Below are 132,103 nucleotides of genomic sequence, written 5' to 3' on the forward strand. Positions count from 1 at the left end.
CGTCTTCCGTCGCTTAGCTGCTCATTTCTGTGGTACCTGAATGAGCTGATTTCACTGAAACCCAGGAGCGGCGATAGTCCCGTTCCTCAAAAGACAGGCAATACTCAGCGACAGAGGAGCCAGGTGTGCAGGTAAGACAAGCATTAATGGCTATTCCATTTTTTTTTGTACAGAAGAGCTGTTTCAACTACAAGAAGAAGGAGGCGGAGGAGCGGTGGCAGCACCTGTAGCCAGAGGGCGGTGGGCCGGCCCGCGGGGCGGGAGCAGCTCCGGCCGGGCAGCGGCGCGTGGAGCCGGAGCCGGGGCCGGAGGGAGCGGCACAGCCGGCCCGGCCCCTCCGGCGGCGGGCGGGAAGGGCCGGGGGCAGGCGCTCACTCCGCCGGCGGAGCCGCCCACGCCCAGCGCGGCAGCGGCTCGGGCCGCAGGGCCGGAGCCCGGCGGGGCAGCAGCAGGGGCGCAGGACCATGCTGGCGGGGCTGGGCCGGGCGCTGCGCGGGGGCAGGCGGCAGCTCCCGGTGCTGCTGGGCAGGCGGGGCGGCCGCCCGCCGCCTCAGGTAAGACGGGGAGCGGGCGAGGATCCCCGCGGGACGGCGGCGGGAACGGGCGGGATTGCCCCTCACGGCCTCGCCCGCCGTGCCCCGGGTGGGGCGGGGGCGCAGGGGGGCCGGGCTGGGGCCCCCAGGCTGTGGGGTTCCGCCCTCGCCTCTCCTGCCCCGGGCCGGGACTCACGGGCGGGAGGAGCGGCAGCGCCGGCCGGGCCGGGGGCTGTGTGTGCCCCGGGTGACTCACGGGCGGGAGGAGCGGCAGCGCCGGCCGGGCCGGGGGCTGTGTGTGCCCCGGGTGACTCACGGGCTGTTCTGCCCGCTGCGAGCAGGAAAACGCCCGTGCAAGGAAAGTTTCGCTTGCGGGCTATGGTGGTGCTGCTGCTGCTGCCCTGTACGTGAAGTGCTAAACTCCACCTGCCTCTGAGCCTCTCCAGGCTTTCAGAAGTCCCAGAGATTCTGTGATTAGGAGCAAAACAGGCAAACATGAACGCACAATGAATTTAAAAATATGCTGGCGTGTAGGACTGTATGATATTAAAAGAGTCCCGAGCGGCTCCTTATTGCTGGGAGAGGAGGCAGTTTCATCCTTTCTTAAACGTTCTTAATAATAGAGATATGCCATGTGTATGCTTGGAAATACTGCCGTGATGAACACGACAAAGCGCCGTCCCTGCGCCCGGGGCCCTCCCTTGGCAGGGAAGCTGCTGGGTGTGTGGTGACATCCCAGAAGGAAGTCCAGGGCGATCTGGCGCTTGTTTCTGACCGGCTTCCACAAACCATGTCTCGAAACCTGCGGCAGTGGGTGGAGTTGAGTTGCAAGAAATGAACTTTCTACTTTTTCTCAATATTTTTTTTTCCTCAAAAAGCCTATTACGAAATTCCATTGCATTAATTTGCACGGTATCTCTTAATGCGAATAGCCCTTCTTTGCTTTCTCCTGTATATGAGGAGATATATATGCTTCTGCCTGTATATGAGGACATCTAAGTAGGGAATTTGAGATAAATACTGACTTAGCCTCCTTAATCTTCTGAGTTTTTAGCGGGGCATGCTGAAAACACTTTGCACCTCGCAGAGAGGGTTTGCACTGTCATTCAGTGACTGACTCTGCCTATTCAGTTTGCCTCTGACTTCAGGATACTGCTTTGCAGACAAGCTTCGTGCTTTTCTGAGGCTCTAAATCGAGACTGAAAGCTGATAAAGCTTTAAGAGGAGACACCAAAAATGAAAGGAGAAGGAGGAGGTGGAGGAGGGAAAGCTTTTACTTTGGCAGTGCTGTCATAATAAGAAAGAGCAAAAAAATGATCATGTCTGTTACTTTATGGGATGGAATGACAGTGACATGCATTGGGAATTAAATTTTTGCACCAAATAGGTGAAGCAGAGAGAGATGTTATAATGTTGAGGAAAAATCTAATTGGGAAAAGTCTTTAATACAAGATTAGGTTTATTTCATAAATGGAAATTTTTGGAATAAATTGAGATACAATACTTTTTATGGTCTCTGCAGCTTGTTTCATGCTGTGTTTGGTGATGGGAATCAGTGTGCTCATGTGCCTTTTGGGGCCTTGGCTGGAGTTTTCACTCATAAAGCTGGAGGTGGAACTTCAGTGGCCACACAAGCTTGTAGGATGTGCACTTGGTCATTGCTTACTGCAAGTTACTCAGGTGTTGATGGGCAGGTGTGTGAGTGAGCAGTGTGTTTCTGTGCTGTGGTTTTTGACTAATAAATACACAACTGTGCGGATACATGACCCATTATTGCTAATTTGCTGTAAGTTTTTTCAGGATTACAGGATTGCAGCAGGGATTGCTGTCCTAAGGAGCTGTATCCTTAATCATTAGCTTCTCAGCTCCACTTTCAAATGAGAACTACAGCTCTTCTATAGCTGTCATTAGCTGCTTTGCCTTTTGGAGTGATACTTATACAAATTCTTCATTTTGTAAAATTGAGGTTTTTGCTATGTGAGTCTTTCTGTATTTAAAGTGGTTGGTTCTTAGACAGGTTGGTTCTAGTTGCCTGGGATGTCCTGGGATTGCTGCTCTGACAAGAAAGTGTTAGAAAGCCAGGCAGCAGGCTATGTACAAAAGAGAAAAGGTCTTAGCACATAGGCAGTTTTTCAAACTAATTGAAGCATATTGTATTGTATTCTTTGGACAGGCATTCTTATTACACATCATTTCATTTCCCAAAGGCTGCTAGCAATTTTGCTAGAGTCTCAGATTTGCAATTCTGCAGTTACTTTGCATGTGGTAAAACCTAAAGATTGCCAGCTCTTTTGCTTCCTTCTGGCTTGCATGTTTTAACTCCTGCAGCTCACGCTGGAAGAAATGCCTTGCTTGCCCTGCTCTCTGTGAGGAGCATCTCCCCTCACCATATCTCAGTGGAGAATGCATTTGCTAACACAGAATCAAGGCTATAAATTGCTGGAGGTTTTTTGTTGGTTTGTTGTTTTATTTTTTTTTTTAATTCGTAAACTTTTTAAGCCAGGAAACATTAAAGAGACTGGGTTTAATTTTTTTCCAGATGGTCCTAGTTAGTTTCTCTATACTCCTGAATTCTCCTGGTCTAAAAATGTGTTTCTTTTTATGGCCATTCATGTAAATGAGATTTCTAGTTTAGTCTATACTATGGAGATCTCTTCCAGCATGCCTACATCGCTTAGGATGGGTGGCAACCATGGAAAATTAAAAAGTCTGGGTTACATGTTTTTCTTAACTTAAAACTGGGTTTCTGTGCAGTCCTGTGTCTTGCTAAAACTGTTTCTGTGTAAAGGCACTGGAATAGTGACATTTCCTCTGCAGAAGGCAGGAATTGCTTTGAACAAGTATTAGTGAGGGAAGTAAAATGGGAAAACTTGAATTGTTTTCAAAATGTAAGGTTATTTAACATCATTAAATCAGAATGCATTCCATTTCTATGTGCAAATTTCTCTTAAAACTGTGCCTCTGGAATATATGGCAAGGGGAAAGATCGTGTGTAAGCTGGCAAGAGCAAATTGCAAAGGGTTCTGTGAAAAACATTATGGATTTATTTTCTTCCTTGATTGGGATATTTCATATGCTTGTTGCTGAGGGGAATTTTCTTCCTAGTTGCAAACTTCAGCCAGTAGGAGAGCCATTTGGTTTATCTGCAGAAAGCAGAGTGGTGAGGGTTTTATTTTGGAGCTTTATTTTATTTTTTTTTTTTTGGTCAGTCATATCTGCCTAAAATATTTTTTTTCAGTACTTTCAGCTGATAAGTTTTTGACTACCCGGTTCCTCAGACTGGCTTTAACTTTCTTCCTGTCCTTCCTGTTAGTTTTTCTAGTAATTTTTACTCTCAAATTACCATAATTCTCCTAGCATTATACCTATCCAGTTTGTCCTTCAGTTTTATACAGTCTTATACTCAAGGATCTAAATGTGCCCTAATAGCCATAGGATAATTCCATGGAGGTTTTTAATTTTGCCTCTTTCTCTTTTGCATATGAACTGCTGCTGGGATTTCTAAGGTACTCTGATAAACAGCAACCCCAGGACATCCCAGGCAACTACAGAGAAGCAGATTGTCATTGAGTATCTTATGCAGCCAAATATTTCACATAAATGTGATTTAAGTCCCTGCTTTTTATTTTCAGCCCACTCAAGTCCTTTGGAAATTGATGTCTAATTGGAGCCAAGAACTGAGAGTAATTTATGGCTGCTGGGCGTGTTTTCCCTTGTCTTTCCTCCTTTGAAATCCTTGCACAACAGAAGTTAGCTGTTCCAAATCTTCTTTTCTTAGCAGAAACCTCCTGCTTATACTGGCATATATCAACAAAAACATACAAACTACTGAACTGTTTCAGTACTGTTCTCTCTTTCAAATACTAATTTCTAAATGCCTTAGAAAAACTTGTTTAGAGGATCTCTGGTGCTTCTACTGCAAAAAATTTTCCTGTCTCAGCAAGTTCATTTTTTTGACTTTGCTACTGTGTTTGTTGCCAGAATGACAGCAGGCTTTGGGAATGGCTGCTAGTCATTTGCTGTTGTCTCTTCTCATCTGGCAGCTGGAAGATGGCTGTATTTTCCCTGATAAATACACTTTTGGGAAGAAATGTGATATACAGCACAGAAATTCATCTTTCTTTGTACTTCTGCAGATAATCCCATAAACTGTCATTCTGTGTCTTCTCTCTCCAGTACAGATGCTGTAGTAATTTAGTGGGCTGTGAGGTACTCTTGTATGTGCACGTAGAATTACCTGCAAGACACTCATTCCCTTAGAGGTTTGGGAAATTTCTAATAACCAGCCTCACTCTGGGTTTAAAACACACATCAACAGTGAGGCTTCAAATTCTTGGTATTGTTTTCCAGTGGGGCAATTGACAGGAAAGCACCTAATTGAGATACACAGATCAAATCAGCTTTTCTTGCATAGTGTGTTGCTTTTTTGCCTATTCTGAGTGTCAGCAGGTGTGTGTCTTTGGTGGTTGTGTGAATATGGCAATTCCTAAGAAAAGAAAATGAAAACCAGCTCCTGCAAGGCTAGAAAGAGTACAGTCATTCTCTTCTGCATCACAAGTTTAGGTAAGTTAGAGCTTTTGTGTGCTTAAGTCTAGGCTGTGTGGTACTGCAGGAAATGTAAAGAAAACTGAAATGGTGGTCTAGCATTGTTGTCCATAGCAAAATCTGTGTAATTTTAAAATATAATTCTTGAAGAGCTTTCTTGTATGTGATATAGGAGTAGTAGACTGTGCTTCCCAAAGTTTGGGAAGTACATTACTCCAAATATATTCGAGAAGGAAAGGAAAGGAAAATAAAAATTTACATAACTTTCTGTTGATACACTTTTTTAATATATAATTTAGAAGGGGGATAGAAATAGTCATAAGGTGATACCTGTATTGGGTTCTCCGTGATTAATAAAGTAGATGACAGAAAATGATGCTGTGATTTCATTTGCAGAGGATGCTGTGATCATACAAACAATGCTGTAACTGTATTTTTTTTGTTGCTCATGAGATGAAGCTAAGTCTGGCACTGTTCCTTTTAGCAGTCTTAGGAAGTGTGCTAAAAGACTTCACTCACAGTCTTTATACATGCAAAAATAATACTGAACCTCTAGAGGATGTCTGAGAAAATTGCTTTGCAAATGTCGTAGATGTTCTGAAGATTTACCACAAATCACTGACGTGCTAAGCACTTAAGGCTTTTGACAAACCTTGTTTTAAGAATATGAGTCTCTTCTGATTTTTCTTTTCTTTTTACATTTTAGTGGTTGAAAGCTTATTTGGCAAAAACGTAGACCTTATCCTGGAGATTATATATCTTAATTTCTGAAGGGATAGGAGAAGAGGGAAAGGGAAATAGAGATGTTTGTTTGTTTGGGTTTTGGTTTTTATTTTTCTACTGAGGGTTTCCCTCCTGCAGTCCTTCTTACACAGTGAGATTTTTGACATCAAAGAGGAAGCAAAGAGCACAACTGTTTTCAACATCTCGTTAAACAGCAAAATTTTCATTTCCCCCTTCCTGCTGCAGAATGATCTGAAGGAAAATGAATGGAGTAGCTGTGCTTGAGTTGGACTTGCTTTCTTTAGGATGATGACATTCTTGGAAAACAACGTCAAAGGTGAATTCCTCATTGGGTGGCTTGTGGTGGTGAAGTTCCTACATCCTTATGAGAAGGCAGTAAACTCTTCTGAGCCTAGAGGTGTTTCCTGGTCACTTCTGTGCCTTTTTATAATATGATGTTAACTAAGTGTCTGTTAAGGGCATGTATCAGCAGCCCTTGCTCTGGGTTGCCTTCATATCTCTTTTGATCTTTTCCAGAAAGAGGAAAGGGAGATGCAGGTTCTCTGTGTTTCTGTCTCTTTCCCTGTCTTGCTGTCAGGATACTGAGTAATAACCTGGTCATTAGGTTTGCATTGGAAAGAGGTGGTTTTTAATAAGGTCACTTCTGCCATTCATATGACTACTCTGTTATCTTTGTATCCCAGAGGAGATCTGAGGAGCCCAGCAAAAAATTAAAGTAACTGTGTGTTCTGTGAACTGCATAGGGAGGGTGGGAAGAGGTCAATTTTCAGGCCTGCAAGTTATTCATTGTGAAATTTTGCATTCTCAGCTCATGCATGAGTCCTGGGTCACTAGAAATACCTGCCATCCATGTGTTGGGAAAGTGTGGATCTATACTCTGCAGATCAGGTCCATCGCTCATGTTAGAATTATTCTGTGGCACAGCAGCTGAAGAAGAGAAGTTAAAATGAAGATTGTTCGGCTGCCTGCCTACTGAGTTTGTTAGCTTTTGTCCATGAACTAATTCTCTTCTGTTCAAGTGAGGCTGGGCGTGGCACTATCAGCTGTCAGCAGTCAGGGCCGGGATAAACAAAAGGCTTTGTGCTTGTGTGATGAGGACTGGAAGCACAGCCTCTGCTTAGAGATCAGGAAATACTCAGTACTCCTTCAAGTGGAAATGGAAGAAAGATGTTTACTCTATAAATATGAAATTTATACCTTTTAAAAAGTTGAATTTATCATCACAAGCACAGGCAGTGCATCTTCAAAGGCACAGAAGAATTGAGTACGTTATACACAGGCAAGATATAATTTACTTTTTCCTTCAGATTTTGAACAACTTTGAAAAGAGTTTTGAAGCAGCTGTTTTCAGATTTACTATCTGGTCGTTTTTGATCAAAATTACTTCTGTCCTCACATTCCTGTTAGATGGAGAGAAATAAACTGTCTTATTTTAAGAAATATTTTGTTTATCTGCAAAGTAGACAGCGACTTCAGCTTCCCAGCATCTCCCTATTGTTACATAAAACTAAAGTAAAGAGACTACAAATTGATTTAGAGATGACAAAAACATCCTTAAATGTATTGCATGTTTGCCAGAGGGAGGAATAATTACACTGCTTTTCTTCCTGGCAAATCAAACTCCATATATCATAAGGATATCACTTTGGCCAGAGTGCTGTGGTGAGGAAAAGCTCACAGAATCACAGAATGTTAAAAGGTTGGAAGGTACCACAGGGGGTCACCTGGTCCAACCTTGTTCAAGAAGGGACATCCTTGAGCACATGACACAGAATTGCATCCAGATGGCTCTTGAATATCTGCAGTGAGGCAGACTCCACAGCCTCTGGGGGCAACCTGTTCCAGGCTTCCACTCAAGATGAGTGTTTTTTGTATGGTGTAGTCACTGGTTGTACTTGAAGTGCTTATGCCATACTCTTCACAGAACACCATTTCTATGGGTTTGTTTGAGGTTTCTTTTTTCTGGGGCCTGACCTGACCCTCTCTGCACCTTCTCATGCAAACTGTTTGTTATTTGTACTCTGTTTGAACCAGCTGCTCTCTGCCTGTGACAGCGCAGCTGTGAGAATTTTCCATTGTGCTATCTGTGGCAGGGAAACACCTCTATGTGTTTGCTCTGACTAGAAGCAAAAAGGTGCCAGGCCCCTCAGGCAGAGCAGCATCCATTTTCTAGGGACCTTTGTGGCCTCAGCTGCTCCTCAGACAGCCCCTCTAGGCTGGAGTCCCTCAAGGGGGACATGGTCGTGACAGGGCTCCTGGTCCAGGGAGCAAACCTGGCACAAGTGTGGGTTTGTAGCTGGAGGGAGGGTGGGTGTCGCAGTGGGTTAATCTCCAGGCTGAGCTAGGTAGAGGCTGGGAGCTGAGGTGATGATTCATCTGGGAGTGGGGCACAGGTTTTGGCTAGCCTGAGGTATGTGGTTTTAACAGGTTAATTGCAGTAAAGATGGGCTAAACTGTCTAAAAGTGTTTTGAGAAGGTGGCAAACCCACTACCAAACCACAAAGTTGCTCAGCTTACAGACACTGTCTCTGTCGTTCCCTCTTTGCCTTTCCCTTAAGGAAATAAGCTTAAAGAATTATTTGCAATACAAAAATGCAAGCCAGATAGAAGCTATGTATCTATAAGAAATGCTGTGTGAGAAGTTGAAGTTAGTGGTCTTGCTGACCTGAATGCAGGACCCAAGGCTGGTGATTGTGAAATGGCAAGCAATTTTTGCTTCTAAGTGGATAAATTTCAATTTACTGGCCCCTCTCCTCCCTCTCACTCCAGCTTTTCAGAATTTTAGAATTCCAGATAAAACTACCAGGAAGCTGCCAGTTTCTTAAAAGACAGAATCAGTTTTTAAAGTTTACACTGAGATCAGGACTTCCCCCAGCTCTGTAAGTACTTTTCCAGAGTAACACACATACTAGGATTTTTAACTAAAGGCAGGAAGCCTCTTAAATTTGGGAAGGGAGGGAATGCAGACACAGCAAATAGTGATCTTGAGCAATCACTTTTTTTTCCTGCAGCCACAGGATATATCTTTCCTGCCTTCCATTTTCATTTGTCTGCTGGATGGCCACAGCTGTGTTGAAACAGGAATACTGAATCAAGTTCTTGGAGCTCTTTTGTGAGAAGCTTTTGTGCTCAGTAACCAAATACAGCATAGGGTTGAATCATGGCATCTCTGTTAGATGGGACTTTGCTTTTAGTTTAGGCATTCTCTTTTAATCTGGATTCCTACTAGTGCATTTCCAAAAACTGCTTTCAAATGGGTCCTGAACTATTAAGGCATCAGGTTGCATATGTTTGAGGCACACCTTTTGGCAGTTTGCCTGTTGGTTTTGAAAAGATTTTTGAAGCCATAAGGTGTTTGCTGTAATATTGCGAGTCCTAAGCCTTGCTGAAGGTAACTCACAAAGAGGCAGTGGGGAGGTTCCTGGGGGTTTTGCCCTTGGTTGACTTGGGAAATGACCTGCTGTAGGATGAATTGAAACTGATTTAAACAAAGAAAATTATAATAAAAATCTTGAGACAAGATTCCTGAATGTGTTCCCAGGCTTTGGTACCACAGCAATATCTTTTGCAGTCATTTCTGACTGATACACTTTCTCAGGTAGCTGCAGTGGATTTCAGTCAAAAGGGTTTTTTTGTGAGGCAGGTAACATTACTATTTTTTGCAGAGCTGAGGCTAGTCCAAATTTAATGTGCAGGCACTGAAACTGAATTGTCTCCCATTTTTTTCCATTTTAATGTGTTGGGTGTTGAAACCATTCTTCAGTATTCTTTACTGTAGTGATTTTCAATAACATTGTTTCTCTGATGCCATAGAGTTTGATAGGCTAAAGCATATGAGAATATAATTCATATTTACACGTGTGTGATTCAATCAGAAGCCAAAAGTGTGTGCTCAATGTTTGTAGCCTCTCTAGTAAAATAAAATCAGGCATACTTAGAAGATTGCAGTTTGAAGGCTGATGTTTCAGGCTTGGTGTTGCAGTGCCCTGTGGCTTTAAGCACACTGAACTGAAATGCAATTGAGTTTATGTAATTTAAAGAGATGTCAAATAACCCAGCCTCTAAAACTGAGTTATACCTATTAAAGTATGCATGCTCCTTGGAGTGCTGACCCCAAGCTGTTCTTCATAGCAGTGGAAGTGTAAAGTGAACACATTTTGCTATAGATCAGACCCTGATATGACTTTAATCTGTGCAAACCCTTACAGTGTTGCCATTGTTCAGCATTTTGTAATGCTGCACAATCTATATCTTGTTTTGTTGTGAGTTCCTGGTAACTTCTTCTGGAATAGCCATGTTAACTTTTCTCATGAGCAGGGATGCAACTACTTTTGGGGATTCCACTGAGCCAGCAGATGAAAGCTGGCAGTCCAATACAAATGCAGCTTGGGGTTGTTGGGAAGTAACACCTTGTAACTGGGCATTCTGTGCTAAATTACAGCTTGTCTTGTGTCACTCGGCATTAAGTATTAACTACTGAGTTAATACTTTTCTTGACATATGATAAAAAAAAATTTGGTGGAACTTAGGAATACTCGTAACTAATAAAAGAAGTAACAGCATAAAGGGACATAATAACATAGAAGCTATCAAAAGCTATTAACAGGTTTAAAAAAATGCCAATGTAGAGTATTCATATGCTGCTAAAAATTTTGAATGTCATTTAACATGTCGAATTCAAACCCCCAGATACTGCTTTTGACCTTTGCAGTGCCTCTGATTCTAGATTTTGGGTGACTAATTCTGCAGCTCAAGGACTTGAACTCTGAGAAAATTACACAGCAACTTGTGGCAGCAGTCAGACCAGCAAGACCCACTAGAAGGAACCAGGAGCAATGTGCTGGTTCATAGGTCAAGGCATGCTGCTATGGCACAAGTTAATCTTATCTGCAAGTTTGCAAGAGAATAATAATGTATTTCTGTGGCTCAAATTTGAAATATTCCATATGCACAAGCAATGCAAAGTTCTGGGAGTGGCTGTCATAAAAAGCGGTCAGCCAGCAGCTATTCCTAGGCCTGGAGCTGGCAGGGGATCCAACTTACCTGCTGCTTTTTTATTTTATCTGCAGCTACACTCAAAACTGGGATGGCAGGTCACATATCCTATTTAAATCAGTTGACTGCTGCTGTAGAAGTTAGAGTGTGTGTAATTTAAAATTAAAAAAAAAAACCTAAGCAGGTTTATCACACTTAGTGTTGCTGACAACAGAAATAGCCCAGCCCAATGCATTTGGCCCTCAGTGTGCCTCTAGCTCCTGCTCCAGGCACCTCACTCTTTCATTTGTTCTTTTATTCCAGAGCAGCTCAAAGCCTTGCTGAGAGTCACACCACTGCAATGCTGCTTTCTCAGCCTGTGTTGGGGTTTTCATGTTCACAAGGGATCCACTTAAGGGGGAAGCTGCAGTTGAAGGAACTTCTGTTTTGTTGCCTGCTTTCATGCTCTCTCCCTGTCTGCCCTCCACTGATGGAATCAGAAAAGTCCAGTGTGTCTGACTTCAGGAAAATATGTTTGAAGACCAACAGCATATATTCAGAGAGAGAAAAATGTGGAACAACACTTATTCCAAGGCAGTGGTGAAAGCACAGAATTAATGGACTCTTGTGTTTAGCTCAGACTATCAATATTTACTGAGCAGTTCACCTGCATTTTTGCTGGTTGGTTCTAGCATGCTCTGCCTACTGTAACATGCACTCTGCGGTGTTTGTAACCCCGGATCAGTGCAGAACTATTCACACTATCCCTTCTTGTTTAAGTTGTTGCTTGAGTGTTACTTAATACCTTTTTTTAAATTTCAGTAGTGTTTGCATGTTTGCAACAGGTAAACATGGCAGTAGGATTTAAAATGAGTTTCATTCATTCAGAGTGTGAAAGAAGATAAACAGAAAAATAAACAACCCACAGAGACTTAACGGTCTCAAGTGAGGAAAGAAGTTTTTTATGTTTTTTATGTTTTTTTATCCATATAAACATATAAATCCGTGGAACTGGAAAACTGAGAAACCATATCCCCGTGAAATCCTGTGGTGTCAAAGAGACTGACTGTATTTTCCCGTGTACTTTCTTCCAGGGTGACATGTTGCAAAGATGGTTGTGAGTCTCTATTCCGTACTTTTTGCTGATCAGGTATTTTTTTCTAATTCTGTAGAATAATGGCTTTTAATAAGCCATCCAGACACTATTTTTCACTCTGGGAGAAGGCTCATAATAAAGCCCTTTAGGACTCAGTATGTTACTGTAGCTTCTGCAGATGAGATTCTTCTCAAGACGTTTTATAATGTGAGAAAAATTTACAAGCATCCTTTTACTGTGTGACTGTGGGGAGCTCAGGTCAGGTCCCACTGTCTTTCTTCCTGACAACAAAGTAACAAGACAGTCAGAGAGCCTGGCCGGTCGCATTTTCTCCGTTTTGCTAAGAAGGATGGTGAAATGGAGTAGCCCTGGGTATCTGCTTTCATATTGCAGATGGTCTCAGATATGCAGACTGGGCTCTGTGGGCATGATTATGCTTTCACTGTGTCTCGTTTTGAGTGGGCTGCTATGTCCAGAAAAAGCTGTCCATATGGAGAGGCGACCTGGGAACCTGGAAGCAGTGTGCAGCCGCTCAGTGTGATGGTGCACCTGGACCAGAAACCCTTCTGTGTTGTGTGGGGGGCATGTAGTGTGCACCTTCCCACCAGCTGGGGAAGGGAGCAGGAGCCAGAGCTTGTCTGAGGCTCTTGCCTCAGGATGCAGCTTTTTGTCCAAGTGTCAAACTTGCAAGGTAACAGAAACAAAAAAATCCCTTAACCAAAGCAGCTTATAGGGTACAGAAACCTTTTTTCCTCTCTGGGTTTCTGCCAGTGAATGACATCTGTGTCTAGTTCAGTCACTTGATGGCAAGCAGCTCCTTGAATATTTTGTGTGTGTGTATTTTTCTTTAATGTCATAGTTTCTCAGAAACATTAGGCATCTATCTGCTAAACAAAATACTGTTGTTCTTTGTACTTGCCTTCCACTAAGATTTGAGCCTTTGGGATGGATTTGAATAGTGGTTTTTTTCAAGCTCTTTCGTAATCAAGAGGATAATACATTATTTTATAAAAACTGAGATTCTTATCTTGTAGACAAGCAGCGACAGAAGGTCTGACATAAATAGCACAATAATTTGGAGTGTGTGTCAGTGAATTGCTTATGGATGTATTTTACTCTCTGGGATTGGACTTTTTGATTTGATCTTTTTAACTTGGTCAGCAGTAGTGACCTAAGTGAAAGATTGACTTGACTGAGTGTGAATGGTGTAGGGAATGGGTTTCAGCATCAAACAGATTTTACAATAAAGGAAGTTTGATTATTGCTTTGGTACTTTTTTCAGGTATTTTCTGTCTAAGTATTTTTGGTCTCATTGAAAAATTAAAAATACTTTCAATTTTAGTGTTCAGCCTCTCCTACATAACAGAAGTCAATAAATTGTGCTAGCATGATTTATTATAAATAAAAAAATGTGAAATTTATATTTTTTGAAATGTGTAACAGCCAAAGTCCTAAATTTGGTAAAAGCCAAGGAACTGGTGTTAATTTTAGTTTGAAGGAAAAAAAAAATCAGTGTAATTATTTACCTGTTTTGCACATGAGATATTGCTATAGCAAGAGGCTTTGCTGCTATAACTATACTATAAATCTTTCTTGTGGCTGCTTTGACAAGCAGGAGACATTTATTTGTTTATTTTGAATGTTCTAAGCTTAAAATACTTAGCATATTATCATCATAGAATCATAGAATGGTTTGGGATGGAAAGGACCTCAAGGATCATCTAGTTCTGACTCCCCTGACATGGGCAGGGACACCTTCTACTAGACCAGGTTGCTCAGGGCCTTGAACACTTCCAGGGGTGGGGCATCCACAGCTTCTCTGGGAAAGCCATTCCATGCCTATTCATTGATAATTTTCTGTATTGCAGCTGATGACTTAAATTAATGGGGAAGAAAAGTTGAGTGGACTTTTTTTAAAAATTAGGTACTTCTGAACCAGCAGTAATAGCTAAGGCACTCACATGGAAATATACCCTTTGTATAGATGTTTCCTGATGATAGCTATATCAGTAAGTGCTTTTTAATGCTTACAGTGCCTTAGTAGAGCTAATGTGAAAGCATTTTAAAAATACATAACTGCATCTTTAAGTTCTTAATCACAGAGGCAAGAGCTAAATGTGATGTTGAGCCAGCTGGACACTAACCACATCTATTCAGCAATGCTGTGAATCAAGGTGAGCAGCTTGCCAAGAATAGCACGTCAGGTTTTCTTCTGGCAAGTCAAATAGTCTTTCTCTTTTCTAAGGCAGAGGTTAAGAGTTCTGATGGGTACTTTTTGGAAGCCAGAAGTGCTGTCTCTCAAAGAAGAAAGATGCTACCAGCCAGTTAATTGGTGATATCTTGCCTCTACATGCAGCAGTGGCTCTTTGTTTCTGCTCAGTGCAGAGCTCTGTGCAAGTCAGGAACTGAGACCTGGTGAGGACTCTGGATGCACTGAGATGCTGGCCCTGTGCCAGCCTGCCAGCTTGCCTTCAGCACTAGCCATAGCACTTCTTTTTGCACCAGCACCATGGGATGCTGATGTCTACTTTGTAGAAAGGACAGAGGTCAAACTGGAAGCTATTTTTCCTTGCCCACTTCCAAATGCAACATAATCATCTGTTTTGTTGTTACTAATGCTAAAGCAAATTTAACTCGTGCTTATAAAATGCCTGCTGTGTGAGTCCTGTATTTTTAGTGGAATACAGAAGTGAAACAGCTGGTGTAATAATGAGACCTGCTGCTTGCCATGCATCTGAAGGTATATTTGGGAGTGCAGTCTGGCATTACTCTTATAATGCTGGTGACAGTTGAGCTGGAATTACAGAAATAAATTAAAAAAACCAAAACTATCAACTTTCCTCTGCTGAAAACAGTCTAAATAGAGCTTTTTTCTGAAAATCAGAGCTTTTTTTTTTTTTTTTTTTTGCCCTATCTTTGCAGTGGCACATAAAAGGCATAAAAAGAAATTGCAAGGTTATTTAGACCCACAGATGTGTGCAGAAGCATCCTTCATATTGGCCCTTTGGATCTGATGCCTTTGTAGCATTCTAATCCTTACAAATGGAGTCGATTTTCTTCGCAAATAGATTTACACATTAAGACCCTGTGACTCCAGCTTTAGTGGTTTTTAGTGCCTGTTCTTTTCTGTGAGCTGCTCCAGTGATTTTTCATTTTCAAATGCTGACCTGAGGAGCAGAGCTTTAGAGGATCCAACTGACTCTTTTTCCTAAGGACATCTGAATATGCTGGATATGCTAAGTGTAATTTTAACAGGTTGAAGAGGTAAAAAAGAGGAGGAGAATACGGAGAAGTGATAGTTGGAATGACAGCCACTCTCTCATTCAGACTCCTTAGAGAAGTAGGTGCCTTGTTCCTGCAGTTCTTGCTGTGTGGAGGAGCTGTGGGTACTGGAACAGACAGCTGGAACAGAGAGTGGCCACGACTTGTCTTGCATCCTCAGAATGGTGCAAAGTTTGGGGCTGCTCTACACTTGATACTGGCCTTTCCTCTAGCTGCTGGGGACTGGAATTGCCTGATGACTTTTTCCACATCTGCCCTTCCTCACCCTGGTCTATGCCCAGCTGGATAACACTTGATCCATAACTGTGAAATGCCACCCCTCTGTCTCCTTCAAACAGTTTCAGAGGCTAAGTATTGTTCTCTCCCTCTGTTAGTAGTAGGGAAAAGTTTTTCTGATCTGTGAAGCTGAGGCTCATAAAGCAACAAGTGTAGAGCAAACATTCAGGTGATTCTTTATCTGAAGAGATAAGAGACTGAAGTTCATTTCAGAGTAAATGCTATCATAATATATTAGTAGGATCCATTCACATCCTAGAGGAGAAGTGTTCTTATGTTGCTAAATATGATACATTCTCAGCTTCAGGCCATAAGGGATGAGGAAAGCATGTTTCTGAAGTAAAGTTAAGGAGAATCAAGATGAGAAGTCTGTTGTCATGGTTCTGGTAGTTAAATATTTACCAGAAGCTCTTAGAGTCTCATTTTTCTTCAGCCACCAGTATAATGAGGTAATAAACCATGCATAGATCATAAGTTTCTGGGAAAAGTGGCTGCAAAGGGTCCTGTTTCTTGAGCAAGGACAGTTCATATCTAGTTCCTTTAAGAAAGAAACTAGAACATATTGTGTATTTATTGAGAATCACCAGAAAACAAGTTTCTGCTTGATCTGTAGAGTTGGTGTAGCACAGCTCGTTTCATGTGGAGTAGAGTTAATTTTCTTCACTAGCTGGTATAGGGCTAAGTTTTGGATTTGTGCTGATTACTCAGGGCCTCTGTATCATACATGACTTTTGCAGGTATGGTCATTTTCCAGCCTCCTTCCCAGACCCCTTATCGTCACTCTGGCTTCTCCCTCTGGACTGCAATCCTTAGTGTGCCTTGAGAGGTCCAGAATCTGTGTCACATGGAAGGGGAAGAGCAGCAGCAGTAGAGCAGCACCTGCTCTGTGTTAACACAGCTGCCGACATCACCCTGCAGCTGCTGCTGCTGAATAGAGACTGTGCTTATGTGTACCTTATGTTTTGCATAGGAAAAATATTAGATGAATTTCTGAAGTGGCTGATGGTTTTGTTTTTTTTCCAGGCTGTGCTGTCTCACTGGTGCTGAAAACAGAGCCATTTCATAAAAGAGATAGATAACTGTAAATTCCTTTTGTGTCCCAGTGAATTCAAATGGCATAGATGTTGAGAGAGAATCTGAAAGGCACCTGAAGAGAATTGTAAGAGGCTTTATTGTGATTTAACATAGGGCTTACTTTGTAATTTTTGTTGTAATAAACTAAAATTGAAGTCACTTGGTATTCCATTTCACTTGGCATTATCTCAGTGCTAGACAAAAAATTGCTGGTCAAAAGAAAAAGAGGAATGTAATACCTTTGTCGTGCTCTTCCCCATCTCCCTGTGAGGAAACTCACTGAATTTCGGCACTCCTGAATAAAGGTTTTAAATGATGAATCCCTGTGTATATGCTAGGGTGGGAGGAAATGTCAGTGTAGTGTGTTCCATGTATGGAAGGAGTTGTTTCAGGGTACAAGAGAAGAAGAGTGCTGGTACAGCAGTAGTTGAAATATTATATTAGTGTTCATGTTACAAAGACAGTGGTCATTGAAGAGAACTCTGAAGCAGTAAATGGGTAGAAGCTGTATAGATTAATTTATGAGGAAAAATGTAAGAATTAAATATGTATAACTTGCTTAAGCAGTGACTGCTGGGGTTCATAAATCTAATGAGCCTGAGAGGTATAAGCAGACACAGACACAAAAAAAGAACTCTGCATATAGTTGGGGCTATGTCTGAAATGGAAACTTCAGCTATCCTGTGCGTGACTTCCTAGATGGGTATCTAGCAAACATGTAGCAATGAATATCTTGTCTTTTTAGGGTGATTGGAGGTATCTGTTGAGCCTGGCTTCATCCCATGACATTAGTCACATAAGCTGTCAGCACTATTTGAATCTAGTGTTCATCTAGAGTTAACTGAGCTGTCTTAGGTCTTACAGACAAATGCTAATACTGAAACCTGACAATCTCTTCACTCTCTTCTCATCCTTGAACACCAGGCTGGGGGAAGGAGTGTCACAATCATTTTCAGTCTTTCCAATTTACAGAACAATATACTCTATAAACTAAACTTTATTTAATGAACTTATTGTGAATGAAAGCAAACAAATATGTCAAATGAGCTCAATCCCCTTTGTACAGACTAGTCTGACATGATTTCACTAATTCATCACTTTGTTCATAAGTGATTATCTTTTAAAGCCCTTCCAGCTAATTTGATTGTAAGTCTCTTCCTCACAGTATAATTGGGCATCTCAGCCTGTGATCCTCAGACAACTCAGACAGCAGGCAGGGAAAAACAATTATTCTTTATGTGCTTTGAAAAACCAACACAGTTTAAATAATCTCAGTTACTTAAAGGTAACATAGGTAACATTCCCAAGTTCTCTGATTTGTAACTTGTGCACCAGTGAGCAAAGCAGTGACCTCACTGGTACTGCTGATCCTTCCTTCCCACACAAGGTGGGCATCCTGGTGTCTCACTGAGATGAACAAAAGCCTCAGCAGTCTGGCTGCTGCTGGATCTGCTTCAAAAGCTTTTGGGGTCAGCTGAGGAAGTTGGGTCTATAGCATTTCCCTGGGATTCTGAAAAGCCTGCCAGGCAATCATAATGCAAAGGAGACAGCAAGCTGAGGGTAATGACAGCTTCACCTCCTTTGCCAGGGACTCTTTCTTAGACTTCTGCTGCTCTTCCTTGGTGTTCTTCTTTGAGGATGTGCCAGTTGCATTTTCTGCTGTTTATAGTCCCTGAAGCCTGCAGGAACGACAAGAGCCTACCTGAAGCAGGCCAGACTATGGAGCAGAGCTGGCTGCAGTGCATGCAGCCCCTCTGTGCAGCATTTGTTGTTTGTTGCAGCTGTTTTCTATGCTTGGCAAAATAGCTGAAGCCTGTGAAATTAGATCTTGTAAATGCAAGTAGCTGAACGTCTTTAATACATGTGATCTTTGCAGTGATAGTTGTGAGACAAAGCAGAATCAGACTGTGGCAGGAATGTCAAGCTGCTGCATTTTGTGAAAGCCACTTCAAAGGTATTTGTATTTTGCTCTTTCAGAATGGAAACCTGTAAAATGGGTGATGAAAAGGAGTGAAAACATTCTTTCCTTGTTCGAATTCCTCCTTGGGTATCCCTAAGGGATTTTGGGAGGTTGTTGAGCAAGCTGGACTGTTGTTGGACCATGAGGGCCATTTGGAGGGTTTAAGAGCAGGTCTTGGTTTTCATGTGGTTCTTGTTCCTTTACAGCTGATCTGCTATGCCCTCAAAATACAGGGAGCAGATATTTTGACAACATTCAAAAAAACCAAGGGTCCTTGATAAAAAATATTAAGTCAACAAAAATGTGCACTTACAAAAGAAATAGATTTAGACATAAAAGATCTAAAATTAAAAAGTTGTATTTAGATAGTTTCAAATGTAATCTTTATCTTGGTAGGGGTTTTTTTCTGCTGAGTCTTAGGACAGGGAGGCACACAGCACTCTTTCACATGTGATGCAGGGATGCTGTTCAGGCAGACTGGGTTTATTTCCTGTACCATAAGCTTTCTATGTTACCTTTAAGTAACTTAAACTATGTTGGTTTTTCAAAGTTGATAAAAGAAATTAATTGTTCTTCCCTGCATGCAGCAGTTGTCTGAGTTTCAGAAGCAGTCAGTTTTACTGTGAAGAAGAGATTTAAAATCAAATTAGCTGGAAGGGCTCTAAAAGATAAGAATATATTTCCTGCCCCCAACATTTCCCTGTTCTGCAAATCAGTTTTTTTCTGAAACATCTTTCGACAGCCTCACTGCTCTGTTGTTGAGCTGCAGATACTGGCAGCTGTTGCATTCTGTGCAGAGGTGTTCTTTGCTGCCTGTGCCTCAACACCCAGCTGTTGCAAATAAAGCACTGGAAAGGACCAAGATGCCAGGTGCTCATTCTGTCTCATATTTCAGATGCCAGCTGTGATTACCACGTGGGGTCAGGCTGTTGAAGCAGAGGCATCTTCCAGAGAACGTGGAAGAGTGAGGAGCTGCAGAGGGCTGTCTTAGGACACTCCTTTATCTTTCCTTGGCTAGTGTCAATCAGCTGCTGTCTGTCACAGGCTGAAAGTGCAGGACCTACTAGAGCAGCTGCTCCTCAGGCATCAGCTATACTGAGACAGAAGCATGACTTTTTCCTTGACAGGAACTAAACAGCACCATGAACTAAAGCTAATGGTTTGATGTAAAGAAACAGCACTCCATGGAGACCTAGGAAATGTGCAGCCCTGTATGAATTTTTGCTCTTGTTCCAGTTTAATTTTCAGTATGCTCTTCCTTCTTCTTTTCTGCATTTGAGCTGTTTCCTTTTTGTTTAAATTCAGCTCCTGAACTACATTGTTAATTTAGTCAGGTAGTTTACAGTTACTTTAAAAAATCCAAGTGAATTACACAGTGTAAAGTGAATACAGGTTTTCAGCACTTTAACTCATACAGGCCTGCAGTTAGCTATTGGACCATAGCTAAATCTTCGTGCTCCAGGCTGATGGATATTGTTGATAGTTGTTCCAGTTCAATCATCCATGAAATATTCACAGATTTATAGTCAACATAGATGTGAAACTGTCAAAACAGCTTGCCTGATTATGACAAAGAAATAGCTATCAGTGAAGTGGCAGACAGCTTCTGGGCTGAAGTATTTCACTTCAGAAATATCAGTACCATTTGCATTTTATATCATTTCTGAGAAATGCAGAATGTGAAAAAGGCATTTGTGGTTTTTTAAGAATTTAATGTGTCCAAATTTGTCATCTGGCTATTGCTTTTCATGGTATTTTTCTTTAGGGAAAAAAAAAAAAAAAAAAAGAAAAAGTCAATTAATTACTTTCTACATGTATTATTAAAAATACATGGTGATGGGTGAATTTCTACAGCTTAACTGCCTGACCCCATGATATGCAGGCAAGTGGTTGAATCTCATTTTTTAAAGTTTTCAGAAGAGACTGTCATGTTAATAACAAAATTGGGTAAGTACCAACAGCTAGAAACACAGCAGTTGATGTCAGCTGTTTCTTATCTGATTTCTTAAACACAGGTCTACTTTTCAGATGAAGAAATTGCTATTGTACTTGCCTTCTTGGCTCCATGTGGAAGGTCTTCCTTTCATGGTCCTGGTAATAGGAACATGATGTGGAAATGGTCTCATCTGGGAGAAAAGTATTATGAGAGAGTGTGGAGAGATGAAAATATGTTTGTGAGCACCACGAGGCGAGCTAAGAGTTGCAGGACTAGTGAAGATGACAGCAGTGTTCCCATCAGCTTCCTTGAAGCCTTTCTTTTCATGCCCCAAGCATCTGTCCTCCCTGCCCTGCAGAGCTCCAGCAGAAAGGTTGCTTACCCTTATTATGGAGGGTGTGGCCACCCTGGATTGCTTTTAGGAGTCAAAAGTTAAATCTAGAAACAAAGAAACTAAACATATACTTTGTAGTTTATTTTTGTTGACATCCAAGGCATTGTTAGAGTAAATTCAGGCTGCGCAGAATTCCTGTAAAATTTAGGTGGTAATAGCAAAATATAGGTGGGATCTCTGGGTTATTAAAATGCACACTGGAAGTGAGAGGGAGGTGTCACTATGGAATGGTGGCACGGTGTGGAGGCAAGGCTAAGGTACATAAAGGGCTGCAGAGAGAAAAACAGCAAGTGTGTGGTACTGTAGGTTGGTGGTGTGTTGGTGGTCACGTTTGCCTTGCTGAACTCCCTGTAATAGACTTAAACAGTACAGAAAAACCAATGTACTTCGATTTTATACCTGTAGACCTGTAACATGTTGTGAAGGCTTGAGCTATTTTATAACTACAGCAACTCTCTTCTGTCTACCATGCTCTCACTGAAGTGTCACTTTGTTTTGGGCTGAATTGCTCTGGAATACCAAAGAATGTGAGTCTTGCCTTGTGGGAGCTCTCTGTTCTGTGTAAATTTAAGGTATGTGCAGAACTGATGCAGAGCTAAAAGATCTCCTTTTTGGTGTTTCTATTCAGGTAGCCTGTAATGATGTGATTATATGTTGCACAGGACAAGCTACTGAAGTTAGATGGCTCTTAGGCTGTTTTTCTGCAGGTATGTGACAAATATTCCCGCAGTCATCCTTGCCTTTGCCCACAGGACATGCCATGTTGAGCTGAGAGTGGGAAGTGTCAGTGGATCCCCAGCGAATAATGCAAGGACTGTCTGTGTGCCTGCTGTCTCTCAAGAGTGAGTGGAAATTTGTTAGCAGGTTCAGGAGCTCCAGGGGTAATTCTATGTGGAGATTCGTATTTTAAAGACCTTGGTCAGGGGGATTTGGGTGAGTGGTGGGATGTGTGATGAAGCTCTCCCAATATGAAGCTGATAAGTGTGTGAGAGACTTTCTTTAAAGACAAAAGTAATCTTTAGCCTACTAAAGACCTTTGGGAACTCCATGAATGTGGTCACAATGTCTGTGTTTGTATTTGAGAGGAATGTTACATTTGTCGCTATAAATAAATTGTAGATCTGTTCGTAGATAAAGTTAACACCTAGAGATAAAAGAAACAATGGGAGGGATTACACTAATTGATGAATGGAAAAAGAGATTTGCCTTTACAAACAAACTGTAGGTCTGCTGGTAAATGAAATTGGGTAACAGAAGATGAAAGAAGCAACAGGGGAGAAACTATGAATTCTATGAGAATTAAGAATTAAAAGGAAGTGCTATACATTAGAGGGGAATGTCAGGTGTCAGGCGTTCTGGGAAGTCTGTGCCTCTCGAGTACCTCAGCCAATGGGGAAAGAGAGAGGGAAAAGCGGCCGGGAAATTAGGATAAAAGGAGGCTGCGTCCTCCAAAAATTTGAGAGATCCCAGGGGAATGCCCCATGGCCTCTCCCTTTATTCGAATAAAGCAAAAAGGACTCCTCTGTCTCCTTTTTGGACATAAACCTCTGGTGTTTGTGGATTAATTTTCCTTACATATTCCTGGGTGGTAAGAATAAATGCTGTGCTACTTTTGGAAAACTGGATGCCACATTTCCAGGAGTTACAGATTCCAGATAGTGAGGATGTAATGAAAATGTCAGTGTTCTGAAAATAACGAGCATGGTTTAGCAGAAAAACAGAAATAGATCAAGTTGAATCAAGCCAAAATAATATTTTTGTTCCTTACCAGAAGAGAATTCTGAAGTGAACTGGGGAGTTCACTGACCAAAATCCACCTGGTTTTCAGGCTTTTCTAATTTAAGCTAAGGACGGGAAGGTTATATATATATATATATATATATATATGTATATTTTTATGTTGAGATAGATATAGCTGTCTCTATATATATAGGTATGAAATAGCTGTTGAGGTGCCTCTGATATCTTTTCCCATAGCTCAGGGTTTGGATTGGCTTATCTTGGCTCCAGGCAGAACAGGAGTATGAGTATCTGCAGTGTAGCCTGTCATTTACCTTTAACAGTTAACATTAAGCTCTGGATAATAATTATAAAGAGTAATAAAGACTAATATTCTTTGACTTGTTGCTTTAATCTTCTACAGATAACACTGAGCTTTAGACTTTGCCTGCTTCCCTTGGAAAAATAATTGAGTTGTTTAGTTCTTTGAAGAGAATAAATGGTTTACTTCCAATTCTTTTCATGTACAGGTGATTGCAGTGCTTTTACTTGTAGGATATTAATTATGAAACAAAAATGACTTTTTTTTTCTTTTTTTTTTTCTTTTTTTTTTTTTTTAGTTATGGTGCTAGAGACATTTTCCTGATTATCTTGGAATTTGCATGTGGCTGGCAGCTTGGTATTTCAAAACAGAAAGAAATTTGGCTATTCACTGTTTGACAAAAGCTGGGCTCTGACTGCTGTGCAATTTTGTAAGGAAATGAGTAATCACACATAATGTAGCAGAGGTATGAGATGGCAGGTTAGCTTGACTGTAATAAAGAAGTGTTTTTTTTCTTTCTGATTGCAAGGGATTCTTGAACAGTCATTATGTTTGCATATGTGAAACCTTTTGCTGTTGTCTATTGCATTTCATCTTTAATTTATACTCTTGAAGCCAGTTGTCCTTGTAAAATTGACTTGAAAGCTGTCTTCCTTCTTTTAGTAAAAGAGTATCTCTGACACTGTGAAAGCTGCAGTAATCCATTTAAAATTCTAAAGTTTGACAAACTGGAGGTGGAAACAAGTAAGACCTAACTGGGCTCCCAGCATATCAATTTCTAATGCCTCCTAAAATGTACATCTTGTATTGGGAAATGGGATGGCACCAAATAAACTGTGAATGCAGTGATGCCACATGTTTGATGTAGCTCTTCCCTGCTCATGTTTATAGTTTAGTATCCTCAGTGTCTAGAGCAAAATACAGTTACTGGTAAGATATACAGATTACCCAAACTCTATGTTTTACCAGTTGCTTTGCTGATTTATGGAGAGGTCAGTGGTAGGAAACTCTGTCCCTGCTGGAATTGATTCATTTGAATCCCTTGTAATATGTAAAGGTGAGCAGAAGTTAGATTAAGGGTCATTATTTCCATCTTAGAGGTGCAGTAACATGTCCAAGGTTTTCCAGTAAGCTACCAAACCCAGAAGTGTTGTTTCAATAAAGTTTTAAGAAAAGTAAAAGAAAATTATAGGGTGTAAAAAATAAGGTCCACCATCTGGAAACAGAGAATGTAAATTACAGGTAGGTCTGTAAAGTGGCTGTTGTGAAAGAAGCATGAGGGTAGTGATGGCTGTATTTGAACCCCATTGTAAAGTTGTACTCAAAAGATTTTGGGCCAGGTGAGTATGGAGAGGGTACTGTGAGTTAGGAGTATTATCCCAGTGTAACATTAGTGAGTTTTGAATTCTGAATGCTGGAAAACTGAAAAGTTTTGAGTCTTCTTTAAAGAAACTACAAGAATTGTTTCCAGAGCGAAAAAAAATATTTTACAGCAAAACCCTGAAGATTTTCAATCCGAGTAGCTTATTGTAGTCTACAGGTAGCTACAAACAAGAGACGTTTCTGAGGCTAGAGAGTTGTTAACCTGAGCAGGTTAAACTATAGATCAATGGGCTCAGTTCACTGGAGAAAAATAGAGCACCTGGGCTTTTTTGATTATGCTGGTTAATTATTGTCATCTCTGATTTATGGAGAATCCACAACATCCCTCTATTAAAATCTTTCAAATCAAGGCAAAGATGCTTTCTGGCAAAAAAAAAAAAAAAAAAAAAAAAAAAAAAAAGGAATTCCATCTTAGGCTGAGCTTTGTGAAGAAATTGCCATGCTGTACATGTACAGCACATCAGATAGGATCAACCTTTCTCGTCCATTCTGGCCTTAATATCTTGGGATGTGTTTGCTGATCTGTGCTGCTGTTTTGACTGCTGAGCTATATTTAATAGCTGACCAGGATAGCAAAATGTCCCCAAACCAAACAAAAAGGTTCTTCCTCTTCAAGTAATACATTTTTGTGGAAATAAGTGTACCTGCCTTTCTGTGCTTGCTTTGGTTGCTTGAAATAGTGTAAGTAAGCTGAAATAGTGTAAATGCAGTTTAAATAATGTTTTGTCCTAAGTAGTTTTGGCTGCAGTTGTGTACTGGAAATCCAGAAATGGTATTAGTATATTGTGACACTTCTTCACAATTATTTTTCTAATAAAAACGTGGGAAGATAAAAACTGACAACAATCAGAGTTCTTTGCTGTCCTTATATATTGTTTAGCTGATCAAATCAGATATTTGTTTACATCGTTTCTATTACTGCAAAGACATTGGTTGGGGTATTTTTGGGCACTGCTGGAACAAATTAATTTGTGTACCTGTTGGCTGTTAAGGTTTCAGCCTGAACTAAAAAAAATAGGTTTTTTTAATGGCATTTAAAAAAAAAAAAAAAAAAAGAGGAAGAATGAATTCAGATATCGCTAGTGCTGTTGTGGCACTTCGTTGTACCGAGGAGTACCAGTACATCCGTAAGCCATTTGTCCTCTGCTCTCTGGTATATCCTCTGAAGTCACCAACATTTTGTTTGTGATAGACATTTATAGTTAGACCTTTCACTGTTTTGCATCCTGCAGTGTCTCTCAGCTAGCCATTAGCTGTGTATAAAGTATTCTATATGTACATCTCACTGATATGGAAACATGATGCACCAATGTACACTTTCAGTCTAATCTTTTTATCCCATGAGTGCTGTGTGCCCCAAGGAAACAAAAGTGTATTAGGTTATGAATGTTGTACAAATTCCTGTAAGAATCTGTATGGGAATCTCTAGTTGCTAGAATCTTCTGCTTGCTACAAGCTGCTCTGTGCTAAGCCAAAACGCATGAGACAGACCTTATTAAATCTCATCCTCACAGAATCGTTCAGGTTGGAAAAGACCTCCTAAGATCATCATGTTCAGCCATTCAGTGATGTGTCTTACAGATTATGACAAGTTATGACTGGCTGCATGGTCTCCTGAAAGTCTTACAGCTGTATTTCAGTGTGAAGCTGAAGTTTAGAAACTGAAAACCCCAGCACCTTAAGGTGTGCACGCAGATTTGGAGTTGGAAGGCTGAGGTTGAAGTGTGTGGTAACTTTAGGGTGCTTAATGCCAGGCTTAAACACCTCTAGTGTGAAACACCTTGAGGCTACTGCTCTACCTTAAAACTTGGATGTGAATACCTTTGCCAAGTCTAGATGTGAGACAGAACCAGAATTACCATGTGGTCTGACTTCCAGCTCACCTGCTTGCATTGCCAGCAGGAAGAAAATTGCTGCAATTCTCTGCAATGGCAGAGAATGCGTCAGTATAGTTCTGTCACTTTTATGGATGTTAAAATTGGTGCCTTTGCTGAGGTATGAAAGATATACTCCTATAATAGACTCATGGAACAGTTTGTGCTATCTGTCTCCAAGGACAGCTTAGTCTGGGAAGAGCTTGCAAAAGGACTCTGGGAAAAAAAAGCTTGTAAAGTGCAGCAAAGGTGAAGAATATTTTAGGCAGTTTATTAAGCCATTTTCCTACAGAAGCATGGTTTTTCAGAGTAGGTTGCACATCTTCTCTGTGCTTTGGACAGCACCTTTGTTATAACTTGATTGTTCCAAGAAGGGCATGTCTTTGAATATGGTGCCCACAGTGCACTTAGCTTGCCAGCACTCAGACTTTGTGAGAGGCCACAGACTCTGCACAGCAATATCTGCAGTGCCCCAGTGCCCATTCTGCAGGCCACCCTGCTGCTGACTTTTGTGGAAAATGACAGTCTTCCCTCATTGATAGGGATATAAAGTGGTTTTTTGTTTGCTTGGGAGTAGTTTTGTCCACATGCAGAGAAAAACATGTTAAAACTATTTTACATACAAGTTAATTGTTGTTAGAAGGTACTGGGTAAACACACCAAGGTGGAACAGCTCAGCCTTGCTCCTGAGAGCATTGCTCCTTCCTCTTGTTTTGGTGGTACAGGGTGACAAGTTTGGTCAGGAGTGAGCAGATATTACATATAGAGAGATATTAACCTCTCTAATCATACTTAATTTAAAATGAACATCCCTAATGCGCTAAAGTATCGTGTGTCCTGGTAGAGGCAATGAAGGCTGTTGGATCTTTGAGCAATGGTTAACTGTTTTTGACTGAGTGGCTGACAAGCTGCATAAATAAGTGATCTTAAACCTTACTGGAAACTGACTTTGGTAGACAGACATCTGGTGTGATTGTACTCCTTGTTCCTCTAGGAAGCCACACTACTGAAAAAAACCCCAAAAATAACAAACCATGTAATTCTTAACTCTGCATAATAGTCCTACCTTCAGGTGGGACTGTAATTATAGGGGTTTTTCCCTATTCTTCTGTTGGCAGAGTTAGTAAGGCATTGAGTTGCCCCTGATGGACTGAGAAACTTCACCTGGAAAATAATAGGTCGCTTGGAAATTCAGAAATGCCTGTTAATGAGATAGGTAACACAGAGCTGCCTTTGCTAATGAGTTTAAAAAGCTGATAGTACTCTGAAGACACTTCTAGATTTCTTCAGAACAAGGAGTGCTTGCAGTTGTTGATACAAACCTGTACTCTACATCTTCCTTCAGATCAAAGCTGATACAAGGGAGAAACAGGATCCAGAATTTTTAGGAGCAAGTGTAATTTTGAGTTCTATTTTGTATACTTTTCTCCAATTTACAATTAATAGCTTTCCAGTAAATGGTTTGGTTAATATATGGAAAAAACAGGTTGTCCCTCAGTGTTTTGGGGGTGAATTTCTCTGCTGTTTCAAGAGAAATTTGATGCAATATGTTAGAGCAACTGTTGGCTTCCTCCAGTCTTTTTTTTTCCCTTTATAAATTTGATTTATATAATGCTTTAAAAAATAAGACAAACTTGATATTCTTTGATACTTAATGTCAGAATATAGTGGCAGAATATTTTCCTGGTAGGAAATCTCTGCATATGCACATGTTTGTAACAGAGGGAAGGGGTAACTTTAATTTTCCAGTGATCCTGTTAACTGAAGAACTGATCCAAGAACTGGGCAGTTTTTCAGGTCCTTGGAATGCAGTTATATAGTACTGCTTGCTCTGAGCACTAAGGCCTTAATTATGCGTATGTCAAAACCCACAATTCTAAGTTATTAGAAATTGGACTTCATATAGAATTCCTGTGTGAGTTTGGATACATGTTGTGAGTGAGGTGAAGATAAAATGAATGGTCTGTGGTCTGTTTCTAGGACAGTGTTGTGGTTTATTCTGGAGTACAGGCTATAAACATTTCAGCCTGATATCGAGTGTTCTGTGGGATTTATTTATCCTGTAGTAGAGTTTTCCTCTAGTAGTACTTTCCATGAATAAGATGCTTCTACTCAATTAGGAGCAAGTCTAGGGGAAAAAATGGGCTTTAACTTTATTAACTAACTACCTGAGAGAATTTATTGGAGGTAGCTTAGAGAAAACTTGCCACCATGACTTCTGTTAGTGCTCCAGGCTAGAGGCTCTGCCCTCTGCAGGACTGATCCATGGATGGCACCTGCATTTAAATGGAGCTGAGTGAGAGGTTCTGCCTTACAATCACAGTTATAGCAATCTGCTTGTGTTGGAAGACAAGATGACTACATCCAATATATATATTGGTGTTGCTATAGGCTTGAGGGGGGAAAAAAGCAACAGTTTTGAGCTACTGCTTGCTTACTGTGTGGCATTGAATTATTGTTTGCTGTAGCAATAAAACCCTAAAAACGTGGTAAACTTGCATTCGGAAGATCAGATTCTTGCCCTGTCTGTTGCATCAGATACATGTCTTTCAGATACAATCTTTCAGTTGCATGAATGAATTAATTAATAGAGGAAGAGGAAATAGAGCAGCCTGGAGTTGAAAGGCTCTGGGGTGAAAAGCAAGCAGCTAACGTGCAGTTTTGCTCACCTCCCCCCTGGGAGGCACAGCGGGCGCATCGGAACACAGATTCTGGTCCATCCGGGGCACACAGAGCTTTTCATCTTCTGTACTGGTTGGATTGTTTTTCTTGTGATAATAAGCTTTAGAAAAAAACACTAGAAACCTCTACAGGAAAACTTCCTTTTTTTTTTTTTTTTTTGTTTTGCTTTGTCTGCTCTGTAGAAAGGGATAAATGTGCAAGCATGTTATAGAGTAAAACTGAAGGTCAGAACAATAGCTCAGTGTATCACAGCCAGTATTGGTTGTTGATATCAAAATTTCATTGCTATCTGTATGATTTGTGCCTTTCCTACTGCAGGCAGAAGGTAAAAATCTGTTTCTGATGGATTTGGTATTGCAAATGAGTTCACTCAGTCGCTGGTTCAGCTAACTAAATTATGTTTTTAAAACATTGATGCCAACAGCTGAAACACGGGAGTGGATAGTATCACAAAGCCACAGCCATTTGACAGTTTTAGATTAAAATAGCTTCTTGAATAGCAGTGGGAGAACATAGATTTCCAAAAGAAAATTAAACAATAAAGCAAAAATGTTTTCTTTTTGACATCTGACAACATTTTGGTGTGTCTCTTTGAGAAAAGCAATGTTGAGACTTCTGTCCACAAGTATGTGGGAGTGATGTGTCCTTAGACACAAGTCAAGAAATGCCAGGAACATACGTACTCATTGTGGCCTTTGCTGAACTATTGGGCTGGAGAGGCCTCTGCACTCTTGGCAGCACGTTTGTGTTTCATGCCAAAGTGGTTGGATTTTCTAGCTACCTCTGCTGTGAGTACTTTGCTGTCAGGTGTGCTCTTGAAGCTATTTCTTCCAGCAGAGCTCTCTTTCAAGAAAACAAGCATATGGTTTTAAGCTTGCTTGCTAGATGAGTTTCATGGTTTTGAAACTATTAATGTAGATCTCTGATAAGGACATTGAATGAAGTTGTCTTCTTCTGTAAAGTGTTGGTCTTGCTAAACCCGGTTTGTTGTAACCTCTCTGCAAAGTGTGCATGAAGGCTGGAAGCTCTTGAAACTGGTACATTTGTAGTTGCCCCTTTGATCTTATTCCTTAGAAATGTTTACTTCCTTTGGTTTTGTCTGAATTTTTGAATTTGCTATGTTTCTGCTGACAGGCTCTATTAAATGGCCGCTCTGCGGTTTCTGACACCACCTGTTGAAGTTTCTATGAAGTTGTGATTTTAAGTTTGCAGTTGGTTTCTCAGTGTGGGTATTCTCATAATGTCTGCTCTAGACATTTTTGAAAAACAGTATTCATTAGAAAAAGCAAAAATATTTGATTCTCTATTTACTTCAGTTCTTGTGCCTTTGTTTTCTTGGTTTACTTTCTAACAAGGATAAAAACTCTGTTGTGTACTCCCTGCAAGTAATTTGAACATTCACAGGAGTGTAGCAGCATATAAAGCTGAAATACAAACTAAGTTCCATTTTGGAATTGCTTTATAGCTATATGTTACAAAGGGTACACAGATCATGATATCTGCATCCTAATACCAGCTGCAAATAGAGAAAGGCATTTGTTTTGATCTAGTCTGTCAGTTGTTTTGTTGTTCTGCTCCTGCTTTTTTTTGTTGGGTTTGTTTTTTTGGGGTTTTTTTTGGTTTTTTTTTTGGGGGGGGGATTTTTTTAAAAATAATCAATCAAAAGAAATGTGTGTTTTCCCTGTTTACAGCTGATTGCAAAAAACATGAAAAAACATGGGCTCTTAAGTGTTTCAGCTAGTCTGCAGATCTTTAAAGAAAAAAAGAAATATTATAGTATTTCTAAAACCATCAGTATATGATGTGCTATTTTAGAATAATGGTATAGACAACACACTTCTGGAATTGTTGTGGCAGAAGACAAAGGAGAAACCTTGTGCAACAACAGATAGTATTATTTAGAGCAAATCTATATGTGTCTAAGCCAGACATGGACTGTTACTGTCCTCTGCTGTCTTAGATTTGATCCCCAACATTTTCCTGCCCCTCCAAATATCAATTAACTGCAGTGCCAAGAAAAGTTTTGCCTTTGGGATGATGGTGTTTGGGCAGGAGAAATTGCTAGTTGTGGGAAATGCTCTTCAAGAGAGTGAAGTGTCTCTACTATTTCATACAGTAGTGCAGTTAGGTTTTCAGGAGTGGAAGAAAAGAAGGGATACAATGGAGTAGGGCAGATGATTGCTTAGATTTTGCAGAGTATTGTGTTTTCTCATGGCTTGTGGTCAGACTCTGGGGGGGCCTCGAGGTAGGGACTAGATGGGGAACATCCCTAGCAGGAGAGAGATAGAAAGCCTTTGCTGGAGAGGTGGCTGGGTGAGGAATGGAAGGGATGCAGTGAAGAGCCAGCTTTCCTTGCCTGGGGCATTTCAGCAGCTGCTCAGCTGGTTCCCTTTCCAAGATCTGTTTGATCGATTCTGTAGTGTGTTACCTGCTAAAAAGCTTGCTAAAACTCTGGGGGAGAGCTGCCACTGGGAATTTCTCCACTGCTGGTAATTCTGACCGACTTTTTCACACACATCTATCAGATACTAATTCTGAGCCTTGGGTCAGTCAGATTTTACAAGCAGTCTCTTTATTATCCTAGCCATAAATGCTGTAAGGATTTTGAAGTCTGCAGTTGAGTAAAGAAAAGCCTAGGAAAGGGGGAAAGAATGCCCCTAAAAGAGAAGTACACCCTGGTAGATACATGAAAACCTAATTCTATTGAGCTATGGGGAAGAGGGACAGAGTTATTTATGTTGTAAATAGAAATGTCCAATGAAAATGCTGACAAGCAGGTCAGTTTTCTGAGTTTCATCATCTTTTTCCTGCGTGCTACAACCTCCTCAATGCTTTCAATCTGAAAAGTCCTGTGGAAGAAGAGGAAGACTTGGCTGTAATTTTGGTAAACATGTCAGTAGATTCATCTGACTTTGCATCCTTCCTTTTGTCACTTGCTGCCTCATTTGAGCTGAAATTTAAACAACCTTTTTCTTGTCTGGCAATTTGAACAAATAATGTTATTCCTAAAGAAGAGTTTGAGCTTTTTTTTTTTTTTTTTTTTTTTTTTAAGAAACATGAAAGCAGCTGTGTACATTAAGATACAGTCTTTGTAGAACCTTTGTAGGAAAATGACAGCAAGCGTATTTTCTTATCTAATAAAATATAAGTGTATTTTTGAAAACAAAGTCACTCTTGTTACTCTTAAAGTAAAGTTTTGCAACATTTCTTATATCAGCGTGCCTTCCCAAAAGGCACAGCACAAGAGCAAAGACCTGTTCTGTGGGACAAATTAAAAATCCTGTCTGTGTTAACAGTTTAGTCTTTCGACCTAAACTGTTTTTGGGAACAGATGGTACAGCTCTTGGATGTAGGCTTGCTTTTGCTTTTGATAAAGCACAAATTCATTTTCATGCTATAATCCCTCCCTCTGAAATTCTTAGCCCTGTCTAATTTGCAAACTACCTTTTAGGTGTTGCATCTTATCTTTCCCTCTGAAAATAAAGTAGATTGGGAAGAACAGCAGCTTTCAGACAAGCAGACTTCATTGAAACTGGATAAAAATGCAGTATTTCCAATAATGTAAAGCTCAGAAGAGATTTAAGGTCTGCTTTTCTTTGTAGGAAGAGAAGAAAAAGGTAAAAATAGTAAGATAAAATAGTAAGATGCAATGGTGTTGCTCCTAAAAATGCACTTGGCCTGCACAGCTGTCTTAGTTTTAGGCCTGTTTTTACACTGGTTTGGAGATTGGCTTGTTTTGAAAAGGGGGGATATCTGTACTTTCAGAGTAGTGCCCAGAAGACATGGCAGGCAGGTGCTGTCAACTGATGTTCATCCTTCTCATCTCTTCAGTGCTTCTGGTGTTGCTTCTTTGCAGTGGGGAGTCACTGCAGTGAGGAGTTACTGGAATTATACTTTTGGTTAGAGGAGGGCAAGGCTTAATTTCAGCCTGCTTTAAATGTCAGTGTTTTCAGCATCTGTTTTTATGGCTTGTAAAACGGGTGTGGATGCAAATCCTGCTGCTTCCCGAGAGCTCTGCATCCACAGGTGCCTGGTGTAGAGTCAGACGACCCAGTGAGATCCATCTCAAGAAGAGGGACTTCTGCCCCTGTTGCACAGTGGATTCTCTCCCTGTGTGCATGCACCCAGTGGAGTGGGGTGTGCATGTGGGCAGGGAGTGGGTGAGAGAGCACAAAGGAGTAGTGAGGGAGCAGAATGCAGCTGGAGGATGCACACCTGCCCAGCAGGAGATTAGGTGGAAGGTCTCCCTGGCAAAACCCCTCTGCCAGTGGTGGGTTTGACCTGCTGGACCTTCATAAAAGAGGTTCTTGGAGGCCAGTTACCTCGATGTACTTCTTACCATAGCTGTCATTTTGGTCATTGGTAATGTTTGGCTGATTAAATCTGGTGGCAGCTGTTCTTGGAATCTGAGCAGAGGCAGGAAATGAAAGATCAGCGGGGATGATAAAGGCACAAAAAATAACAGGCACATGAAACCAAAATTTTGATTGCTTGGGCTCTTTTATTGGTTTTTAACAGGGCTGTAAGGCAAGTGAGTTTTGAGGAAAAGCTGTATGAATCCTGTGATGCTCTTGCTTGTCCAAGGTCACTGGAACGTACATACTCGTGTTGAAACTACTGCTTTGCTGGAAGAGACCTTCTGGTCACTTCTTTTAAAGTTGATTTGTACTGAGGAAGGGGTTAAAATATTGCAAATTTCAAATTAGCTGCATTGAAGGGTTTGAAATATAAATGGATTTAAATACACGTGTTGCAGTGCAGTTCCTACAGTGCCTTGTGGAGCAGCTGTGAGAAGGTATTCACTGCAGGAAAGTTGTCTCTCAGCAAAATAAAATCTGTCCTCTTTTTGCTTTTTTGTTCTAGGAAAGAGAAGCGTATCTTCAACACTCCCAGATGTCAAAAGTATCTTCCCTGTCTGAAAGTAGTGTATTGGTACAGGGGTGTTATGACAGAATGAGTGATGTGTCTGTTGCAGGGATTTTGTTTGTTTAATTCAAGTTGGGTTTTTAGAAATCTGAGGGATGGCTAAATCTGAGTGATGTGCTCTGAAGCTGCTGTGTGCATTGAGGCTGTTGTTGCATGATCATCTAGATCAGTTCTGGGACCAGTGAAGAAACAATGACAATCCTTTAAGTGTAGGAAGAGACAAATGAAAAGTTAGTAAGAGGGAAATCATCTGTATCTCAAATGGGCAATTGTAAGATTATTGTAGGCAGTTGTTAGGGCTCCATATGTCTTGTTTTCCTGATTATGTAGGATTGCTTAGAAAATCAGCACAGTTATTTAACAGCAGATTTCTCCAAAATGGCCTTAGTGACTCATTTTAAAACGGGAAATACCTTATGCATGCTTCTTGTAAACTTGACCGGAACAATGATTCATTTTTGGTTAGCTTGGTTGTGCATGATCTGCAAACTTAGTAGACTGTGGCAGCACTTGCTTTTTTTCCTCCTCTCCCTGGGTTTTAAACCATTCTGAAATGTCTGTAGATTATTCTGAAACTGCAGATTGTTATTCTGTAATTAATTAATCTCAGTCGATTTCTCTCAGAGAATCAGAGAGGAGCCAACATCATTCATCTGCAGAGAACTTCTAAATGTGTTCATCAGAAAAACATGTAAGTCAATATGGAAAATATACACAGCTATTTATAGCACATGCCTTCACTGAACAGTGGTTAACATATACCTGCCCTCATTTTTCTCCTGCCCTTTCAAGCAGGCAGCATCCAGGGAGGTGACTTGTCCTGCACTCTGCTTCTCAAACTGGGTGAGATCAGGATGTGATGAGAGCAATGGATACTCAGGATGTTGGCTTGTCTGCTGACACTCGGAAAAAAGGCCCCAAAATTCATACTTAGGCATTGCAGCTACTAGTTTCCTCCATGAATTGTCTCCTGCTCCTTTCCCACAGTCCTCCTTCAGTAGCTGTGTGGAGGGAGCTGTACCAGGTGTTGGACAAGGACTACAGGAGGTATCTGAGCTCTCCTATCTGTAGCACTGTATTACTATGGAAAACACACTGCAAGATATGTTATAATTAGAATGTGCTTTGCTGCAGTGTAATTAAGGGTAAAATGCTTGTGCATCGTGGACTAGAGCATTTTATTATTGTGCTTTTCCATATCAGGTTTTTAGCATTGCCTCAGAGAGAAGGAAATGAGAAAGTGGGAGACGATTTAGATAACACTTTGCATTATTTTTGGTGAAGACTGCTCATGAGTTTGGCTTGGGGCAGTCTCTAAAGGATCTTACACTGAAGGAATATAGTATTTCTCTTTGTAGTATTACATGTCCCTTCAGGAAGAGGGCAGACAGAATCGAGCTGACTCTGCTTTTGGTTGCTTTCTCTAATAAATGTAAATTACTGGGGACTTGAACGTTGCAGGAGCATTAAATTTTTTTTGCTGTTGAAATAACAAACAAAAACTCATATCTTCCAAGATGCATATAAGCAAAGACAAAAATTTCAAAAATATTATTGCTGGTCGGCTGCATTTTGATTCAGATTTCATATTTTGGTGTGGGAAGTCAAAATTAAGGAAACAGTAATTCAGAAAGTGTTCTGAGAAAGTGTCCTAATAACATCTTTTTGTAGAATTCTGTTTTCAAGATGACTTTTTCGTGTGAAAAATATTTTTATGCTCTCTCTCTTCCCACCCACATTATAACATTCTACAGAACAGAAGTTAACGGTTCCTGATGAGGTTATTATTTGCATATGTAGTGCTGAGGAAGATCAGGGGCTTTCATGTCACCTCATATGCTGGTAATGATACCAACTTCTTAGATATAACTGGTCACAAGTGAATTTGAGTTTAAGTTTGCAGGAACAATGACTCGACATCATAAGAGTTATATTATTTGGAACAGTTAGCTCCAGAAACTGCAGTGTAGGTAGGTTCAGTCATTTGCCACTCTCAAAAGTGAAAAATGCAGTATTTCTATTCCAGTCTCTCCCACTTGTCATATCTGGCTACCTGGTTTTCCAGCTCAGTTGTGCTGCTGCATTAGTCCATAAAGCTTTGCTGTAAACCACCAGATAGTTGAAATTGCCACTCTGACTTTAACAGTGGCAACTTCTCTGCTGTTAGAGACCAGAGGCACCCTTAACAGAGGAAGTTCTTCTTCAAACCGCATATATATTTTCTGTTTTGTACCAACTGGTGCTTTTAACAGAATATGCTGGATTATTTTTATCACAATTAACACTCTGTGTCTTAAATTCTCATGGGAATTCACTCCCAGGAGAGTCCATGCCTTAAACTGAATCCAGAGATGTGGCTCCCAGGTGTTTTGCGTTAGGAAGCAGGTGTAGCCAAGGGAGGAGAGGTGTTTCACAGCTAAATGCTGTTCATGAGCCTTTGACTCCTGAACATAATTGTGGTTGTGTTAGAGGTGTTTTAGCTAGATGTCCTGCCACGTGTGTTCAAACTGGAGAAAGGTGTAGAATAGCTTGAATAGCCTTTGTATGGTTAGAGGAATTAGCCAAGAGGTTCACATGCTGGCATATAAAAGAGTTGTTAGTAGTGTGCTGTGCTCCTTACAGTATCTCAGAGGTTGTGATGCAATTAATTCAGGACACACATTCCTGTTTCAGCTCTTGCTATGTTGTGAGGGCAGTCTCGTTGTTTTGGTCCAGTAGTTTAATTCTTTCTTGTAGCTGCAATGCTTGCTGACTAACATTTCTTTTCCAGTGGTAAGATAGGGGTCATTCCAGGCATCTCAAAAGGAGCACAATGATTTGGCTGTAGGGTATAAGCTAATGTTTTAATAACTTCACTGAAAGTGGAGATCTAAATCTAGAAACAGAGGGAGAAAGTTAACCCAACCCTTCATGCTTCCCCATTCATCAATCTAGAGCTAATATGGAAAGAGTTAATTATTTGGAAATTAGTTCAACTCCATGGCTCTGTGGCTTTTTCTTTTTTCTTTGCAGATGATTTTAATGGGTAGTGTGCATTTAGAGACAATCTAAAAAAAAAAAAAAATAAAAACCAGCTCCAATACATAGATATTCTTTCAGTGGATCATGAAGAGTAATGTCAAAATCTAAAGAATAATAGAATGAACTACTGTGAAGATCTTATTTCAATAAATGTGATTTAATTAGTTTTTTTAATTAATATATTAATATATTTAATTTGCACTAATTGTTAAATACATTGTTTCTTCTATAAGTAAAGTAGATAATTCTTTTGTTTTGTTGGAAACTTTCAAATACAGGCAGGGTGCAGTTCATTGCCTGGGGCATGTTGGATGATCAGTATCTAGATACTGATTGCAAAGTTACACATTAAGTGTCTGTAAAAGAAATCATTCCTTATTATCCTTTGTATATCCCCCTGAAGAAACAACAGTTGCTGTTATGTTCAAAGCTATTGAGTTTTCCTGTGCACTGGTCCAAAGCAAATCCTGTGTTGAGGACACAGGATCTCCCTGCTCCAGGCTGTGTGTTCCTAAACATGTGTTCCTAAATGTTTTGTGGGTTTAGGTAAATGTAAATGGGGTGAGAACTGGTGAGCTGGGCTGTGTCCTGACCTGCTCCAGGGAAAGTCTCTTGCTCTGGTGAAGGAAACAGGCGTGGTACTGGATGCATCCTAGCTCTGGGAGGTTGTCAGCATTCCTGCACTCTTACTGTCTGTCTTTTTTCAAACAGTACTGTTGGGTTTAAGGTGTTCTGCTGTTTGGTCTAGGTTTCCGACTGTCTTTGATACCTGAAGATTATAACACACAAATTTCTCAGTGTTGAAAACTCCCAGAATTACTTACTTTCTTGAAATCCTGAAAAGTGCTTGCTCCAGGTAAAAAGTTTGGGCAGCGTCAGCCTCTTGGAAACACACAGATTCACTTCTAGATGATCTTTTTATTCAACCTAATAGCATATTCCTCTCCAGACAGCCAAGGTTGTATTTCTTTAAAAACAAATAAATCATGTGAATGTGGTGAGCAGTGTTTGGCATATTGAATAGCCAGGGCCTTGTGCATTTACAGTTTTGTTTTCCTGCCTTGTCAAAGAATATTATCTTGCAGACTCTAAAATGTTTTGGCCTTCAAAAAATGAACTATAAAGCTCACCAGGAGAAAAAATCGATCCTTATCCTCTCTCTCCACATTGTTTTCCACCTTCCCCAGCTATCATATTTCAAATCTCAGGCCTTGGGCCAGCCCATAGGCAGTTTTTTTAAACTAGCTAAGTCAGGGATGTGATTTCCCTCCTTTTACACTTAGTTTATAGCAATAACATCTGCTGTGTGGAATTGCTGCAATAGAATTGTTCCTCTCCTGGTGCAAGGGGATTAGCTGTAGAAGCAAAGGACATTGCACCTTCCACAGCCTGGGTGGAAGCTTTAAGTGATGGGTCTAATCAGAGCAGTTTGTCTTCTATGTTTTGCTATGACTGTGTTGAAGTGTATTGATGGTTCTCCCCAGAGGCTGTGGAAGGGGTAAGCTTTGGTGTGTAACCCTGCAGGTTCCAAAACCCTCTGTCATTGTGTCATTGCTGTGCCAGGGCTGAGAGGATACTCACTGCATCTGGTACCAGAGCATACTGGTTCTGGTAGATGCAGCAGCATCTCTCAGCATGCAGTTGAAACAGCCATTCATATATGAAACATAAAAGATCTTCAAGCTGTATTGTTGTAACTGTCCTTTAGCAGCACAAATCTTAACAGCAGCTTTTGGTATGCAATGTATAATTATGAAGCAACAGGTAATGACCTCATTCCCTTATTATTTCATTTGTGACTGTTGTTCACAATTCAGCAGTGAGTCTTCACTGAAGCCATGCCCTTTGTTGGAAGTTACACTGTGAAATTCTGCCTGTAAGCACCACAAAGTAGAGATTTTACAAGCAGCTGTTTTGTAGGGAAAGGAGAGGTTTTATTGCAAGAGTTGCATGAAGCACTTCAGAAACACTGCAGGTTTTTTTCCATTTCTTTCCTTCCCCTTTCCTTTTTCCCTTGAGTTAATTAAACCACAACAAAAGGTTTTTCTATAGGCAATACTGTCATACCTTTAGCACAAATTATGATTTATATAAGGATGGTTTCACCTTTTACATAGAATTGCCAAGTAAGGGGTTTTTCTTCAGGCAGACACCTCTGATGTCAGATCACATGGAAGCAGATCACAGTGACAGACTGGATGCTGCCTTTAACCAGGTACACCCTGCATCCAAACTATTCTAAGGCAAGTTCCCTTGTGTCCATGCTGCAGGTGGGACTCTGGAGGCACACGGGAGCATGGAGGGGCCAGGAAGGAGCACCTTACAGCACACTGGTGCCATCTGATGGTAAGCTTTCACAGCCAATTTTCCCCCTTCCCATCAGTGTAAACAAGCTATTTATGTATTTGATGAGAGTCTGTGAGATAACATTAGTTACAAGGTTTTATATATATCTCTCAGAAACAGAAGTACTATATTAATTTTTAAAAATCTAGAAATGTTTTGTGTAACTTTTCCTTATTTATCCTGTGTTTTAAAAACAGCTTTACATTGAACTACAACCTACAATGCAACTTTTTCACTTAGTTTTCTTTTTTTTACTCCCCAGAAGTAACTGTTAATTACAGACATGGTCTTCCTATGATAACACTTATGCTGCCCACAAGAAATGAACGCTGCCAGTTCACTGTCAAGCCAGTAGTGACCACTGTAGGGGCATTTCTGCAAGATGTGCAAAGAGAAGATAAAGGAATTGAGAGAGCTGAAGTCTTTGCAACAGGTATCTTGTATTTATGTTATTCCCCAAAATAAATGCATTCCTGTATTTCTCTTCTCGAGCATAAGTTCAGTCCTCTGTCAGGTTTAGCACTGTTGCTGTTGGAGCAGCTCTTGAATGCTTCTGGGGTTTATTGTTTCAGAGTTAATAGCTGAGTCCTCTTGAAAAGGCTGATTAAAAATGCAGAATTGGATCTATTACTGAAACTCTCCTTTTAACCCAGTAGTATCCTCTGTTAACTTTTTCAATGAGTTTCTCTTTGTAACACTGTCCTTAAATAAGTATCTCGTTATTTCCTTCATTTCTCTTTCCTTCTCCTCCATGATCATTTTTCAAAGAACCTGTTGGGCTACTGAATGTGATGCCTGCCAGTTGTTCAGTGTTACCAAGAGCTAAAAGAATCAATTTGCCTTATTATAAACTAGTATATGAAAATCTCAAGAGCTAAGCAACCAGATAATGTATGCAGTAGTAAAGGACAGTTTTTTAAGGCATTGGGGAGATTTCATTTATCAGCTGGAGTACAATATTTCAGGGTTCTGGGTTAAAAGGAAGCTGGTTGCTAGGGTCAAAGTGTAACTGGTATTTTAGCATTAGTGTGGACTTTCCTTCTTGTAATATCCTGTTTATCCAATTACCCCAGGTCTTCAGATAATTTTCTCAAGCTTTGCTCACTGTTCTCTTCGATTTTGTTTCTTTGGTTTTCCCATTGATAAAAACTAACATTGAGTTAGTCTTATTCTCCATTTTATTTCCAAGAAAACTTGGTCATGTATTTTGGCAGTGCTCTTGCAACCCCTGCCCTGGTACTAGAGAAGGATTCAATCTTAAAGCTAGGATTGGGATGTAGGCTTTTTTGTCTGAATCTGATAGAATAGATGCTTGAATTTGGCTAATTCAAAGCATCTATCTCTCCCCTTCCCCACTCACACCCCTAAAAATAAAGAAAAATAAGGATACCTATATATCTATGGAAAGATTTATTTAACAGCAGGTAGTATATATGCAGAAGAAAGGATGGTGTCAATGAAAGCTGGTCCAGTTTCATAGCTGGGTGGATTCATATCATTCTTTTCTTTCTGGTTGCTACTACACAGGGCTGCAGGGGCTTTTAAAGAAACTGAAAATATGTTGATGTTGCCAGAAGGTCAGAAAGCCACAGACCTAAGAAGCTGCTTTACTTTCCTTTGTGGGCACATTTAGTAAAATAGGAAAATACCTCACAGAACAATTTATTGATATCCTCTGGAGGAATGGAGATGTGATCTGTGTGGATCCAGTGTGTGCATGAGCTTTGGGAGCTTCATGTACACAGGAGCTCTGGTGTTAGGTTTCTTTGGTCTTGTTTTGCTTCCTTTTGACAGTGTCTGCTAGGGAGCAAAAGTAGAAAGTTCTCTTGAAGATAATTTCCTAAAAGACTCTTCATCTTCAGAAGGCAGTATAAGAAATAGTGATTGGAGCATCTGGCCCTTCCCTTAACACAGGAGTTTCTCCCTACAAAGGATTTCTTAGTGGGGTGAGGCAAAGCTTGTGCTGGTAGCAGTTAGCCTTTGGGTGCAGACATCCAGGACAAGAGTGTTTGGGGTTCACTTCCAGACTGCTTTTCTCTCTGCTGTGTCAGCAAAAGCTAGCTATTCCTACTTTGCTGCAAACATGGGCCACTTGTAAAGCATGAGGTAACTCCTCTAAGAAACCTACAAGTCTGGCATTTTTGGCTTGGACAGGCAGCAGATTCCAAAGTGGAGACAAATTTGAGTTGTTTTCATATCTGATCTGTTTAAACATACCCCCATCCCCTCTGATTTGGGAGCACTTAGATTAAAACAGTGACTCAAAATAGTTCTCTGCTCTGTATTTGTCAAGTGTGGGGGCAGTTGTAATGTCATAGAACAGCTGAGATGTTTAATTTATTAGGAAACTGATACTGTAAAGAGAAACTATTGGTCAGGTACTGAGAGTTGAACTTAAACATTAATTATTAAAGAAAAATTATGAAGCCTTGATTTAGTGTAGGCACACTTCTGTGTCATTTAGCCATTAAGTGAAACCTAAACTTAACTGAAGTCATCAGTGCTGTGTATGATTACTTGTTTTCATTATCTGGGGATTTGATTTTTCTCCTGCAAAGCTTTTGTAGACAAAAAATGACCCTTTGTCCACATTGGAACACTTATGTTTAGGTACAAGATTGGAAGTAGCCTTTGCTTAAAGCCTGTGGGAAATTTTCTAAAATAAAATACCTCCCTTTCCTCCAAACTTTTTGTCATTTCAGTTAATAAAAGGTTGCACAGGTTAATGAATCAGTGATGTATTCAGAACATCCAGAACAAAGAGCTTGTCTGGCAATTCTTTTGAAAAGCATTTTTCCCTTAAATGTTATAGAAAGAGTTTATAAATGTCACCTTAATAATGTGCATGCAAATGGACCTTGATGTTTTATTACACTGGAAAAGAGAAAAGGAAAGGGTGGATGGGCACATTAAAATTCTGTATTGAAAGTGATCTATTTCTGGGTTTGTTTTGCTAGCCACACAGAGTGGGCAGATGAGCCAGCTGGGGCATTTGCATTCAGTAGTCTAAGCCTCATCAGAGGGGGCCTGAGGACAGGGTTCTGTGAATAAATTATTGCAGATGTGGGATTGTCTGTGGAGCCTTTCTGTAGTGGATGGGTGAGGGCAGGTGCAAGAGCTGGGGCAGTAGCACTGTGGCATACCTTCTTACAAAAATCTTGGTATTTTGTGTCCTGTTTGGTTCATCTTGGGAGTAAAGCTGCCTAGCCCTTGGCAAGGGCAGGGGAAGGTGCCTTTTTGTGTATAAAAAATGAGAATCATCTCAAACAGCTACTGTGGGGCAGCTGCTCCATGGCTTTTCAAACCCCCATGCCACAGTGATGTGTCCAGCAGCACTGGTGTGTGGCTCTGGGGGCTCTTGGGCCATCTGAACCCCAGTGTGCTCCTGGCAGCCACTGTTACTTGTTCCTGCTAATGAATCCAGAGCTCCTTTTTGGTAGGAGCTGTAAAATTGCATGTAAAATTTGTGGGGTACCGTTCATGTAAATTTCTGATTCAAAAAAATAAAGTAGAGAAGGGTTATCTAGTGCATCAAAGTTCAGCTCCATTCCCTGCCCAGGACAGCCCCAAGAATCACACCATGTGTTCCTCCTGGCTGTTTTCTACAGGGCACTCCTCCCAGCACTTTTCTGCAGGGGTATCTGGTGATGTTTAAAACTCCTCATGATAAGTGATCTAGAACTGAAATCTTTCTTCTGCAGATGGTAGCAGGGTCTCTGATGCAACCTTGATGGAGGTCTTATTGATGAATGACTTTAAGCTTGTTATCAATAACACAGCATACAGTGTGTCACCTCCTGTAAAAGGTAAGAGGAATCCTTAATAGCTGATCATCTCACTTCATTTAGTGAAAGGCATGGGAAGTCTCATGGGATCAGGGAGAAGGGTGTTTCTCTTTGTCTTTTTACCATTGAATCGTCCTGCTTTTGGGGTTGGAGGTGGGGAGAGAAGGAAGAAGGGTGTGTTGAAATGGTTTATGTGACAAATACTTTCTTTTCAGATAAGCTGAGTAGTGAGCATGCTACTGAAATGGAAGATATCAAATGCTTGGTTCACAGACTGTTTGTGGCTCTGCATTTAGAAGATCACCAGATCAGGAAAGAGAGAGAACTGCTCCAGAAACTGGACCATCTGAAAGGAGAGCTACTGCCTCTTGAACAGGTTGGGAAGTGGGGGTACTTTTTTTTTAAACTCAAAAGCATTTCCTTTCATCAGAAGTAAGTCTTGTGACAGAAGAAAATCAGCATGAATGGATAGGGTGTGTCTGGTCTGTTTGTTATGTAAATTAGGTCAACTCAAGTAAAATGCAAATTATTTTCAATTCAGTTCTTTTTCATCCTGTTGTGGACATTAATGGGGCAGAAACCACAACACCTGGAGAAGGCTGTTGTGAACATGGCTAGTATTGAAAGGCCACTTGTTGAAATGTCATTGAAAGTCACCTGTTGCTTTATGAGTTCTGAATACCCATGACAGCAAAAAACCACAGCTGTGGGGTTGACATCATCCATGGCTTAGGATAGTGGACAGCAGGACTCCTGCTTTATGAGGGCCAGCCTCAGTGTTACCCAGAACTGCCTTGACTGGTAAATGGAAATCCAACAAAGATCCCTAGTACTGCAAAGGGGAGATAAAAAGCAGGAATTCTTGGTGCACAATGGAAAGAAGACCTGGTTGCCCTTGGGCTTCAGTGCTTTTATTTTCTCAGCAGGGTAGGTCAGTAAGTGGTGTTGGTAAGAGATCCTGAGAAAGGATCTAGCCCAGGGGGATAAAACATAGTTGTGAAGCTGTTCATCAGAGGAGCACTCATGTTTATTTGAACATTCTTTCCTTTAGATGAAAGCCAGAATCACGGACAGCGCCGATGCAAAGACCTCCAGGCTTCTGTGGGTTGGCCTGGCTCTGATGTCCACTCAGGGGGGAGCGCTGGCGTGGCTCACGTGGTGGGTCTACTCGTGGGACATCATGGAGCCAGTCACGTACTTCATCACCTACGGGAGTGCCATGGCTTTCTACGCGTACTTCCTTCTTACCAAGCAGGTGGGGCCTTGTCTTCTGAAGGAATGCCTGGAATACTGGAAAGGGGAAAAACTGAGTGTGAATCACAGTGTTTGAGCTCTGATGAGTTCACTAAGTGGCCTCGACTTGTTTGATCCTTAATGAGGCTGGATACAGACGTTACATCGTGCAGAATCAAGCAGGTACTGCTGCACATGAACTGCAGGGCAGCTACTGAGCATAACTACTGTTGGTAAGATTTCATAACCTAGGAAATGGAAAGTGAGGAAAGAAGTCTCTCCTTTAAAATGTTTGTGGATCACTTTGCATAGTAAATGGCACCTTGCTCTCTGCAGTAACTACAACTGGTAGTGCTGTGCCAGTTTGTGAATGCTGCCTAACTTGAAAACAAAAATAGTTTTAATTTGCTGGAGTTTACGTATATACAGTGCAGGGTACCAAACTTTTTGGATCTTTTTGTTTGGAACTCTGGCATTGGATTACTGAAATATACTGAAATGAATTTAGTGTCTGAAAAAATGTTATTGCTCCACTCTTCATAATCTGACTGCTTTTCCATGACTTAGAATGGATCAAGGTAAATCTAGGACAGCTGAAATGGAGCAGGAAGCAGGCATTGTGTAGAAGCAAAAAGTTTCCTCAGATCTTAACTTAGCTTCACAATACAGATTTGTTCTGAAATCCTGTTAATACTTTGAGAAATGTTCTTTTTCCTGTTTTAGCTCTGTACTTTGCTCTCAAAGTGGACATCTTGATGTTGATCTTTCTATGATTGAGCTTCCTTTGAGAGCAAAACTCTTTTTGTGGAAGTACGTGGAAGACTACCAGTACTTTCTTCCATTATACCAGTGGATCTACAGACCTTGTGAGAAATTAGGTTCCTTCAGTGAAAAGGGGAGACATATCTGTTTTTATGAAGAGCTGGCTCAGAATGTGAGTTTTACTCCTTCTGACTGGTTTTTAAGAAGGGCTAAGCCATTCTTACTTTTTGTGAGTAGATAAAGAGATTACTACTTGGCTGTTTTGAACAGCTGCTGGTGCCATTGCTTAAGACTTTCAAGTAAGTACTCAAGAAGTAGTTCTTGAATTTTCACTGACTCCTTGGAAGTAGACTCCATTGACTGAGGTGGCTCCAGTCATGAAGATCACACTGTGTCTTTATTATAACTGAAAATTCCTTCAGACATGATAGAAATGACTCCTGCTATGTGTTTAAAAAGCCCTTTTGGCCCCCATAAGAGCATAACTTCATGTAGCCTCTTTACAAAACATCTGTGGGTGCTGGACCAAGGTAAGTCTTCCTGAAACAGGCTGAGTTTCTAATGTGCTGACCTCATTTTCCTTGCTAACCACAAATCTGTGTCCTCCTTCCTTCCCCAGGACTACATTTATCCTCATGCTAAGGACAGGCAGTTCCTCCACTACTTCTACCGCAAATCCAAAAAGCAGCGTTTTAATGTGGAGCGATACAACAAGCTCAAAGACGACCTAGCAGAGGTATTTAAGGGCAGTCCTTCAGTAATGATGCAGCTTATGGCTTAAGACTTTTTCAGTAAACTCTCAGTTAAAAGAAGATTGACCTCAAGGCTTGCCATCAAAACACTGTATTGCTTATCAGACAGTTTCATCTGTTCAGATCATCATACAATGTTTGCCTTTGATGTATAAACTACTTCTGTTGGTCATCAGAAAGGGAGACCTTCATTAATTTAATTTAAAACAAGTCAGTTTATCAGCATGACATCTATTTTTTGCATACTCTAAATAGTGTTAACAATAGCTGCATTTATTTTGGGCACAGTATGTTTACTGCAATGCTGTGCTAAACAAATCTCCCTTTCTTGGAAGGAGATCGCCTTGCAGAGTTTGGCATTTGACATCATAACCTTATTCCTTAAGAATAAAGAATAAGATAAAAGACTTAGATTTAAGAATATGGATGATTGGATGGAAAAGGTTGTATGTATACCTAGGAGAAATTTGGTGGCCTTCATGAAATAATTGTAGCAGATCTCTTAGTCCTCAGTTATTACTCCTCCATCCCATCTTGACAGCCCTGTGTTCAATGTCTCATAAAAGAAAATGGAAACCACCTCTAATTTTAGCTCAAAACCCATAGTTCAGGGTGTAATTTCATGTGCCATCATTGACATAATGTTAGAGTTTGATGTTTTTTCAATGAGGGTATGAGTTTTTTAACTGACATTTCAGGAAAATAATACTTTGGGGTGTGGGTGAGTGTGTTGATGAGCAGGGTTCATACTTCTCTCTGGAGACTGCATGACCTGAGCAGGTCTGTCAATGTTCAGCATCCTCCATTTGAGTGGTTAAATTCCTTGCCTAAGACCAGTGCCTTCTAAGAAAAGAAAGACAATGCATGTGTGAAAGAGGAGAAAACAGAGGCTACAGAAGGATGAACACTCTCTCTCTCGGTCTTTCATTGGCAGGCAGAAGAATCCCTAAGGCGTCTGCGCCAGCCTCTGCACCTGAGGCTTCCCATCCAGGAAATCAATGACAAGGACTGACTTTGGTTTTGTGTATATTGGAGATGCCCTTTCAAAGCTGATATGGACATCTAGTTAGTCCATAGTACCTGGGTATTTTTGACCACTAAAGTTTTAAAAATTGTAATAAATAGCTTTAAAAATTATTTGGTCGCATGATGGTTTGGGTTTGTTTTGCTTGTTTTTATTTTTTTAACCCTATGAAGACACTGCTGAAGCAAAGTTCTTCAAAATATTCGTCATATCTCATTAGTACAATGGAGGCATTCTTACTGCTGGTAAAACGACAGAACAAACAAGAATAGCCTTTTTAGTACAATTTACTCTAAAACACAACAGTAGCTCATAGGATAAATAAATTCTGCATGGAGTAGTAAGGATTCTTTTCCTGCAACTACTGCTTCCTTTTCCCTGGTCTGTGCATGGACTCTTCATAATACCACAGGTAAGTTTAGGTTAGCATGACAATTAAGCTTTCTTAGTAAATAGTGCTGGAAAAGTAAGTATCTCAATCTTGCTATAAAATAATTTCTGTTTCACTTTTGCATTTTATTGAAAGAATTTATCAAAACATTCAAACATACATGATTTATACAAAGTTTAAAAGTAGGTGTAGTAAGATACAACATTTATAGCTCAGAACATAGTATATGGAAAGATTTAACTAAAGCAGAGACAGTAAACCAATTTTTTTTCCCCAGGAAAGTGGATTAAGACACTTTGCTCAGTTTGTGTTCTCTATTGTCCCTCAGAGGAACAACTAATAATGTAAAAAAAAAAACCCAAAAAAACAAAGAAAAGAAGTATTTGCTTCAAGTCAGCACCACTGGAATTACTGATGCTGCAGCAGTAACAAACCTGTGGTGCCCATGCACCATCACTTCTATGTACACAGTGACAGAGGTATGGCTGATCTTCTCCAGGGCCAAGAGGAGACCTGATCCAACTCAGGCCTGAAGTATGGAGGTTTGCATATGTTATATTTTGTAGAGGTGCCCAGAGATGTCCAGCAGCTTTCGCTTTAGAGATACGGACAAGGCAAGCTCACCCTGAGCAAGCTGCACATGGTCTCCTCTCACTACTGCTGTTTTTCTCCTGAGGATGCAAAGCACCAGCAAGCTGTAATTGTGCCCCAAGCATAAACTACATTCAAGCAAAAGGAACCCCTTTATTAATCAACCCTATTTGAATAATCATATATTAATGTTACAATTGTACTCAAGGAATTAAGTTCCTTTTGAGTGTTGCAAGAAAATTTTAAAATGCCCAAAAAGCCCCGTAACGCTATAAAAGTTGTGGATTCTGCTGTCCACAAATTTTAAAAGATGCCTGACACACTGTATTCCCTGTAAACTGTGCTCTTGGGAGCAAGACAAGTTAATCTAATGGAATATTAGAAATGTTTTGGAAATAGTAAAATGTGCCATAGTTAGATGGCAATCAAGCAAGAAGCTTTTAAAAAAAAAAGTGGTCTGGAGCATCAATTTCAATAAAATCTGAGCACCTTCTAATAGTTTGGCACCAGTCAAGTTTTCCCAGATTCCCTGAGATTAATTTCCTGGTTTAATTCTAGCTAAAACTGCTTTAAGATTTTAGAAACTATTAGGTATACAAACTGTAATGTTTGATCATCCCAGTGATTTTGCAGACAATCTTGTAGAATATTAAGTCTCCTCAACTAAGATGGTATTCTTTACTTCTGCAGCAAGTAATAGTACTGGTCATCACTGCTAAATAATCTACTTAGATTTTGGATGAAAATACAATTTTTTAGTTAACATTGAAGCAAAACAAGGACTCTGTTTTTTCTCTTCAATATTAGTGTTGTTGTACACGTGCACTTTGCGATGCGATACTTTCCTGTTAACAAGAGTAAGAAGTTCTGTGAACTCCAAGGAAGATCCATGCTTCCTAAGGGTCTCACACAAATCTTGGATGTACCAGGAGCCAAATATAGTGTCACGATGAGAATAGTAGCCTAGATTAGAAAAAGAACATAAAATTACGTCCAAATGTAAGTAGTGATAACCTCTTGGAAAAATATTTGTGAGAGTCACTGTTTGCTACCTACCATCTATAAGGAATTACTAATGGGTGCAAATCTTACTTTGCCAATTACGTAATTTTACTGTAAACTGTAGATGGGAAATGGCTTTGATACCACTTGTAGTGCTCAGCTAAGAGGAACGTGATTCAGAGACTGGTAGCTTACAGGACTGCACTTCCACTTCATAAGAGAGCAGGTGGGACTGAGGACAACATACATGGGGGGACTGGAGAGAACTGCCATGTAGTGCAGGGAGATTTGTAAGCCAGAATCCTGGAAGAGATGGATGTTTGCTGTCAGGAGGCAGCTCAGCTGCAAGACTGATGACAATGCTTTTGTTTGGCAAATGTAATGCACCTTGATGATTTACTTTTTCCTTAGCACATAACATTCTTTCCCAGACAAGGTGCTACTTATCAGACATGTAAATCAGATGACTTGGAACTGTTCTCCATTTTTGGACTGCAAAATGAAGAAGAAGTGTTCAGGATTGTTACAGTGAAGTATCAGACACTGGATGTAAAATATTAGAACTCACCTTGTGCCACAGAGTAGCACATGATAAAGTCTGCACCAGCAGGCAGAGTATAGACACCAGCTGCATCCACTTCAGTCTTGTTGACAGGGGATTCACTGCTGTCTGTTGTATCGTGAGCAATGACTGCATCATCATGTCTATCACCTCGACAGGCCTGTTGGTGAGAGGTGTTGTTATGTTTGCACCCCTGCCAAGCTCATTGTTAATAGATAATTCTGACACGACCAGAGGCATTTCTGTTCAGCTAGGTGTGCCACATTACTATGACTGTGCCTTCAGAAAGACCCATTTACTTCTCTATCACTTAAAATGTTGGGGACAAAGTCCATGGAAAGCATGTTGTCCAGGACTATGTCCAGTCAGCTTTTGAGGATCTTCATAGGTGGAGACACTGCAATCTGTATCGGTGACCTCTTCCAGGTCAACCTCACACTAAAAACAAAAAAACTTTCCTTGTGTTGAGATTCTATTTTGTCTGTTTTAATTTGTTCTAGTTGCCTCTTAACCCATCCCTTGGGTACCACTGAAGAGAGCCTGTCTCCCTCTTATTCCCTCCTACCAGGTGTTTAGAGCATTGGTAAGATTCCCCTGAGCCATTTCCTCCAAGCTGAACAGTCCAGCTCTCTCAGCCTCTCATATCAAACATGCTCCAGAGTCCCTTAATCATCTTTGTGGCCCTTTGTGACTCACTCCAGTAAGTCTGTATTTTTTCTTGAACTGGAGAACTCAGGACTGGACACAACACTTCAGATGCAGCCTCACCAGTGCTGAGCAGAGAGGAAGAACTGCCTCCCTTGCTGGCAAGGCAGTGTTAATTACTGCTCTGGAGCACAGCCATCATTACTGTTACACTTCTGCTCTTAGTGCAAGCTCAGATGTTTGTTGTTTGTGAGAAGTCAGTAGTGATCCCACTATTGTCAGTGATGCAGAAAGCGTGGAGGATAACAAGGTGAGAACACACTCAAAAGACACAAAGAAGCATTACTTCAGAACTACCAGTAAAAAAAGAAAACACAAAGAATCTTCTTTACAGTGATAAAATTTGATCTGGATGCATCTGATTTCCAGAAGTGATTTCCAGCCAATTTTTTTTTTTTTTTTCCAGCTGGAAAAGAACTTGGCTGATGAACTAAGTTAATTAGCTTTTTGATTAGTATATTTTATAAATGTTTCCAACTATTACTTCGAACTTAAAATTGAAATATGAAATTATTTTTTCCATCTTTGACACCAGGTTAAAAGAAAGAGAAAGGAAATCTGAATGAGTCCTAATGAAAGGTAAATTATCAATATGCTGCTTCTTGTACCAACTCTGTGCCCTAAGCTTTCATTTGGGGAAAAAAAAAAAAAAGATAACACTTAGAATTACTGTGTAAATGACTACAATACAATCTGCTGAAGGCCAGGTTCATATATGAGTTTGCTAATTGTAATCTGGATAAAGATGGGATAAAGCCCTGCATGGCCTGGTTTGACCTCATGACTCTGCTTTGAACAGGAGGCTGGACCAGAGACCTCCTGAGGTACCTCCCAATTTTCACTCTCCTGTGAACCAAGGAAAGAAACAGGAGGTTACATATGGTCTTTATCTGACCACTTAGCACAAACAGTATTCCTGAGATAATGAAGCCTTAATTTGATTCTTTAGATTCTATAGAGATGCCAAGTAGACATCTCTGTAGGTCATAAACAAAAAAAACCAACCAACAACAACAAATGAAAATCACTATCACCACAAAAACCAACCAACCAAAAATCCCACAAAAAAAAGTAAACAAAAAGACAAAAAACCCAAACACAAAACCCAGCTTCACTGAGGATCAAGTAAGGGACTTGCCTGGAAGGAAGTAATGAAGATACAAAGGTTTGATAGCTTATCAGCTTAGCCTAGGGCTGTGAAGTGTGACAAACAGGAACTGAGCTGAGGCTGCACAGAACTGTCTCAAAAACCCTGGTACTGCCTTCTCTGCTATTAAATACACACTGACAGTCAATCTGACATGGCCTTAATTTGTGTTTCTTTTCATAAAAGTACTTATTAAATACAGTTATAACAATAGTATTAGCAGTAGTGTACATTAGATTTTCTAATAAAAAGAGAAGAATCCTTGTATGTGTCAACTCCACTGACTTCAGAAAGGGACATCTTACCTGAATGATAAATATCTTTGGTTTTCCTACCAAACTCTGGCACTTGTCTCCTCTGAACATGTCTGTGATTGTCTGAATTTTGATTTTGTCATCAAATGCATAAATGTGATCATCCACACCGTGACTCAGGAACACACACACAAAGCAGTCAGCATTGCTGTGGTCATCCACAGAGGCTGAAATAGTCAAGTGGTGTTTAAATGACAAAACAGTCATATTCAGCTCTAAAAACCATTGTACATTTATATCATATAATTTAATCCTCAATCAGTCCTTTTTCAAATGGATGCTATTTTCAGGTAGAGTCACACTGTAGGGATTTCAAGGTGCATTGTTTCAACCTGGCTGAAGGGGCACTAACAATAAAAAGAAGACTGTTCTTATCTTCTCCCAGCTGCATATATTGTCTTTCAGCTTTAAGTGACTTAATTAGTTCTCTCCACAGAAGCTTCACTTACATTGCAATAAAATAATCTTCAGTCTAACCTTTAAATCCTTCTAATTTTAAATTCCTTGTGCACAAAAATTTATTTTGAGTTACATGAACGGAGAGATTGGAAGAAAAGGTATCTGGGAATTCTGCTGAAATAATTTAGACATGACCAATACATAGTCTCTTCATAAATTACCTTCATCAATTTTCTTCTGTACATCTTCTGCATTCAGATCATCAAAAATTCTGACTTCAAACCCAAGGTCTGTCAAACTATTGTTAGAACAGATCAGTATTAGTAAAAATCTTGCTCAAATTATATACCAATTTCTACCAATTCAGTTTCTTTCCTTGGGGGGGAACTAATATTCTTATGCATTATTTATGAACAAAACTACTAAAGTTGATTTTTAACTCAAATTGGTGTCAAGTACAGGTCTAACACCTAAAGTTACTTCAAACAGTTTGTCCAAATGTAGTTCTGGACTCACTGAACTCAAGGACTTGTGCCAGCAGTTTCTGTGAGCTAAAAAAAAATGTGCCTTGAAATTTTCTAATTGCAGCTTTCTTCACCCAAGTTGCATAGGTGCTAGGTCTGCAAAATCTGGTCGCTACTTAAACACAAGATTTAGGTAACTCCTCAATTTGAGCATGACTTCTAAAGTTTAGATTTTTTTAGGGGTTAGTAGAGCAGCCAAGTTTCTTACCTGCGTTTCAGATTGTTGCTGTCTTCCGTAGTCCCACGTCTGTCTTTCAGCATTAAACGCCAATTAAAGCGCTCATGATTGAAGATCAATGCAACTCCTCTTCTTTGATGGTTCATTTTGTATTCCACTGCAGGATCAAGTGATTGTCTGCTGCCACAGATGGAAAACGTTTTTGGTAAATGACACTGTTTCATTAGTTAGGGCACATAATGGTGCATTTCAGACATGGCTTCAATTCTCCATTTTACGTGTTTAGCTAAATATTAACAGAATTGGATACTACACATGTACTAATTTGGAACTGTAGCTGTTTGTGGTTTGCTTCAAGTTCTTCTAAACAAATCAGGTGCTGCATTCAAATCAATAGACTATAAACTGGGGATGAGGTGCTAAATGTAGTGTATCTTGCAAAAGGAGAAAAAATGTTTATTATTTACCCTAATGAAATAAAAGCAATGACAGTACAATGGTTCATCTAAGTTTTTAGCAGCCAGCCCACAAAATCCTAAAGCTGAAGAACAGAGGTCTTCTTAAGGACAGAATAAATGACCTACCCAGCTTCTAAGTAGAGGACTTTATCATGGCAGCAAACACAAAGAGTACCTGTGTGTCTGGGAGTAGCATTCCACAATTTTGTTGGTTTATAAGCAAAATGCAGCACAGGATGTGTGACAGCACACTCTGGACTTGACTGTGGACCCACAGTCATGCCAACACTTGGACCCAAAAGATCCTAAGTGTTGACATGGCTGTAATGAGAAAGAAAAAGTAGACAATCTTTCTGCTTTTGTAGTTATTGGTGCAGAAAACAGAAACCGAAACACTTCTGGCAACAGCACTGGCAACAGACAAGTCCAGAGTTCGAGGTACACAGAATGTAAGTCCAAGTCATGCTGCCCCAGGACTGGCTCTGGTCACAGCTGTCATTTTTGCCATGTTACTACTTTGATGCTATGGAATATTCAGCTTCATGCAATTGCAGGAGAAAGTTGCTTAGAATATTTGCCTGCAGATGTTAAAGATTAGAGCTTCATCAGCAAATACTTTTGTTTCACAACAAAATCACCATCGTTATCTGTAGACTATCTCTGCTTCTCCACTTTGTTTGTCATGAGTATCCCCTTAATGAAACATCTTTTTGTAACATCTACATAAGAATTCAGACAGAGAACAGGAATTTAGAATGACTGTTCAAAGTCAGGGAGGTTCAGTCAGGTACAATGTTCTACAGCGTTGGCTGGATAGTCAATAAGAGAAGTTGGGTACTTTTTCACATTCTTCTGATTCTGAGTATCAAACATTATAAAATCCAGAGATTATAAATTTCAGCCTTGTAATTATTAATAATTTCACCTGTACCAGTACCAGAATTTTTTCAGATTTTGGCTATTTCTCTTCCTTAGGACTTGGCTAGGTGCATGGCTAGTAGGGATTTTGGACAGTTTGGTCGCTGAATCCTGAGAATGACCATTGAAGAATGATTCCCTAAATAGCTCTTTCTCTACTAAGCTGTATGGATGAGGCAAAGTTATCAGGCAGATAGTTTACTGTTTCCAGGGCTTCCATGGAATCAGTGTTCTGTGATTCATTTCCCTTCCTTCCAGAGGAATACATTCCTGTGCTACAATCTACCACTTAATCTGCCCAGTGGCTCCTTAGATTGTGGTCTCTGCACATTGCCTACCATAAAAAGAGAACACTCCTCATAGTCCTTTCCACATGCCTTCACATCTATATCTGGTGTAGCCAAAACTAGAAACATATTTTTTAAGTGGGTGGAGTTGAATAAAATAATTCTGTCAAATTCTTAACAAAAATCAGAAAAACCTTCACTGACCCCAGTCCCTTGGGACATCTCTGTCACTGCCATCATAACTTTACCTTATATTGAATGCATCTACTTCTGTGATGTTCTCATTTCCATCTGTTAGGGAAATCAAAAAGTATTTAGCCACAAAATCATTCATTAAAAACAAACAAAACCAATTTGAACTTATGCATCCAGCCTTAACGTTTAGTTGTTAATGTGAACCAAAAGCTCATTCACACATAAGGTAAGTAGGCATGCAGGTAAACAGCCTCATTAATGCTTGCACCCACAGTCTTTGAAGGCTGTTCTGGAAGTTCTGACTCCAACAGTCTGAATTTCAGGTGGGCAAGACATGCAGATTTTCTATCTGTCTATTTGTACCTATATAAACATATTCAGAGATTGTGATTTTATATAACTAACTAGCTGGGTGCATTTTTTAAAAGGGACTAACTCAATAGTTACAATTTTACTTAACTTAAAAATACACTGGTGTTTCTTTGAGTAATGCTGCTACAACAAAGCTAAGCATTCTCTTTGAGGTTGGATGCAGCACATGAGTCACAGTGGATAGTGTAACAGCTATTGACAACTGAGAAGATACAAGATTTAAACCTTTTCTTCTGCTGAACTATACGGACTTCAAGTGCCTCTAGTACAAAATGGACATAAAAGTATCAATGTGGGAAAAACAAGGAGCATGCACACCTTGGGAACATGCAGAACTACAGACTTACAGATGGTTAGGCCACAATATGTGTCTCCTCTCCCCACTTAAGCATTTCAGTGGGCTATTAAATCACTACTGCTACTGGTAGAGACTAATCACCACATTATGAGAACTGTATACAACACTGTACCTGTGGTGGGTAATATAGGTCTACTATCCAGCTGGACATGGCCTGCAATTATAAAAAGAGTCACATGTACATGTATTTTACAAACTACTTTGCACATAAGATACTAGCTTTTCACATCTATTTTTCAAATGTTATTAACGCCTTTTGCAAAACTAACATAGCTACGTATGGGACAAAAGTTCTTGAGATCCACTCCCCCCAAAACAGATCATAAAATTTTATATGATCAAACTTTAAAACAGAAAATATAGACACAGGAGGAATAGAAAAGAAGTTCCTTTAGGTCCTAGCTGCATCTCCGGGAACCCAGCTCGAGTTTTGCTGCCCTGATTTCTCCTGCCCTCCTATTACACGTCGAGGACTTTTCCCGCTTCCCTGTCCCGGGGCCGCGCCCGGGGCAGCGGGGGATTTCCCCAGGGCAGAATGCGCTGGATGTTCGTGCAAATCCATTTCCTCCTTTGCCGCCTCGCACGCTCCCCGTTCCCTTTCTCCTCTGGAAGGAAGGATAGAAGCAAGAGTCCCGTTCCCCACGAGAGCCGGCAGCGCTCTCCGGGCAGCGCTCCCACTCCGGGCGCTGCGGGTGGGCAGCGCCGCTGCCCCCGGCCCCTCGCAGACATTCCCCATCCCGCTCCTGCCCAGACATTCCCCATCCCATTCCCCATCCCGCTCCTGCTCCGGGTGGGCAGCCCCGCTGCCCCCGGCCCCTCGCAGACATTCCCCATCCCGCTCCTGTCCAGACATTCCCCATCCCATTCTCCATCCCGCTCCCGCTCCGGGCGGGCAGCCCCGCTGCCCCCAGCCCCTCGCAGACATTCCCCATCCCGCTCCCGCCCCGGCGCATCCCGGCCCTTCCCCGCCGCGTCCCCTCCGCACACGCACTTGCCGGTGCGCGCTGCTCCGAGCCCGACATCGCCGCGGACCAAGGCACCGGCTGGACACCGACACGAGCCCAGGCAGCCGAGGCGAGCCTTCCCGTCCCTTCCCCCGGCGCTCCTTCCGGGGGTCAGCCCGGCCCCTCCTCCCGGAGGCGGGCACTGTGCTCCCGGGGCTGCCGGCTCACCGGGAGCGGGGCGAGGCACGGAGCCGGGAAAGCCCGGGGCGCGGTGTTGGAGTGCGCCGTGTGTTACCCGTGCTGGAGTAGCTGCGCCGCCTGCTACAAAACCATCGTCCTGAAACACGGCGAGAGCCTCACCTGTTCGCTTAGTTCAAATTTTTCAAAACTGTACTCAGATTCCCATTTCAGGCGCACAGGGTTTTCTTTCCTGTAAGGCTCCTGTTCATCAAAGTTTTCATTCGGGCCCTTGAGAGGTTTGGATGTGTGGGTCATTCTGCAGCTTTGCTCTGTTCTCTCTTCAGCTCTCTTTGATGATTTTGGAACTGTGAGGTGAGGGACAAGGTATTGACGAGAGTGCCCAGATATCTTAACAAGTATTCCCCAGCCGGGAATGATGCGGCACTTGCCGATCACTGATCAACTGCATAACAAACAAGTTTCTAAAACAAAGCCAATGACAAAAACCCATTTTTCTCTATAAGAGATTCACAGATTGTACCCTAGAGGGATCTGAATTTTCCATCCAGCCTACTTTTAGGGAGATAAACTCAAGATATGAATGTGCACTTAAGACAGTGCTGCTACAAGCAGAAAAAGAAGCAGATTTAGAATAGAATTATAGACATTTTTACCCAGTCTGGTTTTACCCAGGCTTCTTGCATGGGTAAAGATTTCAGACAAGATGTCTCCCTTTGATTAAAGGAATCATGGGTATTTTTAATTACCTTTGCTTGTTTTTCTCTTGTTCAGACTTGCTACCCTCAGACTGCCAGTAAGCAGGCGGATCAAGATAGAAGTTTGTTTCAATTGTCTTTTTGCATACTTTAGTTAGAACATGACTCTGTCACAAAGTTTGCGTCTTATATTTAGACTCCTACCAAAGAGATTCATTTTTTGGCAACTGCAAATCCCAGCGCTCGCAGCTCACGCTAGAGCTGCCCCTGAACCCACTGGCAGCGAGACTCGCGTGTGAAGCAGCAGCTGCAGAGCCAAAATCTTGGACTGTAACAGCAGTTCGAACTCGTATCAGCTGTTCCTCAGCCCAGCAGCTCCCTCAGATCCTTGTAAGACAGCGTTTTTCTGCTTTGTGCTGCTGCAGGCTAGGAGCAGACTCAGTCGCTGTGTCAGATGAGTCACGGGTAACTCGATCGCAGGTGGCCTTGGGCTCTTCGCGTTTCCAGCTCCTTGTAGCACATGAAACTTTTATTGTGAGACATTCATTATTGCCAGACGTTTAGAAACACTCTCAGATTGTTGCAGTGGCTGCCCTCTAGATGAGTATTTTTGGAAAAAGCATTTAGGATGGATCAGAACTGCAGTCTGAAGCAGGAAGTTTGATTGTGGACACACTGCTGTACAGTATTACTGACTACACAAACCATGCAGTATTAAGTTAAATGACTATACTATAGATAGTATTGTTATGCTTTAATCCAGCATGAAGCTAAACACCACAAGGCTGTTCACTCATTCCCCCCCAGTGGGATAAGGGAGAAAATCAGAATAGAGGTAAAGACAGCTTAACAGGACAGAAAATAAGGGGAAGATAATAATAAAAGGATATACAAGATGAGTGACACACAGAAAAGTTGCTCACCACCCACTGATCGATGGATGCCCAGCCAGTCCCCATGGAGTGATCAGTGCCCTTCTCTCAGCATGATTCCATGTTCAGATATCTCTTGGGTCAGCTGGGGTCTGCTGACCTGGCTGTGTCTGCTCCCAAATCCTTGTGCACATCAGCCTCCTTCCTCACTGGCAGAGCTGTGTTTTATCAACATTATTCTCATCCTCAAACCAAAACACAGAGTTGTATCAGCTGCTAAGGAAAATTAACTGTAATTGCCATAACCAGGACAGGCATTACATTTTTGTGTATATATGTATATATAAATATGTAGGTTCTTAAATGGTATGATTAATCCTGGGGTTGATAGCTAGCCTTCATCTTAGGGCTATGGTCTCCCAAATGCATTTTGTATAGCTTGCAGGTAACTCTAATCAAGGATTTCTGCTACAGAAAAAGCTTGTGCAAAGTAAAGATTACCTCAAAGAAGTGAAATGCCTCCTGTGATTTGCAAACAGAGCTATCAAAGTGCTATCCAGCAGCATTAAAGCCATTTTAGTGTTTTTCATAGTTTGAAAGAAACTCTGTGAGGCTTTCATGGTATAATTAGAGGTCAGTACAGGAGAGAACAAAATGCAGCTCTTTCCAACAGTGGAAATTTTCTCTGTTGTCATGGTTTAACCCCAGACAGTGACTAAATATATGTGTGTACACACACAGACACAGACACACACACAGGATGGGGAGAAGGAGAATCAGAAAAAGTAAAACTCATGGGTTTAGGTAAGAACACTTTAGTAAATGAAATAAAGGAAACAAATAGAAATAATAATAAAATGAAAAGGATAAAGAGAGATATGAATAAACCCCAAGACAGACAGGTGACAATACAGTTGCTTACCACCCTCTGTCCAGTCCCCAAGCAACAGTTGGTGCTTTCTGGCTGGTAAGGATATAGATGCCCCCCTCTTTATCTACTGGGCATGATGCTCTGTGGTGTGAAATATTCCTTTGGGCAGTTTGGGTCAGCTGTGCTGGCCATGCTTCCTTCCAGCTTCTTGTGCAGCTCCTCACTGGCAGAGTACGATAAACTGAGAAGCCCCAGATTTAAGGTAAGCACGGCTCAGCAACAACTAAAGTGGTGTGTCACCACCACTACTCTCACACTACACCCAGAACACAGCACTGCATCAGCTCCTAGGAAGAAAACTAACTCTATCCCATCCAAACCCAAGATATACATTCATTTAAACACTTAGTATAAGCCCATTTGTACACAACTCAAGCCATCCAGTTAAATTACAGTGGTTTGGACTCATGTGGTATTTTTTTTGTTTTAAATAGACAATGCCATTACCATTCCCTGCTTTATTGTTAAAAAGATTTTTAGGGTTACAACCATGGAATTCCAGTGTAATTCAAAATTGTTTCAATTCTATGGTAGAAAATAAATGTCACCAAAGTTAGGGGAACTACAAGTTCATCTAGCAAAGTTTCATAAAACCTTACAGTATTTCTCTTTTAGTGCTATTTCATATCCACAAATAAGAACAAGGAACAACTAAATAATTTTTGAAGAAACTTTTTGTTTATGAGGGTTTTATATTCACTGTCATGTACACTAAGCTTTAGTAACAAACCAAAAACATAACTGGTAAAGAAAAAACACACAAAATTATATTACATTATACTCCATGTGTCCAGTGAATTTTATACGTTTAGTTTCTATTACCTGTTCACAGATGCAATATTTTAATTTTCATTCCTCTCCTGTGAATATCTAAAGCAGAACTGCTTTTCAATGAAAGCAAATCATTATCTTTCTAACAGAGGACCTAATGCAAAAGTTAATTAAGGACTGAGACCTGTAGATAAGCAACAAGTACAGAGAGTACAGAGTGCAAATGCCAAATAATTCAGACACCAGGTGATTTTAGAGAAGTCAGAGAGGGAAAAGGTGACAAAACTACAGGCTCATATATCCATCAGCCTCACAGAGGGCATCTTAAGTAAGTTTTTTGGCACACTGATCTTAACTGTGGAACTTGCTTTTAGGTTTCATCAGAACAGACTAAATGAAAACAAAGAGGAATACAGTAGCCAAGTTGTGCCACAACCGAAATACAAATCAACATATTTGTGCATATATCCTTTCTATGCATACAATACCCAACACAAAACATTTTATTCAAAAACAGACATGAATTGATGAATTTTTAAAAAATAACACAGAAACTACATTTCACCATTCTGTCAAATCAAAAGTATATCCTTGGGCTGCAAACTGTTCATTTTACTGGAGAGCCCTTAAAAGGATCAACGTATTTGATCTGAAAAGTGCTGCAGAAGTAAGGCATTGACATAAAATCAGGTAGAAATATGTAGTGCATGTACATTGGCTTGGGGCATTTTCTTTGTTTCTTTAACAACAAACCTGCAGGACCACATACATGAGAGAGTACTGAAGGCAACTCCAGCAGAAACACACAGGTACAGGCTATGTAAGATGTCTTATATTGGTACACACAACACACTCTTTCCTGTTGAACCCATCAGAGGCTTCACCTGCTAGTAAACCAAAAATTTGACCTGTATTAAAAACCACCTGAGAATTCAATACAACTCTTTGATGCCTCTAATGTCCCCACTATTGAGTTCTCTTGGGAACATTAAAATGGCACCAGCATTTTAAAACAGCATGCCCTAGGTGAACATTATACCAAAGGAAAGCAATTTCAGTTCCCAAGCCTCTGGCATAAAATGGAGAGAAGGACGTCTTGTCTCTTTTTTACATGAGTAAGAATATTGTAGCGATCTTCAAATCAGTAAATTTGTGTCAGTGTTTAATATATCACTGTCTGGAAAGTGCAAAGGTTTGTAACCAAAGCCTTGCTTCATTTTGGCTGAATCTTTGGCTCCATTCCACACCATGAGATCTCAATGCCTTCCTTCAGAGATCTGTTTTGCCCTCATAATGACACATACAAGCAGCTCTCTGGCTGTCCAGGTATGGTTTGCATCCTAAATGTATAACTGCATCAAACAGCAGCTGAACAGTTGATTCACAAGCTGCAAGCAAAGAAGAGTTTGGTTAAAAGTGTTCTTTGATGGAATATGAAACTAACAGGAGAAAACTCTGGCAAACTGGGAATGACTCTAAGAAAGAAGCAATCTTCTCTAAGTATAGCAAATAGATTGTCAAATGAAAGACTGAACCAACAGAGAGTCATTAAAGTTTTGAGTAAAGATTTTTATATGCCAAACAAAATGAAAATTCATTGCATTTGGAATGTTATCTGTGTTGGAAACATACTGAGTCTTGGAAGATGAAAGAGCTGGTTTACCTCCTCACTCTCTGCATCCCAGTTTATGCATCAGCTCAACAGAATTGAACAAATATTCAACAGTTCAGACACTAAAGACTAATATTATTATTTATTTACAGTTAAGTAAATTTGAGAAGTTCAAACACAAGGCTGTTCTAAAATCTTACTGCTCTCAGTGGGAGTATTTATTGTGAAATTGACATTGTCAAAGTTTAAAAATGGTTATGTCATGTATCCATCAGATGCAGGCCAACAACCAGAAGAAATATCACACAGCCTGTTACTAAGAAACCTAACATTTATTCACTAGGGGACAGCATTAACTACTTCCACTATGACAGTATCTTATTTTAAAACCTTATTTCATAACAGGGAAGGATTCTGTATTTTCCTACAGTTTACTAGCAATCACACACAGAAGTTTAGAAATCACCCAGCAGAACAGTCATGTTACAGCTATATTACAGTAAATGCAAGAATTATAAATGCATTTTGATCAAGTTGTATTCCCATATTCATAGTCCCAAATGGGCAGCATTATTTTTTTCCCTAAAGTTAAAACTAACCTTAACTCAAAGTTAGTTTTAACCCCGGTCATTTTCCTATGCTGTGTCACTGCTCTGCTGCACAAGCACCTGGGCTGCACAGCAGAGGGAAAGAACAAAGCATCTTTCATCAGCTTATGAAAATGTGGCCTTGCTGCACTGCACAAAATTCTTTGCCAAGTTAAGCTCGGGTGAAACTTGAAAAAAAAAAAAAAAAATTCACACTTACCCTGGACACTCTCTGAGATTCCAAGCGTTTTCTGCACATCTCTGCAAATTTTTGAGAGGCAGGTCTGAAACTGCTCATCACAGTCATTTTTTTTATTGCCACAAGTATCATAGCATCTGTCGTGGTGATTGCAGCACTTTGTCATTGAAGGGATACCAATGTCAAACTGTGAAGAAAACAGGCACACACCTCCATTGGTACTCCAGTAAAAGAAAAATATAGCCTATGGACAGACTGTAACAGTTAAACATTAAAACTAATGTGATGGCTTGAGATAAAGACAGTTTAATAGATGAGTAAAAGAAGACAAAAATGTCCCAAAATGAGCAGTGCAAAAACCATCCAACACATTTCAAAGCAGAGGGGATACCAAGCCAGTCTCTGAGCAACAGCCACCTGGAAGTAATACACAGCTCTACCAAGACCCCCTCCCCATCTTCTCCCACTGCTCCAGTTTTTATTGCTGAGCACCACTATTCAGTATGGAATATCCCTCTGTTCAGTGTAGGTCTGCTACCCCAGCTGTGTCCCCACCCAACCTCTTGCCCAGCCCCAGCCCACACTCTGGAGTGGTGGATGGGCAGAGTGGGGGGAAAAAGAGAAAGTCCCAAAGCTGGGGGAGAACAAGCTAACTCCTGTTTTCTTTCTAGCATTAAGGAAAAAGTGTTAGTGTCAGTAAAGACAGCAAGAGTCATAGCCAAACCCTCCACTCTCACAGGGCTACAGCTGCAGTTATTCAAAGTCTTCAAGACTGTGCAAACAAAATACTAAACCAAACACTCAAAACCCAAGAAATTTATCATCATTACATTTTATGCTTGTAATCTTTGAAAATGTTTATGCTATGTTCGTTTACAATACTAACACTTCCCATATGTTGTTACCAGAGCACGTGTTAGGAGCTGATAAGAACAGGGACCTTGTATATGGATGCTGTCTCCAAAAGGGGGATGAAAAAAATCATCTACATTGAGGAAAGTTGAGGTATGAAAGACACACAAAGAAGCCCCAAAATGGAAATACCTGAACTCCAAATAGAGGGGATCCACAGCCATTTGGTGGTGAGGGTTTATATCCATAGCGAGGAACGGGCCTTGATCCTGAAAAAGATAATTTGTCACATCACAAATGGATTTTTTTGCACAGGATTTTAGTAATTTTAAAACTCACCACAGACAATTGTTTAGCTCAAGACAGTATCAGTTAGATTTTTAACTTAAAAACATGTATTCAGGCACCTGCATATTAACAATTCTTTCCAAATTACAACTTATGGGTACTAAGAATTTTTTTTTAACAGGGGGACAAGGCACCTGAGCAAGTGTTAATGTTTGTTTCCCAAGGTAAAAAAAAAGAAATTACTAAAATCAATGTGTTGGTTAAGTATGCAATCTATAGGAGTATATTAACAGAATACTTTAGTGTAAGTTCATTAATACTTCTATGCTTTCTATGCAATCAACAGTAGTTCTCTGATTTTTTTTTTGATCTCTTAACTGGAGTGAAACATAATTTTTATTTCTACAGCTGTAATATTAAAAGAATTTAACTTAGTAGAGACTGCTAAAGCCACATCTCCCTGAACACTCACTAATGCAGCAAACCAAGGAATTCTGCATCCCAAATTAAGGAAGACTGTGTCTTCCTTAAAGAGTTAATTTGAAAAATGATCCTCCAGTTCATTTCAGTATTGAAAACAAACTGAGGTCACAATTAAAAAGTAATAGAGAGGAATAAAACCACATTTGAAAGATGCATCTTTTACTACAGAGTATAAGTGTCACAGTGTCCTGGCCACTCCTGTGGAGCCAGCCAGGCTGTCACCACCAGACTCATTTCCTACCTCAACAAATAATCCAGCACAGTAAACTGGGGTGATGCGTTTCCACCACGCCAGGCTATGTGAGCCTCCCATTTTGGAGTGCTCTTGAAGTGCCAGTGAAAAGCCTGGAAAGAAATCCCATTTCTGGAGCACTGCCTGCTCTAGAACACCCGGGATGGGCACGGCAGGGCAGGTGATCACGGAATGGGTCAGGCTGGAAGGCACCACCGTGAGTCATCTGGTCCAAACGCCCTGCTCAAGCAGGGTGATCCTAATAATAATAGTCTAATATAATAATAATGATTATTATTATTATTATAATAACAACTATCATCATCCGTCAGGTCATGCCAACTTGAGCTGCCTCAATTACTGTTCAGGTAAACCAGGCAGCTGAAACGCAGGGAAGAAAGAAGCACAGATGTCCTCTGCTGGCAGCAGCAGGATTTACCAACAGCAGCATGCATTCGTTCCACGGCAAACGCGGCTGCCATTACAACCTGTTACTCAAGTGTGACTTCCAAACAACAAATTCCTAGCTCGGATTTAAGCTTTTCTGTCCCAAACCGAAATGTTCAGGATAACCAGCCGGGAGGGAGCAATTCCTCCCGCTCCAGGGTTTTTCCCTGTACACATCAGCTACATGTCTGACAGTGGTAAGCCCTTCTCCAAGGCAAACGAGGAGAGGTTTAAAAGGAGCTGTCTGAAAGTCGCGTTAAGAGAACTGCTTACGCGTATACATGCTCCGTACAGGTATTTAAACACACACACACATGTGCAAGAGCCTGCTCGCCGAGGTTCACACGCGTGCTTACGGCTCTGCACAGGTAAGAACCCGGCGAGGTTTGCCCGGGAGCGGCGCCGGGCCCCGGCCGCCCTGCCCGGGACAAGGGTCGCGCCGCCAGCCCCGCTCACCGTCGCTGCACTTGTACTGGCAGAGCCCGTCCTCGCCGCCCAGCAGGTCGAGGGCCGCGTTCAGGTACATGTCGATCTTGTGCACGCCATTGCGGATCGTCTTCAGCGTCATCCGCCAGTCCGGGGTCTGCGGCGCCTCCTGGCCCCGCGCCGCCCGCCAGGCGCAGCCTGCGACCGCCAGCAGCAGCAGCGGGAGCAGCAGCCACAGCCGGCCCGGGGCCATGCCGAGCCCGCTAAGCCGCCGCCTTCTCCTCCGCCCGCCCGGCCCGGCCCGCGGCCACCACCGCCACCGCCACCCTCACCGCCGCCGCCATGGTGGCCAGGCCCCGCCCGTGCGCCCGGCGCGGGGAGGGGCGGCCCTCAGCCCGCCCATGGCGGCGCCGCGGAGTGCTGGGTGTGCGCTGGGCCCGGTCAGCCAGCTCCGTCCCCTATGCCGTGTCCCCCGTGCCCTGTCTCCTCAGCCCTGTCCCCTCTGCCCTGTCCCCTCAGCCGTATCCCCTGGGCCGTATCCCCTGTGCCCTGTCCCCCGTGCCCTGTCCCCTCAGCCCTGTCCCCCGTGCCCTGTCCCCTCTGCCCTGTCCCCTCTGCCCTGTCCCCTCAGCCGTATCCCCTGTGCCCTTCAGCCACCCGCGGCCTGCCCTGGCAGCTCGGCGCTGGCCGAGCAGGGTCCCGAGGTGCCGGATTTTGTGGAGATGCTGGGTGGGAAGGAAGCGGCCCCGGTCACGTTTGCACATGTCAGTGGTTCTCTGGGCACCGCCAAAAGTGCAAGGCGAGGTTGTAAAGCGGAGCAAAGTGAAAGCGTATCTGTTAAACGGTAAAAGTCCAGCCTTGGTTTGTTCGAAAGAAAAATCAGACCACAATGAACTTGCTTACTAAGCACCGTGTTTGGTTTTCCGAATTTTTAAAAAATTTTATGTCTAAATGCTAGATACTTCACAGATTAACTGAATGGAACCACGTGAAAATTGTTCTAGTTTTTGTAAAGAAAACTCTGATTGATGTTGTGTGGAATCCCTCAGAAAACAATATTTGGCTTCAAGGCAAAAGTTAAATGTAAAGAAGAACCAGAAATGGAAAGAGAACCGAGAGACTTTCAGAAACTGGTGCCAAAAGTTCTTCACAGAAAAATTATGTCAAACAAAAGAGGGAGCTCTTTGTACACCTGTCCAGCTTTTTCCTATTTAGGATTTCTTTACCAAGACCCTGATTCAGCAAAATAATTTCTGTGTAGGAATATACTTAAATGCTTTTCTAAATAGCAAACCTCGTTGAGGGTGGGTGTGGTGTGATTGTAGGAGAAGGAATTCATACCCTTTCTTTAGTTCATACCCTTCCTTGGTGATTGATGGTATCTTTACATGACAAAGTCATGCTGATGTGGGGTTTTTACAAGTCTGGAAGGTGAAGAAAAGTCAATGAAAATGTAAAAATTGTTCTCTGACTGTGGTGAATTATAGAAGAAATAGCACAACAACTCTGTTGTGTGAACATACGCCATTTATTCAGAAGGATAATTAATTTAGAGGAATAAAATAAAATAGATATTAAAAGTGTATGTCATTAGAATACAGTGAAAATGTTGTAAAGCTATTTATCATTTTCATACAACTGGCTGGAGCTATGTGAGTTTTGTGTTGAGGGTACTAATGCAGAAATCAAATTCTACTGCAAAGAATTTTTGTACACTCTGTGAACAGCTCTTGCTAAATGTGAAGGTATTATGTATAGACTGATGTTTTCTTTGTGACAGCAAGAAGTCTAACTTTGTATTTGCTACTTGGATTTGTAGAATTAAATCTATGTGTGTAAGGTATTGGCTTTTTATATATTTCTATTGCTATATAAAATGTATGCACATACAGTGTGTGATAGTGTGTAAAGTAAAACTCAATTTGGTGTTGAGAGTTTGTTGGCTACCTGATATATATATATATATACATACACAGAGATCTTAAGATGTAAAGATGCTTTTGATTTAAATTAAGATTTAATTTTTAAAATTCCTTTGTTGTTTGTGACCAGCTGATGTTGAATTAATAAAACTTAAGAGCTACAAAAATTGCCAGGCTAGATGATCAGATGATGTATATTAATATTAACTAGATATGAATTGTCTGAGTTTGTAGCTGCCAGAACTACCAAGAGGATTATTAATTGAGTAATTATCGCACTACAACAAATCTCATGGTCCTAGACAATCTGTTGAGTAATAGGTGGTCTGAAGTCTACTTCTGCAATAGGCTTAAGGAGTCAAGTGCCAAGCCAGGCAGCCTGCTGAGGGTTTCTGGTGACTTAGACCTCGAGATGATGTAAGTTCTTAAAGCAGGCTGGCTGCTGTCCTTTCTGTGAAGTTCACATGTTGCAGTGCAGTCCTTTTCCAACCCCTGCTTCCAGTATCATTATCCCTTTTAGCTAAATAAACAACAGCAACTGAAATGCAATGTGAAAAGTGGAAAAAAACCCCAAGATTACAAGAAAAAAGTATTTTCATATCTGCTTTTATTAGATACCTTTGCAGTGGACTTGTGCCTGTAAAATTCTCTTCCCACAGGCTCTGCATAAATGTGATATTCATAGAGTGTTAAGAATTTTTAAAATACATTCCTTGAAGATTTGTACTGATTGTTGCTAAGTTACATGACAGCTGATTGTGAAAAAGGACTATTTTTGCATAGGTGATACGAAGGAAGCATTTAATTTTCCGAGCTTCAGATATTGTACCGTGAAATGAGACCCCTTGTCACATGGTGGCTAATCCAGTCATAATAGCTGGCAACTTGTGTGTACACACCAGGGTGACCAGCCTCCCCACAGTTCTCACCCCAGCTCACAATACCCCAGACATAGGCCACGTTTTCTGCATCAAAGCAGACCAGGGGGCCTCCTGAATCACCTTTACAACTGTCTGTGGAGCCATCATAAGTACCTGAAGAGGAAATAAAAAGCAAAATTAAGTTAAGGTACAGGCTGGCACATGAGGCAGAGCTCAGGAGATTTTTCAGGTCTGTGTCACTTCCTGACAGGTATTTGCCTAATGGTCACTAGTAAAGAAGATTCTGAACCTCTTCAAGTCTGTTACTTCTCATTTCAAGTGCATACTTGTGGCTGGCCCAAATTCTCATTTGCTTTTCCATCAGTCCTGTTTTATGCAGTGCAATAAAGAAGAATTCATCCACATTCCCTACTATAAAAAGTAGCCCATAAAAATGGAACAAGGTATAAAGATTAGTAATGGATTCCTCTGGAAGTGAAGATACCATAATGTGTGTGCACCTTTGGTCTCCTCTCTACCCAGTAATCCATCGTCCAGTTTCATCTGTACAATTATTTTGTCTACCAGCTTTATGGAAACAGGTGGACAGGTACAAGAAGGAAAGCACATGAATTCTGGGATGGGAGGGAGAGCAACTGTCTCCAAGTGCCCCCACTGCATGGTCAGTCTCGGTGAGGACCTTTAGCAACACCAGGTAGCAGCCCTGAGGATGGATCCTGTGGAGGATCCAGTGCCCTCCAGTGCTTCAGTGCTCACAAACCTACTCATTTGCAGGTCAGTAAGTACAGTGTTTGTGAAAAAAATTGATCAAGATGGATGTGATATAAACAGAAATGCTGCCACAGAGCTGGAATATGATTTATGTTTTTTTCCTATATACTCAGTAAAAGTTTATTAATTTCTAACACCCTTACTACACTCCTCCACTTGGCTGACTGTCCCAGTATGAAGGAACCCATACAAAGCACAAGTTCCCAAGCTTTAAAAATGTAACCTCTTTCTTGAATCTGTACATTACTGAGAAGGAGTTATGTGAACTTTTCAGAGTTAGGATTACTAATCCTATGAAACAAGATTTTATTGCCTTTAATCAGTTTAATTAATACTTGCATGTATTACCAACTCCTGTGAATACCAGCCCTTAATTTTAAAGTTTTTATTTGCATTAGGGAGGGGATGTTAAAATGTTAACCCCAGATATCCCCTTTCTGAATGTCTCATGTGGTATTGTCACTGTCCCCTCATGGTAAAGTACAATCACTTGAAATACATTGAAGAAAAGGAAGGTAAATTACAGAGCTGGTGCACTAAATAAACCCAGTATCTTACTGATAACATCCTGAATTTATCACAAATTATTTTGCTTTTATATCTGGTTTTAATTTTCTTGCTGAGCAGTTTGTTTGAAGATTGTCTTTACTTTTTGATTTAACGAAAAGCTAAAGCTATCTGCCTTGTAAGTTGAATACTCACCACTCCTTTAGTCATATTTGGCAACATATTTTGTCACTTGAGAAGCAAAAAATATGTATTCAGAATCCTCCTTTTAATACTAGGAGTGACAACCAGTTTCCTGGGCAGACTAATCTCAGTTTGAAAAGTTAATTGTATTTTCCTGGCATGCAGTGTGGTAGAGGCAAATGTCCAAGCAGATGAATTGTTATATCCTGGTCAATGGGACTGTGTGGTCTAGGACAGGCATTTGCTTAAATATGTTGCTGAATCAGAATCAAATACAGTAAAGGTAGGAGGTTGAGTAGGCTCTAAGGGGCTTGTGTATTTAGAAAACATAAATTACATGCAAAAATTTCCCAAATAATAGTAGAAACTCATCATGCTGTCATCTGCACTCTGTTTACAAACAGGTATATAGTGATGGATGCCACAGGCTCCAGTGGCTGGCATTTAGCCAACAGTGGTATTGTGGTAGTTCATTTATTGTCTTTCTTAAGTCTAGAAGACTCCCAGCCAGTGTGTCTGGCCTAAACTGACAGCTTGATGGTAGAGAAATTATAGTAAGAAAATTGATGCTTACCTGCACATGCCATTTTTTTAAAAAATCGTCCTGGATACAATTCAGAACAATTGTGAAATAAATTAACATTTCCCCACTTGAGGACAAATTGTTTTGTGTAACCTGGAAAAAAAATTCACAATTTAAAATGTCAAGTACACATTAGACACATTTAATATAATACTTTGAAAGTTAGTTATTTACTTATTTACAGAATATTATCTTAAGTATTATAAACTAGAAACCTTAAACTGCCACTAATTTTTAACCCATATGAATTACAATGCATTGGCCATATATTTCAAAATAAAAGCAGAGTGGTTTAATTGCACTGTAAACTACAGTTCTTTCATTTTGTGACATTTTCACCCTTTCCATTCCCTTTATTCCTCAGGGTTTTCTTCCTGTCTTTTTCATATCAAGGTGGACGATGAAACAGCTACATTGTTTTTTGTGAACTGGAGATATGGCTGTGATTCATCCTGATTACCTTTTTTCCAACTCTGCTCTATCTCTATGGAGCAGTTACTGAAGATATGGGTGAGCTATGTATTCACAAGTCTAAAGAGATGCTCTGTTTTGTTCTCTCTACCAATTCCCAACTTTGCATTTGCTGGATGGGTGCTACTGAGTATGGAGAGGAGAAACCTCACAACCAGTATATGGTAGCTCTAATGCCAGGCTGCAACAATGTGACACAAAACAAATGCTTCCCAAATCTTTGCAAGCATGATTATATTTGGCTTATTTGTCTCTGTGCAAGCTTCTCTGGGCTGAACCCAAACATGGCAGAGACAGGATGTGCAGAGTTTCTGGCTGCTGGCTGCAGCTCAGATCCTGCTGGAGGACAGGCGGTGACTGTAGGTCCCTGTGAGCTACCAAACAACATCTGTTACCTGTTGTTAACAGGTCTCCACAGCTCACAGAATTAATAGGTGGACAAAAGGAACATTTCTTACTTTCAGGGTAGTTTTCATCCAGGTGTGCCCTCCATATCAACCTACCAAGTGGCTGCAACAGCAGAGGAAGCAGTACAGAAAAGAGAACCCAACAGCAATACCTGAGTGCCAAACCACAGCCTACATTTTCTGTACTCAGCCTCTTCTGACTGCTTTGTGCACAACTGTTCTTCGGCCTTTTCAAAATGAAAGCTCACCACATTTAGAAACTTAGCTTTATAACACAAATAATACATTCCTGAAGCCAGCACTAAAGCAAATACCTTTCTCTAGTCCCCATCCAGAAACCTTGCATCTGTCACCAGTCTTAAACATATACTCTGACCAGGGGACACAGGCAGGTATGCTGTTGTCTTCCACAGGGCATTCTCCATTTCCAGAACGTTTCAGCTCCAGCAAAGCAATGTCATTTTCGTAAGTTGATGCATTGTAATTTTCATGAATTATCACTTTGTTTACTTTGAAAGTATCTGTCTCTTTGTCGTAGGCTATAGAGTGCAACATTCCAACCCAGACAAGGTAGAGATGGACTCGATTTGCCCTGGAAAAAAAAGTGAAATAAACACAAGCCTTACATTTCAACTAGTTTAAAGCTGTAAACTGTTGCATTTAATCAAAGTTTCTCTAGAATAAAAATCCACATTAGATACATATATTTTCTTTCTGGACTTAATGCCCAGGTTTTTCTGAAGTAGCAATTCAAAGCAGATGACATATGCTGGGTACTGCAACTAATACTGAAAATGATGTCAAAGCCAGGTTCTGTTTAGTGTTGTGACTAAAAAGAAAACAGATGTTTGTGCTGCTCTGATAAAAAAAGTGAGCAAATATGGATGGAACTGGCAAATCCTATGTGTCTGCTCTTGGCTTGTTCTGGGGGATATATGACCCCAGGGACATTCCCTGGGAACAGATCCTGGACTTCCACAGGGTAGAGATGGAGAAGATAAGAGGTCCCTTGTATTTAACTTCAAGCAAAGTGGCTACAATGCACCTTTCCTGCCTGCTACTCTCTGACTGAAGTATGCCATGTCTCTTCAAACTCATTGTTATTTTTCATCTTTCTATCCACTGCCAAAATACTCTTATTTTCTCTGAATCTTCCTCATTGTTAATATGGGTGAGTCAGTGTTCTAAACGGCTCTGTTCAACAGACAAATAGAAACTAACAAACAGGTAGCTGAGAAGGGCAGTGATATCCAAATCAATCTTTTTGCCTTGCAGAAAGAAAATAACTTCAGAGTTATTTGGTTTTACCTGACACAGTGAGCAGCAGTCAGAACCCAACAGCCACCAATATAAACTCCTCCACAGTACACTGTTGAACCTTCTTTGCTGGTGTCTTTAATTGCAACTTGCCAAGGAAATTCACCCTATTCAATCAACAAACACAAATAATGAGAAATCATGACAATTGTTCAACTTTTAGTGCATAAAGGGAAAAACATCTCTTGGTATCACCTAATCTTCTTGACTATGTCTTATTTTAATAAAAGATCTGCTATCCAGACGTTGTAAATTGGGCTCCATCAGATATAAAGGATATATATAAGAAAATTCAGTAATTTTATTCAATCTTCTGACATTGTGCAATGCATCCTTCCCTACAGCTTTCAGTCATGAAAACTCTGTAAGTAAGAAAAAACAGATGGAGCATCTGATCTGGTTTGAATACATTTTTGCTGTATTCTGTTTCAGAGATGCAAATTTTAATTCTGTTTTGCCAGAATTGTTATTTTTGGCTGTAGTATTAATGGTTTTTCTGAGTAATTTTCAGGGTCTACTTGTATTTCAATGCTTAATTTTGTAACTCCATATTTTACTTTATAAACTGTGCTTCTCTTTACTTTCATTCAGTGCAACGCCACTACTGCTGCAAAATATGACATAAACATTTTAGCTGATTTTATTATTTCCATAACTTAACATAACAGAAGACAAATCATGCCCATTTAAATTAATGCTGAATGAACTCATATCTGGTAAGGATATTTTTTTACCTTTCCTGCAATCTCTCCACCTATGATTCTTTTCCGTCGAGTCAGTGAGTGATTCCTAACACCACAGTGCACTTGGGGAAGATGTGTTTTTATCATTTTTCTTTCTTTAACAAAAAGGAGAAATGTATTTTAGAATTCTGGTATACATTTTCACTAAAATTTGAGTGCTATGAATATTCCAGTAGCTGAAATAGCAGGAAAACAAACACCAAAAATTTTAGCATTTGTTTTTGCTTTGAAAATTTCTTGTGAATTAGCATCACGTTACTTCTTTCCATTTTCCAATGCTTGCATTCAGGCAAATAATTTTAAGGATGCTCCCCTAGATTAGCTGAGAGTTTACCAGTTCCCAAAACATGCAGATGTAGGTCCTCAACTAGGATGAATTATTATGGAATTATTGAAATCAGTGAAAGGTGATAACAAACAGTAAGAGTGTATATTAGTAAATCACAAAGAATATCTGAGAGATCTAGATTTGAGCAGCTGGCTGGAAGCTTGAAAGTATATGCTGTTTATTTTGGAGGGCTAATCCACTTGCCTTCATCCATACTGTCCTCATCAACACCTTCCTCTTTGCCTGTAGTAGAATAACAGAATATTTAAATTATTGGCAAACATTTACTTGAATATACGTTTGTGTGCCAAGATCATGAAACACATTTCAAATGCATAAGGGCACACTGTTCTCATGGAGAACAATATTATCCAGCCTGATGCCTGCTGTTTCCTTTCCTGCTAGGCACTGTCTGGCTGCCTCAGCCTACAAATGACCAACAGCCATCAGATACTCGTTTATAATTACACCTCTCCTAGGCTCTCCAAGCCTAGGGAGCCCTTCTGCCAGGGAACCCTGAGAAACTGCCCTTTTTTTGTTTGTGATCTCTGGGGAGATGTCCCATTCTCCTCCACCAGAAACAACCAAAATTCCTCCTCCTGCCCCATCAACCTTTTGAAACTTTCTAAAACCCAAAGGAGCAGGTTTTTAACAGGTTTTTATTTGTTGTTTTCCCCCAATTTAGATTATGCTGTTGGAGGTACTGTGTGCCTTCTTTAATAGGGTAAGGGAGGATATTCAATATGAGAGGTAAATTAAATGCTTGCTGAATCTGGTTTGTCAGCTTTTATTCAAACAAAGTGCCCATTGAATTCAGTCCCTAAATGGGGCTGAGTATTGTGTCTGTACTCATGTCACTGACAGTAATGTTTACACTTAGAGTTCAGTTTACCTGTTCTAATTAACATTTGCCAATAGGTTTTACTTTTTTGGCCTTATACATTGTCTCTTTTGAGAGCAAGGAAAACATTCTAATTTTCAAACAAAACATAATCTTTTCAACAGAGAGGGGAACAGCACAGAAGAAATATTCTAGTGACAAACTAGTTGAATTCCTCATTTGTGAGGAAAATGTTCCTGCTTGCCCTCTCTACATTTTCTTAGGGGATACCAGTTTGATAGCTGGCCACATAAGCAAAAGACATAATCTGCTTTAAGCTTCCAAAACATCATCTGTTTCTTCCTTTCTTCAGTTTTCTTGTCATGCCTTTCCAGAAAGGAAAGAAAATTCTATGACCTTTTCTTCCTACTACGATGACATAACACTGGGAAGACTGATTCTTGCATAATAGATAAAATAGTAATATGCATTGTATAGTCTCTACTTAAAACTGAGCTGAATGAAATAACCAAAAACATCTTTCAGAAGAAAACCTGCACAGAGATCTCCAGCTTCATCCTCTCCTGTGAGGCAGTCAATTTCTTTGTTGCAGACATTCTTATTTGGAATACAGATATTTGACCGACAGTGGAAACTGTTGCCTCTGCACTCTGTAACACAGGAGAATTACAAATGTAAATCACAGGATAACTTGGTTCAGCAACCTCACACCATCAGAGAGCTTTTTTAAATCGTAAACCAAACGTATATCCATATTACAGGGGACCTGGCTGTTCACAGAGATTACAGAAGCAGGCTCTGTGCATGGAAACAAAATGAATACTTGGCTTTCCTCACTTCAAAATCTTGAAGTTGTAAGACTTGAAAAATGTGGATCTCTGTTATCACTGCAGTACTGTACTGCTAGACTTGGTGTCACTCCATGCCAGTTACATCCATAACATGCCCACACTCAACATCAGCCAAAAGTTCTCCAATTTTGCCAGCATTACTGATTGCCTCAAACGAGGAACTGATGATGCTTGTGCCAAATCCCAGCCCCCTCCCAAATCAAAGACCAATCTGATTTTTGGTTGAATGAACTAAATGCCTAAATGCAAAGTTAGGAATCAAGTAATCCTGATAGGAAAACACTGGATGTAATAACTTACTACTTCTAAAATTCTTGCTTATATGAAAAGGTATTATGAACCAGAGAACCCCCTTTCTTTTAAATTTTGTGACCCTTTGAATGTTATCAAAAGCAAAGCAGTGCTTGAATTCATAGCAGGGTCTTTTGAGCTAATTTAAAATCTTGTGTCAATCTACTATTTAAGATATTTGTCTTTAATAGAAAATAAGATAGTTTTCTAAAAGTATCCAGATATCCCAAGATGATCCAAAGACCACTGAACTCAGTTGAAATACTTATTTTGATTTCAGGAAGCATTGTTTTCAGCCTATTCAGCTGAAACAGCACTGTTTTCGTTATGTGGAATCCAAATACATGTCCACTTTGAAATCACAGGTTTTTAGGTTTTTTTTCTAAAATTACTGTGACCATGTTTTTACAATTGTAACACTACAAAATAAAGATTATGGGGAGATAATAATGAGATTTTTAACCCACATTAGCATTTGGCACCTGAAACCCAAATTTTGAAAGTATACTCCTGCATTCTCCTAGGTCATGCTAGATCCATTCCTCATTTCTAATCAGCATTTTTACAGCTGGAATTGCAGATGCTGAAAGAATGACTGCTCATGAACAAGCAGTGTGCCAGGAACTCTTCACAGATGTTCCATGGATGATCTTGCATTAGTAATAAATTTGAGAGCTCTTACTTTGGTTTAAAGATAGTTCATTGGAAAACCAGTGTCTTTGTTTAATTACTGTTGATTTTTCCAAGTAAAAGTACATTTTCATTCTGTTAGGACTAATTTTTTGTATCATTCTTCAACAGCCTCCTAAACGATCTCATTGTATTTTCTCATACTCAAGAGATCACTTGTCTGTTCCAAAATGGTATTGCATGCCTGCTTTTTTGCACTTGCCTATGTATAAATCATGGTCTGATTTGTTTAATGCAGTGACTTAATAGAAAAGAGAATTTAGGTGCTACATCACTGTAAAAATTATTTGTTGGTGGATTTGTGCTGAAATTATTTTGAAACACCTGACAAAGGAAATTGTTACCTCTACAGCACAGTTCGTCACTCAGGTCTCCACAGTCATTGATCCCATCACAGGTTTTATGCAGAGAAATGCACTTCTTGTTGACACAGTGAAACTCCCCATCTGAACAAGCTGTGCAGCAAGATGAAAATTAAGTTAGTGTGGAATTGACTGTAGGTGCATAATTGCCCAGGGAAATACTCTGCCTGCATATTTGATTCTGTCAGCAGTTTGGCCTATCAGCAGTAGGTATGCTGGGACCCAGTCAGGTAAATAGGAATCCTTTTTTTAATGTTTTGGTTGTCTTTTCACCAGGGTTTCAGAGTGACCACTCATTTTCTTCCTCCAGATTCCAGCACCCTGTCAAAAGGGAATTTAATTTCTTCTAATCAAAGGACTGGCGAGAATGAAACCAGAAATGTTCAGTTCAAACCCACTGTAAATGATTGAAGGGAGTAGGACGATGGATGTTCCCCCTCTAGAAAGAACTCATGAAGAGTCCTTGAATAACTACTTTTTAAGAAAAAACAGATGATTCCTTGTAGTCAGCAGCATCTCAGGCTGATGCTCACCAGTGCCAAAGAAAGCTTCCTACAGAGAATGAAAAGCTGTTTGAATTCTAAACAAGGCTTTGACTCCCCTTTTACTCCTGAGAAACTCAGGAGTCCTTAAACCCCGAAGGAGACAGCAGTTTCACACCATAGACATGCTTGTCTGGCTGCGGTGCTAATGGTGTGCTAAGTGATGTCCCTCGAACAATAAGCACCACATTGTCACCTGTCCCCTCACCAGTTAAACCAGGAGAGATTAAGATTTGTGAGATACAATATACCTTGGTCCCTTGGAAGGAATGGTAGAACAAACAGAACCATGGGTGAAATAAGTTTCCTTTGGGGAAATATCTGTAAAAATACCTCGGAGCAACAGTGATTTTTCAAACTTGAAAACTCGAGACTATCTTGACTCCAGATTGCCTCAATTGTCTTAAAGTCTGCAAAATGATGATTTCAAATAATCATCAGGTTTCAGTGCAGGTTTTCTGTGGCTGAGGGTCCTCATTATTTAAAATAAACTTAAAATGTAAAAATACCAAATAGATATTAAAGTAAAAAGAACTACTAACCTCTCAGATTTTCATGGCACTGCAGGCTAACCAGTCCCTCATTATTATCTCTTGATTTCATCTCTATGTGACATTCAGCAAGACTTGACTCTAAGCCTCTGCAACTTATTTGCAGACAGTTAAATGAATTTAAGGCAGATTCTATGACGTTGGAAGTGGCTTGGTAATATTCAGCACCTCTGTGAAGATAATAATAACAACAAATTACATCATTTCACTATGGATTGTCCACTGCTTTTGTTGTTTAGAACTTATACAATTTCCCTCAGTGTCAAAGAATTTTTGTCATGCCTAAGAAAAAGAGCAGACTCCCCATGGAGATGTCTAGGGGTAAACAGTTTACTTTGGAAGAAAAAGTAAAATGCTAATTTTTGGAGGCTACTACATAGAACTGTCCTGAAATCCGTATGTAGATCTATGAAAGTCACTGTGTATCATGATGGATAGAAAAATCTCCTTATGTAGCAAAACCTGTAAGCTCAGACTTCTATCCATAAGTTGGGAACCATCCTGCATGAGGTCAGCTCTCCTTGGTGCCATCAAAACCAGTGAATATTGAAGAAGCTCAGGCCACTGCAAGGCTGGGATTGATTAATTTTATCTTTCTTGGTTTACCTGAGCAGTATTCTCCTTCCACTGTGTGTATCCCCTACCTTAAAGAAATATGGATTGAGGAAATAAGTAACTAGAGAGGCTTTCAATGAGACTCCAGGGATGAATGCTCTGTCTCAGGGCAAACCCTTCTCTGCTATCTGAATATAGACTGATCAGGATTAGGAAACACTTGCTTCTCACCAAGAGAGGCACTGAAATATCAGTTTTAGTTTTCTGGGGTGTTTTTTTAGGTTTTGTTTGTTGTTTTTTTTTTTGTTTTTGTTTTTGTTTTTGTTTTTGTTTTTGTTTTTTTTTTTTTTTTGTTTTTTTTTTTGTTTTTTTTTTGTTTTTTTTTTGTAAGGTTGGGGAGGCAATGCTACCTAAGTTAAATTAGTTGTACAGGTGTAAAATTACTATGTACAGAGATAACTTTATGAGGAGCTGAATACGCAGCTTGGGTCATCAGTGTGGTCACAAGAAAAAGAACAAGCTCTGTGTGGCTTCAGCCATCCCTGGGGACAGAGCAAGCAGTGGCAGCAGGGGCAAGGGGTGGGGGAAAAACCCCATGTTCTGCTCCCTGTTAGTCTGGCTAATGTAAGTGGCAAAACAGAGCTGTACCCTGTCATCAGCTATCCTGAGAAACCCTTCTCTGTACACAGATCATTGCTCAGAGCTGGGGATGGTCCATCCATACACTTTCCCTAACACAGGCCTGAGAGAACACCTCCACATTGATCTTCATCTTTATTTTAAAGTAAAACAGTAATACAGGCTTGTATAGTTGTAGCCTGTAACAGAACATAGAAATCTGTGTTTTGGCTTTCACTACCAGGTGTTGGTTCAAGAAGTTTTATCAGAATATTGTAGCCAATACATTGTTCATATGTTTTCTGTCTTAACTCTTGGCTGGAACTGTCACTTCTGGAAGCATCACTACTTTTTCAGATCCCCTGCAGTTATCCAGATATAAATTCCCCAAACTTACAATTCAAAGCCAAGGTGCCTGCAAGCCACGTTTGCTTCATTCATAGTCCACTCACTAGCGCATACAAAACTGCTGTCCTTATGATTCACAGGTTTTACTCGAAGCAAACTCAGATTTTTATGACCCAGAGAGACTGAAAATGTTTCTTCAAAAATAAAAAAGAGAGAAATTTTAAAAATCCCCAAACAAATCATATTATATACATGTAGCTAGTGGAAAGACAGCACAAAACCAAATCAGGACTAATTTTGTATTTACAGCCAAAGTTCTTATGGACAGAACAGTAGGTTGGGAATTAGAAGCTTCAAGCATTATTCCTGAATATTATGAGGATTGACTTTGTATCTTTGAGCCTGCTAATTTCTCAGAATATGCCAGTTTAAGGACAAATGAGGGTAATGAGTCCATGAGTACTGGAAGATCTACCAAGAACAGATTGTATTTTAGTATAATGACCTTCTTTAGGGGATTTTTGATAACCAACCAGTGAGTGAAGTGAGAAGGTCAGATCCTACTTCTACTGCCTGTGTTGCAAAATGCCTGCAGCACTCTGTGTAGCAAAACCAGCAGCAGGGTGACCTAGGCCTGTCAATCACTTTTTTTTTTTTATGAAAATCAACAGACACTGCTCAATTTCAGTGACTTTTTCTGTTTCATGTTGTTACTAGTGCAAGAAAATGAACAGACTTTCTGAGCTGTAAATAGCACAAGCATCTCCTCAATGGATAAATGGATTTATGCTGATGGATAAATTTCGGAAAAGGAGGTGTTAATACCTTCAGGCATGCATGGTCCCTTGTGCAGAAACTTTGCTTTGGGTTGTTGACACTCATAGCTCTTCAGCTGACAGTAAGTCCGGAAGTTCTTTCTATTGGTGGAACAAACTGCAGAACCATTCTTTGGGCACTGGTAGGGAAGCTTGCAAAGGCACTTTCCCTCCACACACCGTTCCCATGGGTGACAAAAAACTTTTTTACAGGACTTGTGGGTGTATTGGTTGCCTAAGCATTCTTCTATGAGGTAGTTGTCTTGCTCAGCTGGCTGGGCAGGCTTAACCTGTTGAAAGTGGTTTTCTTCAGCATTAGATGCAGCATTCTGCAAAGCACACAAAAAATAAAAGAAAAGCAAGATTAGGGACTGCACCAAGAGTTTTGTGGATCCCTTCACTGACCTCAGCAAAGTGTCCATTTATAAGCCTTTTCCTATCCAATAAAAAATTCCTACATACCATTTATTGTGTTTATACCCCTGTCTTTGGCCACCTCACCTTTCTCAGTTTTTCTGAACTCTTTTTTTCTTTTTGTATCATTTACCTGGTGTGATCTTCACTCTTACTGATCTTCCCACTGATGCCTTGGGAGATTTATACTTTTATACTGTCTTCTTTTCAGACATCAGCTGAAGTGCACAGCAGATTATAAATATTTTTAAAGGCATTGATTTATAACACATCCCAGCAATAGGACTGTAAGCAAATCAAAACATAAAGGAATTTAAGCAATGGAAAAAGAAAAAAATATAGCAATTTGGTTTTTTTCCCCAGGATTTGTTTTATTGGCCTGGTTGACTTTGATTTAAATATCACCTGTCAATATTTATGAACTAGTTACTAGCAAATCTATCTATAATTAATGACTTGTTTTGCAGAGTCCTCATGACTGCTCAAGTAACAAGTACCTCAAGTGTCTTAACAAGTATCTGAAAGCAATTTGAGAATTAAATGCTCATCCTTATCAGCTTTTTTCCTGTACCTTGCACAGCATTGGGTTTGCAGTGTGGTTGCTGGCCATCACTGGACTGCAGATAGAGATTCTGACCCTCCCTCTGATGGCCTGTGGGTGAGTGGCTCTGCACCTGTGTTTGTGCAGCTCTCTGGTGACTTCAGTGCTGGCTGAGTGCTTTTGCTTACTAAGATCCGTGGGTAGGATGAATCTTGGAACATGAAAAGTATATGTGGATGGATTTGGTGTAAAAATGGGAGAAAAACGTTAGTCCTCAAATGTGATTGATCAGCTTTGACTGTGTCAGCTGGATCAATAGAGCTGAAGTTTAAAGTTCTCATGAAGAAATCCTGCCCACAGTAAAGCCAGTGAGGATGTAGCTGGGGCAGAATTTAATCCAATATCTCTGCTTTTTCAGTTGTATCATCTTATTAAATCCTTCCTGCACTGTGATCCAGATATGGCTTGGCACAGCTCCCATATTGTGCTAGGTGTTCCTCCTCAACGGGAACACCAGGTGCTGATTTTTATCTCAGAATTCCTCTGAAAGACTTGGGTTGTGCTGAATGCCCAGCCCAGGTTGGCTTTCCTGGACACTTCTGCCAAGAGGCAATCTGCAGGAAACCTTCTGGCAGTGGGGTTATACCATGCTGCCATGTTACAAGACTGCAATCCCATTTCTCGAAAAAGGGGGGTGGGGAAAATTGCAGCACCTTTCTGTGGTCAGCCATGCTTGTAAATTTGATTTAGGATAGGATAATGATTAAAATCTTTTCCAGAAACTCATTAGAATAAGCCCCACATAGAATCAAAATATGAAAGAGAAACAACAATCTTCAAACATTCAGGCTGGGCTAAAACAAATGCATGAAACACAAATACTGTGAAAGAAAACTTTAAAGAAATAAATATGTTTTACTTTTATAACAATTAACTGTTTACTAAACGTTGTAAAAAATTACTGCTAACACAATAAAACATATCTTACCTCTGATCCACAAAGACAAAAGAGACACAAGAAAACCAAGCAAACTGGAAGCAATCGCATGATGAGATTTTATCTCCCTTCCTAGACAAATTCCACTGGCTGGGGTTCTTTTGAATGTCAGCTGTTAGATTTGTGTTTAATTTTTAACCATTAGAAAAATATTTTAAAGTGTGTTTAGAAATAAAGTACAGGAGCCTCAGCTATTAACTGATAAACCTGATCTCTCCAACAGATCCTGCCTTGACTGGTTTTATCTTAAGTGTATGACAAGATAACAGAAGCAAAGGCCTTGAAGTGAATGATTAAAGGAAGCGCTTTTTGGGGTTCCCCTTTTCTTTGGGCACAGGAGTGCGACCGATCCATCACAGCGGCTCTCCTGCTTGCAGGCGTCATGCCTGCCAGGCTGTTGTGAATAATCAGTGCTGCTATATACAGTCTACCTATGGAGAGCCGTCCCGTCATGGTCACGCCCATCCCACAGAAGTGCGGGATTCGCGCTCCCGGCCAGCGGCAACTTTGGGGAATTTAAAGCTTTTTGCGACAGTGTCGGCCGGCAGGCGCCCTTTCATTTACGGCGGGCAGCCCCGTTTGCGGCAGCGCGGGTGTTTCCGGGCGGGGGAGCGCGCACGTGCAGGTACGGCCCGCGCGGGAGGGGACGGAGCCCCTGGCGCGTCCGTCTGTCTGTCTGTCCGTCCGTCCGTCCGTCCGCCCGTCATCCCTCAGGGAATGGCCCCGGCAGCCGGGGTCCCCGCGCTATGGTTGCAGGCCGTGTCCCGGGGCCCTTGCGAGGCGCTGCGGGTGCGCTCCCAGTGCGGATTCCTGAGGGAGCTTCCTAAGGTTTAACGGGGCCGAGCAGACGGGTCGGGACGACCCCTGGTGCCAGCCCAGGCTGGGGATGAGCAGACCGAGAGCAGCCCTGCTGAGAGGGACTTGGGGTGCTGGTGGGTGAGAGTTTGGACATGATCCAGCCATGGGCACTCCCAGCCCAGAGAGCCAAACCTGTCCTGGGCTGCATCCAAAGCAGTGTGGGCAGCAGGGAGAGGGAGGAGATTCTGTCCCTCTGCTCTGCTCTGGTGAGACCCCACCTGCAGGGCTGCATCCATCTCTGGAGTTCCCAGCACAGAAAAGACGTGGAGTTTTTGGAGCATATCCAGAGGAGGCCACAAAGGTGGTCAGAGGGCTGGAGCACTTCTCCTCTGCAGTCAGGGTGAGAGTGGGATTGTTCAGCCTGGAGAAGAGAAAGCTTTGGGAAGATTTTACAGCAGCCTTCCGGTGTCTGAAGGAGACCACAGCAGAGCTTGAGAGGGACTTTTCACAAGGGCACGTAGGGAATAAAAAAAGATAGAATAAAAGAAGTATAGAATAAAAGAAGATAGTTTTAAACTGAAAGAGGGTAGGTTGAGATAGAATATTAGGAAGAAGTTCTTTACTGAGAGTGGTGAGGCACTGGAACAGGTTGCCCCAAGAAGCTGTGGATGCCCCATCCCAGGGAGTGTTCAAGGCCAGGTTGTATAGTGCCCTGAACAACCTATGGAAGGTGTCCCTGCACGTAGCAGAGGGGTTGGAAGTAGGTGACCTTTAGGATCCCTTCCAACCCACACCATTATATGATGTTCTCACTTGGTGCCACTTTTGGGGCTGGGGACTGTCATCAGCCTTTATACAGACAAGTGGAAAAAGTGCTGATTGCTGCTAGTCACTTTTTGCAGCTGGATGTTGCAGTGGATGACATCTTAGGTGTTGACTTGATTTTCATAGGCCAGCATGTTTTTAGTGAGGTTTGAAAAGGACGAACCATTAAATGAACAAACCAGGCTGACAGGAGATTGCAATTTGTGCAGCAAATCAGATGTGATACATCTTTTGTATCTGAAACAACTGATTGTTTTGTTCACAATGTAGGAAAGACTAGAGAATGTCTTTTCGTGGAAGAGGAGGCGGAGGAAGAGGAGGTGGCTTCAGCCGTGGAGGAGGTGGCGGTGACAGAGGTGGCTTTAACCGTGGTGGAGGACGAGGTGGCTTCGGACGGGGAGGTGGAAGAGGAGGCTTCAACAGAGGAGGATATGACCAGGGCCCTCCAGAAAGGGTAGTTTGTAAGTTACATGGAAATATTTAATTTATTTAATTTACATTGTCTGCTCCAACTCTTCAGCTTGTTTGTTCTTTATTTCAGTGTTGGGAGAGTTCATGCATCCCTGTGAAGATGACTTAGTTTGTAAATGTAAAACAGAAGAAAACAAGGTGCCTTATTTCAATGCTCCGGTGTACCTGGATAATAAGGAGCAGATTGGCAAAGTGGATGAAATATTTGGACAGCTGAGAGATTTTGTATCCTTCAAAAAATGTGACTTACAATATTTGTTTTTTAAAAATTTATTGGATATTAAGTGGGATTTCTCTAGAATTTTAAAATAGTTCAGGGTTTGGCTACCAGTTATATATGGGTGTTGGTCCAACTGTTGGTGTCAGTAGGCGCTTCATTCACATTAAGTGCCTGTCTTAGGGCTTTTTTTGACATGACAGAGTACTTGATGTCAGTCAGAGATTTTCACTCTGTACCAGTACTGATGATGTCTTCTGTATACATGGTAGTTCAAGTTGTTGCTTTTTCTGGCTGACTGACCAAATTTTCTGTAGGTTACTAAGCCAAAAGAAAGTTGGACCAAGAGCCTTGCGTTTTTTTGTTCATTAGGGAACTTTGGTCATGCTCCAGCTCATTATTTAATTATAAACTGAGTTTATACTAAGATGTTCTGTTGCTCATTGCCCAGTTTATTACTTAACCTGCTTCTTTTCTTCATTATTGCACATACTTACTTTAGTATGTAAATTTATAATTTTATTTCTTACATAATTGTAAAAAAAAAAAGGAAAATTAATTACTTATTAAAAATAAAAATGGGATGGGCCAGGACATCTTTGGCAAAGCCAGCCTGACACAGAGGCACTGGGTACATTCTGTTGTCACTGTCATATGGACAGAATCCATGGCAAAAGCAGGATACCTGCAGGAGTAACTCTCTAACATGCCAGTTAAGAATCAGCCTGTGTTGGTTGTTTGAGCACCAGTTACTAGCTACATGCATTTCCTCTCCCTCATAAAATGTGCAGGTGTAAATCACTTTTAATTGCAATTGTGATGAAATTTAGCTGAATTTCTAAAATACTAACTTAGAAAATGTCTGAATGTTCCTTCCATATACTGATCAAAATCAGTTTTTAATATTTTATTACTGCAATACTCCTTAAAGAAACCAACAGTATTTTTCAGTGAAACTGTCTGAGAACATGAAAGCCTCTTCATTTAAAAAAATGCAAAAGGTAAGTCAATCTCAAGAACAGAATTTTACTGAATGTCATCAGTTAGTTAAGTCTAATTTGTCAGCAAATAATAAAGCTTTATGAAGTTTTTAATAACTTTAAAAGGTGTTTGTGCTTTGTAAACATAAGAATTAAGTTCCTCGTCCTTTTCAGTTTTGTGTTTGCCACATTATTCCTTCTCCCTGCCCCACGAGAAGAGATGTAACAAAATCACACAAATATCACCTGTATTTTAGCAGCTTTTTAATTCTATGATTTACTTCTTGTGTGCTTTCTCTATTTGGCTTTTTTGCAGAAGACAGTTTGACATAATTGGATAAGACCAAATTGTGGATATTTCTAAAGGGAGATATTAATGTACTTTTTAGAACTGGTATTTTAAAAGCCTAATGGAACTCTATTCCTGCAGTTTTACATTGATCCAGCAAAGCTGCTACCTCTTCAGAGATTTTTGCCAAGGCCCCCTGGAGAAAAAGGTGCTCCCAGAGGAGGTGGTAGAGGAGGACGTGGTGGACGTGGGGGAGGAAGAGGCGGTGGTAGAGGTAGGATCACAAGAATGAAAGCTGCAGAATGTGGGTTGCTTTGGTCACTTGTTCTGTACAGTATTTGTGCTTTGTTTTCTAAAGCTGCTGGTGAGTACTTGCTTATCAACAGCTGTACTGCAAATAAAAATGTTTCTGTTTGACTTTATAGAAAAGGCAGTGATGCCTTTCAAGTGGCGAGACTGACTAAATAACAGCTCCAAAGTATAGGGAGGAGAGAATACTGATTTATAACAGAGACAGAAAGATTTTTGAATGTCACCTGTGATGTACTCTTCAATTAAAGCTGAAGTTTCTTTTTTCTTGCATCACAGTGTCTTGCCTCTTTTCTATACCCTTCCCCTTTGCAGCTAGGCACAAGTGTTTCAAAGTGGTTTGGTTTGTTTTAATGTTCTGTTGAGTTGTAATTAATATATAATAATTACTAACACTTGTAATGAATTACTGGTTAATATATGTAATTCATTTTTTGCTCTTGTGAAAGAAGTTAATGTTAAGTCTCTTTAGTATTTTGGACATAATATCAGATACTAAGCAATACCTAAAATGCTCCAGATGGTCCCTAGAAGAAACAAGGTACTAGTAATTGACCTGGTAACTGTATGGCAATTGACAGTTTCTTTCTGGTTTTTTTGTTGTTTGTTTCATTTCAGAACTTGTCAATGAAATAAATTGCTGTGCATAACCAAGTATTTATATGCTCCTCAAAGGATAATTTCTTTCTTTTGTTTAGGAGGATTTGGAGGAGGCAGAGGTGGAGGAAGAGGATTCAGAGGAGGTAGAGGTGGTGGAGGAGGATTCAGAGGAGGAAGAGGTGGTGGAGGAGGCTTTCGGGGTGAGTGTGTGGTTTTTACCTTTTGGTAATAACAGCTCCTGATTTCTAAAGCTTGAAACTATTAAACAGAATGTTGTGATTTTTTTAATGTCTTATAGATGTTTATAGTTCTGTGCAAGAGATTTCTGTGCATCCTGGTAGTTTAAACTGAAGCACAGTACTCTCTGTTTATTGATGCATGTGTAAAACCATGTTAGTTTTTCACATTTATTCTTACCAACTCATTCAATGCTATATGTATAGAATTTGCTTTAAACACGACTAAGATAAAAATTGTTTGATGTATTTTTCTTTTCTCTTAAAATAGGAAGGGGCCATTAACAATGGAGCCATGAGTATATCATTGTCTCACCGTGTCATCTGCAGAAGCAAAGAACCATGAAAAATTTTTGTAAAGGACTCTGAAAATCTTTTTATGAAGAACTTGAAACTACAATTGACAATTATTTTTACACATAATGACTATTGATGGACTCATGAAGAGAGTGTAGCCCCTGGCAAAGAGCTGAAGACTGCTCAGAATATGTGTAAACTTTTGTTATTCTTGAACTGCTTGTTTCCGACAAGCACTGCAGTCAATGCTTAACTCCATGTTGGAGTTTGGAGTAAACAATGAATTGAAATGGGTTTTCAAAAGACCCTACAGGTTCACTGCATGCACATACTTCAGTGTGAATATATGCATGACTGGTCCCTGGTTCTCATCCTCCTTTTGTAGTGAATCTTCTGGATGGCTCTGAAATCACATGCTGTTTAAACAACCTTTGCGAACCTTTTTTTATAAATTAAATTTCAAACTTTTGTGTTGATAATTCTTTAAATGCGTAATAATGTATAAAGAGAGGAGATAGCAAAGTATATTTTGTGAATTTTTCTTCATAAATATTAATGAGAGCCAAAGGCATTAAGATAGTCTTACTACAGTCATCAAATGGTATCTAATTACACTGATATTAAAATGCTAAGTGACCTGCATCCCCTCTTAGCCTGTTTCTCTTGAGGTTTTGATGTCCTGGTACTGCACCTCTATGGTGCTCTGGGTTTGTGTAGGGCTCCTGCACACAATGCTTTCAGGTGTGTTGCATAGAAAGGCATGACAAACTCTGCATGAGTCTTTGGTCTCTTTAAATGGATGCACAAGGATTGTTGGAAAGATAGTGTGACTGTGTCTTCTAAGGATGGAAGGTGCCTCTCTGCTCTGAAACTTTGGAAATAAAATAGGTGAAAATAGAACTTTCCCGGATTGCTTTCAGCTGGAGCCAGGGGTCTGTTCACAGAACTCTCCTACCAAGCACTTTTGAAATGGGACATGTCTATGCAAGTATTTTGAACATCTTGTTCAGTGTGAAAAAAGTTCCTTTCAGAATTGATCGCACTGTTACACTTTAACTGATGAATGCAGTAACAGGCAGTTTAATTATGTTACCCTTATGCTTAACAAAGGCAACAGGTAATTTATCAGTACCAGGATTGGACAGTTACTGCATGTTTTAACAAATGTGACCATTACTTGTAATAATGTTGAACAAAACTTGAAAGACTGGAAAAACAAGCGGTAAAGAATTCATTTACATGTGAATAGATGCTGCAAAGGACAATAGATTAAAAACAAAACACAGAACATTGAATTTCTGCTAGGACTGCTTTTGTGAGAGGAAGCTTAACCCCAGGGAATTCAGCAAATGAGGAATTCCAGGTTTTTTTTTCCTGGTATTGCTACAGGCCTAGCTTTAGCCCAGTCAGTCAAATCCAGAACTGTGAGAATGATTTTGTTGCTCTTTTGCTAGGCCTAAATGTCTCAGGGCATTGACTTGAGGCTTTGTGAAATTGCCTTTTCAGTAAATTTTTTGCAAGTAATTGCATTTTGGGCATTCCACATTGCTGCTGAATAGCACAAACTAAGTGCAGCTGCAATGTCAGTACTTCTGTCATGTGGGCAGCTGGCTTGGATCTTCTTTCCTTATTGTTCTGACTTTGGAAGGCTGACATAGCATTCCTCACACCGGAGTTCATGCTGCTCTTTGCTATGCTTTAGGGACATGCTTTTTGCCAGGGTGTGAGAAGGCTGGTGCCATGACCTGTGCAGCGCAGGGTGTGATGGGCAGTGCTTGCCTGCAGGCAGTGGCAGCCCAGGAGCAGACAGTGTGCCAAGTCTCTCAGCAGATGGAGCAGTGAGCCAGCCTAAGGCGCTGCCAGGGCTAAGGAAAGGCTTTGACCTCTGTGTGCAGAGGGGCTAAACAGCAATATCCATCACTGCTCTGGAGCAGACATTGGCCTCTTGGTTATAGGGAAGGGATTGCAGTCCCAATGGAGAAATGCTCGAGTAGCATTATGGCACGGCCTACGCATACAATGGTGGACGGATTTTATGCAAATATCCAGAGACAATTTATAATCTTAGATCTCCACGGAGGCTGTAGGTTGTTCTTAGGATGGAAGAACATATGAGGAAACAATGTGTTTGCCATATGCCTTTTCCTTCTCCATTCCGGGAGAGCTTAAATTGTAACCTATTGAAAATGGCTTTAGCGCCCCTGCATTCCTTGCAGAGTTGTTAATTTTCCCTGTGTTTTCTGCAGATGCTGGGATAGAATGTCTTAATGTAGTTCATAGATTTGCTGTGTTACTTAGAGGAATTTGATGAAGTGCAGAAAATACTTGGGATATTTTAATGTAAGTCTGCCACACTGGCAGTTGTAGAACAGGAAGTTTTTTTTCCAGCACTGGCTTGTACATGTGGATGTTTGCCTGAAGAAATGCTGGACTGCCCTACATATACCAGTGCAAAGTAATTTGCAGCTGTGTAAAGCATTGTCATGGCAAGAAATAATATTGTTTATTTAAAAAAACCAAAAAGCGTAGCTGTTGTGTGATGTGTGGCAAGTAAAAACCGTAGTTGGGTCATGCATTTTTCAGGGCTGTCAGCTGAAAATCTCTATAGAGCAAAACTTTTCTAACCAACAGTTTAAGTCTAGTAAAAGTCTCCATGAATGAGGAGAAAGAGGTAAGTTATTAATTTTTTTTTCCTTGGGGTTTGAGCAATTTGCATCAGTTTGGGAAAAGATTAAAGGGACTTTTTCCATAGAGAGCCCTCCAGTGGTGGAGGGTGTAGTAAACCTGGGATGGGTTTGTAGCGGAGTTACTGCTGGAGATAGGAAGAGTTTGGGGGGTTGTTTTTGGTTTCCAGTTTATTTATTTTTATTGCAAAAGGTATGTTTCTCTACTCACATCATTCATGCATTGATACATATTTTACACAAAACTGAAAGCAGCTTGCTAAACCTCACATTGTATTGCCCCACATATATGTAAAGATACATGCAAACTGAAGAATGGATTTAAATATGAGTTACATTTTGTTTTTGGTCTGGGACAAATGGGAAGGAAAAGCATCACCTGACTTTATAAAGTGCCCCTCTGATGCCTGTAATGCTGTGTTATTGAAAGATAAAAACAGGCTGAGGTTTTGGATTTTATATTCTTATACCAGTATGACATATTTTATCTGGCTTAGAAGTTGTGAATTATTTTAATACTTAAATATTTAATTTCTTGTTTTATCTTTTTGGCTTCATTTTATGATCTACATTGTTGCAGAAAAAATACTTTTGATGATGTCTGCCTTTAGTTTTGACTTTTCTCTGTCAATTCTAGTTGCTGTCAAATTTGAGAAGAGACAGAAACACTTGGTATGTAGGAGGGACTGCATTTATTAGAAAGTTGCATTTAAATGAACAAGTATAAAATTTCTTTTGTTACTTGCTCCTGTACGTCTGGAATCCTATATGAGTAAAAATAGTAATGGCTTGCTTTTCTGAGACATTCAGCACTGCAAGCTCTGAATTCTGTGGAAGCTGCAAGATCTGAAGTGTTTTTGAAAATCTTGTGAAAGTGTCAGAGGAAGAAAGCAAATATTTCAAATCATCACCATGCCTTTATTTTTCAGAGTAGGACAGTGTTGCATGAGGGAAGTGGCTTCATTGCCAAACAGATCATCTTTCAGAACCCTCCCACCCTGTTCCTGCCTAATCCTCTTCTGACAGGAAAATACTGTAATAATACAAACACCTGGAGAGCTGTGAGTGTAGATGTGGGTCATTAAAGAAAACATTTGCTTGTATGATTGTGACGCGAGATCGTGTGTAGTAACAACAACTAAACGCTGTGACTGCACAAGTTTATATAAAAATTGTCTTACCTTTATATTCTAAAAAAAGATGCTGGATGTTTGTTTTGGAGAACTGAGGAGTGGGAGGGAATGCTCTATGAGTATATCACAGGTTAGAGAAGAGAGAACTCTTCAGGTATATTTTCTGTGGGATGACTATTCCTGTGTCACTGCACCCTTATTGCTGCTCCATAAGGCACAGCCTTATCCTGAGACCTGCTTGTTCTACCTGTGAGCCACATACAGCTGAAGAACCACTGATGCTCATCTTTGTCACTTTTACACCCAGTATGAATACTGACTGAAGGCAAAAACTGTATGAAGCAGGACTGAGGGGGAGCAGCTGCTTTCTGATATGGTGCATAAGTCCTTTGGGCAAGTTCTTATTGTGGCTATTACTTTTGCAGGGTTTTTAAAAAGTCTTTTCTTTGGTGTACTGCTACCTCATCATTGAAGGGAAGAAAACAGGAGCTTTTGCTGCTCAGATCTTTGAAAAATGCCCAGTAAGATGCTTTGGAAAATTTGCTCAAAGTAAGTTACGTGTACTGTGTTAGGAGAGGGAGGCATATTCAACAACCATTTTCTATAGACCAGGCTATTTTAGAAGTGTAGCAACTCAGTTTTCTGAAAGTCATGCTTCACTTAGGAAAACACTGGAATATGTTTTTCTTGTGTCTTTGTCAGAGAGTTTAAATCAAGCAAAGAAACTTGAAGAAGTAAGTCTTTAAAGATTTGAAGGTATGGGCTTTAGAGTAAATGTATCCTGTTTTTAAGGAGACTGACATTTGTCTCTTCATGTTGTACTGCAGGTTTTTGTGCATTGCATGATGATGGGAATTAGTTCCAAGACAGGCTGATGATTGATTGAACTGAGTCAACTTTTGTTGAGGTTTCCAAAGCATTGCACAAGAGGTTTGAGAGGAAAAAGTTTGGGGGCATGTGACAGTTAATCTCATTAGCAGTAAGAATGAAGTTTAAGCACACTGTTCAAAATTTGCTCAGTTCTGTGCTGCTCTTTGTTTTAATTAACAATCTCCTGCATAGATTGGGAGCGTAAACTTCTTTCCACTTTAGTCCAATTAAATCATGCTTGGAAGCTGTCAGTGGTGGGGGGAACTCCTCCCTACCCCCCTTCTTTTAACTGTTCAGTGAGTCTGTTGAATAATGAAGGAATTTGCCTGACAGGGTTTTGTGTGTTTCGTCTTCTTGATGAATTATTGCACAGGATAGGCGACAGTCTTTTGTCGAAAATGCATTGGAATGACTCATCCAATTCCTCAGAAAATGAGAATGAAGCTCATTCAGCCTTCACACAGACTGAGCACAACATAGTTGCAGCTTACTTAATAACAGCAGGTATGGGCCTTGGCAAATTGTTGTGTAACTTTTTAAAATAACTTGTAGATCTGAATGCTCATTTTGTACAGTAACAGTGGTGGTTTTTCATTTTGTGTTAGACAGCTGTCTGATGGCTTTTCTCCATGTTTACTGAAGAGTTAGCAATCAGCTGCCTGACTGAAATGTGCAGAAACATCTGAAGTGTGCAGAACCTAAGTTTTCTGCTCTATATTTGAAGGCAGCATTGTGTCTCAAAAAATACATTTTGTTGATATGTAATTATAGAAGAGAGTGAGAATTAGTTTCTGCCAGCTTGCAAAAGAGATAAAAATAGGGCATAGCTGTCACATCTTGCATTTTTCTGTGATGTGCTCGAAGCTATCTTGAGATTCCTCCTGGGCCACACGTTTGTGGTAATGTATGTGTAGTCTGAGCATGTGAGCGGGTGTCTGTTAGGGGGATGTAAGGGGAAGGGTTGGAATGTGACTTAGAGGGAGGGAGCTGGTCATTAATCAGAGAAGAGCAGATTCCAGTTGCAGCTGTATTTTTTACCAATGACACGTGTTGGAAAAGCATGCTGTGGGGCTTCACATCATGTTTCTTCCCTGGGACTGCAGTGGTCTCTGGCTAAACTTGAATTATTATTGAATTATTTAATTCTCTCCTTAAAAACTTTCTCCTTGTGGTGCTTTTCTGAAGCATTGAGTGCCATAGTAATGAAATATCCACCTAACCAAAACTGAAACCTGTCTTTAAAAACAGGCCTTCTATACCTTTACTATGGAAAATCCAATCAGTTTAGTCTTTATTCATTGACTGTACCACAAATTTTTCCATGTTGCAGCTAGATTTTAAAAGACTTTAAAATATTAATGTATTTTACATTTATATGAAATAGTATCACTGATGGTTGCAGTTTATTTAGCATATATGTCTGAAGTGGTGAGTATCAAATTGCTGTTCTGCCAAAGTGGGTATTTTTGGATGCAAAGACAATAATTTTTTTAAGGTCTTTGGAGAAATTATTAGAACAACTACACAGAGCAGTAGGCTTCTTAAGAAGCTGTAGAAATAAATAACAGTAAAGTATTGAAAGCCTAGATGTATTTCTTATATTTTTATTAAAATTGATTATGTAGTATGTAACAAGATGATATTTTCAGATAGTTTTGACCAGCTGGTGTTTGGGATAAAAGGTATCATTGGTGATCATAGGGCATCAGTTGAATTAGCCAGAAAAAACCTGGTTCTTCTTTCTTAATCTTGCATGGAAATTAAAGGTCTTAGAGAAAAAAACAGTTGGATTACTTTGCTGTTTTAGGTTTTCTTTCATTTTTTTATTTCTAATTATAGTTGGGAGAGTCTAATAAATCTTTATTTTCTTAATGAGAAATGTTTTTGACAATGAAGTCCATAAAATATTTGAAAGTATGATTGATTGCTTTGCAAAAGCCTTACCACAGCAAATTTCACATCTGGAAGATTTAAGCCTTGTTAATAAGCAGAAGTATAAGAATAAGAATGAAGTCTGAGTACAGTGTTCATTATTTTGCCACCCTTTGAAAGATTTAAGTGTTTCTCTCTTGTTTTCTGAGAAGGAAGTGCTTGTTAAGGGTTACACTGGTCAGTATATTCATTTTTGTAATGACAATGAGGATACTCAGGCTGCAGCAAGCTATGCTGCCTCATGGATGTCTTTCTGCTTATAGTGCTGAAATGCTCTGGTATCATTTTAAAATGGCAGCTGGAAAGGTAAATTCCATGTTATACGTGTACCTGATTTTTTTTTTATTTTGTTGTTACTACCCAACATTGCCATGTCCCACTCTAAACTAAGTTCCTAAGCACCAAATCTACACATTCCAAGGGATGGCAAATCAGCCACTTTCTTGGGTAGCCTGTTCCAGTTCTTGATAACCCTTTCAGTAAAGAAATTTTTCCTAATATCCAAAAATACTCTTCCCTGGTGCAACTTGAGGCCATTTCCTCTCACCTTATGGCTTGTTCCTTGGGAAAAGAGGCTGGCCCCCACCTGGCTTCACCCTCCTTTCAGGTGCTTGTAGAGAATGATAAGGTCAGCTTGATCCCCCTTTTCTCCAGGCTGAACAACCCCAGCTCCCTCAGCTGCTTCTCATAAGATTTGTGCTCCAATTTTGACTAGCTTCAATGCTCTTTTAATGGGCACTGCTTAACTGCTGCCTAGAGAAACTTCATTCATCTGCTTGACCTGTTCCTCAGAAACAGAGATCATTTCTTGTAACTATATGCTTTTTCTCATTTTGTTCAAGATGGAATCCATCTTCCGTCTTATACTTTGTTCCTCAAAACTTCCTTTTTTTGCTCCGTTATTAGTTTATTTTAGTGACAATAACATTTTTAATGAATATAGGTTCCCCTTTTTTCCCCCTGCTTTTTGTTTCCTCCCTTCCCCCCACCCCCCTTACTTTTAAGCCTGGACTCTGAATTATTAAATATAAGTGTGTCTAGAAGGATCTTTTCTTCACCCTGAGGATACAAGTTTACAGTCCTGTTGTATGTCTGATTTCATTATTGGTAGCTGTAATATCTGTTAAAACATGCCTCATAAGAAGCCTGTATTATTAAATTTGTAATTCTCCTTTGCTCCCTCTCTCCCAAGAGATGACATGCTATCTGTCAGCAGGAGAGCTGACAGAACTGGCACTGTGGTTTTTTTTTACTGTGGTGTTCATTTCAGATCAGATCCTCAGCTCCTTGTTTATTTAAATTTTAGGAGTGCATAGCATCAGTGTCATTCCTGAAATGTGTGAGTGTATGAATATGATAGATGATGATGTCAGTGTGGCCAAAAGATGCTGGACCTCCAACAGGAGACCTGCACCTGAGAGCAGACATCCTTTGTGGGGTTAACAGAGAGACAGCTGAGGGTTAATTATGATTTTGCCTCATTTGATTTTAAAATTACTGAATCTCAAGGGCTGGGAGGGAACTTCTGCTAGATCAGGTGTGTAAGTTTTTTTCCAGTACTTTTTTTTGCCTGTCACCAACCTGCATTCTTCTTTAGTGTGGAGGTCAGCACTGTACTTGGTGACCAGTATCTGAAGTGTAATCCTAGATGCATTTGGATTTCTGCTATGCTTGTCATCATTGCATTGAAAGCCTTAGATTTGGCAAATGCTCCACTGAATCCAAGTGAAGGTTGCCTAATTGGAAAAGCTTTTTTCTTCCTTTCAGGTGTCTATCCTCTTTGCAAAATTGCACTTGACTGAAAAGAAGTATTTTTTTGGGACATGTATTACAATAGGCTGCATTTTCTTCTGCGTGTGTATTACTGGCTGGTGTACCTTTTGTAAAGTTTTCCTTTTTCTGTTTTTACAGGAGTGATAAGCATTTTCAGTAACATTGTTGTGTTAGGCATCTTTGTGAAGTACAAAGAGCTTCGGACAGCAACCAATGCAATTATTATCAACTTGGCTTTTACTGATATTGGTGTTAGTGGCATTGGTTACCCCATGTCTGCTGCCTCCGACCTGCATGGAAGCTGGAAATTTGGATATACAGGATGCCAGGTATGGCAATTTAGTTAGAGAGAAAGTTTTCAGCACTTAAAAGCAAACTGAGAAATAAGTCATGACTCTACCTCGTGATATTTTAAGAGATAGCAGGCATGCAGAATTTGACTCTGGACCTGAAGCTGATGTTCTGTGATGCCAGTAATTTCTGGAGGCAGTATATTGTGTGAATTTCACTTTAAGCTTATATTTACAATCTGAAAACATTAAAGTGTAACTTTACTTCTATCAACTAGATATTTTAAAATAGCTTTAAGAAGGCTTACAAAATCAAATCCTGAAATGAAGATGGTTGCAGTAGCACAGGCACATTTGATGATTTTGCTGATAACTAAAAAATTTAATTGTGGCTACTGTTTTGATGGTGAGCTTGACAGATCTTGGTGAATCCTGCTTGGCAAATGCATGTCATTTTTGGATGGGACTAATAGGGTATCCAAAGTGAAGGCCTTTAAGGCTTTTGGTGTTTATTAAAGATTTAGCCTACTTTTAAGAGCTGTCTATTTATGAGAATAGACTGACTAAAAAACGAATGCTTCCATAGCAGAGAGAAGGTGACCTTTGCTCACTGTGTATTGTGATTCTGATTTACATTATTGATAGACTGTTGGGCTTAAGTGCCCAGGAATATGAGTGGTAATGTGAAGGCATATACTGAAAATGTGTCATAAGGCAAACATTTTGGACATTTATATAATGGATGCTTATCACAGTCTGACATCACTTGCCTCAGTAGACTGTACCTTCAAGCTCAAAATTCAGTCACTGTTTGGCAGGAAGCACTACTTTTAACATCTCTGGATCTGGATTACTTGTGGTGTGTTCAGGTTAATGAGATATCTCACTGATTTGAGAGTCAAGACCACTTGAAGCACAACTCATGTCAGCCTAAACCAAGTGAGTCCTGTGATCTGAGATGGCTGGATGCCATGTGGTTCTGTTATAATGCCATGTGCTCTGGCTCAGGGCTCTGCATTACTGGGGTGCCAGTGGAAACACAGCCCTCCCATCATCCTTCCTGGTCAGGCTTCCCATGGGATGAGGGGGCAGATGCATTTGGAACATGCTGGGATTGCAGCATGTGTCACTCTGCAAAAGATTTGACACACATAAGAATGGAGCCTGAGGGGGTAAATCAGTGGGCCATATCTGTGAAATCATCACAACAGATGAAAGAATGGTAATTCAGAACCTCACATTTGCTAAAGCTGTAATGTAACTATTTCTGATGGGCCAAATGCTCCTCAGGTTTCCTTAACATACATTGAAAACGTGAAATAAACCCCTCCAAACTCTGAATCTCAAAATTTACTTATTGAAGGATGATGTTTTTTTCATTTTGAGACTGCTTTCTTTAGGATTTCTAATGTGCACACAAGCATGTTCTTTTGAAATGTTTACTTTTTAATAACTCACCCTCAAATTGCCTGCATTGAATTGAAACCTTCAAGACCTTGCTTATGGAAGGAAACTCTGAATTCTGTTGATTCAGTACACATACTTGTGCCTGTATCTTTGAAAGATTTCTCAGAAATTATTTTCTTGTTTGTTTTAATTTCAGATCTATGCTGCCTTAAATATCTTTTTTGGGATGGCAAGTATTGGTTTGCTGACTGTTGTTGCTGTTGATCGTTACCTGACCATCTGCAGGCCTGATATAGGTACTGACTTCGGGTCAAAAGTCACTGTGGGGAGGAAAAAATTTCAGATTTGATTGCATTGTTTTCTCGTTAATAACTCCATACTTACAGTGCTGGGCAGAACTTGAACCTACAGTACCTGGCTAAGTTACCTAGTTGGCGTATTGCTCATTAAAGTCAAAAATTCATTATTAGGCTGTTACTCTGTTTATAAATTGTGTTTTTATGGTCATTTGCAGTCTTCAGAGGGCCACATCCATACAAAAAGAAGCACTCAAAAAGCCTCTGGCTATGTGAGGTTTTGACCTCTGTCAAGCAGGTGTGTGTGTGCCTCTGTTGTTGTGTTAGCACCACCCTGTGTGTTTTTCTGTCCTCTGTTACAGCTGTGCTGTAACAGCTAATTCCTCCCCTGCAATCTTCCGAGGATGTGCTTGAACGCAGTTGTGTAATAAGCTTTTGGCGTGGGGCTGGCATCAGGTATTGCCTGTCGGCTGAGTTGGAATGGGTGATGATGTTCAAGTGGCTTTAAAGGCTGCAAGGGCTGAGATGTCAGCCAGCAGAACGAAACAGGTGTGCTACAGTGTTTGGGACTGCCTTGGAAAGGTCTTTATTAACTCATAATGTGCTTGCTGGAAGCCACTTGTCGCTCCAGCTGGGCGCTGGAAAGCAGCAGCAGGTGAGAGCAGTTTGTGACTGTCTGTGCTTGGCTGCAGGAAGAAGAATGACCACCCGCAGCTATGCCACTCTCATCCTTGCTGCTTGGATAAATGCAGTCTTCTGGTCTTCCATGCCTACTGCAGGCTGGGCCAGCTACGCTCCGGATCCCACTGGAGCAACGTGCACAGTAAACTGGAGGAAAAATGACGCGTAAGGTTCCCCCTCCTGCCTTCTTGTAACTTTGCTGGCTCACTGAAATCTGAGATTGCTTAAGTCACCACTGTAGGAGCATAACCTCTTTCTGAAGTGTGAAGCAAAGTTTTTCACAATCATTTAAAACAATGGGAACAGCATAGAGCAGGTCTAGAAAAAAAAACCATGGGAGTTGAGATATGCTTCTAAACTTCAATACTTGTAGTTTCTAATAAAAATAATTAGCTAAAGAAATTATTTTAGAGCTTGCTACAAAATGTCATAATCAAATCAAAATACCAAATTCTTTGGTAACTTTTCCTGGATGGCTATTTGTAAGTTACTCTGTTTTGTTTTTCTGTCTTATCAGGTCCTTTATTTCCTACACAATGAGTGTAATTGCTGTTAATTTTGTTGTGCCCTTAACAGTCATGTTTTACTGTTATTACAATGTTTCCCGGACAATGAAACAATATGCCAGCAGTAACTGCCTGGAGAGCATTAACATAGATTGGTCTGACCAAGTAGATGTGACAAAGGTAAATGAATGCATGTTTTGTTTTAAGCATGTTCTTTGTGTTAAAGCCCTATTGGCAAAGGAATGGTGCAGCCTTCTAAGCATTTCAGTTTCCTACATTCCCCTTTTCTTTCATACTAAATATTAGCTGATACTAAGCCTTGGTGGAAACTCTTAGCTTGACTTATCACGCTAGATTCTTTATTTTTGGTCTAATACCCTTTCCAGATGAATAGCTACTTTGAAGGCTGGGAACACTGTAAATTTTCCTTTCCTCTCCTCTGTCATTACCTAGAAATGTACCTCTGAGGTGCCCTGGGAGAACTTCTACTCTGTGTCTGCAGAGTCCCTAGGCTTCCTGCTTGTTTCACAGATGTGTCTGGTCTGGAATGGATTGGTCAACTCTCATTTGAATTCCTGGCCTAGGAATGAGAGTGCATTTCCAGATCCCAAGTTGTGTCATTCCAATCCCTTGTTCTTTTCAGTCTGTTGAGCTTATCTCTTATGTAAGCAGGAGCAAATGTGAGTTATGGCATGAAATGATATATCCTGCCTGAAAGGTTGACATTCTTTTAATGTATAAAAGTCCTTGAGAAATCTTGAAGTTTATCAGCTCCTTTGATTTTCTGTAAAGATGTGATTTGTGGTTGGGCATGATGAAAAAGTGACAGAGGATTGGACAGAAGAGTATGTACCTATGTTTTTGAATTACTTATCAGTGCAAACAGCATTCCTGGGAAAACTTTCTCACTGCTAAGTTCTGAAGAATAGTATTTTTACCTAGAAAAAGTAATTTGAGTGTTTTACTTTTGTGAAGAACTTTCAGAATACTTGAAACTGAGGAGTCAGTTAAAAATTTAGACTCATGTTTGTGAAGAAAATGCATTTTTCTATTTTGCAGTTGAAGAGACTGAGTTATAATAAAAAAAGAGGAAAAAAAATCAATGCTTTGGAGTTAAGCAACATCCTTCTTTAAATCTGGACTACTATCTGCTTCTTGCAAATTATCATCCTCTAAGCTTTCTATGCACCAAACTTCTAAATGAAAGAGCTCTTTCTTACATTTTGGTATTGTGTTTGATATTTAAATAGGGATCTTTTGTGAGAGTCACTGCTTGTGTATTGATTGTGCTCTAGAGCAGCTCGTACAAAATAACTGTTTACTTCTTGTTTCTCATTTTGTTAATCCCTGAAAGAGTAACTAAAGGTGTAGGTGAGCAGCACTAGGGAATCCTGTGTGTATGCAGCCCTGCAGTTTTAGTTGGTTTTCTAGTGGTTTGTTTTGTCCTCTTCATTCATTTGAGATTTCCATTCCAGTTTCCACTGATTCATGTCCCTGACAGAAGCCAGAAAAGTCTGTCTCAGTTGATAACCTCTCCTACCTTCTACTACCCCTAATTTGTCAGTGTCCAGGTCTGGCTGTGGCATGGCAGGTCCTGGGGTGTGAGCCCCAACCTGCCCAGGCTGTTCTCTCTGCAGAAAAGCAGAGAAAACATGACAGCTGAGATACCTCCTCTGTATGTCTATATGCTTCATATGTCTATAATGCTTCATCAAACAGAGTGGGCATTTCTAGGTTCCTTAACTATGTGTCCAAGAACATTTACTTTCTTTTATTTAATGGTACCATAATTAAGCCTTATGAAACACTTTTATTAACGGCCTAATTAAATATTTGGCTTAAATTTTACTCTCTGTTCATCTTTATTGTTTGTAATAGCATCCCAGAGTGACTTGTTATGGAGGTCATAATTCATGTGTGAAGTCCTCTCTGGTTATTTAAACTCTTGAGCAGATTTAACAAAATGAGTACTGCTATTTTGAAGGAATATTGTGTGCAATGAAATGACACAATGCCAAACACATGGCAGTGAGGTGTGCTATTAAATCCTCAAAGTGAGATCTCAGTATAAACAGTCAGAATGTGTCAGGTGTGCTTGTTTATTTATTATTTGATTCAGGATAGCTGTTTTCACCTAGGTGCATGTGGTTTTGTTAGGAGGTTTTGCTGTGAGGTCTTCATTCTTGAGGTAATACTGGTTATGTATCTGTTCCTCTCATTTTCCAGATGTCTGTTGTGATGATTATAATGTTCTTGGTGGCATGGTCTCCATATTCTATTGTGTGTTTGTGGTCTTCCTTTGGAGACCCAAAGAAAATTTCTCCTGCAATGGCGATCATAGCTCCTCTCTTCGCAAAATCTTCCACATTCTATAATCCCTGCATTTATGTCATTGCAAACAAAAAGTAAGTGTTCTGAAATTACTACCAGTCTATTTCATGGTTTTAGCATATCATCTGAGTATAGAGGGATCCTCTGGAAAATATGGCAAGATGGTTAGTGAAGAGCAAAGTGTACACCACTGTTAATTTACTGAAGATGACCTTTTGGACAGGAAAGCCTAAAATAAATTGTTGTGATCATCATCAGAACATCCTGAATTGATAGATATTTTTGAGAACATATTAACATAGCCTTTGAAAGTCCCATTTGTTTTCTCAAGGGGATTCAGTATGGAATTTGGGTTGCATCAGTCGTAGACTGGTTTTAATGACTGTGGCCAAAGTGTGTGTGTCTTAGTGACATGTAACTTGTGCAGATTTACTTGTTTGATTTGGGATGTATCATATTCTGAAGGATTAGGATGGATTGACCCTTTTAATTACAGTAAATAGGTTAAGCCTATTCTGATTTGAGCAAGCATAACAAATGCTCTAATCAAGCCAGTGCCTCTGACTGAGGACTGTTTTGCAAGGAGGCATTCTTCCTGTCTGCTACCAACCTTCAAGCAGAGCCCGTGATCTCTGCCTAGGTGAACATACCTGATCCTGCTGAGTCAATGGAAAAACAGCTGTGTTTTTTTCCCATTCTGTAAGTTCATCTTTGCTGTGGCTGTACAATCTCCTGGAATAAACAAAAACTGCTGTGATCCCTATTTAAGAATGAAATTAGCTTTACACTCTTGTACCTAGAAGTGAAAAAGACCCAGGTCCTTTCGAATTCCAAATAAATGTTTCTTTACTAAGTACATTCTACTAAATTGAAAACTATTGTAGTAGTTAAGACTATTTTATGAATTTTTTCCCCTCTGTTAGGTTCTCCAGCTAACACTCTTTCTGTTTTCCCTTTCTTGCCCTTTGCAGGTTTCGGAGGGCAATCCTGGCGATGGTGAGGTGTCAGACCAGACAAGAGATAACCATAAACAATGCTTTGCCCATGAGTGTGTCTCAAAGTGCACTGGCATCTCAGAACTCCAGTCGTTTGCCTGCCTGAGTTACATGGAAAGAATGAAATCTGGGTTCAAGTTCAATCTTTCGGACTATTTCGTTTTGAATAATCTTTCCCAGATAGCTGTTTAGTGTTAGTCACATTAATCTTTTTAGTGAAGTTAAGGAGAAAAATCCTACCAAGACTTTAGTTTTTGAGAGTGAGGTTTATTGGTCCAATATGTCTGTCCCAGACAAAAAAGGGTAGCAAGGAGGCCACCATGACTCTTACAGAGTTAGGCAGGGTGACAGAGGGGTCATGAAAGTCATTAGGTTCAGCAACCCCAGATTTTTTATATGTATTAATTCCTTTCATGAAGTATTTTCCACCAACTTCCCTTGAATGTTTTCCACACTTCAAATATTCTGGATACTCCCTATGGCTGTATATGTGCATACCAAATGTCCACATTGATATGCTCTGCAAAGTTCTGTTTCTGTGAATATGTTAGGGTGTCAAAATATCTACACTGACCCCATAGAATCTTTTATTAAGTTTTATGATTTTGAAGGAATTTCAGCATACTTAAAGTATTTTAAAAATTTGACTGGCAGAACCAAGTTAATTTGTAGTAGAGACTGCTTTTGTTCTGTAAGTAGTATGTTTCTAGTGCTTGTGACTGCACAGCAAATCCTGAAAATGTGACAAAATGTACCCTAAAGGTTCACACTTGGGAGGCATATAAAACTGAGTAAATATTTATGCTAATTTCTCATAATTTCTAAGTCAATCTTATGTTTATATAGCTCTGATGTTTAATTTTCAAGAAATATCTTTGTCAGTATGAGCAATGGATTTATTCAGGGTGAAAAAGATGACTGTATAGATTTAGATTCAATTATTGTGTGTGTGCACATATGCAGTTTGGCTTTGCAGTGTAAAATTTATTTAAAGTATATATGTATTTTTGGCAAAACCCTGTTTTTATGGGATTTTTTTAAAGCTCTGGAATTTAGGCTTCCTATTAATTTGCAATTTTCAGTATTAAAGAAAATGCCGTGCAATATCCTCATGGTGTACTAGATTTCCTTCAGGAACCTTGGAACACTTTATAGACAGTATAATATATGCACTGCCTCTTAGGAGAAGAAAAGAGATATTTTATTACACACTGACTTTACAATCTACATATTAAAACAACCTTGGAACATGGCTGGATGTGATTGGAAGCAGAGTGTGTTCTGACAGAGTAAAGAACGAGCTGGTTTAACTGGTGCCATTCAGGATACATTTGAAGGTTAAGCAACTACAGATCTCGGCTAATCTGCTGTAATCTGCTGTTACTAAATGGATGCCTACATGCACATTTGTAGCACACTGCACAAGAGTGACTAGGAATAAAGCTTTCACATTTCTTCATGTCAGTGCTTCTGGGAGGAAGCCATGTATCTGTTTATTTGCTTCTACCTCCTAATGAGTTTTTTTGAAGAAGTTCATGGCTTTTGTCCTTCACAATGCACTTGCATTTACCATGGCAGAAGTGATGGCACTGGAACAAGGTATATGCTTTATAATTTGTTATATAGGGCAATTTATGAGGAACAGTGTTGAAGAAATTAAAGATAGCATTCTCAGACATTGCAAATTATTTCTAGCATAGGTGCAATGAAGGTATATTTTACATTAGCATTTTATGGCTAGCAGCATTCCTGAACAGGAGCAGATGGTGATTATGGCTTTGTACTTAGCAAATAGCTACTCTAAATCTTCATTTTTTGCAGGAGGCAATTTCTTTCTGCTCCGTGACATTCCTACTATTGCAATGTCCTTTCTATGTCTACAAACTAGTTAACTGGTGTAAGGTGATTCTGGTTTAAATAAATGCAGTAGTTTCTTATTTTTTTTTTAATCTGGAGTAAATCATGTAATTTTTGATAGTAAGGAGATTAATTTGAAATGTGGTGACCTGATATTGTCGTGTCAATTTTCAGAGATACTCTTTGTCATTGCTACTTATTGCCACAGTCTATCTGGTATAAAGCTGCATGAGGAAAAAGTAAAATAGAGGAATAATCTAGAGAAAAAGGGGAGAAAATTAAGGATAGACTTACCGAAGGCAGGGGAGTCTTCAAGCTAGTATGTGTAAACAATATACCCTAAAGAAATTGTTTCCTGAAATCAAGTAACTGAAAATGCTGAGAATCTCATTTCGCTGAAATAATTGTGAGCAGAAAGTTCTTTTCATCTCTATAAAGCAAGTAATTTGTGCATAGACATCAAAAAGAGGGCTAGAAAGCTCTCTTTTACTGAATTTTCTTTGGTATATTTTCAATTTTCAGTCTATTCTGAAAGGTAAGTATAGAAAATACTTTGAATCTTCATCATACAGAAAAGTCAGAGTTATCTTAATTTTGAATTTCAATAATTTTAATAAGGGGGCATGCAGTTCCCACTTGAGATGCATGCATGTATTATTCATTATACAATGGCTTCTCTCTTTCAGTAGAATGAGGGGTTGGTTGAGGGTAGTGCTTACATACTTTAGAATAAAGCAAATGTAGGTTTCATGTGAAAGGATCAGTTCCTTTTGTATTCCTTTTGTCCTAAGAGACTCCATGTTTGCGGAGTTTGTTCAACTTTTAAATGTAGAGGACAGTTCTTGATTTCCGTGTTCTTCATTCTGGCAGTAGTGTTGTAGAAAGTTACAGCATTTGCATTTAAATCTGACATTCAAATTTCTGATAAATAAATAAATGCAAATATGTCTCTCTCCCTTTTTTTCTTTCTTTTTCCTGTTGCTAGGTCTGTACTCTGCAATGACCCTGACATGTATGAGATCCCTGTGAATGTTCCTGTGGATACTGTAAAACTTCGTATAGAGAAAACCGTCATCCGAAGAATTCCGACTGAAGCCTTTTACTACCTGGTAGATCTCAAATACCTGTGGGTCACTTACAACTGTGTAGCCAACATTGATATCAGCAGCTTCTATAACTTGAAATTACTGCATGAGCTGAGGCTGGATGGTAATCTGCTTTCAACTTTCCCTTGGGAATCCCTGGCAGAGATGCCCAACTTACGGACTCTTGATCTTCACAACAACAAACTGACCAGCATTCCTGCTGATGCTGGCCGCTTCCTGAGAAACCTCACCTACCTGGACCTATCCAGCAACAAGCTGACCACCTTGCCATCAGACCTCATGGACATTTTGCCCCCCTTCTCAGGAGCTATCGTGTCCAGGAACACAGATATCCTGGTGACACAGAGAGTAATCTTGGGTATGTTGAGCAGCCTGTCTCATTCATTACTGAGATACACCTGAACATTAAATTGCAAGTTAGGGGACCAGCCTAGGATTCAGAGGAGGGGATTTTATCCAGGTCACTCTTGTGGTTTGCACTGTGGTCATTTATTTAATTTCTACTGGTAACAGAAAACCATAAAATGAAGGTAGTGACCTCCACATGTGTTGTTATCTCAAAGCAATAAAACTGAAGTAAAAGCTATGAGAATCCAGTTTGCAGGAATACAGGCCATTCAGTAGCTATATAAATACAGGACTTACACTGGGCTGGTGACAGTTCCCTCATCTTTGTGTTTGCAGCTGTAAGCATTTCCATTTGCTGCTGCTTTTTTCCAGAGGCTCCCAAAGCCAAGCAAGCAGCTAGAGCTGATGCTCATATAAAGCCTGTCCTGTGACACAATGCTGCAGGTAGTGTTGGTGGCTCAAAATAGGGCAACTCTGGTCTCCCTGGGACCTCTGTTGACCTTGCATTATTCTAAAGCTGACTGATTATCCTGAAGTTTTTAGCAATTTGCATATTAAATATGACAGAAAATAGGAGTCTGATCACTATATATTCATGGTATTTTTTATAGTGTTTACATATTTCAGAATAATTTAGTCAGACTCTGTTTTTTCTTCATAATTTGATCCCCTTCTCTAGTATGCAATTGCATCAGTTCTGTTTGTGGCATTGTGCTTTATCTGACATTTTATCTCTACTTCCTAGTCTTGCCAGGGTAGCCCCTTTCTCTTCTTCAGTCTCAGGCTGGAACAATTCTAGCAATACTCCTCTTTTCTGTCACTGTTTACATTTAAGTGCATATTTTGATGTGTTTGTAGTGCAGCAGTGGAAGGGAGGAGAACCAGCTTGTTGTCTCTACTGCAGTAATTCTGTTCACTGGTAAAGATCTGTCCTGCATTGTACTGCCCAATATTTCCAATTTCTTGATCCAAGCCCCCAGTATTCAGTGTCCATTTGTTCAGCTGCTTTGTTTCACAGCAGAAGCTGCAGCTTGAAGCTCTCATTCAGATCATATTTTATATAAGTAGCTTAATAGATGCAAGTTGGCTGCATGACTTCATAAGCATGGTAACTGTAGGCTTGCATCATTAAAAGGTTTTCATTTATTCAGGATTGGAAAAAAAAAAAAGAGTAAAAGCTGTAAAAGTAAGTTCATCTCAGTACTCCTTTCCCTGTCCCCGCACTAAAGAGGCTGTAAAGTGGGAGCTGATTTTGCCAGGTCTAATCTTCATGATCTCATGTGGGAGTCCCAGAGGTTAATTGGCTTCCTTGTCTTATATTGCCCTCACCACTTCAGACAAAACTAAAGGAGCTAAGAAAAAAAAGTAACCCCCAACACAAAAAAACACCAAAAAAAGTCCTTAAACCCCTTAACTCTGAGAATCATCTGCAGGCTTCCTTGGTGCAGGCACTTTTCCAGCCTCCTGCAGTCCTGGCAAACCCTCTGGTGCCAACATAGATTTCTTTGAAGGCCTGGGACCTTTGGACCATTTTCTGTTATGAACTACAACTGGGTTTTAAAACAGGTGTGCTGGTTTTGCACATTTAACATTTAGTGAGGAAAGAATAAGCCAGCCATAAGAATGATTTTTTTTTTTTTTTTGTAGCAAAGACTGCTAAGAACTTCCTCTGTGTCTGACAAAAACCAGTGATTGGTTTTGAGAACTAACAACTGTTTAAACCACTGAAAACCTGTGAACACACATGTTAAAAATGAACAAGCCTGATGAAAAACCCTCTTAATTTCCAGCCTTTGGAGAGAGAAATTCTTCAGCCCTCAAAAGGTTCCCCACCATAAACAGCTCCAGCCACCACCCAGCAGAGATCTCATGACTCTCTGCAAACCTCAGGCAAAATATTAACTCTTCTAGTGGACAGATAAAACTTTCAGTCTTAAAATCCTCTCTTAAGTCAGAAAAAAAACCAAAGTGCAGACACGTAAAAAAACAACATAAAGACCACAAAATCAATAAAGAAAAAGTCGAGTCCCAAATAAGAAAAAAATTTTAGAAATCTTAATCTTAAACTAAAGTTCTCTTGTAAGCCGTAGTAATAACTATTACACACTATCCCTATAAATCCTAGAAAAAACATAGAAAGCATTCACATTATAAGCAAAAACATCCATGCTAAACAAGTAGATGTTAAAGTAACTATAATCCCATAAAAAGTTTGAACAAGAAAAGAAAAAAATAAAAGCCTTTCACCCACCAAAAAAGAAAAATACCTCTGTTCTCAAAAATAAAAATAATCTAAAAAATAAAGAAAACCTTTACTTTTAAACAACTCATCATAGAAATAATATCCTGTAAATTAACATAGCCCATAAATGTAACTATAAAAAAGCTGCAAAAGATAAGAGATACTTCATATTTACAAATTCTCAGCCACTATACATAAAAATTAAAAAACACACAAAAAAATTTCTTGTAAAGAAGTCTCCATAACATAACCAAAAAACCTCCTTTCCCTAAGTAAACTGAAAAAAAATCTATTCTAGAAGTAATAAACTGGCTAAATTGTTTCTATACATTGTCAATTAAAAAAATATAAAGGAGAGAAAAGTTCTAATATTTTATTCTAATTCTTATTATTCTTTTAGTTCTATTAATAAAGTTTTTCTTTATGCCCTCTAAAGTTCAAGCCTACTTTGTCTTCCTCCTAATCCTATCTCACAACAAAAAATAAGGAAATAATTCTAATAAGTGCACTAACTATTTAGCCAACACTAAACCCACCACATAAATTAGTACATTAACCACATGTTAGCAAATTAGCAAACCAAAACCACTACATTAGGTCTCCAGAGAGGAGCACACACTGGGTTTAAATAGAGCCTTACTTCTCTTTATTTTTTTTTTTTTTCTATTACTGTTAGGTGCTAAGGGAGGCTCTGTGCAGCCATTTGCACCTGAGAATACAAAATGCCAGGTAGTACTTTCCTTCTGTTACATTGAGTAAATTTACCTTGGGTAATTTAACTTGTGAATGAATTAGCTGAATTTTTTTTTCATTGACATCATGGCTCTCTGATGAGTATATCCCAAAGCAGACAGACAGTGCTTTCTACATAAGAAACTAGTGAATAAGAAAACATCCTCTTTCTCTGGAGATTAGAAAGTGCAATGCTCTTTATGTCATGGGTTATTTTGAAAGGTGTATTTAGACTCCACTGAGTGTTAGTGCTTCCTTTCTGATTGCCCTCCTGTGGCTACTGGGCTCGCTGGAGCCTGGGAAAGAAGAGCATCCCACAGATATTCTCCTCCTCCTCCTCTGAGCTGCAGGGTGGGATCACAGACATGTGGTCAGGAAGGACCTGGCTTACTGGGATACAGATCCAGAGAGCTGAGCCATTCTGGTAAAGTCTGTTCTTGAAGCCTGTGGCCAGACCACCCCAGAGCCTTCCGTGGTAACCTCCTTCAGTGCTTATCTGTCAGGGTAGTGAGAAAGTTTCTCCTAATATCTAACCTCAATCTCCCTTACTGCAAACTAAGCTGATTATGTCTTGTCCTGCAGGGCAGGGGCATACAGAAAAACTAATCACCATCTCTTATAATAATCTTTTATAAGTTTTCCTTCCCTGTTTGCCATCATAACTAACCACACCATTTCTCTAACCAGCTTCTAATATATTGTGAAGGTTTTTGTGTTTTTTTTTTTTCTTTTTTTTTTTAAGTGCGTTGTTTTTTGTTTGAATTTTTTTTGTTGGATTTTGATGGGTTTCTTCGTTTGTTTGGTTTGGCATTTTTTTTGCTCTGTGTGGTATTTTTATTTTTTTTTTTTTATTTTCTACTGTAGTTTGAAGTTCCCTTTGGACACCTTAAGGTTTAAAAACAAATGTTTCTCTTAAAATGCAATGTCCACAATTGCATACTTTGATGCTCAAGAGTGTCCTGTGTGCTCCAGCCACTCTGAGGGAGTATTCAGCCTGACCTGTGTACCTGTGTACATGGAACATTCACTGCAGCCAGAACTCTGCTGGAAGCTGGAACCCAGGGTAAATAAAAACTGGTTTTGTCTAGTCAGGAAAACAGCAGTCAGATTCTAATTAGTGTAATCAGTTATGGCTCGAGCTGTCTTCTCTCCTGGTTTTGGCAAAACAAGATTGTCATGTGTATGTAATTAACAGGATCAAAACCAGCAAGGCTCTAGACTCTTATATTTGTGCAAATACATATTTTTAACATCAGGAGGAAATTTTATCTTCAGTGTCTTAACTGAGCATCAAGACAGTTGCTCATACAAGAAAGTTCAGGTTCCTCATATTTACTCCAAGGACTCTTGGAGGAGCCAAAGGCTACTTTTGCCAGAGGACTGGTGTGTTAGCATCTCCTTATTCCAGTCAATCATCTCTGTACTAAGAGGTTTGGGTTATTTATCTACTTCCCTCTGTATGCTGTTCCTCTGTGTGTGCACTATGCTAAATGCCAGAGGGTTTGGGAATGATTCCTGGACCTTTGGCCAAGTGGTTCACTCTGCCTCTCATCCACACAGTTTAGGACCAGCTCTCTTAAAAGCTGGCTGTCTGTTCCACACTTTGTAAGATTTAGCCCTTGGTTCTCTGTGGGCTTTACAGGATGCTACAGTGTCTCTCAAATGTAAATCTGGGAACAGGGATGTTTTTCCTTCAGTCTAACTTGCCTGAAGTTATGTGAGAATTGCATTGGAAATCATTCATTTGTGCTTTTGGAATATGAAATAGCAGAGGTATGTTGTATGCCTGAGAGTATGACAGACATGCAGAACAGTTTGGAGATACAAACCTGCTGCACTTGCTTTGGGGGAAACAACAGGATAGAGAGCCGTCCCTGGTGTGGTCTTATCCATAAACCTTTCAGGGAGCAACCCCTGGAGTGCCAGCTGTCCCTGGCCCCATGTCTGACTTTGTCTTGGAAAGTGCCCTTTGGAACAGCTCAAACAGCTGTGGAGTGAGCTGAAAATTAAACAGTGCAAATGATTGGGGGACCAGTGTGTGAATTCATCTGGCCCCCTTGGTTACCTCCGGAGCTATAGCCTGATACTGTGATCCAAATCACAACTAAATTTCAGCACTGGCTGCTGTACAGAGATTTACAGTTCAGGCAGGAATAGTGACAGTAGCACTTTCCATATGCTGGGCTCTAGTGAGTCATTGAGAGGAACAGAAGAGTCCAGTGTTTGACAGAGTGGCAGTTATGTGAGATCTTGCCTCTGCTGCATGCAGAGGTGCCAAAAATTTGGAATATGGCAGGTCCATCAGGCTCCCACCTGTTAGGCTGAGCCACTGTGTAGATACTGCTTTTCCTGAAACTACTCCCTTAGGAATTGCCATGTGGTGAAAATGCTGTGATACAGTATTGGATATGGAATTTACTGTTTAGAACCATGGGTCAAAATATGTAGGTTCAGTTGGAAAGAGCCTGGGGTAGGCTGGCCCAAGCTGTGGTGGATATTTCTATCAGCCCAAAACTTGAATATTTAGCATCTTGCTAATTTGCAGCAACTCAAAATCAGTGTGTTACAAAAGTTATGGTCTGAGTCTGGTTACTGATTCACAGAGGAAATTTTGCTCATAGCTAAAGTCCATGTTGACACAGCCCAGGGAAACCCTGCTTACTGAGAAGACTACAAAAATGTGCATGCACAGACACACATATACATCAGTTTGCCATTGTACATGCAAGCATAAATATAAATGTGTGAGAGTAAATATAAAATATGTTTAATCTAGAATAAAGGGTTTTAGAGCAATTTATAATTAATATTTAATATTAAAATAACACTGCATTGGTATATCAAAATGCATAAATATTTGTCAGTGCTTGTTTTACCTTGGCTAGTATTTCTTTCTCAGATCAGCAAGCTGCCTTGATATATCTACAAAAGAATCCAGGGTTTATAAAGACATTCTCTCTTCTCAGATACATGTGTCATTGGAGATTTATCATTATTTTAATTTTTGCTTCTTAAGAAACTATTTCTTTAATTAAATCTCTCTAATCTTTTCTATTTTCTTATTTCCCCCCTTTTTAACCTTTTCTTTTTTCTTTCAAGTGTTTGTTCTCACTTCTAACATCATGTCAACACAAGCTTTTAAAATTCAAAATGCCCCTTGTAGTTTGGAAACTAGGTTTACATTCACATTTCTGATCTCTTCAACACTAACTGAAGTATAATGAAATCCAGTGTTTTATCTTGCTTCCAACTCAATACTGCTCTTTCATCTTTTTATTTTGGGAATTCATATAACTTGGTGGTTTACAATGGCTGGAAATAATGTGAATTCTGTCAGATATTGGCAAGACAGATGAACAGAGGGGCTGTGCTTTGGGGGCAAGGAAGGAAGTTGTGTAGCTGTATTTATTATATATATTTGTCTAAGTCCTGATTCAGGCAGTTTCATTGGGAAGCATGATGGATGGGGAAGATGAGGTGGCTGACTGACATAACTCCTCCTTTGCCCTACACTCAGATGGTCAAACCTGTACCCCAGGCTGGACTAGACAATCATCCAGTCTAAGGATTTTTCATTGTTGCTTCATCACTCCTTTTGTTTTGTCCATTTCTGATACCTATTATGATGACTTTGGCTTTTCTTCAGGACAATGGGAGAGTATGAAAGCTGTGTAGGTATATATATTAGGAAAAGTTCCCTCACTGAAAGGGGGCTCAGGGAAGTGGTGGAGGAATTTAAAAGACACATAAATGTGGCACTCAGGGTCATGGTTTAGTGCTGGACTAGCCAGTGCTGGGTTAGCAGTTGGACTTGATGGTCTTAAAGGTATTTTCTAATGTAACCATTCTTTGGTTCTATTTCAAAGGCTTTTGCGTGCTTCATGTAGGCTAAAAACAATAATAACCCCCTTCCTTTCCTGCAGTAAATTTCCCCACATAGTGAGAAAAATTGTGAGAAAGTGAGAAGGAGAAGAAAATTACAGGCGTATTATCTTGACTACAGAGCTTCCCAAATTGAAGGGATGAGCACAAATAGTTACATACATGTGCTTGATTGAGCAGAATTTTTATAAGCACAAGCAGTTGATGTGCCTAGATGTAGAAAACACTTGGATAGTATCTTTTCTCCTTATGAATATATGTGTGAAGTCCACAGGCAAATTTTTTATATATTTTTTTTTTATCAGCAGTTGCTGATACACTTTCATTTGACTTCTCCTTCTCTGTACCCACAAACATTAAGAAGTGAATAGATGTAAAATCTCTTCTGTCTGGAAGGGGTGAAATTGGATTGTGATGTCAAAGTCATGGAATCTCTTCAGGTCAAGTCTTGTTTTAAAGAGCAGGGATTAACCACAGTTTTAACCAATCACTACCTCTGTGCTTAAAATAGCTTAATCTTGGTCTGGTGATAAAAGGAAGAAATAGTTAATTATTCATAATTATTCATGTATTCTTTCATCTGCAAGTTTTTGTGAGAACAAGCCATTTTTCCAATAGCTCTTTTGATACAAATATAACAATACACTCTGAAAAATATTTGCAGATGTTTAGGGCTCTTTTATTCTTTCAATACTGGTTTGACTTATATGACTTGTTTATTGTACTGATCAGTAAATTCAGTAGCGAGGAGTCCGTGCATACCATTCCTTATTTCAGACCATAAGTTTTGTTTATTAGTGGTATTTGGAGAAAAATGAGAAAGACATATTCTAAAGTATAAATCCCATCAGAAAGTACTTCAACTCCTGAGTGATACACTGTGTTGTATTTTACCTGTTGAAGGCACTGCTGCCCTGTGAAAGTCAACATAGTGGAGTAATCAACCCACTGAGGATTTAGACAGATGTTCCTCAGAAATGGCTGTTCTCTTCCATCATCATAAGTTCACAGAGAGGGAAAAGCTTCTAATTCATAGTGTAGAACCAAGAGACTAATGTTACTGGCACTGACAGAAGAGGGATAAGGTTCTTGTGTGCCATCATAAAAATACTGTAGTCATTACGGTGTTTTGTAGTCCTCCCTATTTTCTATTCTTCTGCTGTCTTCTTGAATATATTTCAGAGACTGTAGTGAAGCCAACTTCTAACAATATTGGTGTAGTTCAGAGCCAGATAAAAATTTTGTTGGCCTAGAGCTTTTTGTCCTTAGCCTTTATCCCTTTTTCTCAAGAGGCAGAGATGCTGATGTAAGTTCTAAACCCTTAAATCATCGTGTTCTCCTCAAGCATTGAAAAAAGGGTCAGGGAAGGTCAAGCTGTAAGAGCCCAAAGAAGGACTAAGAGCAGGGGAGAGTGACACGAAGCAACAGCCCTGAGAAGCTGTCTTTCCAGGAGGCACAGGCAGGTGAAAATGTATCATCAGACTTAAGACATCTTTTCAAAGTGGTTTTAGATGTGGTAGATAAATAGCAAAGTTAAGCACAGGTAATGCCAGTGCATCACTATGTTCCTGTAAACTTCTGTGAAGAAGAAGTTTAGCTTAATAAACATTCATACTGTTCTCCCTAACCTCTGAAAATATTCCCCCACTAATCAGCTGAACAGAAAAACACAAGTTGAAAGAGAAAAGATTAAGTCAAAATAGGCCCAGTGTTGCCCTTGATTGTATTTGGTGGTAATCATGTGTCATACTGTAATCACAATATCCATATATTGACTGACTACATTTTTTTTTCTTTCCCCTCTTCTCTCCTTGCCTCAGGTTTTCAGGACAACCCATGGTTTTGTGACTGTCGCATTTCAAAGCTAATTGAATTTTCCAAAATTGTGGACACGTCTGTTGTGCTTCTTGATCCTTTGATTTCATGTAGTGGACCTGAGAGCCTGGCAGGAATCTTGTTCCAGAGAGCTGAGTTAGAGCAGTGTCTTAAGCCATCTGTGATGACCTCAGCAACAAAAATCACCTCCCCGCTGGGCAGCAATGTCCTGCTGCGCTGTGATGCCACGGGATACCCAACACCACAGCTCACCTGGAATAGGTCAGACAATATTCCAGTGAACTATACAGGTATAACTGCTCTTTTATCAGAAATGGGAGAACCAAAAATTGTTGGGTTGCTTGTGCTTTGAGGTTGTAATGAGTAACAATGGGCCATATGTTGTGTCAAGCTGGCGATCATATCTGTGCAACAGCTGTTGTGAAATTCTCTGTCTAGTTCTCAATCTTAACAGGTCCAGCAGACTGTTTTGATTCTGGATATGGTCTGTTACAAGAACAAAGTGTGTGGAAGAGAGAAATGGATAAAGTGGGGGAAGGATAAAGGAAAATGGAGTTTGGGTTAGTTGGACCCTAACTCAGAAGCTAGAAAGTAGAAAGACAAATTTTTTGCTGGAACCTTGTTCGAAAATATTCATGTTAAAAAATCAGTGAGGCCATAACTGAATGACTTAAAACTCAGCGCTGTAAACAAAAAATTTTCCAAATTTATGTTTTTTGTGTGCAGATTATGCAAGGCTACGATTGTCTTACATCATTTTAGCTGCTGTGACTGATACTTACATAGCAACTTAAATGTAAAAAGTGCTACTTGCAATGCCAAGTAGTTAGCACTTATCATAGGTCTGATGAAGGTAAGAGAACTGAAATATCTTAGAACAAAGGTAATTTCCAATAGTATTTTTAATGGGTACCGTGGTAAGTGTCACAGGAAGTCAGTGGTTCTTGTATTTAAGAATCAATAGCAGCTTCAATACACTTGATTTCACTTTATATAGTTTTGTTTCACTTTATATAGTCTTGGTGAAACTGCAAACTGTATTCTAATTATTCCAGACATTTATTTCCATTTTGACCCAAGCTGAGCTTTTATTTAATAATAGAGTATGACTGGGAAGTCCATAGTTTGTTTTGGAAATCTGGTTTGTGTTTTGCTTGTTTTTTTTTTTTTTTTTTTTTTTTTTTTTGTTTTGTTTTGTTTTGTTTTGTTTTGTTTTGTTTTTTGTTTTTTTTTTGGTTTTTTTTTTTTTTTTTTTTTTTTTTTGTTTTTGGTTGTTATTATTGTTGTGGTTTTTTGACTGCTTATATTTAATTTTTAAAATTTTCATACATATGATTCCTTCTGGCAGAAAGGGAAGAAGTAGTCTAATAATGCTTACTTCCTCTTTACTTCCCATTCATAATGTTTTACTCTGCATTTTCCCATAGTAATTCAAGAAACTCCTGGAGAGGGTGTCAGATGGTCCATAATAAGCTTGACGGGGATTTCATACAAGGACGCAGGAGAATACAGATGTAAAGCCAAGAACTTGGCAGGAATGTCAGAAGCTGCTGTGACTGTCACAGTGGTTGGTGTAGTTACCACAACTGTGTCACCACAGAAGTATGGGAGGAAGGCAGAGGCTGAGATGCAGAATACAACTCAGGAGGAATCCAAGCTGGAACCGGAGAGGACAACCACACCTCTTCCCACCACACCGACCACCACAGCTCTGGTTAGCACTGAAGGATCAACCAGCATGACATTTACTGACAGAAAGCAATCCAGGCTCATGTTAGATGGAAAGAAAGGTTCAAAGGCAGTGACAAATGGAAACAAAAAGCAGATTGGAGATTTGAGCAAGAAAGGTGAGGATACTTCATTGAATGCAGCAGGAACTGCTGAGCAAAATGTTACTGTGAAGAACCTAAGAGTGATCAGTGAAACTGATGAAAGAGTGACCTTGACTTGGAAAACTGTCAATGGCACAGGCAATTCCCCTGTGACTGTGTTATACTCCAAGTATGGTGACAAAGATATGTTGCCTCTCAGCACTGATTCTAACAAAAACAAAGTCACAATCGATGGTTTGCAGCCTAGTACTCAATACATGGCATGTGTCTCACCCAAAGGCGTGCCACCTACCAAAGAGCAGTGTGTTGTTTTCTCTACTGATGGCTTAAATGATGAAAGCAGCTCTGAGTTTTCTATTCTGATAGTGGCCAGCAGTGCAGCATGCGTGGTTGTTTTACCCTTGATATTTTTCTTACTCTACAAAGTTTTGAAACTTCATTTGAAACCAAAATCTGCAAAGGAAGCTGAACTTGCAAAAGAGACTTACGTGCAGTTTGAAACTCTGTCTCTGAAGCCTCGAACACTGAATGCAGGGGACCAGCTCTGGGCACGAAGGTACACAGATGAGTCAGAAAGACTTCTGCTTTGCTCTAGGTCAAGCATGGATTCTCAAATGACCTTCAAAAGTGAGGGCTCCAGGTCTGAGTACCTGTGCTGAACGTGGGTGAGGGTGGAGATGAAAAAAATAATAGGTAAAGTTAATTCAAGATGGTGGTGCAGCATCTGAAGCAGGTTGATGCTAGATGGTGATCAGAATATGTTGTCTGGTGTAATAGAGTCATACTGGTTGGTGATGGGTAGGAGGGAGAATAGAAGAAAAGTGTTGCCTGTTTATTTTCTTTTTTTTTTTTAATGTTTGTGATTTTGGATGTGAAGGAATGGTGTTCTTCCAAAGAAAAATAGAGCATGAAATGGGTCCATGGTTAAAGATATTCTATTGTTTTATTAAAACATTCTGTTTTCTCTTCTCTCATTTTACCACATGACATAGTGGCATGTATCAAACATGAATCACAATCTTCTTGAAAGTGATGTACTTCAACATAGTAGGAAAACAGTTTGAACTACTTCTATTGTGATCAAAACTTTACTTGAATATACAAGTTTTCTTCTGACATCAGCTTGTGCTTTGAGGTGTCATACAGCTGTTTGTGCAGTATCTTGGGTTGAACTGTTCTCAGGCCAGTCAAGATGGAATTCACAGTTCTTGAGAGGTACAGTACACATTGTATTGTCATTTTGCAGATGTTATTGCAAAGCTTCTTAATGTCCTGAAGCTCAAGTAAGATGAGTAACTCTGAGAGATACTAGATAATTATGTTAACTTACATCAGATGAACTTACTGCAAAATCTCAGCCTTAGAATTTACTTGGATGTGTATGTCTATATACCTCAATTTCAGAAATCTCTGTACAGAAAACTCTGTGGTAATGTGTACTATAACACACATTGTTATATGTCAATATATTACATAGATATTGAACAATATTATGTAGTACACTGCAGTAATATAATACCTTTTGATAAACAGTAAGAGGAGTTTTTGTCCTCAGGGCATATTTGGTGTGAAGTCTAATGAGCATAGTGAAAGTTGTGAGTGTGCTTCCCAATGTTTAAAAGTCAGGAATTAATAGTACAATGAATTCAGAATTGCCTGTTAATGATAATAATGAATAGTCTATTCTGCTTTTTTAAATGCCTGAAGTAAATAAGAGAACTTTTGTTGTTCTAGGTTCAGATATTATGTTTAGAAGTAAGTATGAATTGTGAGCCACTGTTTTTTCTGAAAATTACAGCTGTGCTGTTTTCTTGAATCTTTCTATGCCTAGAGGAGCTGCTTGTTTTGCTAGGAAATTGGGAACTGACATTTTCCAGAGGGAGAAATATTACTCAGAACTACAAACCAAAGCTTAGTTTGTTAGCTTCAAAACAGTAGCATTTCTCATGGTCACTAATGTAGGATGAAATTTTGCCTGCTGGAATGCTGACAAGCTTGTCTTGTAAGGCATGGCTTGGTCAGAGGTGTCAAAAAGCCTCTGACACAAAATCATGGCAGAAAATGAACACACTGAAAAATCTCTGTAGCACCTACACCATGGTGTCTGGTGACCAGGATTATTAGAATGAGTATTTGAGACTGGGAGCTTTAGTAAAGAAGAAGGTGACTCATTCAAAAGTGCAAAATTAGCTTGCCTGCTTAGAATTAGCCTTGGTGTTCCTTTCTGTGTTACAAGTATGTATGGTTAAAAATCAGTCTTTTTTTTTTTTTTTTTTTTTTTTCCCCATGAATAATTTTTATTGCAATGAAAATGGTTTTACTTTCTAAGCTATTTCGCTTTGGCACCTTTTTTTTTTTTTTTTTTTTTTTTTTTTTTTTTTTTTTTTTTTTTTTAATTTAGGATTTTTTTTAGGGAAAAGAGATTCTCTGTGTGTCAAAACCGAGGTTCATCTGATACATTAAGGACAAACCAAGTTTGAGCGGACCTGAAGTGTTACAATATTTGCCTTCTTTTTTCCTGATAGACAGCATAGTCAGTAGTTATTGAAGGTGTTTTCAATTAAAAACACCATGTTTTTTGTTAATGAGAACAATTGTTTTAACTTTTCTTTTTTTCCTGGAGAGTATTGGATCTTGGGTTTCAAAGCTCTAAATCTAATTCTGGAGTTCAAAAGTGGTATCACTTGTGGGTGATACATCAATATATGGAACTGAGGTGGTGCACAGTTCATTGGAGAGAGGTCACTTCTGAATGCTAAACATTTTCATATGACTAATCCTTGTGGAATTAGTATGTCCTAAAGTTAGAAATTAATCTCTGGCCACAAGGGTTATCAGTATATCGAAGATGAAATTTATTATCAAGAGCATCTTCTGTCAAGAAAACATCTTATACATTATTTTTTCAAAGTTCTCGAGGTATAAGAGTTACATAATCCAGACTTGCTTCTGTTAGTCATGAGAAAACACCAAATGTGCTGGGGAATTTTGGCAGAAATTGGACACAAAGGGTCAATCACACAATAAAGATGTCTGCACTGTATCACCCAGGATTGGTTTAATTAAAGAGCTGAAGAAATAAATACTTCACTAACAGATGTAATTTTTTATATTGTCAGTTGCTAACAATTGGATCATTGTGAGATGGATTTTGTCACCCATAATTATTTGTGTAATTTCTTTTGAAATGCAGTACTGGATCAAGTATTGGTATGAACAGTGATGACTATAATCTGTGTATGAGAATTTGGAGAGGATTTAACCTGTGTTTATGTATCGCCTTTGATATGTTTTGCACTTTGTTTTCCGAATTCATCCTGCTTGTCACCAAAAAGATTAGACCTTTTTTTATACATTACCTACAGTGAGTGTGTCAAACCTGCATGCTAATGAAATAACTGAGTAATGTGAGCTGAATTCTAAGTAAATCTCATTTTTACTTAGAGTTTTAGTGGGTGTTCGTACTTATAATATTAAACCATAATCTTGGCTTCAACATGTCCTTACTAAGTGAAACTTAAGGCATCTGTGCATCTATTTTAGTCCTTGCCATTGCTCACAGTGGGCTTTATATTCCTTGCACCATCATCAGATTCTCATGCTTTTCTCAGGAAGGGAATTAAGAGAGAAAACTCTTTAATGTGCAACATGAAAATGTCTCTAATAGCAAAACCATTCACACTTGGACTGTGTCTAGGAGGCTAAAGGAAGGACATTTCAAACTCAATACCTTTTCAAAGAAGTAAAATAGAAGTTGTTTTCATGTGAAAATAAAAAAATGGTTTTATACAAGACAGTGTGTTTGCCTGACCCTTTAAGTCTTTGTTTATAGTCTTAGATAATATGTGATGAGTCTGAAGGAAGTCTGGAAAGAAATGAGAGACAATACAAAAATAAGACTGAGAAACAACTGAAGGATGACATCCTAGAGAATTCTGTCACGCTGAGTGCCACAATGTCTTTTGCTTTCAATTCTGCCAGGTATGTGGCAAGGGTGCTGTGGCATCAGCAGACAGGTAGCTGCAAAATGATGGATGAAGATACTACTAGATTATTGCTAGGTGGGGGCAGCTCTGAACTGGGATGTGGAACAGTGGCACCGGGGGAATTTGAAGAATGCACTTGGAGCTGGTCTTGAAGTCTGCCTGTGCCCCAGTGGAAGTTGTGAAAAGTTTTTGGTGATCACTGTCTTTAACCTGAAAAGGGATGAATGAGCAAGTAGCTTATGAGTTTATTGTGAGAAAGAGGAGCATGCATCAGCAACAGTTCTGGAGAAGCTCTGAAACCAAGATATCATATACTACAATCATCCATCTTGATCTATGATTTTCTTTTAAAAACAACCAGTTTGCTAGATTTGTGGCTAAGAGGTAAACACACACTTGAATCTTCTTCATGATCACAGATGAAATTTCAAAATGAACCTTTTTTTAATTATCTAACTGTGTGTAGATTGGAAACCTGCTGACCTGGATGCCTTCTCTCACAGAATTCATTGCATTGTTCTAGGTGATGTAGAAAGCCACAGAAGCTCCTGGTCAGCATTGTCAAATTCCTTTGTTGAAAACGAGAAGTTCTCCATAGAACAGATGCTTTATTTTTTGTTTACAAATCACTGAATTTTTTTTACTCTTAATTTCAAGAGGTCAGAGTTCCCTTCACAATGGAGGTACAAATAATGTGTCATTTTGATGTATCTGAAAGACTCCCTTGCTAAACAGAGGAAAATCATACTGAAATATTGGTCTGAAACAGCATGTATGAAGGAGATTTTTTTTTACAAAGCTGTATTATTCATAAGTGTTCAAGATGGGAATCATTTCAACCAAAAAGGCAGAAAACAGCTATGAACGAAAGGATATAGTATTTCCCAATATGGGAGTAACTGCACTTTTCTCCATTTTCTATTTTTTATGAAATGACATCCTAACTTAGTGTTTAAAAGAAAATATAGAATTACTGCACCAGCCAGGTATATATTTTAATTATATTTATTCTAACTTCACATCTGGTATTTCTGAAAGACTCTTGATTAACTTAAGAGTGTTATGAAAGGAGCTGACTGTGCAAACAACTACATTTAACCTCTCATAATAATGGAATACCAGTTTACTGACAGTGTATGAATGTCTGCATATTGAAGAAGAGGCTTTGACAAGCAAATGGTTTATTCTAAAACATGATGAGCTATCAAATATTTGACTGAAATATCCTCTTTTTTAAGGAGGAGGCAAAGGAATTTGGTAGTGGTGTGGCTCCTTGTTTTTGGGGATTTTATTTTTTGTTATGAACTTTTGAGGAGCTAAGGTGACTGAGAGGGGGCTTGGTGAAGCACTTATGCCCAGAGAAGGCTAAAATGGAATGTGTTTTCTTACTCTTAATGCAGGAGAAAGGAGCTTTATATGTGTGTGTATTGAGGGCAGGAACAGAATATTCCAAGGTTGTTGCCTCGGATTGAGACAATTTCTTCTAAGGCCTCTGCTATGGGCTGTTGGCACTAGAGAAGGCTACTGGAGTAGATGGAAAGTAAGAACAACCCAGTTTAAATTCAGTGGGATTCTTGTCAGGTCAAGTAAATGAGTACTTTGTTGATTTATTTTTTTTAGTATTTTCATTCCTTTAGACACATAGTTGAAGGAAACTTCTAACATCCTCAAACAAATTTCTCTAAAACTTTGGAAAGTAAATTAATGAACAAATCACTAGATCAGGTTCTTGCTTGACTCTCATTTATACTTTCTATTTGGTATTGCTTTGAAAAAGAGGAACAACACAATATATATGGTCTACTTTATATTATTTTCCAGTCTCTAAGACAGTCACACCTTTGTTGAAGGAAAAGAAAATTAAATTCAATACTCATAAGTACTATTTTTGTAAGAACCTGATTTAATTAATGATGATGAAATCTAATGCCACAGGCTGATTGGATGGACTACTGAATCATGTGCCTTGAGTTTTTCCTGCTATTTGGCCAAATGTTTGAGATTCCAAAAACAACTTGTACCAATTATATTTTTTTTGTTTTATAGCTCAGTCCTTTGTGTTTAAGATCATGTGAAAGTTAAATCATAGAGAGAGAAAGAAGGCAATATAACTGTACAGTGAACAGGCAGCTACATAGCATGGCAAACTAAATTCAGAATAACATCATTCTCTTTTAATGTTATTTTTCTCTTTGTATAGAGACTTCTTCAATGTTAAACTAATCCTGCAGAGTATTGCTTGCTTCAGATTGCACATGAATGACATTATCAGTGCATATTTTTCCAGAGCATGCTTTCAAGTCTTGAGTGACCTATTCTGGTTTCTCACTGATTCTTCAAAAAGCAATACTACTGAGTGTTTTCTTGTTCTCTGGCTTAGAAGTGACAGGTGGAGTGATTTCCTCCCTGCTGAAGGAAACAAGAATTTTGTTCTGAGCATCATGTTTCATAGCCAAGGATTAGAGAAATAATATTATTCTGAATTAAACTTGCCATTCTCTATAGCTGGCTGCTTGCTGCACTCTTATCTTGTCCTTTCTCCCTCTGTGATTTAATTTCCACATGGACTTAGGAATGGCACCTTGCAATTGTACTCTTTGCTGTTGTGTCTGGATCAGTATCTCCATAGCACTCAGTTCCTGGAGTTCTGTGTCAGTCATTCTGGGTTCAGCCTAAAATCTGACCATAACATTTTTCAGTAGAAGATTGTGCTAAATTACTTCTCAACATTAGGCAAGGAACTCTCTAGAATGGCAGAGGCATATTTTCATACACAAAAGTGCTGTTTATTTGTTCCTTGCTCGAGCATTTTTTACTCTTTGACAGAGGAGCAGACATTCCCTTTGGATAGAGTAATCAGCAGCAAAAACAAGGAAAGAAACATTTTTTCACAGGCCAGAAAAATAATGGTCTTTGTTCTGGTCAGGCAAAATGGTTGAATAGATGTTATATCCAGTAGCTATATGAACTATTTCTTTCAAACTGTAATAGGAATTCATGAGGAGAGGTAAGTAATAAAGTCCCTTGTTTATTGATAGAAAAGTGACATTTTCTTGTGCCTTTGATAATGGCTTGACACTAGAGAATGCCTGAATGTGGACTGGGAGAGACAAGAGTTTGGCTGTTCACAAGGTGATAAAGATTTTGGTTTCTCACTACTGAAGATTCAGAGACTTAGAAATGAAATCTGAATCAAATTATGTGACAGAAAAAAAGGATGATTCTTAAAGCTCATTGACCTTCATAAAGAAGGTAATGAAAATTCTTTTAAGGGGTGATCAGCCAGAAGTTGTGCCAAAAAAAGCAATAATGCTAAACAATTGCTCTTTCCAAATTAAAAGACTGGAAAACCCCAGAATTGGTGGATGAATATTTAGAAAGGTGCTCAGTATAAGCAGAACACATAAATGATAGTTTTGTGGCTGGAACAGAAAACAAGAATTTTTGTTGTAGCTATCTATGTGCAAGTCTGCCTTGAAGTATTGAATTGGCACCTGATCAAACACAGGTTCTAAACTAACAAGAAGGCTGTGGTGTAGGGGTATGCATGAGAAGCAAGGGAGATTCCTACAGAAAACACACAAGTAAGATTAAGTAAAGAATAAAAACTCTCTGCTGAACAATATGCAGTTCCCTGAGTGGAAGGACTTCATCCTCCAATCGTTTGGTTTGTAAAGACATGGGCAAGAACTGAGAGGAGAAAGAATAATAACAATTCACCAGTTCCAATAATGGATCCAGGAAAGATCTTCAGTAGAGTTTAGAGAAACCTGACCTGGGGGATAAAAGACTCTATTGCTATACATGATTTTTTCACTATATTTGATATAAATTCAGAAGCTGAGGTAACTGCTTTGCAACAAGACTTGTGGATGGGGAAAACCTAGGCTGAAGGACAGGAAGAGGGTCTGCCTAGGAAAGGAGCTGCAAGGTTGGCACCTTTGTCATCAGTGGAATCTGACTGAAATGTGAAAATTAGATGGGCCACATGTTAAGTGGGGAAAACTAGACCAGTATTTGATAACAGCTGGCAGCTAAAAAGATAGTTGAAGTGAACTTGAACAGTGCTGCCTGAATGATTTTCAGTCTCACTGAGTAGAATACTGAAGCTGAAGTGAGAAATAAGCTATATAGGTGATGTACTTTTATTAGATCTGTTACACTCAAAACATACCTTGCATTTCTTTCTGACCCTTCCCAGTTATAGTTCTGGGCAGAACTAACTGACAAAACTTTAACTATAGGAAGCCCATTACAGTACAAATAACTTGTGATTCATCAAAAGGGCAGGGGGACAGGCCTGGAGGAAGTTGAAATCAAATGTCACCACCTAAAAATACAGCTGAAATGATGAGGTTTCTTCCTCTGATGAATGTTTGCAGTAAATTCCACAAAAGGCCATGTTCTTTGTGAACTGTATGATGCCAGCCTTGTGTGGGCTGGGGAGAGAACATAAGACTAGGTTCTGAAAAGATGCTCTAAATGATTTATTGACAACATCCTGGGAACTGACATTTGACGATGTTTCTGAGCCCACAGCCATTCCAGCAAATGCCAGCAGTGCAAGCTGTAGGGGGGTGGTGCTCCAGCTACAGTGAGATGAGCACTGTCACACGTTGTTTCAGCAGTGTTCAGACACCAAGAATAAGTGGGCACAAATAGCAGGAGTGTCTGGTGAGGGGCTGGGACATGTGAGAGGTTCAGAATACGCTTCCGCCTCTTGGTAACTTCAGCCTCGTGCAATATTGATAAAAAAATCAAAGATAAAGTGTCCCTTATTGATGTATTTTGAACTTATACCAAAAAAGCCTTTGAGGCTGACTGACTGTTTGTTGAGGAGACCATAGATGGCTGAGATTTTGAGCAGGGTAAAGGAGGCAATGGAGGAGCAACTGAATGGTCTCATTTTGTCATTGTACGAACCTGATGTGGATAAATAATCACTGGTGACTGTAGAAAAATGAAAATTCCCCATGATTTTTTGAATTTGCCTTACTAGCCATCAGCAACCTCTGTTCTGCTCAGCATGTTTTTGCAAGAGAGCTTTTTTTTGTTTATGTGCAAGTGTTTCATAGCAATTCCACCATCCTCAAAGTTCAGCAGTTTATGGGAAACCATGCTTCCAGCTGCCAGTAAGTTGCCACTCACAGAATTTAACACATCCACTGTTTAAATAGTGGTGCTGCAGAAAGGAAAAGTGACTGCCACTCACAATGTAGCACACCAAATCCTTCTTTAGTGTAGGCTGAATTCTCTTTCTGGTTGTGGAAATGCTGCTTCTCAGTAACTCTGCAATGCAGATGGTCACAAAAAGACTGCTTTGAGTTCAGCACCCCAGTCTCCAGAGTATTATTTCAAGCCCTAACAACATTGCCTGAGCACTGGACTGCCAAGAACTTTGCTGCATCAAAAAGCTACTTTGCTATACCCAAGCTACTGAACAGGCATTATGTTACTTCTATGAAAAGTCCAGTTGGTTAGTGAGGAGAAATCCTGGCAATTTTGGAGGTAAGTTTCCATAGAAAATCTGTCTATATTAAACACAAGAAGCTAAGATATGGAAGTATTTTGTACCTTAGTCTCCACAACACGTTTAATCTGATGAGTCCTGGTAAAACCAGAGTGATGTGAAAGATGAATGTTGTCTTTTATTCTTTTGGGTGCAGCAGTAGCAAGAGTTCCCAATAGCAAAGTATCAGTGCAGGCAAAGCACAGAGCATTAAATGCTTGTAACACTTTCCTCTCTTGATGGGTCCTGCACTTAATTGATTTTTCATCTTATTACAAAAACATTAGTAGCAGCTGCATGCTTGATCCACAGAACATTATGCCTTGAATAATCTTTAAAAACTGATAATTTTTGAAGGCATTATTTCTTTATTGTTATAAGTGAAGAAGTGCCTGTTTTTGGCAGAAAAGGAAAAGGAATATTGATGCCAATTGCTAGCTAGTGTTTGCTGGTGGAACCTCCTGTGGACTTTGGAGTGGGAAAAGAAATGTCCATGCTGTATTCTCACACAACTTGTAAAAGGGCATGACATGAAAACAATGTCCCAATGCTTTAATCAGATTGTCCTCTTTTTTGCTATTATGCTTGATAATATTTTCTAAAATATTAGAAATATTTTTCAATTTTTCTCTTGTTTCTCAATGTCAGACCTAAGTTAAATTATACATTTAAAAAATAATAATACTTAAGTAGGCCCTGGGGAGCATTTGATAGTGATATTTTCATACCAAAGGACCTAATCACTTTTGATTTCTGAGGGATAAAATAGAAATGTACTTCTTTAAGCTGTATTGATGGTTAAGACAAGAATCTGTCATTTTCTTAAGGTAGGCCTAGTCCAATGTTTTTTATGTAATCAATAGGATTTGGTATCAGGATCAGTTTCTCCTGCATGTCTGACAGCACAGAGCTGTCACTCTGGGCATTTCATGCTGTAATGTGAAGGTAAGCCTGTGATCCAGCAACCTTTGAGGAGAGTCCCTGCCCTTAGTACATTTGCAGCTGTGAGTGGCAGTGAGCACCGAGAATGTGAGCAGGGATGAGTGTCTGACTTCTGTGCCAGCACACATAGGGTAGGCCCTTCTAGAAGCCTCTCTCTCCATCCATAGATTGCACTAGAATCTGAGTGTTTGCCCCAGATATTTTGGGTGGTCCTGCCCCCCCTGCCAGCCCAGCTCTAAATAAGGCAGCCAAAGGCAAAGATGCAAATGGAGAAGTCTCTTCACCACTGGGAACACACACTCCCAGAATAGATTTCCTGTGCCCCTCTCCACTTACTGGAGTCTTATTTCATTTTGGAAACCTGGACACCTATGGCTAATTTCCAAAGCACTGCCCAAGAGGTACACCAAATCTTCTCCATGCACATTGCTGAGGAGGATTTGAGTGGGGGCTCCTTTTGAGAATCTTGCCCTAATGCCCACTTGTAATATTATACAAAATGGCCCTGAAATACTGAAATAGAAATTTTATTATGATAAATTTAGCTTGCACTTTGAAAAAGATAAGTTTCTACAGTACAGTGCAATGATTTTTGGTATAAAAGCACTCAAATATTAACATACCTCCTTTGAAGGAAGTGTATTTTTACTCTGTTTTTCCATGTAGAAATAAACATATATTGCATTCTGAGAATAACAAGTGATATTTAAAAGTTTTCAGTACTTTGCAATACCACTGTATTTCTGATAAAACTCATGTACAAATCCAAAATAATTTTCTTTTACCTTGGATTTTATGGCTTAATTTGTTCTCTCTATGTGATTTTAGCAGGAATAAATGAACAACTACTTTGCAATTTTGAGTACAGCCTTACATTCAAGAGTCTCAGTGTACTTTATCACAGCTGTTAAATTAAATAACCTTTCTTCATGTGAAAGGAACTATTGGACCATTTACACAGTATGCCAGGATCACTCAGGAAGCCAGTGGCAGGGACATATGTGGGATGAAGGAACCTTTTAATATGCTGTGCATATGGTTATAGCATCCACATCTCTATGCATCCATAGGCATTTTATTTTGCAAATCCTAACTGTGATTTCAGTGATTTCACTGCTGCTTTTCCTAGCTTGGTGTAAGGAAAAGGCTACACCAGCCAACACACACTGGAAATTCTAAAGGAGGTAGCTGTAGCTTCCAGGAATCTGTTCATTCACCCTTCAGCTAGACAGACATTGCTTGTGTGCAGCCAAGGAGAGATTCTGTGAGAATGTGTGTGAATGTTAGTGAGCACTTTGCTTACACAATCATTTGATGCTGCCCTATTGCCAAGTGATTTTCCCCCATCCCTAGTGCTTGACACAGTTCTTAGTACTTGCCTGATCAGCCCCTGAGACCAAGCCTTTGTTAGGTCATTTTATAGAATATTATTTCATAGAAATAATACAATTTCTGACTCCTGCAGGAAGTGTCAGGGGATTCCTGCAGTGCTTTAGTATTTTACAGGACTCTAGAGGGAAAATGACTACTGCAAAGAAAGGTTTCTCCCCTTTCTGAAATCACCACTGTAAGTCGAGTCTGACTTGGGGCTCCCATATTCACACTCCAAGCAGCAGCATGGAATCTGTTCAAAGCTTTGAAGTGCAGAACCATTATCTAAAAGCTAAATATAATGTGGGTTATTGCTTGTGCTTAATGCCCCAGCCTTTTTGCCCACTGCTCTTCTCTCCCTGTCCCTGTTTAGATGGAGAATTGACAGCTGTGGCCTCAGGCAGGGTGTGTTTGGTAGCTGCAGGATTTGGATGCCAAGTCCTGGGATATCATGCTCACAGAGGCATTTGGGGCTGTGACAGGCTCTGGCACTGCACTGCCTGCAGTTGTGAGGCTCCCTGAGGTGGTGTCAGGTCAAGCTGCCTCCTGCATGGCAGAGCCCTTGCTGATCACTCTGTGCCAGCTGCTTCCCAATTTGGTATAAGAAATCCACTCTGGCCGCTGTGGGTAGGGTCTGACCCTCATATGTTATTTTGCTTTTGCTCTATGTTGCACCTGTAAAATTGTCTCACACAAGAAATGGCATTACATCAAAAAGTTATGCTTCCAAGTGCAAGTTTACTTTCAGCAGGCTCTGAGCAAATACTTCAGGAGATGCTCAGTGCTCAAATATCTACTAATCAGGAAAAAGTTGCTTCCAGAGACCTCTTACACATATTCTATGAATTGTAGGAAAATTGAACATTCCCAGCAGCTAGAAGTGTATTTTACTATACCTGCTCTTGGTTGCCCACCAATTTGCTGATGAATCCCTCTGACCCCAGCTACATGGACATTTATAGGAAAATAACAAACTTCAGTGAAGAGGATGTGGCTTGCAGCATGCTCAGGATGTCATTGCCTCCTTCAGGGTGTTTGGGTCTGGCTTGCAGGGGCTCTTTACTGGGTGCTGGCAAGATCTCTGGTAATTCCAGTCTTGGATTGACCTCAGGTGCTTTTGCTGTGGAAAGCTGCCTGTTTCAATGCCTCTTTCTACTGCTACTCCTGTTTATTGTCCACCTTGTTTGATTCTGTCTTTGAGAAGTGCAAGACAGATGTAAGTTTATGCAGCTGTGTGTTTGTGTAGATGCACCAGGTGAAATGGAGTTAATTGGACAAAGTGAAATGGATTAGTAAGTGCAGTGATCCTGTTCCACATAGCCAGCAAGACAACTATGAAACAAAATCCATAAAATGTTCCTGTTTATTCTCTATTGTCATAAGAAGAATAAACCATCTGAAAAGGAAAAATCTCCACCATCTGAGGTGGAAAAAGTTGACTAAAAAAGTAAATTTAATTGTTCACCTCCCAAGGCCAGAACTTATGGGATAATGGAAGTAAAAGTATTAATATATGGCACAGATGGACTTCAGGTAAGAACCTATGGACTGACAGATAAATTCCCAATCTCTTACTGGTATCAGTGTAAATGATGAGTGCTCAGGAACTCCAAAAATTAGTGAAATTAGATTTCAGCCAGTGCCTTTGTACTGAAAGATCTGTTAGAGCAGCTGTTCTAGTATGTGTACTAGAAATCATTTTGCTGTGAGGGAAACAGAGCTGTTCTTTGGGTGGAAACAGCAAAACACACAGAGAGGATACAGTTTTTTATTCTGATATTGAACAAATGCCATACCTAAGATCATTTCTTAAATTTTCTCACATAGCCAACTGCATAGATCTTATTCATGGTAAAAAATTACTTGCTTTATCTTCAGTTTTATTTCTACCTCAGAGAGCCAACTGACTGTTTCACCATGCTTTTCTAACTACTCCTTCATGTCTGCTAACATAGAGGCCTAAAGCAGTCATCTAACATTGATAAATGTCATAAGTCAGTAATGTGCTGTGTGGCTTCCCCAGAATGTTTCACTCTTGTTCTGGCTCTTGGGATAGGAGAGAGAGCATATTTAACTTTCTTTCTGCATCCTTCTGTGGATTCCAGTGTGGTCTAGCTGATGAAGTGAGTATTTACTATACAGCAGCTGGTGAAAGGTGCCTGTTAAAATGTTAAATGTAAAACTGTTCTTGAAAAGTGGTTTTATAATTAACAGTATGCTTTAGACACAGATTATTTAAACTTTTGCTTAAGATCAGTTTGTAGTAGGAAAAAAAATGTAAACATAGCAGAAAAATTGTGGTACTCAAGCTTTCAAAAAAAATCCAGTGGATGTTTGTCATAATTGCTGCTGTGCAACAGACAACTGGAAAGAGATTACTTACAATAACACAGTTTTCAAAAAGCTTTCAATATTTAAAGCCTCAGCCTTTAATTAATTGTATTAGTCAATTAATGAAAACATCCTGCCAGCCAAATATAATCTCCAAACTGTTGAAGTGATGAGTGGCATGCTTCAGGACAAAGCCAGAATGACCATCATACCTCAGGAGGATATTTCAGACATTCCTGCTTTTAGAGATCACTGGAATATGCCAGTCTCTCATGCTGTGTCTCTCTCTGCTCTGACAGGCAGTGTAGTATTCCATAATTTCCCTTTTGTCAGAATTATAGATGATGCAGGCTGAACCTGCTGAAATGAACAGTATTGAATCAGGCACTGTCATGTCAGAGAAAACAGTGATCAGTCAGCTAGCCCACACTAACCCTGAGATCAGGCTTCAGCAAAGAGGTGCAAGACAGGCTTAGGAACTCTTGGGTGGCTTTTTCTGAAGACTATGAGAAATCCCCAGTATCATCATAAAAGTTGCTTGTGTCAATCAGCTGCTTCTCTGGTGGGAATACCTTTTCTGACAGAATGACACATATGGGAGCATCTTGTCCCAAGAGCAGATTTTCTGGGGCCATCAGAGAGATTCTGGAATCTATTTTGTGTGATCTGAATGTTCTTCACTGCTCTGTGCTATTCACATTTACTGATTAACCTGTGTTGAGAGTAATTTGGATTATGTTGACTATAAAATATAACTTTAACCACATTAGAATATACCGAAGACCAGAATTAGCCTTTTAGAGGCTGACAGAAAAAGAAGTCCAACTGCTCACAAGCTAGTTTAATGTGTAAGCAGCAAGAATAAAAGCCAATATATGATTTAAACAATGTGCTTATTAATACAATGTAGATAATTAAAGCACAGGGAGGGCTGTTTTCTCCACAGCTTAGAAACAGTCAGAATATACAGTCTTTGAACTAGAGCAGCTGTTTGCCAAGAAGCCCCTCTGCATTTGAATTGCTAGCTGATCTTTCCCAACTTTCATAAAATAAGCCTTCCAAAGCCTACCAAGATAGTGAGAACTCCAAGACAAAGGGCTAAAATGTTTATTTGCTGTTAGTTTGTAAGTGTCTTGAGCCAGCAGGTCAAATTCAACTAAGTTCTTCACATATGATGGACTGGGATGATTTTAAGACTGTTGAGCTACTTTGGTCACATCCATCACATGGGTGCCAGACTAGTGTAGATGGCTGCACTTAGTACCTGAAGGTGAGTACAATAGTTTTCCTTTTAGAAACTCATTTGAACAACTTCTGAAATACTAAATGACTTCAGGTGTAAAGGAATTACTGTGACCAGTGTGCTGACCCACTCGGTGAAAAATAATATGTTTTAAAAGTGTAGGTGTGGCACAGCTCGATGCATTAATATTTTATTGAGCACTTTCTGGTTTGTTGTTGGGGGAGTTGATGGGTTCTATCCACTTTCAAATGGATAGTTACCTTCTTTGGCCCATATCATATCATCATATCATACCATCATATAATATACATATATCATATATCATATATCATATATCATATCATATCATATCATATCATATCATATCATATAATAATCATATCATACAATATCATATCACACTGTGGGTTTGGTAGCTAGTTCTGGTCCTAAATTTGTGTTTAATGGTAAAAAAAAAAATAAATTCCATTATTAAGATGCTTTTCTTCCTGGTTTTAAGCCATTCCTATGCTTCTAGGATGGTAAAATTGGCAACTTTATTAACTGGTTTCTACCTGTCTAAAGTGAAGTGTTCTCTTCCTTCAGAAAAGGTTGATGTGGTATTGGCATGTCAGACAGTTCTGTATTCATATTTAATTTAGAGGGGAAAAAAAGAAATTCTGGGATGTGCCTTTGAGTATGTATTCTGTAAAGGCAAATGTGGAATTGGAGCAGTGGAGAAAGATTAAGGGAGATGTTCAGAAAAGACAACGTGTGTAAATCAGAGACAAAAAGAATGTGAGACAGATTGTTTGTGGGTTTCAAAAGGAAAGGGAGAGATTATTCATTTTGTTTCCTCCAGTGAGTTTGTCTGAGTCTGCCCTGGAAGAGGTCAGGGATGTGCTGGGATGGCCACCCTCATGGCCTGGCAAACATTCTGCTGGTGACTGCTCACAAAGAAGTGACACATTCCTTTTAAATTGTTAGGGTTGCTTGCTCCCAGCTTGAGCAGTGAAGAAAATTGTGAGGAGCTGATGACTGCAGAATTAGTAGAAGAGGTTAATGTGGAACATACCACAGCTCCTGGGCAGGATCCTGTAATCCTAGATGGGATGGCATTGTATTGTGCTTTCACATTGTTTGCCCATTTGTATTCCCAGGGACTATTTGGAGAAGCAAATGCTTTTTGGCATGAGTCTGGCCCTGCATAATTTACATTACTGTTATTGTATTTTAAAGCATAGCATGTGGGATAAAGGCTCACTTCTGAACAGAGTATATGGAAATGTGGCTACCATTTGTCAGTCTGGATTTAATTAGTTGCAATGGCTGTAGCAGTGAAGATTGAGAGACCAGAATGTGCCTGCTCACCAACAGAAACACCAAGAAACAGTTACTTTTAATGGAGAGTGGCCCAATTTATAATCAGGTCATAATCCTATTTTCTGTCAGTACAAGTCTGGACTCTTATTGATTCAGACAAATATGGGGAGGGGAGAAGAGAGGGACAGTTCTGAGAGACAGAACTCACACAGTTGTAGGTACCTTCTGCTGCTGCTGCTGAATCCAGATGTGTGTTAGTATTCATTCCAGCACAACCCTCCAGAACTAAAATTTTTAAAAATCAAAGGAAAGAAAAAAGTGACAGAACCAGATTGCCTCACAGTAGTTAGCTCGACAAAGCCTGGCACAGTCAACTATTTAAACACATGCTTAAATCTCAGCACTTTCAGAATTCAGTAAATCTTAGAAGCACAAACATGTGCTCTAAAGCTTTGCTGCTCTAGGCTGATGGACTGGGAAAAAAGAGGTTGTTTTCAATACTGAAGAATTTTGAGCACCTGGAATTTGTCTAGTTTTTATACCTCAGTGGA

The 132,103-nt window shown here is 39.8% G+C and overlaps 7 protein-coding genes across 11 annotated transcripts; 4 read left to right on the forward strand and 3 right to left on the reverse strand.

Annotated features, from left to right (window-relative positions):
- Positions 1-286: 286 nt before the first annotated feature.
- On the forward strand, positions 287-46,756 carry MCUB (mitochondrial calcium uniporter dominant negative subunit beta). 2 transcript variants are annotated; one of them, XM_056490786.1, is made up of 8 exons: positions 287-554; positions 39,012-39,087; positions 39,350-39,520; positions 42,789-42,893; positions 43,088-43,248; positions 43,924-44,127; positions 45,487-45,603; positions 46,554-46,756. In XM_056490786.1, exons 1-8 carry the CDS (start codon positions 465-467, stop codon positions 46,629-46,631), a joined length of 1,002 nt encoding a protein of 333 aa, XP_056346761.1. In that variant the 5' UTR covers positions 287-464; the 3' UTR covers positions 46,632-46,756. The 2 variants fall into 2 exon arrangements, with proteins under 2 accessions (XP_056346761.1, XP_056346762.1); XM_056490787.1 differs by lacking the exon at positions 287-554 and adding an exon at positions 34,376-34,411.
- Positions 46,757-47,138: 382 nt separating this feature from the next.
- Positions 47,139-56,179, reverse strand: CASP6 (caspase 6). Of its 2 annotated transcripts, none has more exons than XM_056490788.1 (8): positions 56,036-56,179; positions 55,157-55,198; positions 54,368-54,410; positions 52,487-52,636; positions 51,976-52,052; positions 51,347-51,522; positions 49,196-49,349; positions 47,139-48,588 (listed from the first exon to the last, which is right to left on the reverse strand). In XM_056490788.1, the coding sequence occupies exons 1-8, from the start codon at positions 56,064-56,066 to the stop codon at positions 48,350-48,352; spliced, it is 912 nt and encodes a 303-aa protein (XP_056346763.1). In that variant the 5' UTR covers positions 56,067-56,179; the 3' UTR covers positions 47,139-48,349. The 2 variants fall into 2 exon arrangements, with proteins under 2 accessions (XP_056346763.1, XP_056346764.1); XM_056490789.1 differs by having other exon boundaries at positions 52,487-52,633; positions 56,036-56,178.
- Positions 56,180-59,130: 2,951 nt separating this feature from the next.
- On the reverse strand, positions 59,131-64,945 carry PLA2G12A (phospholipase A2 group XIIA). The gene is made up of 4 exons (XM_056490792.1): positions 64,615-64,945; positions 62,901-62,977; positions 61,878-62,043; positions 59,131-60,846 (listed from the first exon to the last, which is right to left on the reverse strand). The coding sequence occupies exons 1-4, from the start codon at positions 64,835-64,837 to the stop codon at positions 60,728-60,730; spliced, it is 585 nt and encodes a 194-aa protein (XP_056346767.1). The 5' UTR covers positions 64,838-64,945; the 3' UTR covers positions 59,131-60,727.
- A 2,151-nt stretch (positions 64,946-67,096) lies between these two features.
- Positions 67,097-81,194, reverse strand: CFI (complement factor I). 2 transcript variants are annotated; one of them, XM_056490784.1, is made up of 12 exons: positions 81,105-81,194; positions 79,172-79,490; positions 78,396-78,540; positions 76,817-76,995; positions 75,715-75,825; positions 74,072-74,188; positions 72,902-72,940; positions 72,361-72,464; positions 71,618-71,733; positions 70,624-70,901; positions 69,423-69,524; positions 67,097-67,540 (listed from the first exon to the last, which is right to left on the reverse strand). In XM_056490784.1, the coding sequence occupies exons 1-12, from the start codon at positions 81,162-81,164 to the stop codon at positions 67,323-67,325; spliced, it is 1,788 nt and encodes a 595-aa protein (XP_056346759.1). In that variant the 5' UTR covers positions 81,165-81,194; the 3' UTR covers positions 67,097-67,322. The 2 variants fall into 2 exon arrangements, with proteins under 2 accessions (XP_056346759.1, XP_056346760.1); XM_056490785.1 differs by having other exon boundaries at positions 72,361-72,460; positions 72,898-72,940.
- Positions 81,195-81,291: 97 nt separating this feature from the next.
- On the forward strand, positions 81,292-86,777 carry GAR1 (GAR1 ribonucleoprotein). Of its 2 annotated transcripts, XM_056490791.1 has the most exons (7): positions 81,292-81,738; positions 83,007-83,197; positions 83,278-83,432; positions 84,366-84,425; positions 84,835-84,967; positions 85,701-85,802; positions 86,110-86,777. In XM_056490791.1, the coding sequence occupies exons 2-7, from the start codon at positions 83,020-83,022 to the stop codon at positions 86,121-86,123; spliced, it is 642 nt and encodes a 213-aa protein (XP_056346766.1). In that variant the 5' UTR covers positions 81,292-81,738; positions 83,007-83,019; the 3' UTR covers positions 86,124-86,777. The 2 variants fall into 2 exon arrangements, with proteins under 2 accessions (XP_056346766.1, XP_056346765.1); XM_056490790.1 differs by lacking the exons at positions 85,701-85,802; positions 86,110-86,777 and having other exon boundaries at positions 81,654-81,738; positions 84,835-85,671.
- Positions 86,778-91,220: 4,443 nt separating this feature from the next.
- RRH (retinal pigment epithelium-derived rhodopsin homolog) lies at positions 91,221-101,198 on the forward strand. Its single transcript, XM_056490210.1, has 7 exons — positions 91,221-91,326; positions 94,666-94,856; positions 96,421-96,520; positions 97,213-97,366; positions 97,719-97,887; positions 99,934-100,112; positions 101,010-101,198. The coding sequence occupies exons 1-7, from the start codon at positions 91,221-91,223 to the stop codon at positions 101,137-101,139; spliced, it is 1,029 nt and encodes a 342-aa protein (XP_056346185.1). The 3' UTR covers positions 101,140-101,198.
- A 1,308-nt stretch (positions 101,199-102,506) lies between these two features.
- On the forward strand, positions 102,507-117,118 carry LRIT3 (leucine rich repeat, Ig-like and transmembrane domains 3). Its single transcript, XM_056489803.1, has 4 exons — positions 102,507-102,632; positions 103,876-104,354; positions 113,021-113,326; positions 114,464-117,118. Exons 1-4 carry the CDS (start codon positions 102,517-102,519, stop codon positions 115,525-115,527), a joined length of 1,965 nt encoding a protein of 654 aa, XP_056345778.1. The 5' UTR covers positions 102,507-102,516; the 3' UTR covers positions 115,528-117,118.
- The last annotated feature ends 14,985 nt before the right edge of the window (positions 117,119-132,103 follow it).

The sequence above is a fragment of the Oenanthe melanoleuca genome, chromosome 4 (assembly GCF_029582105.1).
Source record: "Oenanthe melanoleuca isolate GR-GAL-2019-014 chromosome 4, OMel1.0, whole genome shotgun sequence".
In the NCBI taxonomy this organism is placed as follows: Eukaryota; Metazoa; Chordata; class Aves; order Passeriformes; family Muscicapidae; genus Oenanthe; species Oenanthe melanoleuca.

Excerpts from the sequence above, each read along its gene's own strand:
- MCUB (XM_056490786.1), top strand. The coding sequence starts at position 465 with ATGCTGGCGGGGCTGGGCCGGGCGCTGCGCGGGGGCAGGCGGCAGCTC. Across the intron at positions 39,521-42,788 it reads AGCTGAAGTCTTTGCAACAG|ATGGTAGCAGGGTCTCTGAT; the intron begins GTATCTTGTATT and ends TTTCTTCTGCAG. Across the intron at positions 44,128-45,486 it reads ACTTCCTTCTTACCAAGCAG|GACTACATTTATCCTCATGC; the intron begins GTGGGGCCTTGT and ends TTCCTTCCCCAG.
- CASP6 (XM_056490788.1), bottom strand. The coding sequence starts at position 56,066 with ATGTCGGGCTCGGAGCAGCGCGCACCGGCAA. Across the intron at positions 54,411-55,156 it reads ACCTATATTACCCACCACAG|ATGGAAATGAGAACATCACA; the intron begins GTACAGTGTTGT and ends TTTCCCTAACAG. Across the intron at positions 51,523-51,975 it reads ACAGAAGAAAATTGATGAAG|CCTCTGTGGATGACCACAGC; the intron begins GTAATTTATGAA and ends TGACTATTTCAG.
- PLA2G12A (XM_056490792.1), bottom strand. The coding sequence starts at position 64,837 with ATGGCCCCGGGCCGGCTGTGGCTGCTGCTCCCGCTGCTGCTGCTGGCG. Across the intron at positions 62,978-64,614 it reads CCAGTACAAGTGCAGCGACG|GATCAAGGCCCGTTCCTCGC; the intron begins GTGAGCGGGGCT and ends TATCTTTTTCAG. Across the intron at positions 62,044-62,900 it reads CCCCTCTATTTGGAGTTCAG|TTTGACATTGGTATCCCTTC; the intron begins GTATTTCCATTT and ends TTTTCTTCACAG.
- CFI (XM_056490784.1), bottom strand. The coding sequence starts at position 81,164 with ATGCGATTGCTTCCAGTTTGCTTGGTTTTCTTGTGTCTCTTTTGTCTT. Across the intron at positions 78,541-79,171 it reads GGGACCATGCATGCCTGAAG|AAACATTTTCAGTCTCTCTG; the intron begins GTATTAACACCT and ends TTATTTTTGAAG. Across the intron at positions 72,465-72,901 it reads TGAGGACAGTATGGATGAAG|AAAGAAAAATGATAAAAACA; the intron begins GCAAGTGGATTA and ends TTTTTGTTAAAG.
- GAR1 (XM_056490790.1), top strand. The coding sequence starts at position 83,020 with ATGTCTTTTCGTGGAAGAGGAGGCGGAGGAAGAGGAGGTGGCTTCAGC. Across the intron at positions 83,198-83,277 it reads CCCTCCAGAAAGGGTAGTTT|TGTTGGGAGAGTTCATGCAT; the intron begins GTAAGTTACATG and ends TCTTTATTTCAG. Across the intron at positions 83,433-84,365 it reads TTGGACAGCTGAGAGATTTT|TATTTTTCAGTGAAACTGTC; the intron begins GTATCCTTCAAA and ends AGAAACCAACAG.
- RRH (XM_056490210.1), top strand. The coding sequence starts at position 91,221 with ATGCATTGGAATGACTCATCCAATTCCTCAGAAAATGAGAATGAAGCT. Across the intron at positions 91,327-94,665 it reads AGCTTACTTAATAACAGCAG|GAGTGATAAGCATTTTCAGT; the intron begins GTATGGGCCTTG and ends CTGTTTTTACAG. Across the intron at positions 96,521-97,212 it reads CATCTGCAGGCCTGATATAG|GAAGAAGAATGACCACCCGC; the intron begins GTACTGACTTCG and ends GCTTGGCTGCAG.
- LRIT3 (XM_056489803.1), top strand. The coding sequence starts at position 102,517 with ATGTATCTGTTTATTTGCTTCTACCTCCTAATGAGTTTTTTTGAAGAA. Across the intron at positions 102,633-103,875 it reads AGTGATGGCACTGGAACAAG|GTCTGTACTCTGCAATGACC; the intron begins GTATATGCTTTA and ends TCCTGTTGCTAG. Across the intron at positions 113,327-114,463 it reads TATTCCAGTGAACTATACAG|TAATTCAAGAAACTCCTGGA; the intron begins GTATAACTGCTC and ends ATTTTCCCATAG.